The sequence below is a fragment of the Panicum virgatum genome, chromosome 9K, assembly GCF_016808335.1.
Source record: "Panicum virgatum strain AP13 chromosome 9K, P.virgatum_v5, whole genome shotgun sequence".
Taxonomy (NCBI): Eukaryota; Viridiplantae; Streptophyta; class Magnoliopsida; order Poales; family Poaceae; genus Panicum; species Panicum virgatum.
This window is the reverse complement of record NC_053144.1, coordinates 20,835,650-20,957,545: the sequence shown is the minus strand read 5'-3', so window position 1 is coordinate 20,957,545 and position 121,896 is coordinate 20,835,650. Positions and strand designations below refer to the sequence as shown.

The window sequence follows — 121,896 nt, the reverse complement described above, 5'->3', positions numbered from 1 at the left end:
CAATGAGGCCAAGAATGTAGGGTGTCGGCAGGTCGCTCCTCATCTGGAAGTAGTATGCCCCCACCTCATCCTTCCCCTTCCCGGACTTTACCAGGACGAAGAAGTGGCGGAAGAGGAGGACGCAGGGCCACACCCCCACGAACATCTCGCATAGATGGACGAAGATTGATGTCAGGAGGAGGGAGTGGGGGCATGAGGTGCTGGAGTTGGAGGCCGAAATCTTCCAGCAGCAACAGCAGGAATGAAGAGATCGGCAGCCTCACGCCGGTGAGAATGTGTGAAATAAACAGCACAAATTCTCTGGCGCGCAGATCACCGAGTGGAACCGAGCCCGCTCGGATTCCCCAGGCGGTCTCCTGAGAACTCCAGCCGAGCAGTCTGGAACCGGCGGGGACGGACGAGTGACGCCATTTTTCTATAAGGGCGAAGAGCAATCTGCGTAGAAGAGCAAGGGGGAGAAGACTCGAAGGCAAAGGGGCGCAAAGGTTTGGGAGGAAGAAGGCGAGTACAGAAAAGTAACCGCAGACTGCGGCATCTGCCTTTTATGAAGCCAGATCCAACCGGTGTGCCCCGAAATCGTCGCTGGAAGCTAAGCGACGCTCACGCCTGGTGTTAGCCGCCCAGTCCATGACAAGGGGGCCCAGGCTCGCCTATCAGGAGAGGCGGGTAACAAATGAAGGTGCAAAAAGGAGGGTAACAAAGTTGCGCGCACAGGGTCAGACTCTCTGGAAACCGCGCCGGCAGTAAAGGATTCCTTTCACCCAGGCGGCAGTAATGCCGAGCGTCGTATGCATGACTAGGCGCTCTACTGTGCGTGGGGGCCTTGAGTCAGTGAATCGTAGCGACGTGGTGGGCCAGTAGGAAACCCAACGGATGGTCAAAGCCGGACAAGACTCCTGCAGCACGCGTGGTCGAACGCTGGAAGCTTCAAGTTATCCGGAGTTTGGTCGCAGTAGTGGCCCCACCTGCGGATTCGTGGCCTCTCCCGAGGTGGGCCCGGGGGCCATTGTCGGTACCCTGTAGCAGGGATACCCACTCCTACTGCTGCAAGGCAGGACTCGCGTAGTCATCCGTAACTGCGCCATAAGGGGCGGAGTAGCCGGGCCCACGAGTCCGGCTCTTACCTCGCCAGGCCAACGGCCTCGGACCCGCTCCCCGCTCTGGGACGGGTCCGGTGACGCCACGTGTCCCTGAGGAGGGGAGGCTCCGCGCGTTAACAGCCGGGGGTCCCGGACCTCCGACGGGGTCCCGGACCCCCATATACTATCTGGACCCCTCATCGGGGAGGGAACAGACACCCCGCGCTGGGTAGGTCCGGAGCCGCCATGTGTCCGCAGGCGCAGGCACGCGTGCGAGTCTTCCGCTGAAAGACTCGCCCATCCACCGCATTCAATGCGGGTGATTGTGGCGTGCTCTAACGCCGCAGGACACGGGGCAGCCTTTGTCAGGCCTCACTGTACACCGTATATTACCGAGGAACACAGTGCAGCCGCAGGCGCAGCGCCCGCGCAGAGCACGCCTTGCCGCATTAAATAGATACGACGGCACGACCCTTTCCATCATGTCGCCTACGCCGCAAGTTACACGGCCGGTACAGCTACGTGGCAGGCTACGCCGCAAGCTACGCCTGGCACCGTTTCGACAAGACAGGGCAAAGCACGCCAGTCGGAAGATTCCCACGGACAAACCAGGGAAATCCTGGAATAAGATCTCCGTCACCTGCAGCGCCATAATGCTCTGTACAGTATGTTATTTTACACTGCATCGTTGGGCCCACCTGTCGGGGACTCAACGGTCATGTACGCGCCTCCATTGAGATATAAAAGGGAGGCGCTCGCTAGAACAGAGGAGGGACACACACGGGCTCTCAAGCTCTCGGAGCACAAGCAATACAACACACAGTGGACGTAGGGTATTACGCTTCGGCGGCCCGAACCACTCTAAACGCTGGTGTTCATTGTGTTCTAGATCGAGATCAAACTAAGCGCAGCTGCCCCTCGAGTTCATACTCCCTTAGGGCTTAGGCGGGTGCATTCTGCCACCCGGTTGTGGGTTTTGCACACCACGACAACATATTTCTTCTCCGGCGAGCTTGCCATTTTTTCTCCGGCGGCAGCGTGCGCGGCAGCGACGCGCAACGGCAGGAGCAGCAGCCGCAGCGCGTGGCAGCAGGCGAGCAGCAGCAGCGCGCACGCAACAGCCTGCGCAGCAGCAGCACGCGCGCGCAGCAGCAGGCGCAGCGGCGCGCGGCAGCAGGCACGCAGCAGGAGCAGCAGCGCGCGGCAGCAGGCGAGCAGCAGCGGCGCGCGCGCAGCGCGCGGTAGCGGCGGCAGCGGGCGGATCGGGGGGCGGTGGCGGCGGTGCAGGGTGAGGAAGGAGGAAGAAGATTAGAGTTGAGGAGATCCAATGGATGAGATGGTTTGCACAAATATCAAATTGTAGAAAGTAGATAAGGAAAAATCTTCCGGAAGATATATAAAATTTCCGGATTATTTTAGGTCCAGTATGGGCTTGGTCACGTCTCGGCTCAGCCCGCCGTTGGGCCCAGTACTTGCCCAAACCAGGCCCGAGCCCATGTCAGGCTCGCTCGTGGTCGTGCTCGGCTCCGATCAGAGCGAGGCCCGAGTCGGCTCCGTCTCCTCTCCTCCGCAGAACTTTCTACCGACTTCGAGTCGGTTTCCGGCGTCAGGCCCCCCCCCCCCCCCCCCCCCCCCCCCCCCCCCGGTTTCGCCTTTGATAGACCCCGCGCACCCCGTCTCTGTTTCCCCAAGCTGCAGTTCCGTCTCGCGGTCTCGCCTCGCCTCGCCGCCGTCTCGCGAACCGGGGGGGCAAGGGCAGCGCGGAGATGTCGTACCTGCTGCCGCACCTGCACTCCGGGTGGGCGGTGGACCAGGCCATCCTCGCCGAGGAGGAGCGCCTCGTCATCATCCGCTTCGGCCACGACTGGGACGAGACGTGCATGCAGGTAATTGTTACTCAAACGGCTGCTCGGCCCGCCTAACCCTAAATTCCTACCGACGCTCGATTCGTGGAATTCGTTCGCGTCTAGTTGCTATGTTCGTTCCCGTGGACTGGATTGGGGGGTTGATGGTGCGGGTGCGTAGTTCCTAAAACTGGGGTTAGGATTTGTTGTGGTTGTGGAGGCGGTGTGTGTAGGGTACGGCAGGATTGCTGATGTTAGATTACAAGATGGGGGAAAATAGATTATTGGTGATTCAGGGCAGTAGTACCACTTATAGCTTATGCTAGATTGTTCCTATTAAGGGAACATTTTGCACTCAGAGGTTGGTTTGCATCTGATACGTTGCCTTCTATTAATGAACTAGGGTTGGGTTGGTCTAAAGTTGGAACGGAAGAGGGAGGGGTTTACCTCCTCTCTCAAAACGGAATAGATCATGCGTGTTATGTTGGGAGTTTGGTAAACTGAAATTCAACTTTGTCTTGGAATTTGAAACTCGACAAATTTCTTGAAAACATTGAATTTAGTTGGTATACTTAAAACATTGAATCATGTGTCATATTGGGCTTGATTGGTTGGCTAACAAAATATGCCAAAGAAAATTGGGAATTGCGGTGATTTTGCTGATTCAGAACCTCAAAGTTTGAGGAAGTTTTGGCGGGTAACTAGATGATGTACTGGGACCTTGGGGTCTGCTAAGCTGATTTAAATACGAGAACAAACTAGTGCTACTTGTTAGTTGTTACTGCTCTACCATCGTACTACAGTGTTGCTCAAGCTTTCCTATTGTCATAGGATATATCTGGACACCTTCGGAAGACCCAATCTTGTGTGGGAACTTTTGCACAGGATACGCCCTTTATAGGATATATCTGGTCAGTTTGAATTCGAAACAGAAGTGAGAAATTTAGGGTGTTCCCTTTCCAGAAAACAGAAAAAATGTTAGATTTGATACTATCTTCCACATATTTGGGAGTCATTCAAAATTTATTAGGATACGCCCTTCAGCAGAAATTTAGGTTTCCACGTATTTGACCTTTTTTTAATGATTTGGTTACACTTTGACTGTCTTTTGTATTCAGCATTATTAATTTTCTTATCCAGAATTATTCTGACTCCTTTTATCTTATTCATGTTTAGATGGATGAAGTGCTGGCTGCTGTTGCAGAGACTATAAAGAACTTTGCAGTTATCTACCTCGTTGACATCACGGAGGTTCCTGACTTCAACACGATGTATGAGCTGTATGATCCGTCAACCGTGATGTTCTTCTTCCGGAACAAGCACATCATGATTGATCTCGGGACAGGAAACAACAACAAGATCAACTGGGCCTTGAAGGACAAGCAGGAGTTCATCGACATTGTGGAGACTGTGTACAGGGGTGCCCGGAAGGGCCGCGGTCTGGTGATTGCTCCAAAGGACTACTCCACCAAGTACCGCTACTAGGCCATTTGTCTTGGGTATTGTTGTGCAGGTTCGGGTCTACCATGTTGGGCAAATGCCAACTCTCAGACATGTAACGCATAACTCAATGGTTGTTTACTTGCTGAGTGCTGCTTAACTTTGTTGACAATCAAATAAAACTGTAATCTGATTGATGATACTTAAAGCTGAATATGTGGTCAATTGGTAAGACTCTGGAACCCAACCGGGCTTTGCCGTTGTGTTCTGTTTCCTCAGCCTGCAATTTTCATGTTACTTTTATTTGGGCTTTTGTTGGGCTTGTATCATTAAATATATGTTACGATTTGGTACACTGGCTTAGTCCTAAAGACAGGGCACCAGCTAACAGCCTGTTCGCCTGGTGGGAACTGGCTGGGCTGGGCTGGGCTTGCTCTGGTTCAATTCAGTACAGAACACAACTAGCTGTTGGCCTACATTATATTTGGTGGATTGCACTCTAAAAGCATCCTAAAAGCAATCAGTACCTCCAAAGATGTGTTTACCTAAGGATGTATTTCTGTAACAATCTAAAAGCAATCTGGGCTTGGAGTAGTTGCGAACAGCAATCATTTCCCACGAGATGGCCTAGGCAGCAGTATGCCAGTATCACCATCAGAGTCGTCTTCAAAGAGGAGTGCGATAACTGGGCCGTCACAGTTCAGAGTTGTCTCCTTGGCACAAGAAACTGTCTACGCTCGAGACAATTTGTCTGCGATAACAGCGATATATCTTCATCTTGATGAATTACAGACACGGATGTATATCCCTGGCCAGACTTTGCATAAGGTTGCGCGATCTGGAGCCCATCATTTCTGAAGAGACAAAACTGCACCGACTCAGGCTGAGAATTCGCAGTACTGTGAGAGCAGCTCAATTTGTGCTTTTCAGTTCATCTTACGAGCTTCCCTCCCCTTATGTACCGGATTGGACCATGGCCAACGGAAGATCACATGGTTGGGCTCGCACGCACCCTGCAGGTTCGGCTCTGTATGTATAGGGCAGCTTCCTCTCGTTGCCAAACCCTCCCAGCTGCTGAACTCGCCATGGGGCTTGCTGCAAGCGATGTGCAGTTCTTGTGGGCACTCCGAGGCGAACGGTGACAGCAATGGCATACGCGTGCCGTGGTGCGACCACCTGAAGGTGCTGTGTCATTGTTGAATTGAGGGGATTCTTGAGACACTGTGGCATGAACTCTACACTGGAGGCCGTCTTTGCGGCGTCCTGGGTGGCAATGGATCAACCGACCGATAGCCGTCTTATTGTTGATGTGTAGAAGATTGGGCTCAGTCTCAAGGAGACGATGCGATCTGCCGGCTGTTAAGACTTACGAATCAGATGTGTGTGAATGCATCAGACAGCAAGGAAATGAGAAGAGCAAATTCGCTGAAAGGAGCTTCTCGCAGAGGCAGAGCAATTGAAAAGAATGGAAATATAGGTACTGAAACTGAATGGAAGTGCAGTTTATAGATACTGAAACTGAATGGAAGTGAAATGCGTACTCATTTAAAAGGGAAAAGGGAAGTGTACTCATTTACTCATGTTCGAAATGTGCACAGACAACTACATGACAAGGTTGAGAATGTTCTGCACTTCCAGGTAACATCAACAAACGAGAACAGGTATATACACCAAGCAAAAAGAAATTCTGATTTGCAATCCGTTCATGCTTGATTCAGATGATACTAAGCAAAACGAATTTCAAATCAGCAAACATTCCAATCAGCATTCATATTTGTGAATAACTTGCTATTGATAAATTCTGACGACAGGAATATACACCAAGGCGTATGCACATTCCTGACTCCTCCATGAGAACAGCCCAGCAAACAAATAAAACCTATTCTTGACTATCTCAACTGTTCAAACTTTCTTGACTCCAAACAAGAATAAAACCTAGCAAATGTAAGACTCTCGAAAGCAAAGCAAGACGAAGTTATCTTCGTTTATTTGCATATCTCCTTTGCTGGTGGACGTAGTGCGACCCCTCCATACTTCTCGCTGGAATACTTCTTGTAGACGACCCTGAACTTGCTCTCCGGTGCTGCCACATGTGCGCTCACGAGCATTTTTGTGCATTCCCTGAAAACATCACAGCAAAGATCATTATGTCTAGTCCAACTTACACTGTTACATGATTTAGGAAGAGATGGGGCCTTACATGAGCTCTGACTCTCTGAAGCCTGTGTGGTGCTTGAGGGTGTCAGTCCAAAGTGGAGCCCTCTTGAGAGTGAGCCTTGCCGCATAGACAGCAGAGGCAGCAACCATTGAAGGCAGGTGTGTCACCAAGCCATATTGCATCAGCGATAACTCCGCGAAGAAGATGACCATGTTCTCCATCTGCATTCAAACATAGAGATGTTAGATCACCAGAACAGTATTGATGCAACTCTGAATGACTACAACAACCCAAGGAGACAAATTTGGATCTTTACCTCTTTGTCAGTTTTGATACCCGAACATGCCGCCTTGATAAAGCGAACAAGGAACATGTATGATGTAGGAACAGTTAAGTTCCACTCCAGCCTATTTAGTATTCCCTTCTCCATTGAAAGGATCTGCTCCCTACTGTATGCACTATCTGCTATCAGGATGAGCTCATTCACCTGTGAAGCATACAAACAATTAGAACAAAAACTTGAAAGGGAAGCACTGAACAGAATAGGAGAGGGCGAGATGGAAGCTTTCTGTGTACCTCGGGGGCCCAAATCTCTTCGTATTTGCAGGCGATCAGCATGGCTGAAACGCCCACAAGCTGCAGCTCCCTTCGCAGGACTGGTTGCAACGAGAGGTATTGGTCGATGATGTACATAGTCAAGTAGAGAGTCTCGGGCATCAGTTCAAACTTGTGGTGTACTTCAATTATCCAATCGGCCAGGATAGCCCTCATATTTGGGCTGACCTCCACCTGAGCTGCCATGTAGTCACATGGCCGGCTCTCATGCTGCAATGAACCAGGAAGAAATACTTTCAGATACTGCTGCAAGCAGATCACGTGATTTACATAGCAGATATCTCGGCAGTTACCTCGGCAGTCTTGTAGAAGGTGTAAATGTCCTCAATATATTCCACGACTGCGAGCTGATCGTTGACGTCCAACTTGTCGATGTCTTCAATCACTTCTCGAGGCTTATCAGTGATTCCACAGGCAGCCTGACATTCAGAAGGACAACAATCAGACTAACTCCTCGTGCTTTTTGTGGAACTGGGATTACCATTTACCAGAGCAAGGAGGTCTTTGACAGATCACGCACCTTTGAGCGAACCGAGAGAACAGAGGTAAGGGTGTTGATGACCTTCTTCCTCGAGCGGACGGAGCTGGCGCTGCTCTCGGACTGCGTCTTGCTCTGGTCAGATTCGGAGCTGATCTCTACGACATTCTCAGGAGGAGGCGGCTTGGAAGGAGCCTTCCTCTCCAGCCTCGGCGCAGGCCTCGCCGGTGGGATTGCCGCATTCTGCTGCAAACAGACGGTTCCACAGTTAGAAACAGATGGAACAAAATGCTTCAGATTCCAGATTACTCTTGCAGGAAGAACCATAAGAGAAGGGAACCTGATTGGTCCGTGTACCTTGTTTGCGGCGGCATTCGCCTGCGCGTTCTTCACTAGTTGAGCAGCGAAGCTCCTTGTGATGGGGCGGTTGACCTGCGGCTTCCTGCAAACAAGAACGAGGTTGTTGTCAGAGGAAGAACGGGCAAGGAAACAGTTTGCATCTCCAAATAAAAAAAAACGCTTGGTTTCGTTCGTACCCTTCGGCCGCGTGGACGCTGACGAAGTTGCCGATGTCGCCCAGGGGGGCTCGGCGGTTCATGGCGCCAGCTCGGCCGGTCGCGACCGCGACGGCCTTCTGCTTTCCCAGAGCGGGAACACCACCTGACGATTGCACAGGAGACACGAGATGACAAATCCATCGTAACAACTAACAGGTTGTGGAAAAAAAGAATCTTTCTTCCAAAATCCGGCAGTCCAACAGAGGAAAAAACATAGATCGCCCAATCTTTTTCATGAATCGGGTGAAACAACTTGCTAGAGAGGCTAATCGTTCCCGAGATCACCCAAAATCTAACCTTCAGCAAGAAATCAGGGAGGGAGCCGCCCAATCTTTTTCGTGAATCGAGTGAAAGAACTTGCTAGAGGGGCTAATCGTTCCCGAGATCACCCAAAATCTGACCTTGGGCAAGAAACCGTGGAGGGAGCAACCAAGAACTCAGGAGATCCATGGGCTCACCTCGGTTGCGATGGTGAAGCGGCGGAGCGGCGGCGGCGGCGGCGGCGGCGGTGTTGCGGTTGCGCGTGGCCATCTCGTCCTTGTCCTCGCCCTGGCCGAAGATCCGGAGAGCACGGAGGTGAAGAAAGACTGGATGGAGGGCTCGCCGCCTGCGCCCCCTCCTCTTCCCCGCCGGCGAGCGCAGTCACCGCGGATCCGGCAAGAATTAGCACGCGCCTGTTGCCCCCTTCCCCTTTCTCCTTTCCCTTGCCTCTCCCTGTTCAATCAATGGCGTCGGGTGGAGGAAAGATCGAGGGGGGAGGAGCAGATATATCGAGCGTGTCAGGCAGGGGCGGCGCGGCGGGTCGGGAAGCGGCTCCAACGGTCGGGTAGGGCTCGTATCGCAGCGGTCGGGAGGAGCGGATCGGACGGCTGGGATCGGCCCCAGGGAACTAGCCGTTGCGCCGCCGAGTGGGATTTTCCAGGGCGCCCTAGCCTTTCTTACCGCGTGTAAACGTGTTGAACTGTCAATTTTTCCTTTCCTGATAAATGGGGTGACGTAAACATGGCAAGTGCAGCATAAACAACAGGGATCAGCGCTATTGTTCAACAGATCGTGCGAGCTTCCGGATCTATTTGGACCGAGAGATCTTTTTTCAAAACAAAAAAATCGACGAGAGGCTAATTCTTGTCAGTTCAAATTTAGCTCTAACTCCAGATCCAAATAGGCTAATTCTTAGTGACGTGCTTTTCCTTTTCCAAAAAGCATCAAAGAATCTATATCATATGGGTAGGACTTAGTTGTACCTGTTTGATTCAAGGGTGCTTATATTAAACCCTCTCAAATAAGCTCCAAATAAGCCTCTTGGCTTCTAAAATCAGGACTTACTAGGTGATTCCCTACGCGTCACCTAAGGATAATAAAACGTTTGTTGCTGCGGGAGTTGAGACATGGAAGAAAGATTATTTTAGCTAAATAGAAGATTAATGACAAAATAGCACTCGTAAAGTATGAGACAAATTATTCTTTTTATTTCTTTATATTTTTCTTTCTTTTTCTCTCTTATTTTATTTTTTTGTTTATTTTATCTACCTTTTCCTTTTCTCCTTTCTTTTTTTCTTCTTTTTATTTTTCTCCCTTTAATCCTTATCCTTGTATTCTTATTATTACACTATTCTTTTTCCACCTCTTTTCCTCCCATGAGAAAACAAAAAAAAAGAGATTGAAAACCAAACACCTTGAAAATGAGCGTAAACACCACCAAAGACCTTTCATCTCCTTTTTCCTAGATGCTGCTCTGGTTGGGGAGCGGACGACGAGCATGGAGGTTGCAGCCCTGCAGCACGGCGGCGGCGTTGCCGAAGATGAAGTTGACTATGCCCTTAGCTACAGCCGTGCCGAGTAGGGCAAGGCAAGGCAGGCCGGAGGTGAAGTGGAGTTATTTAAACCCGATTGCAGGGACGATCAATGGGTTTCTTCGTATTGCAGTGACCATCTTTGGTTTTCTTTAGCTCCTTTCAGGTGTGTTTGTTGTGGTGGAGGAATCATTTGCGCTAGAATTGATGGCTTACAATAGTGACTTGCGGTTGTGCACAGAAAATCAGTAGAAGATATAAATAGAAATTCTTAGTGGATGATGACGTGGATAACTTGCATATTGAGAGAAATATAGTTAATGACTTTTAGTGGGGACTAAGTTTATAAGTTTTATAGATTAGAGGAGCTTATTTTAAGCACCCCATAAGCCAACTCGACCGGGTGGGGTATGACGGCCCAAACTGTATTTTATTAAGAGAAAGCAACTGGCTTCCCGGTCGAGAAAACCCCTTGAAATCTGGCCGTGCTAGCGAGGGGAATTTTTTTAACCACAGTTGGAAATTCGCCCCATGCGAGGTTCGAACCCCAGACCTGTAGGGTGCCGCTGGAGTGCTTCAATCAGTTGGACTAGCATATCCTACGTCGTGTTTGGATCGCGCTGGATCCTAGCGCGCATGTTTCTCAAAAAAAAATCGTATGCATAGAGTACTAAATGAAGTCTATTTGCAAAACCTTTTCGGGGATGAGTGTAACTTTTCGCGACAAATCTAATAACAGTAATTAATTGATGATTGGCTATAGTGATGCTATAGTAACAATCTTCTAATCACGCAGTCAAAGACCTCATTAGATTCTTCAGGGTTCCTAGCACAGAGTTTCTGGAGTTGGTTTTGCAAACTGACTTTATTTAATACCCCTAATTAGCGGTAAACTTCGTAGCATGAACCAAACAGGGCCGCTTATTATGCTTATTTGCTGGTGGGCCCATCAAATACTACGACATGAGTCCTTTTTGCTAGCGCTTATTTGCTTATTGTGCATAAGTACGAAACAGATCTCAGGCCTATTTTAAGCACATCGTGGCATGGTGCTTATTGGCTTAGAATAAACTCCCACTTTCCAAACAGGCTCTCAATAATATCCGTCTTTTCATTAGTGAGTACATATAACGTTCAAGTCCTGCAGCTTTTCAAAGCACAAACAGTCAGCTATTTAAGAGAAACTCCAGCCATGTCATCAGAAACTTGTATCAAAATATTATTGGCTTACTGCTTTTGCATAATTGTTATAAAACATGCAAGACAAATCATACAATATTTGTATTTACCTTATTACCTGATACGAAAAGATAAAAAATGCAAGACAAGATATGAAAAAATAGTTTTATTTAAATAATGTCATACTTATTCTGCCGCTACTACATAATAGTTTAAACCGTTTTCATTTTTTGCTGCAGCTAATTCTCATCATCAATGTTTTTGGCTCCAAGCAAAAACCACATCATTTGGAAAAGAAGCTCTTTTACAATGATTGTAAAGTACCAAACTGTACTTTCAGATACTTGTTCCTTTGAATTTTTTCTGGCCGTTGATCTATAAAAATTAAATTAAATTAGTACTTGGTCCCACCAGTTTTGGTACTTGGTCCCACATTTTGGAAGTACCAGGTACTTTACCCTAGGTACTTCTGGGTACTTTGTACCTTCACCATCTTAGAATTTTACCAGATGGACGGCTCCTATTTTTTTCAATCATTGTAAAATTTCTCTTGGAAAAATTGCAAAATAAGTTATCCATGGGGCATGCCCTAAAAAAAGAAGAAGTTATCCATCGGACATGCTATTTTTTGTTGGTTCCATTACCATTGCCTTTCAAAGAACTGATATATAGCATGAATCTTTTGCCTGGTAATATCCTTACATGAAATTAATTTACGCAGCCCAAAATCTGTTCCTACCAGAGATCAAAGAATGCCAATGAGTTGTCCTTGAAATGAATGATAATGCCTCAAAAGATTCTCTATACTATTTTTTGAAATGTGTTTTAAGGCCAAAATTTAACGGACTGAATGGCAAAAAATTAGTTGTTTTGAAACTGGGATGGAACTTACGCTTCTCATGTCTTCTCCTTTAACATTCAAACCAAACAACACAATTTACATTAACCGTATTTAGAAAAAAAATATTAACCGTAGCACGGTAGCAGCATACAGGCACTATGTTGGTGAAGTCCTAAAGAGCTTGCCGGAGAAGAAACTATTGCTGTTGAATCCTAAAGAGCATCATGTTCCCACTGGATTGCAAATAATTTCACAAAGCGTGAAAAGGAAATGATTGTTCAAGTGAAAGGAAAGAGAATTGTTGCAAGTGCCCGGACGGGAACAACCAATGTTTTAGATAGTTTAAATTGTGAAATGAGTAAAAGGATGATGATGAGAAGGAGGGGTAGATGGTTGAACGGAGTCATACACCATGGTCCATGATAGTGAGCTACCTTCGACAGCGAAACGTCTATGGTGACTTCATTAATTGCGAAGATTTACTAGCTCAGTATTTAAAGATGCACACAGGGATAGAATTTGCGTTCGTACATTTTTTTTGAAAAAACAGGAGAAATCTCCTACTGATTATATATTAATAAGAGAACAAAAAAAAAAGACAGTTCGCAAAAGTACAATTAAGAAAAAAGGGAAAAAAATCTGATTCGTATATTTATAGGAGTAAGTGTACGTGCATTTGTGAATATCTGATTGTACTGTGTAATTTAAAAAAAAATTGGTAGTAAAATGGTTGATAAATTTAAGTCTAAGGAGGCGCTTGTACATGCAGAAGCGGAAACGTAATGGTACAGGAGTCACCACTTGTGACTTGCCATAGTGTCGTTTTTGAGACGAATTGACGAGGCTGCCCTCCTGATTCAAAGCAACTTCTGGCAATTTGGATGCTCCTATGATTGGTAAAAATGCTCACGAGTCAGTGTCACGGACTCACATCACCTACTATTGTAAATCCCTACTAGTTTAATGCATATTTGTTTTTTAAATCTCATTTACATATAGATTTGATTATTGCTTCACATAATAGTTCCTATCACGTACTGTAGACAAAAAATATATCGCTGATTCTTTTCGTATGCGATCGAGCAAAGACCATTAACAAACAAAAATATTAAATTAGTTATCTCTGATCCTAGTAAAAGTTCAGATTAGTTTATTGGCCTCTTTTCAATTGAACTTGCAGATTTAGCCCAAAACTGAATTTCATTTTCTTTTTTGCGCGGAAAAATAGTTTTCCATTAACTTAAAGGCCACCAAATCCACGATACAAGATGGAAGTACCAAATCCATTAACTGAATTTCGTTTTCGTTTTTGATCCTTCCGTCCATTACGTCTATCCCTGCCGTAGGCCGGTACATGGTACATAAGGCCCGCACAAAAAGACTGAAGTACCCTTACCCTTTGAGCAAGCACGTCGTGAAGAGGATCCCAGCCTTATCCTCTCCAAATCGCTTCTTGTTTTCCCAATTAGGAGCACGACAGGATTCTTCAACGCTCCCTAATCCTAGTAGCCACATGATATAATCGTCTTGGGGAACATATCAGGTGCAAAACAATCTCTCCGTGCAAATTATAGAAACTTCAATCAGGGCCATTAGATCAACATCCAAGGGGAGGGGTGCAGAGAGGTGGGAGGGGGATTTGCAAAAGTTTGATTATCCAATCCAAAGGAGAGTTTAGATTGTAAAATTACCCAATCTCTGATACCACTTGGATGTTGATCCAATGACTTAGATTGAAATTTTCATAGTTTGCACGGAGAGGTTGGTTTGCACCCGATACGTTCCCATCGTCCTGACCATTCTTGCCGAGAAAGTCTCCCAGCGGGGCAGCTCCAACGTGTGTGCTAAGGTGGTGCTAGAAATATGAAAGAAAAAAATTCTTGCTGCAATATACTGAAGCGCAGGTGCTAAACTAGCACCTTCAAGTGCCTGTGTCTTGTTCGAGCACCCGGTGCTAGAGGAGTGAGGGGTGGAAAAATTGCACTTTTGGGTCTCATCTCAATCTCTGGTGCAGTGCAAGATGATACAATATATTGGATCGAATTTGGCTAAGCTAACAACTATAACGTAGCTTGATTTTGACACCATCTCAGATCCTATACACTGTGGAAGCTCTAGGGGCCGCTCCACTGCTATGGCACACACACTAGACGTGTGGCATCTAGCGTTTGGTGCTCGTCTACCACAACCTCGGCAGTTCGTCGGACCACTACCTCGCGCCGGTGCTTGGGCCGCTGTCCTACCATGCGGCCAACCTCTCGGCCTGGGTCTGCAAGAGCTCAACATCGGGGAGTTCGATTTCCGTCACTTTCAGCAATATCAGGGTGGAATCTTTAAAAAAAAGGCAGTATCAGGGTGATGCCGTCAGGCACTGTGCCGCCGTGGTGTGTGGTGTTCGATTTGGATGGCGCATTGCAGTTCCGGGACCTGGAGGCAACCAATGTGTGTTTGACGTATCGGCCGTGCGCGCGTTGAAGCCTTTCGGTTAGCATTAGCGATAATAGAGTCATTTCACATTGGCTTTTAACGCCGTCAAACTAACGAAAGGGGTAAGAGCCAAAACGAAATTGATTTCTATGCTAAAAAAGCATTTTCAATCGAAAATGGACCAAGAAACTAAGCTAAATTTTTATTTGAGCCAAGAAACTAATTTACTCAAAAAAAAAGATGGTACTGTCGCTTGTGTCCCACATGTCAGCTCCATCGCGGTCGCGGTTATCTTATCCCACCTCCAGAAGCCTCCAAACTTCCATCATCGCCCAAAGTTCCAGAAGCGCATCACCAAAAAAAAAAAAGGAGGGCAGTATCGCAAAAGCGCATAAACCCCGCAGCCCCCCACGCCGCCGCGATTCGATCGATCGATCATCGATCCGGTGCTTCTCCGCGGCGCACGTCTTCGGAACGAGTCCTCGAGAGGGTTCGAATCCACCGTCGCGTCGTGGGGGAAGAGATGGTGCTGATCGAGCCGGAGCCGGAGCCCGAGCCCGAGAAGGCGGCGCGCCCCTCACCGCCGGTTCCCGAGGAGCAGGCGGGGGCCGCCGAGGCCGGCGGGGAGGCGGCGCGCGCCTCGTCGCCGCCGGGGCCCGGGGAGCAGGCGGGGGCCGCGGCCGGTGGGGAGGCGCCGAGGGCGGAGCAGGCCGATGAGGAGGAGGAGGAGGAGGCCTTCGAGGATGCGCTCACCGACGAGCAGCTGCGGGAGGTAGGCCGCGAGCGCCCCGCCCCCAGATCCTAGCTTTCCTCTCTTCCGTTTGCAACCGATGTGCTCAAATCTGGAATTCAGTTGCTAGCTGCTTGAAATGGTCGTTCTAGTTTAACCGATTGCCTGATTCATGCGTTGACGTGCGGCGTAGCGGATTTGTCCATTGGTAATCCGGTTGGGTACTGCAGTTTTTTTTTTGAAACATGTGTACTGTATATTTGGTTGTGGGTGAATCCCTCAATTGCTACCCCTATTTGTTGTCAACAACTGGAAGATGCTGCTATCTTTAGTTCCCAGTGTCTGGATAGCTATGATCTTCATGTCTTACATTGACCGTGCCTCTTATTCTCTATTTTGGTAGGTCCTTTTGATTTCCTTGCCAGGAATGTATACGCTGTTGCCTTCATTCATGTATGTTATTACAATGGTTGAACCTATCGTATACGTTGTTGCCTTCATTCTCAGAATGCAAGTGGTCTGTAGGTTTGTTTCGTTTTTTGGTTATGCTTGTACGATAGCTTTTATAGGAGATACTGATTAGTTGTTTTTGTTTGGCTACAAGTACAAACTGAAGGCGATAAAGGCTAACTATCTGCTAGAAAATTATGCCTATGCTTCCATGCATGTGTGATATGCAAAAACTGTTGTGACTGGCACTATGTACATCTTGGCCTCAGAACTTTGCTTACCATGCTACCTTTACATTACTATCCATTTGCAACATAACAGTAACTCAGATCTTATGTGCCAAATAAGCAAAAGTAGGTGGGAGTGCTAAAACCAAATGTGGTGTTTCAGAATATTATTAGGCTCACATGGATAAATAGCGAGTTGATTGATTCATTATCATGTTGCAACATTTGTGATCCTACTTGTTGGATCTGATTATATTATGCAAGTTACTAGCATTAGTTATGCTGGAGATACTTATTGGACTCTATACATGATTAATCTCTGTACTTGCTGTAGAAAGCTAGAAACCAAGCAAATGACGCAAAAGCAGAAGGAAACAAGCTTTTTGGTGCTGGACAATATGAGGAAGCATTATCTCAATATGAAATTGCTTTGCAAATTGCTGCTGAGCTGGAATCTTCCGAGGATATACGCTCTGCGTGCCATTCAAATTGTGCTGTATGCTTCTTGAAGTTGGTAAGATGATTTTCTGATTGGACCATAACTTTGATGTATATAGAAAAATGTTAATATTTTTGTGGCTTAATACTGTTGTGGAAGTCCAGTACTGCCACTGTAGCTATGTATTTTTCATGAATATGGTGCTCTAGCTCTAGTACTGTCGGTACCCCAGGACTGGGGTACCCCCTCTTGCTGTGTCTAGGCAAGGATCTTGTAGTTATCCTTAACTACATCCAAACAGCCGGACCCCTGCGGTCCGGAGTCCTGTTCTCCTAGCAACGGCCCGGACCGTTCCACAGTTGGGAAGGGTCCGGAGACACCACGTGTCCCGGAAGAGGCAGGAACTCGTGCGCGAGCAGCCGGGGCTCCGGACCTCCGAAGGAGACCGGACCCCCGCAGGGTCCCGGACCCCTCATGGGGTCCCGGACCCCCTGTATAGTAACCAGACCCCTCACTAAGGGAAGAAATCGGCACCCCGCGTCGGGGTGGTCTGGAGACGCCACGTGTCTGCAAGATATGGCCGTTTGGGTTTCCATACTAACGTTCACCCGCCATTGCATTCATTGCGGTAGGTGGACGTCTGCATTGATATGGCAGAAGCTGAGGCGTTTCATTGACCAGGGGACACTATTGATCGCGTATTACCAAGGCAGTGGAGCCACTGGCGCCGCTCATACCGCGTCTGCCAGCCTGCCGCAACAGATGGATACGACGGCTCGGCTCCGCCCATTATGACGCTACATAATAGCCTCAGCAGGCCACGCCGCAAGCTACGCTACTCCAACGGGCGCCTCGCTGATGGGACAAGAGAAGACCACCTTGAGTCAGAGGAGCAGCAGTACGCATATCGGAGGAAAGATTCGCTACCACTGTAGCCACAGTCACGTTGGGCCCACCTGTCGGGGCATCAACGTTCTATGTATCCGCTCCCCCTTGATCTATAAAAGGAGGGGGCGCCGCTAGAAAACCTCAGGCTGGGCAAGAGCTAAGGCCAGCAGAGGATAGGTTCATACACACCACCAAGAACAATACATCTCCCAGTGGACGTAGGGTATTACGCTCCGGCGGCCCGAACCACTCTAAATCGTGTGTTCTTGAGTCCTTGTCTCAGCATAGATCCAGCCCCATCGCCTAGTACTTCCCCGAGTACTCCCTCACTGGGAATAGGCGGGTGCGTTCCGCCACCCGGCTGTGGGTACCCCTAGAACCCCCACAACAAGTACCACTACTGATCCCATTAGCCCTTCATTTTAACTCTTTTTAACCTACAGGAGCCTTTTCCTTGCACTCCTGTGTAAATTTGCTAAGAAACACTTTTAGAACATATGCTGTCTGGCCCTGGTAGAGTAGAGCTGGTGTATCCGGTGCTTAATAGTTAAGTTTATATTTGGCATTGCTCCTATTTTTCTAAAATGTTGTGCTTATATTAGTGTAATTTTTCAAATGTTCTGTGCTCTTGGCCTTAATCTTTTATCTATTTACTTGGATCAGCACATCTGTTGAATAAATTCAATTTTTATCTTGTCACAAGCTTATCCCTATGCTGACTTTTGTGTTACTAACTTGTTTTTAGGGGAAACACGACGAGACGATTAAAGAATGCACAAAAGCACTCGAGCTCAATCCATCGTACATGAAAGCCTTGCTCCGGAGAGCAGAAGCGCATGAAAAGCTTGAGCACTATGATGAAGCTATTGCTGGTTAGAACACCCCCCCCCCCCCCCCCCCCCAACACACACACAAAGCAAAAAAACAAACCACCACCACCATTTTATGTTTTATTTTGTCTATTTTGCATCATATATTTTCACATAAACATGTATCACTTCTGAATTTCACTAGTTCTGATTGCTGTCAATTTATTACTGTTTACAGATATGAAAAAGGTCATTGAATTGGATCCTTCAAATCAACAAGCCACGAGGTCACTGCTCCGGCTTGAGCCCCTGGCAGCTGAGAAAAGGGAAAAGATGAAGGAAGAAATGATTGGTAAAATACTGCCTTTTTTCTTAAGTATTTCAGAATAGGATTATTGGCATCTAATTGCAGAAAACTGTAGACATGTTTTATGTAGAATGTTTTATCTTGTTATGCTTGGTAGTTTCAGGAGTCCATACAAATCTAATCAGTATCTACTTTCCGGAACAGTCTGGAATGAAATCAATAGGATGTAGTATGTGCAAGGAGCCAAGGAATGTGTCAAAGTTTCTTATTGCTCATACAACTTCCACTGAACCAAATGATTGCTTATTGTCTTACCATCATCAGGATTTGTTCATTTATATTGATAATAAAATCACGTGCTGTTGTGCACAGTGATCAAGTAGTGTACATGTTTCTACCGGTGCATCATTTTCCTTATTGCTACTAATGTACCCATGTTATCTGATGCAGCAAAGCTGAAAGATCTGGGGAATTCTGTGCTGGGGCGCTTCGGAATGAGCGTTGACAATTTCAAAGCTGTCAAAGATCCAAACACAGGTTCCTACTCCATTCAATTCCAGAAGTAACACATGGTGAAGAAATACACAGATGAATATCGCTGGGAGGCATATTTCAGTTAATGGACTCACTGGATTCTTCGCTGTAATTGCCCGAGGCACTTCTGCATCACATACATGGTCCATGTTCACATAGAATCCTGCACATCGATCTGAACATAAGCGATCCTTGAATCTTTTGTTTGCGCTCATTGCACATTCGAGATGATTTCCCCCTTCCCCGTCATCCTTCAAAGGTTCGGAGATCCTTGGTTCGATGGTACTTCCCTCTTCCGCCCATAGAAGCGGGGGAGTGCGAACTTATGGTATTTTCCTCGACACAAAAGTCGCTTGTGATGGAAACGGGAAGCGTTTCCCTGTTGTGAAAATTTTCCGTCCTTTCCCCAAGATGTCAAATCGACACTTTGACCAGATGTCGAGAGAGTTTTTCGGACACTAATTAAAAAACTAATTTCAGAACTCACTTGGAAACCGCGAGACGAATCTTTTGAGGCCTTTGATCGCATCATTAGCACATGTGTGTTACTGTAGCACTTATGACTAATCATGTACTAATTATGCTCGAAAGATTCGTCTCGTCGTGTAGATCATAACTGTGTAATTAGTTTTATTATTTAATTACATTTAGTGTTTCATACATGTGTTAAAAGGGAAGTTGAAAATTTTTTGGTGAAAATTTTTGGGAACTAAACGGCCCAAGTACTCCAAACTATCGTACCAGTTCCTTGTCAGTTGAACAGCATCCGCATCGGAATGATTAAAAGCCCCTCCCCTTTGCCCTCCTCCTTAGGTTCACAGCGGCAAAGGGAACATGTGTGGCACAGCCTAAGCTTTTAACTATTTTGTAAATAGATCCTCTCGTATTTTAAAAATAACAACTAAATCCAGCTCATCCTAACACCCAAATGACCAAGTTCATATATTTTTCAACTAATGTTTATTTAGACACAAAGGAGGAGGAATTCGATAAGGCTTGATCTTTACAAAAATTCCCCCCTAAGGCACTTTTCTAATAATCCCTTTGGTTCTTTTGCAAATATAGGCCCAGCTCGTTCTGACGATATAGTATCAACGTTCATATATTTTTCATATAGGACCTTGTACTAATTTTTATTTCAACATAAAAATAACAAAATTGATAATGCTCGGGTCTTTGAAAAATCTCTCATCCCCCGCTTTTCTAATAATATCCCCTTGCCGCGAAGGAAGCAGCGACTGCTGCGATACGTGAGGCAGCGGCCCGGCAGACGACGGCGGCGTAGCCAGCTGTAGGGTGCTCGAAGGGCGCCAGCCGCCTGAAGTTCTAGTATATTCAAGGGTCAGTTGGATCCATGCCACTACAATTTTTTGAAATTGGATTTCATGTTGAAATCCATGCCATTGAGTGGCATGATTTTCAACGTGAAACCCAATTTCACGGAGTTGTGGTGGCATGAATCGAATTTTCCCTATATTCAAACTAGCAAGTCGATGGCGTTGTGTGGTTCGTGGAGAGTCTAGAGAAGCTCCTCAGTCTGCGGAGGCTGCATCATCTAGCAGATAAACAACCTGACGAGCACAATTGCAATGCCCGGTACGAGCTTTTGGAGGCAAGATAGGAAAACACAGGTCGCGTAGCAGCAGCGATTCCCATTGCCATTCTGTTCGCTTCGATTAGTCAACAGTATTTTTTCTCACACCAAATCAGTATTAGCTAGTAGCTACCAGCCAGTCGGTAGTACTTTTCTCTCACGACAAATCAATATCAGCCACCAACCACACTGTAGAGTAAACCAGCCATGGATGGTGATGTGATATTTGTGAGCATGGACGGCTGTGTTTAGATGGAGGAAAGAGGGAGTGCGAAAAGCCACATCGGACACTGTAGCACACTGTAGCACTTTTCGTTTGTTTGTGATAAATATTGTCCTACTATGATCTAACTAGGCTCAAAAGATTCGTCTCGCAACGTACATCAAAACTATGCAATTAGTTTTTTTATTTACCTACATTTAGTACTTCATGCATGGGTCATTTGCTATATTTAATGTTTCGATGTGATGGAGATGTGATGGAAAATTTAGATTTTAGGGTTTTTTTGGCATCTAAACACACCCGACGTTGTACGGCACACTGTAGCCGCCCGACGCAGCCCTTCCTTCCAGTCTCGTCCAAGTCCAATCACCTTCCCCGCCCCGTTCAAATTTGCCCGTCTTCTCGTGTGCCGCCAGCTTGGTCGGGTCCGCACAATGACCCAACTCTACTGCGACAACTATAGTCAACTACAGAGAAGAAGTAAGAAGAGGCTCGTCCCGGCCGCAGACCCGAGCCACTGGTGCGGCACCGGGCTTTATCTCCGCCGCCGTGCAGGGTCCGATGAATCGGTGGCGGTCGGCGGTGCACGCCCACGCCCAACACTACTTGAGCGCAGGCAGGGGTGCCCGGCTTGGCCGGAGTGCCAACGGCGCAGGTGACCCTTGACCCAGCTGCTCGTTCGAGGAGCCCACTGGTGCCGGCGCAGAAGCCAGGAGAGGGCACCCCCACCCCACCCAACCAAAAGAGCCAGCAGGGCGCAAAACCAGAGACTCGAAAAGCCGCGGGAACCAAGGCCCCAAGAGGGGTGCGCACCGCACTGCACCCCGTGCGTGCGGGCGGGCCGGCGCCCGAGCCCGACATGACCCGCGCGATTTCCAACGTCCACATAAGCCGCGCCGCCTGCCGCTGCCGTGTGCCCTGCCCTGCTGCAGCGGCAGCCGCGCCCGCGCGCCGCCCGGCCGCGGTCGAGCCGTTGTCACATCAAATCAATCACCTCTCCGCGTCCGTCGAGATCACTCGCATCAATCAAACCATCCATCCTTCCCACGCATTCGATCTCCCTCCGCTGCTCCGCGCCGCCCGTGGGTGCACTCGCGGCGGCTGCCTGCGCGCGCGCGTGGCGTCCCCAGCCACCAGCCTCCGCCGTCCTTCAAAGCTGCCGCCGCTGCCTCTGCGCGCGCCTCCCGTCCGGCGGCCGGCCGTCGTCCTCCGTGCTCCGGTGGACGCAGCGGCGGCGAGGGCGATGGCGTCGGGGGGCTGGGCGTGGGTGGCGGAGGTGGCGGGCGAGGAGCTGGCCAAGCTGGAGGCCGCGCACCCGGGCCGCTTCGGCCCGCTCAAGGCCGAGCTGGAGCGCCTCGTCGCCGACCCCGCCCTCGACGCGGCAGCCTTCCCCTCGCCAGTCCCGGTCACCACTGCCACCGACGACGACGACGACGGCGGCGGCACCGCTCCCGCCTCGTCCCAGCCCGCTCCTTCCCTCGACGGCCTCGTCTGCACCCAAGGTTCGTCCTCCACCTCCACCTCGACCGAGCACTCGTCGTCGCTCGCGCACTCGCTCATGCACCACGCGTGGCCCTGCTCGAACATTTTTGCAGAGTCCACTACCCGGAGGAAGAGGAAGCCGCCGGGCGGCGGCGCCGCGCGGGAGCCGGAGGAGGGGAGGCGGAGGCGGCGGACGGGCACGCCGCCGGGACGGGCCAAGGACAGGGCGGAGATGGCCATCGAGCGCGCCGAGCGGTGCCTGGAGAGGATCCGCGCCGTCAAGCGGGGCTTGCTCGCCGCTTGGATTCACTGACCGAATCGTGCAGGGGCGGAGAAAGATGGGCAAGGAAGATGGAAAGCCAGGCGATGGAAGGGAACTTTTTTTGAAAGGCTCGATGGAAGGGAAATCAACTAATCAAGACTGTCCTTTTGTTGTAAATGTTTGCTTTTGCTAATGGGAAACTAGGGCCCTGTTTAGTTCTCAAAAAAAATTCTACAATATCTGTCACATCGAATTTTTAATACATACATAGAATATTAAATGCAGTTGAAAAAATAATTAATTACACAGTCCAACTAATTAGCACGAGATGAATTTTTTAAGTTTAATTAGTTCATGATTAGACATTATTTGTCAAGTAACAAAAAAAAATGTGCTACAGTTAGGGGTGGTAATGGGCCATGGCCCTAATGGCCTATTCACAGCCCAATAAAGCCCTTAAAATTTTTAGTTCAAAAATACATATGTTTAGAGCCCGGCCCTTTTAGGGCCCGATCCTTAGATTTTCTAGTTCAAAATGTTGGGCCCTTTACCACCCCTAGCTACAGTACCAAAATTTGAACTTTTTTCGAACTTTTCCTGAAGATTTTCATGGGCAACTTCCGAAGTTGCAGGACCGCATGCATTAAAGCAAGTTATATACCTCATTCCAATTCCCTTTCATTGTGATGCTAATTGGGGATGGTTTCAAATCAGTCCATCAAATTTGGCATCACTGTCCCCCTGCACCTTCGGTGAACTCGAGCCACAGCTTGGGTGAACTCGAGCCGCCGAAAAATGAATTGGCAAGTTCTTTTTTGAGAAAATTTGCAAGGAGTTTTCCCAAATTTAGAATTTTGAATGTTCTTTAGTGGAACCTACGAAAATGGATCAGAAAAAGGCGGGCTAAACTGAAAGACAGGGTTCGCAAAAAAAAAAAACTGAAAGAGAGGAAGTCTTCTATCGTTTCTGGGCCAGAAAATCAATATGGTCCTCTTGGCCAGTTGGGCCTTCACTTTTTTTTCTTGAGAGCACATTGGGCCTTCACTTGAGCCAACGGGCGGGGAACACAATAAGTTGAGCCCGAACTCTCCGTATTCGCTGCAGCCGATACAGCGAGTAGGCAGCACAGTTGGTGCTTCCGCCCGCCGCGGCGGGCCTGGAAGGGAGTCTCCGAGAAGGAGTTGGGGGGAGTGTTCGGTGGGGGAAGCGGGAGGAAGGGATGGTCTGGGCGCTGACCCCCGTCGACACAGTGCGCGGTGCGCCGCCTCTCCCGTCCAGACTCCTGTCGCCTTTTCGATTTCGCGGTGTTTTTTTTTGTGAGTTTGGGTCGATCAATGGCTTGGTGAATGTTTTGTTGTTGCGTTTCGCAGGCACGCAGAAGTACTACATCTTCGCCGCCGGGACGTACAAGGTCGGCCGCAAAGGTGCCCCCTTGGACCTCACCCCTCTTTGCGTTTCTTATGCGGTTCCTTGCAGTTGATTGGTGTGGCGATGAGCTAGTTCCTGTTAGTGATTGGTGTGTCGTGTTTCACTAAACAGAGATTAGACCATCAGCGATTGGTCGGAGATTAGGCATGATGTCTTGCTTCCTCGGATTAAAATGGCAATGTGAACTAGGAAGATGTTTATGAATTTATGTTTGCTGCTTATTGGATAAGCAATGGTGAAGAACAAGCATCCTTGTTTTATGGTTTAATGAAAGTTGATCTTATCTTCAATTCGTGCCTGACCTAGTAAACAGGACAGTATAGAGATCTCAACCATAGATTGATGTTGTTGGTAACTTTTCACTACAGATTGTGATGTCATTGTTCAAGCTGACACATCTATATCCCGAGTCCATGCGGAGATTGCAATTGAAAAGATGGTTGCCTGGGATCCGCACTCTGGTGCGCCTGCCAGTCCATCCTATGTTCGTGTAGTCGACCGATCAAAGTATGGCACATTTGTCAACAAAGTACATGGAACCCAGGGCAGTCGTCTACATAAAGATGAAGATGTCATGCTTACTGATGGGGATACTGTGACTTTTGGAACTGGGAATGCAACCTTCAGGTGAGCTCAAGTCAAAATATTCTATACATCTTCTAATACCTTTACTTCTTTCATACTTTTTTGGTTATAATATGTTGCTATGCATAAGAACACCCTATCAATACATGGTGTGTCTTAGGCATTTTTTGGTTAACTCATCTTTGTGATCCTTTGCTGTGAAAGTTGAATGCGTCAGTTGTACTAATTTCCAAATTTTTTTGTCTTCCTGACAGGTTGTCATTTGTCCCCATAGTGGCCTTTTTTCATGGCAAAAAGTCAGCGCGAATCGATCCATCATTGCATGCAGTCATGACATCTATTGGTTAGTGGTAATCAACACTTCCATTCTGTAATAGAAGCAATATTGGTTCATTATCAAGCATATAATTTTTCATCATGAATATTGCTACAGTTGCTGACACATGATAACCTTTTGTTATCTTGCACACTAATGATGACCACCATTTTTCTTTTTGTAAGGTGCATACGCTACTCGTAAGTGGAGTGATGAATGTACACATGTTCTTGCTGATGAATCATGTTCGTTGACACCCGAGCTCCTCGATGCAGTTACGAGAAAGAAGCAGATTGTGTTGGGAGAATGGTTTAAGGTACTTGCTTTCTCCTGTGCCCATACTTCCTATATGCTCCAGCTCCAGTTTTTCTTTTCTAAAAAAAAGATCAGTTAATTGTTATTTTCCATGTGGTTGGACTTATGTGAACTAGCTGGTTGCACAGCAAAGAGAATCATGGTCATACAGATGATCCTGAAGAGGTCATGGGTTTTGATTGTTGAAGATTGAGCACCTAGTTAACTTGTGCCATATAAACCATTCTTATATTGCGTGTCTCAAGCTTAGTTCTGTACTATTTTTTATCTGTTTCAGGCAATGGCTGAAAAGAACATACACACAGAAATCCCTTCTTGTACACAGTAAGTTGTGGGCAACCCTCCGACACTTGATAATATAGTTTTTGCTTGCTCTATGATCATAGACCGAGTGTTATTGTTGGAACTTGATCCAGATACATTCCAAACTTGACTCTTGATGGGACAGTAATCAAGATGGTGGAGATCAACCTCATTCAGAATTGTCTAGCAGGCTATGCTTTTATCCTAGGGCCACCAGATAAGGTGCTGTCTGGTTCTTTTTCTGTTGAAAGAAAAAAAATATCATTAGGCACTTTATTGTTGGCTAATTCTATTCAAGTGCAGTATCAATTTGGTGAGAAACTCCATGGATTACTGGAAGCAACTGGAGCAAAATATCTCCACATTGACGAATTTTGTGCAAACAGCCAGGTAAGTGCTGGTGAACCATGTTATGGTTGTTGTCTTTAGAAAATATATGAGATGTGTAATCAGTTTTCTCCAACAGGCTTGTAGCAAAAATTAAAGTTTTCCCTGTCGGTCTATGCCAGCTGAATTTTGCTTAAGTTATTCTAGTTGATTGCTGCATTGCCTTTGGTGCCACAACCAATTTCTACCTTATCATTGACAGGACTCAGTAGCTGCAGATACTGATCAACAAATTCTTGTGGTTCCTGCAAGATATCCTTTAGAGTTCAGTAAGATACGTGGGCTATTTCCATTGTCAAAGATCAGTGATGTTAAGCTATTTGCTGCTATGTTGTCTGGCCGCTTGGAAGCAACTGCTATTGAACCACCTGCTTGTAAGTATTTATAGAACAAATCCACTCACTGCTATTCACTTTTTCTTTACCTTCACACTAGCATCTCTGATGCCTTTCCCTGCATCATATCAAGATTATAAATTCAAATGTTTTCTTAATCTTGTTTCTGACAGTCATTGTTACATCCTCAAATTCGACGGATGAAACTATTGTGGAGGATTCTGATGTTGAAATGGAGACCGCAACTTCTAATCCTAGTGGTGCTGCTAACAAGTCTCAAAATCGCATTGAGAATATCTCTGATGATGAAAAGGAAAACACAAATATAACCAATGAAGTTGCTGTAACTGTCAGTGGAACAAAGGCTAATGTTATTCAACCAAATGACCCACCGAAAGTTGAAGCTTCGAAACCTACGAAGGATGATGTTAAGGTCATAGAGAAAACAGCAGTATATAGATCCAAAGCTAGAGATGAGGATGTTCGTGTTATAAGCAACGTGCCAAAGGATGAGAATTTGGACGTCAGCAGGGATGGGGCTTGTGATGTAATATTTAGTCAGGATCTGGTTGTCAAAAGACCCCCGCGGTCAGCTGCTGCTGCATCAACTGAAGTCGGAGGTGTTAACTTCAAACGCTTTAGAAAGGTATATATCATGCAAATGTAACATTTTCTCATGTAGTCCTCTTTGGCATAAACAACTGAATGTGTGCATGTTTACTTCTGGGCCTCTGACCTTTTACTTCAGAGGGAAACAGTGTCAGGAAACAGCTTCAAGGACCTTGTTCCATTTGCACGAGATCCATACAGGCAAGAGCCAGAAAGACTTCCATTGAGTTTTGAAGGTTATTAGGCATGAAAGTCTAATTAGTTTTTTTTCCTTTCTGCAGAGAATCTGAAAATGATGGGGGCACAATGACTGATTTCATGCGTGAGGAGAAGCAGCGGAAACAAATGGAAGCCATTGCGGAGGACCTCTTCAACAACGCAAAGGTGCATGCCTATACCTTATGCGTACTCCATAAGCTTGTCGTGTGCATACTTTAACCTCGTGATAACTTGGAATTTCAGTCAAAGAAACGGGCAGCTGCTGGCAGTTCAATTCACACCCTACTTACAGGCCGCAGATGAGAGCCTGCAGGAGAAGATCGCCATAATATGTATATGTGCTCCGCCTGACTCTTCCTTCAGAGGTGGGAAGCCTAGATAACTGCACGCTCAATTGTTCATTTCGTAACCAGATGACAGTTATCCTGTTGCACCTTCGGTTCTCCACTTCCATTGTAGGTTTCTGGAAGCGTGAGAAGCCCGCTTCAGGGCTCCCTTTTGACCACTGTGGGAGAGGCCAGCTTAGTGCTGTAAGCATAGGAAGGCTGTGTTAGATATGAATTGTACCTGAGGGCACGTTCGCTGGTATTGGAAAGGGCTGTTAGAAATGGATCATGTTGTCTCTGAGGGTTAGTTTCCTTCTGTGATTTTGACATCACATGTTGGATACGTCTAGCACAGCCGACCAGAATTTTACCAATTCTCAGTTTGATCACATGGAAGACAAGTTTGGTTGGATGTCGCGTAACTATCCGACATGTTTGATGTTGCCGTTTAAAAAGAAAACGAAGGAAACCTGCAGCTCTCTGGCGCGGCTGGACTTTATTGCTCTCTGGCATCAGATAGCAAAACACGAAAAGGAGCACTCTTGTGCACAACGTCACTTTAAAATCATCTCAGGCCATTAAGTAAATTTCACATAACTACAGATTATTTGCAGGGCAACAACAAAAACCAAATTAACCATTGAGGTGCAACAAACATAACAGTGATGGCCATACGCGTTGGCTTCATTGTGTGAGAGAACAAAAAAACAATCTACACAGCAAGTTCAACAGTAGCTTCAAAATTACTCAACGCTTGTTCAGAACCAACATCAAAATAACTCGATGATGTTTCATGGGGCAGGTTGGTTCAGCAAATTATCTGTGACCCGTAGTCTTGCACACATGACAGGCAACTATCATTTCCCTGTGCTTCCCTAATGCTACAAACTAAACCATCCGTTCATCCGGGGGCAAAACACATCCAGAGCCTTCATGAACTTGGGCCAGGCGATCCTTGCCTCAGCTTGGTATGTAGCAGCAGAGTCATCTGATCTGCTATGGCTTTCTTTTTCGTAGCCACCTACACCAAAAGTATCTCCAACTTCTTAATATCAGCTATAAGCAATGCCTCATTAACTCAAATTATATCACACACACCGCACTGAGCTTTGTGGTACAATCCTGTCTCATGGACAGATGATAAGTTCAACGAATGGGGACCTAACAGTTGAGTAAAATGTATTTGTAATAAGACAAAAAGATGACTGTACAATAAGAAGATGACTCATCCAGCTACTGTTTCAGAAAACAATCCAGTCATAATCTATTTATCTCTTGTCACAAATTCGCTTAGCAAGACACAAGAACCATACTGCCAGAAACTAGTTAAGTTCTGAATGCACAAGATGAAATTGCCTAAATTTGTGGCTCATGGAGTGGCAGAAAAGCCTTCAACATCAACTTGTACCGACTTCAAGTTTATATGCAATTTTGAACCATGGTTGAATACATTTCATGCATTATGACTCATAATTGACCTAACTAGGTACTAAAGTACATAACAACATAATATTTTTAACACATAAGAATGATTAGTTGTTTATACAATACAAATTACACAAGAATGGCCAGTTGTGTTAGGCACTGAAATTCCAATTAGCTATCAAGCTTGGTGAAAATACTGGTTCTTAGATAACCCATCATACTATGGGTATGTCAAGAAAAGTCACAGCAACAAATCAGAGAATATATAGGATGTATGCGAGGTAGCTAGAAACTTTAAGAATACAGAATTTCTCCGAATCTCATGTCAAAATTATTTTATAGCAATGAAACTATAATTATTCGTCCAAATTAGTCTTGTGGATGTCCATACAATTAGTATTGTTTATCAGTAATGAGTAACCCATGCAGGGAACACGAAAAAAAAGCATTTGCTCCTTAAGGTGGAAAGAAATAGCAATATATACAAGAGCAGAGCAGTCAAGCAAGCATACTACATACCTCAGCCAGTTCATCTAAATTTGACTTCAACAAATTAATTTTCCTTTCACAGTATTCTTTCCCTTGAGCCATGGTTTTCTGCACAGCAAACATGGAGCATTTGAGTACACATAGTGTTCAAATCCCTATATCATTCATGGAGCATTACTTCAGTTGGTTGAAATAGGTTTAAAATAAAATTTCCTACAAGCATGCATTGTACATTTATGCTGGAGCAAATCGAAACATTCTTCCACTAGTAAGGCAAAAAATGAATCACGATTCATCAGTAAATGCCTACAAGGCTATTAGTCGTAGATTCCCCATCAGAAAGGCTGAGAGAAACGCATTGCGCGATACTGCAACTAACCTTTTTCCTTATGCATTTATCAATATTCAGGTTCAACATGACGATGTGGTGCCAAATAACCAGCCATCGTGGATATGAGGATATCAGAATGCACCCCACCCATGTTGAACCCAAATGTTTTCGGTCCAACTAAATAAGCTTTAATGGTTCAAATCCCTAAAGTATAAAACACATGCTAGCAAGCTGAACTGATCTGTCAAACAATTGCAGCAAGCGAGGTTACCTCGATGAAGTAACCAGTGCCGACGTCGACGAGGACCTTCTCGGCGTCGTCGAGCGAGCCGGGCACGTAGAGGGACGCCGTGAGCGGCACAAGCATCTTCTTCCCTGCATGAAGGAAAGGGTTAGCCACCAATCCACGCCGGAAGGGCGAGGAAACGGAGCGCGCGACGCGGGGAAGGAGGCGGCGAGAGGATACGCACCGTGGGGGCGGAGGGATAGGTCCTGCAGCGCGGCGGAGGCGCTGTCGAGGCGGGTGATGGCTGTGCGGATCTTGTTGAGGCTGTCGTGGAGGAGGTTGACCTCCAGATCCGTCTGCTCCTTGAGCCCCTTGAGCTGCTCCACGCTGAGCTTGTCCAGTTCGATCCGTCCGGGGGTCGCCATGGCTCTCGCGCTTCGCTAGCTAGGCTTGTCACGGCGGCGCCAGGGGAGGAGAGGCGGCGGCTGTGAAGGCGGAGGGAGGAGTGAGAAGGAGCCGCGGGCGGCAGACAATACTGTGGCCTTGGCCTAGTACCCTGGTGGCAGCCTTCAAATAAATAAATTTTAAACTGACGCACAATGGGATTGCCCCTATAGCTCAGTGGTAGAGCGTCAGTCTTGTAAACTGAAGGTCTGTAGTTCGATCCTGCATGGGGGCAACTTTTTTTTTAGTCTTTTTTCTCTTTTCAAATGGACTAAGTAAACATTTTGTTGTTTTCTTTCACTTTTTGTTTATTCTGTTCAAATAGATGACTTGCTGAACATTTTTTATGTTTCCCTTCTCTAGACATATTTTTTATGTTTTTCTTTTCAATTACTTCCTAACTAAATTATTTTGATTCCCTTTTCCTCCTGTTATTCTTTTGGGACGATAATAAGTTTTGAAATCAACAAATGTTTTCATTAACCATGATTTATTAACATGTCCTGTCTTCCGTATACACAACAAATATTTATTAACATGTGCCAGCTTGCCGCCTTCGAGGCGTTGTCCAAGCATCTTGGTTAATCCCTTTTTGTAGTAGTGATCGGTGCACCTACACATACGAACATACCCCATCCATCTGGATACAAAGATCTAGCAACTTCAGGGTGTATCTGCCACTATTGTCCACCTGATCCTTGATGTTTGTCCAACACCATAAGTGGTGATTACTAAGTATTAACATTGTGTCCAGCTTTCTACTTAGGCATTTCATAATCCAGCAAAGTGAGTCCCGGTGGTTTGCAATCTCGTCAATGTTCAATTGACCCTGCAACATGTTTTTTTCTGTCAGCGTCATCAATAAACACGTGTAGCGCATGCAGTCGCACCTTTGGATGTTTGTTCATCTAGTGTGAACGCATGTGTGTGCCGCCAGAGGCGAAGCCAGCCGAGAACGCCATCGGGTCAGCTTCATTGCATGCCGGGGTCGACTTCATTGTGGAACAATGTGAAATAGTGATTTACCACTGATTTTGCAAATAATTATCGAGGTTGGCAGACCCCGACACCTAGCTGTAGCTTTGCCCCTGCGCCGCACGTAGTCAACATCCCTTTCATGTTTCTATTCATATTAACAAACATTGAAGAGCAAGAATAAGGACAAGAGTAAGTGCTCTTCAGAGCATTGTATTTTAAAAAATATTTAATTAGTTGAACTAAAAGAGTTGGTGGTATCCCTAAGGTGCAATAATTTACATTTACATCTCTATATAAGAAACATTGTACTTGTACCTCTTGTTCATTTTTTATATTATATTTGAAATGAAGATTTTTATTTTTAACCATTATTTTGATAAGGTATCCAACATATTGCATGGATGTCAAGTTCAGGCATACCTGCTAATGTACATAAGAATTAAGAAGCTATTACAAGATATACATAAAAGCTACACCCCTCAAGATTAAACAACAACGCATAATCCGTTGAATCAAAAATATAAAGTTGTCTATGACACAACTTCCGCAAATGGTAACCTTCAATATCTCCGCTGCTAAAAGAGGCTAGTTTTTTTTTTGTGGATATACCACCTCTCGTCCATTCGGTTCCCAATGCCATCAAATAGTCTATGTCTCATCACATTTGTATCTCTAGTTGGAGGTTATTCTTCGTACCTCCTCCATTTGTTGGAAATCCATTCAATTCTAAAATTCATAACATACCTTTTTTTTCACTCCCCGTGTATAATCACCCAGTGATAACAGAGGTTATACGGTGTTATTATTTTGTCGACGAGTTCTACTACGCTGCACCGAAAGAGAACAGTTCCAATACGTTCTGATCACAAGAGTTTATATCATCATTATCATCGTCATATAAAAAAAAGGAGACGGTTTGGGTCCAAAGTCCAAACCGCGACTGCCGTGTTCTACCCTAAGTGAAATACCGTACAGGAGTTTATTGATAGAAAAAGTCGCTTTTGTTACATAACATACATTTTTCACTCCCCATGTATAATCACCCAATGATAAGAGAAATTATACTGCGCTGTTATTTTGTCAACGAGTTCTACTATATACAGTTCCAGTACGTTCTGATCACAAAGAGTTTATATCATCATCATCATCATAAAAAAAGAGACGGTTTGGGTCCAAAGTCCAAACGGCGACTGCCGTGTTCTACCCCGAGTGAAATACCGCGACCGGGCGGTGATCCTATCCGGCCTCACCGAAGACCGAACCCAACACCGCGACCGCCTCCTCCCCTGACCCCCTGATCCCGTGCTCCGACGCTTCGTATAATAAATAAGTATAAAATCCGGAGGAAATCGCTCCCCACAAAACGCCGCACTGGAAAATCGATGACTTAAATTCCAGAGAGAGGAAAAAGAAAAAAAATCCCGATCCCCGCCGCCGCGCCGCGAGATCGCCGGGCGCCGCCATGTCCACTCCAGCCGCCGCCTACTTCGCCGCCGCCGCGCGCAAGCAGTACTTCTGCTACCAATGCAACCGCACCGTCCTCATCGCGGCCTCCGCCGCCGCCGCCGGGGAGCTCTCCTGCCCCGACTGCCGCGGCGACTTCCTCGAGGAGGTCACCGTCCCGGCCCCCACCTTCATCCCGCTCCCCTTCCCCTTCCCCTTCGCCTCCACCACGGTCCCCGCCGCCAGCGCCGCCCCCGCCCCAGCCGCCGGCTCCGGCGGGTCCCCTTCCCTGTCGTCCTCGTCCTCCTCCGCCGCGACCTCCCCGTCCCAGCCCAACGACATCTCCGCCATCCTCAACACCTTCCTCGGGCTCGGCGAGCAGTCCGGCAGGTTCGGCGGCGGCGTGCGCTCCGCCGCCGGCACGGCGACCCCCGAGAACGAGCCCGAGCCCTTCGACCCGGTCATGTTCTTCCAGAATTACCTCCATAACCTCATGGAGGGAGGGGCCAACATCCAGGTCCTCCTCGACGACGCCAGCCTCAGCCTCGGCCCGGGCCACGGGCGCGTCGGCGGGGCAAGCTTCGGGGACTACTTCATTGGCCCGGGCCTTGAGCAACTCATCGAGCAGCTCGCCGAGAACGACCCTAACCGCTATGGCACACCGCCAGCCGCCAAGTCGGCTCTCTCCGCTCTCCCCGACGTTGTCGTGACTCACACAATGGTTGCCGCGGCGGAGGGCGCTGAATGTGCCGTGTGCAAGGATGATTTCTCTCCTGGGGAGGTGGCTAAGCAGATGCCCTGCAAGCACATCTACCACGCCAACTGCATCATGCCCTGGCTGGAGCTTCACAACTCGTGCCCTATCTGTCGTTTTGAGCTCCCCACTGATGATCCAGATTATGAGGGGCGGAAGGCCTCTAATCCGCAGCCGCCTGTTGGAATTGCTGCGGTTGCATCTGGGAGCTCTACTGCTGCTGAGGAAGGGATGGAGGAGAGGGAGGAGAATGCTAGGGTGGTTGAGAGGAGGTTCAATGTGTCGCTGCCGTGGCCGTTCAGTGGATTGGGAGGGCAAACATCACAGCAGGATGGGAACAATGGGGGCAGTGGCAGCAACTCTCAGGGCAGTGGATCGCAAGATGGAGGCGCGCCCAGCAGCAAGAATTGAGCACAAATCAACCTGGAGGTATTTGCATAGTCAAACACTGCTAGCGATAGTGGCTATAGTTTTCAAAGCGGAATCTGTTTAGAACTATTTATTCTCGCATATAAGTCCAACTTATTTGTTCTGAATTTTTACAGTTAATCTACTGTTTTCTTCTTAACCATAGTGGAAGGAAGGAAGTACCCAAATTTAGTGAAATTGTGGTAAAATGCTATGACATTTGTCTATCCTAAAATAACATCAAACTTATGAAAGTCTTTAGAAACACGGATAGAGCAGGAAATGGTGAAGAAGCAATAGTACATTTAAATATTCATATCCAATTTTTAAGTGTACCTTTGATGTAGTGGCTATTGACCTTCCAATGTCATACAGAAACAGTGGCCTATGCTTGTTCACTGTTCAGACTTCAGAACCACAATAAGTTCAATGTCATGCAGAAACAGTGGTCTATGTTTGTTCACTGTTCAGACTCTTATTAAGTTTCTTTTTCTCAAAAAAAGAGAGAGAACTCGATGCTTGGATTATGCTTCCAGTGAGAAAGCGAGTTTATACCCCCATAGAGGTTGTTGTTCAGTTGAAACCCCTTCTTGAGAAATCCCTGATTCCTATTGTAAACGAAGTGGTAGAACAGTAGATGTTATTACTGTATGACCCTTAATGTCTTAATTGCCTTAGTGATCTTGTTAATTTCTTTGCGTTTATGATCCTGATCCTGCAATTGTACATATTAAATGGAACACTGTCTTAATGTTTTGCTGAATATTCACTAACAGTGTTTATCACATGATTAGGGATCAATTCTTTATTTCAAGCATAACAAAATTCAGGATTTTAACACAACCTATGCTTCCAACTATCTTGTGTAAACTACGTTACATCGATATGTGATGCGCCTCTTCCTATAAAGGCCCTGTATTTTCTCATAGGAAAAGACTTTTTGATTAAATGCAATAACTTCATGTGGTGCACCTAGCATAACTGTAGGGATAAGTTTTCCTTTTTGGAAGATATGATTTGTGGACGAATAAGCTTGCCATTAACATCATTGCATTTTTTTCAATTGGCTACCTTTAACTTCTAGACCAAAATATCTCCACAACAGTAAGTGTTTTCTCGTACTTTTGGCATGCTCTTCTGGTAATCATACGTCTATATAGCTAACTTCCTTTTGTAGTTATTAACCATCCTGCGGGGTTTGATAGATTCTACGTCCAAGTTTTTCCCTTCTATCTCTTAGCATGATTTCAGGAATGTTTCAAGATGTGAGTACCATTTCTAGTATCTAGAAGACTAGGAGGACCAACAAAACCAGCATATTAGAAAATGCCCCTCTTTTTCTCAGAAAGGGTAACAGAATAATCATATAAGTTTTTGCATGTTATTTGTTTGCACAGCATGGTTTATGCATATGTCTTCCTCAGTTGAGGTCTTATTCACGGGAACGTATCAGGTGCAAACCAACCTCTCCGTGCAAACTATGGAAACTTCAATCTGGGCCATGAGATTAACATCCAAGGGGTACGAGGGATTGAGTAATTTTACAATCTGGACCCACCCTTGGATTGGGTAATCACACTTTTGCAAATCCCCCCTCCCACCTCTCCGCGCCTCTTCCCTTGGATGTTGATCTGATGGCCCAGATTGAAGTTTCCATAGTTTGCACGAAGAGGTTGGTTTGCACCTGATATGTTCCCCTTATTCACAATTGGCTACCTACATGGTTCCCGTGGATTCTATCAATTATGGCGACTATGATCAGCTATTTTGGTTTACACAATATATTAAAGGTATAAATGATGGATTATTGAAATGCTCAGCTGTCCATACTTTTCTTTGTGTTCTTCCTCAACCCTGGTAACAAATGTCAATTCATTAACATCGGATTGGATGCATGGGTGCATTGCAACAAAAACATTCATACCACTGTATTGCTCCTTGGGAGTGCATGTCTGGTTTTTCTAATTCACACCATTGTCTTGATGGTTGATTCAGAAATAAGATCAATCAGCGGAACCATTCAGCTTGGAGTAGCTTTGTTCAGCATATCTATAATCACTTAACCACTTTGCACACGTTTATTCAATTACATACCATATGATTTTTCCTTTTTTGGTCATTTTTTGATGTCTTTAGTGTATATCTAATGAAAACAAAGGTCTATACACATAATCCTTACTAGTTATAAAGGTCACGTCTTTGGCAGTGAAATTCATGATTTTTCTTGGGCAGTTGGGGCACGTGGTATTGTAAAATAGAAAGCGTGGAGAAGCTGGTATTTTCTGGAGGACAGTGACGTGAACAAGTGATGGAATACTTCTGCTAGAATAGACATTATTTAAAGAACGGCTTGCTCCAACGAAGTTTCTAAACTGTCTCAGGAACATGCTAGATCTTTCTGTGTATAAGATTGTACTCTTTAAGTTACATATGGTTCAGTTTCAACCTGTTGGATCTTCTTGTTTTCCGTACAAGCAACACCTTTGTTTGCTTGTGCAATGACTCACGTTGCCTCTTTTCTTCTTTGCACCTCAAGTACCATTTCTACTTTTGTGGTTTCTGTTTCTCTAACATGTGTTTTTGTGGTTTCTACCAACAAGTAATTAAGATTCTTCTATCTTCTTGCAGGTTCACTTCTTGGCGATTCATTCAAAAGTTTGCCGTGTTGCCGTGACTATACCCACAGACATGAAAGAACCAATGGAAGTTAGTCTGTTTGTTATGGAACAATCCGTTCGATCTAGTTGTGTCCTCGGTGTTCGTTAGGGGTCATGTACACAAAGCGCAAAAACTGCCCCCTGCAGCAGAATTTGCGCGTTGAGAACTTTTATGTGCAGATTTGTTGATTGGTCCCACTTCATTAAACAGTGAACACCAGATCTATCTTAACCCGTGGGAATGTGCTAAAAATAACGTGCTGTGGAGAGCAGAATCGCCAGAAATGCTATGCCTGGCGTGCGATCTATATGTGCTTGCGTGCTTGTATGGTTGCAGATCTGTATGCAGGCCCTCCACTTCATCTGCCAGCTGCGCCTGCGCATTTTGTGAGTGGGTTCCTTGCCTTGTGGTTTCTGGTGCACATTGAATTGCAATATTCCATAAGAATTATGGAATCAATGTGAGATCAAGGACACTAGCGTGATGGTTAGCAAGTGCAGAGCCGGTACACGTTGGATCCGTCCCACGCCCGAACGAACCACTACAATATTCAGAGTTCACTATGCGAAGTGATGCATGTAATGTACTGTAAAACTTTTTTTTTCCCTAATTCCCTGCAGGAATTTTTTTTTCACCCCTAAGTATTGCAAAAGTGTGACATTCATCCCTCATATTTCATTTGGTGCAAACCAACCCTTTAACTAAATAAAATGGTGCATTTAACATCCCCACCTTAATTTAGCAATGGTTTAGCATCATATAATATTGGTTTAGGTCATGTAATTACCTGACTAATCATGGCCTAGCCACGTCTAATGTTAAGTCAACCGCTATAATAATTCAATGTGAATCGATTAAGTTATTTTTTTCGTAATTTTTTTATGGCTACCCAATTTAGAGGATTTACTTATTTTTAATACTTTATATTTTCATCTCAGCATATTACGTTGTGAACCGGAGATTGGTCAAATGATTGCATGGTATAAATCACCATTTGATTGCACTAAACCATTGTTAAACTAAGTTGGGGATGATAAATGCACAAGTTTAGTTAGTTACGGGATTGATTTGCACTAAATGAAACATGAGGGATGAATGCCACACTTATATGATACTTCAAGGATGAAAAATACTTTTTCCTTCCCTGCGAGACTGCAATCCAAACCAGTCACCAGGCCGCTCCAAGCCCAAAAATAGAACCGACCCGGCGGCTCCGCGTTCAAAACGATCGCCCGCTGCAGAGCGGCGCGGTCGCTGGCGCGAGCGCGCGAATCGGATCGCGCTCCCCCCGCTCACTCCATTTCCCTCGCCTCCCGATCGCGAGAAGAGCCGAAGAGGGCCAAGGCGGAGGTAAGGTATCCATCCCCTTCCCCCTATTCATCTACTTTTGAGCCTGCGATTGCTACATTTGTTTTGGGTGCTTCAGTTGGGCGTGCATTGCATCCCCACGCCTTTTCCTTTCAGACCACTCATGCAATCTGCCTCTAAGATGATTTCCGCTGCATGTTACAAGAACTACAGGCGTGGTAGCAGCGACCCCTATGGCTTGGGCTCAGGAGCAGCGAATTGAAGAGCATTTTGGTCGGTTTCTGTGCTTCGATGAGGATTCGGAAAGGTACCACAATCCCAGCAGGATTAAATTGGAACTGTGCCGCTGTTCTGTTTCTGTATCACTTCACCGTTACCTGCTTTGGATATTTTGCGAAATTGACCGTACACGCAAAAGGTTTAGAGATTCGCAGAGCGATTTTATTGTATATGCGATTTCACCAAATGGTTTATAACCATATCATTGCATTTTTATTTTCGGGATATTTCTAACAGTGAGGATATATTACTGGATGAGCTGGAGGAGGAGCTCGAAGAGCACAAGGACTATGATGTGAGTCACGGGCCACTGATGTTTCTCATTCTCCATTTTATAGGACTACTGATTTGCATGCTGTTTGATATTGCTTCCATGTATGTCAGATAACTGCATAGTTAGCATTTTAATTAATATACTGGATCATGCAGTACTAATTATTCATCCGTACTCTTGGACTTAGGTTATCATTTTCAAATTGACGATGCATTTTGAATTTAAATGCCTAACATTTACACCTTCCAAATGATGTTCGGCGTTTCCAAAAGAATAAAATAAAATACTCCGAACTTGGCGTATAATACATTAATACCTGAAGTAAATAGGACTTGAACTATCTACCCTTTCCTTACACCCAGCCCAAACATATCTCACCCAAATCCTTAGAAGCTTGAGTTCTCTTTCCTCATATGCAGTCATATAAAAGGCTAATATGGTGTTCTCTGCTGTCTCCAGGCACTAATAACTATTTTAAGGAAAGGTGAAAAACAACGTGGCATGGCGACATTGGTTGAGGGCAACCTAGGCCATATTGAAGAAGCTTTGATTCAGGTATGAGTTGCTGAAAGCTTTAGCTATGCAACTGTTAACATATTGTTAAAACTACTATATAAATTGCAGCACATTTTCTCTTTTCAGAAGCTATGGCTATCATATTTTCCTTTCTTTAAATAGATTCCCCGTAAATCCAAAAATAATGATTACATCAGGAAACTCATGCCACATATCATTACCAACAATATATGCTATCCAGTTTTTATTTGAGCAGAGCATAACAAAACTATGTTTCGTTTCTTCGCTATCATTATTATTTTATTTGTTCTTGGTAAAAAAGTTGTTCTAAATCTTAATTAGCTTGGATGTTTTTGTCGGACACTTGGGTTCCTAATGGATTACTTTATCATGTTGTTTAACTTCTAAATACAAGGAGCTATAAAAAATACAAGGACCTTGTAGAAGTCAAAATCAGAAGCATTCAAGTTTTTTTTGTTTCATGTTATGCAATTGTCCTTTAGGTACAAAGACACAGAGCTTTGTTATCCCTAGTTCCAGTGCTTCAAATGGCATATTCTGATTCCCCATTTTCATATATGAAAAACAGTATTTGATTGGTACTTTATAACCTGGACCTTTGCATTGTAACTTATTTACAGGTAAGTTCATTCAATAGCTTTGTACAAAATATGGAATAGCTCTATCTTTTTCATAGCCAGCCATGCTATGTTCTAAATCATATTGACCTCGTGCTCTGCTATTTTACATTATATGTGGAAACATTACATCTAGCACCTGGGTCTTAAAGATTGCTTGTTTTATATCCTCAGGATTATATTGAAGACAACGACAAACTTGCTCTGTTGCATGATCAGATTCATGAATGTGACATTATTTTGTCACAAATAGGATCACTTCTTAGTGGCTTCCAGGTAGGTGAAGTACATTACTGTGTGGATATACAGAACATGGCGTATTTGTAACTGTAAATACGCATAAGTGTTTCATTTTTTCTTCAAAGATCATGCGGCGACCATGTTGTGTTTGCCTATGATATTTGACAGAGCTTCCATATTCTCTTAAATTGGGGTTTCACTCCCTCTGAACCTGATAACTTGGCCTTTACATGGTCATCCAGGAGAGACATTTTTGTATCCAATCTCCTTCATCATTGCATTGCAGTAATCTTATGATTCCATTGACTTCTGGGCTAGAATATAAAATTCACCTACCCAGGGTTGCCAAAGTTTTTGTGACATTTTGTAAACCAAACTACTATGTTTTTTCCAACCAAGAGCAAAAATCAAATTACTAATTGACTTCATAGAATGTAATGTTGCTTTACAAGTTGCTTGTAAGATTTTTTTTTATTTTACTAAATTTGCAAAGAGATGTTCCTTTGAAGCTTCTGCTCAAAGTAGGTTCTGATTAAAATCAAATCACTGAAATTAATTTTAATGATTTTTTTGTCAAGCACTCAGAAGATCTGTGTATCTTTGTATTAAGAAAAAAGTTTTAATGGTTCACTTGGCAGGCCCATATAGGTTCAATAAGCTCGGAAATCAGAAGCCTCCAGGTGAAATCCTTGGATATAAGTGTTCAACTGAAGAACCGCAAGGTTAGGACAAGCCTGCAAATCATAATTATACATAAAACATTTACTGTACTTTCACACATTAGCCTACAAGTACCTTGATTGATCCTTCCACTTAGAATACCTTTATACAGTAGCATATGGGGCACTCATTTTAGCCTTTATCACTAAGCATTAAATGTGCTCACATGAAAGCTTAAACATGTACAGTTGGTGGAGACAAAGCTTGCTGCATTTGTTGAAGAGATAATTGCTCCTCCTGGTTTAGTAGATATTCTTGTTAATGGAGAGGTAAGTGTCCTACAAAAAACTCAGATATTTTATGCTATCGTTTTGCATTATGATTGTTTACTTCCTATCTTGTCTTCCACGCTGCAAACTGTCACAGTTTTAGCAGCCATGACTTGGCTATTCTGGTTTCTTTTGTATAGTTCATATGACTTGCTATTCCAGTTTATTTTTGCAGGTAAATGATGGTTATGCCAGAAGTCTGGAGATTTTGAGCAAAAAGTTGAAATTTGTTCAAGTCAACCCACTGATTAATGCATCAAAAGCTTTGAAAGATATTACACAAGAACTGGAAAGGCTTCGACAAAAAGCACTATCCAAGGTTATCTCATCTGGGCCATTCACCATTTCTCGTTCTAATAAGCCTGGCTATGGAGTGATGTTTCATGCCCATCTTTCCCTACCAATCACACCCTGTCACCCTATATGCTTGTTTCCTCTTAATTTCTACATATGTTAATTATGTAGATTAATATGTGCTATGGAGTGATGTTTCATGCCCATCTTTCCCTGCATTTACCATTTCAGGTTTCCAGCCACATTATCGAGATTTTCTTTGCTATGAGAAAGCCTGGAACTAATATACAGATATTGCAACAAAATTTGCTTCAGAAACATAGGTACATGCAGTGCAAAACTAATTTCATTTAGATGAACTAATTCTTTTCCCTCTCTGAGCAACAATTATCTCCTAAGGTGTTAACTTCTAATGCACATGATCAAAAGGAGAATCTTATTCATACTCTTCTCAACATTCGATTTACTCATGTCTGCTACGCTGATGATATATATTTTGACGCATAACTGTGCTTGTTTTATCTTCCCCTTTTCCCTAAAAAAATTACACTGCTGCTCCTATAAACATTTAATGCATTTTTTGGAGTCAATTTCATGCTCAGTAAGTAGGTTATACTTCAAATTTTAAATCAGATAGGTAGTATAGAAACTATTCTGAATTATTGTATTATTATTATTTGGGTGGTGGTGGGTGGTGAGAACAATGTGACTAGTGAATTCCGAATTTAGACTACGGAAGACTGTTCTTTCTGTCTTATTGTATCTACCATCTAGTACATATCCTACATCATATATGTTAGTCGTACGGTTTCTTTAACAGTAATTAAATTGAAATGTCATAATACGTTTTGTTATTTATTTTAAAAGTCATGCCGCTGTTACGTATGCAATAAAAGTGGATAAAGTCTATTTTTGGCCATCCAACTCTTGCCTCGGTATGGTTTTGGCCATCGAACTCCAAAACCGGGTATCTTCGACCACTCAACTATCAAAACCATTCACATTTGGCCATCCGGCTGTTTTGGTGGCCGGTTTCGCTAACATGGACGCCACGTGGTAGCGGGGCCCACTTGTCAGCCATCCTCTCTCTCCTCTTTCTCTTTCTTTTCTCCCCCTCTCTCCTCTCTCCCGGTCCCTCTGCTCGGCGGTCATGGCGGCTCCGGCCGCGGTGCCGTTCTCGGCGGAGCAAGGCGTGGCGGCGGGGAGGCGGGGCGTGCTCCGCGTCGCAGGCGTGGTCCGCGGCGGTGTGCAGGCGAGCCAGTGGCGGTGCTCGTCCTCGAACAGACCAAACCCACCGCCGCCGCATCTCCCCTGGGCACCGCCGCCGTAGCTCCCCTACCCCGGTGGCCCCTCCTGCCGCTTCCTCCTTCCTACCCACCACTGCCGCATCCCCTGCCCCGGCGGCCCCCACCGCCACTCCCTCCTTCCTCTCCTGCCCCGGCGGCGGCGCCTGCTGCAACAAGGGGCGGCGGCGACGGCACGTTCGGCAGGAGGAAGGAGGCGTTCAAGAAGAGGGCGGGGGAGCTCTTCATGCTCTGCGGCGTCGACGTCGCGCTCGTCGTCGCCTTAGGGGACGGCGGCGCGGCGTCCAGGGAGGGCGTGCTGGCCCGGTACCGCGCGCTGCGCGCGCGCACCGGGCGTACATCCACGCCGTCGCCAAGCTCGGCAAGGCGCAGGCCGAGCTCGCCCGGGTGCGCCAGGGCGGGCCCGACGCGCTCGCCCGCTGGGACAAGGTGCTCGACGGCTCGCCATGGAGGAGGGGGCGCGGCAGCTGCTCGACGCCGCAATGCGGGCCACGGAGGACAGACGGAGGGCGCGGGGGCTGCCGCCGCCGGCCGACCACACCGCCGAGGACGGGGTCGTCGCCCTGCTCAGGGGAGGAAGGGAGGGAGGGCGCCGGGGGAGGCCGCGCCGGCGAGCAGGAAGGAGAGAGGAGGAAGGAGATGAGATAGGAGAGAGAGAGAGATAGAGAGAACAGAGGGGATGTAACGCTGACAAGTGGGCCCCACTGCCACGCGGCGTCGACGTCAGCGAAACCGGCCACCAAAACAGCCGGATGGCCAAATGTGAACGGTTTTGACAGTTGAGTGGTCGAAGATACCCGGTTTTGGAGTTCGATGGCCAAAATCAAACCGAGGCAAGAGTTGGATGGCCAAAAATGGACTTTATCCGCAATAAAATGCAGATTACTTTCTGTTCAATTACTGCATGTGATAGTTGTTACTTACATCTCTCAGGTATCTCGTTGTGTTTCTTAAAGAGCATGGTTCCGAGACATATGGTGATTTGTGTGCATCGTATGTTGATACAATGAACAAGGTAAATCTATATGATATTCTAGTCAGTTTTTCCATGACTAAATCTGTGTGAACTGTTGATGAGTCTGAACAGTGTTTTCAGTATGTGTCTAGTGTCATGCTTGTGGGGTTGGGTATTGTTGAGAGGTTAAGCCTCAGACCCTCAGTGGCTGAAAGTGATTTGACTAGATGGAGGCAGAGGGAACCTTTGGGTCTGTCTTTTAGATTTGGTGATTGGACTAACAATACCAAAATTCTCTACATTTGGGTATTGGTTTGCTTCATCAAAACTGCAGCTAGACTTGCCTTCAAAATATTGCAGCTAGTCTCCATGACTCGAGTATGAGTTATGATTCCTTAGCATCAAGCTCCGACCTCCTTCCACTTACTGCGCTTCAGCTTTTGCACTTCTTTTTTTCTCCTATGGTGTCAATGGAACATTGGAACTGTCATCTCTGGACATCTGAAGCACATTGCTACCTAACCTACTAATATGGTGATGCCCACTGGCAACTGTGACTTCAATGTGACTGTCCTTTTGCATAGCCATCCAAGCTCTCAGTGTCATCAAACATACTAATACATCATTGTGCAGTCAGTAGTGTGCATGCTACCTATTGGTGATTTGGTTCTTAAATTATAGGTATCCATGAATTTTCCATTCATGAAGAAAGCTTATGAATTCAGAATATGGTAGAACACCACCTCTTTTAGTAAAAAAAAAATTGGCTGTGTATCTGCTTTTATGGTGCCCATAGTCATTGTGACCTGTCGCTATCAAGATAAGTTGTAATGCCGGATAGTTATGTTCATTTTCATTGAGACCTTGAATCTAGTTTGTTCTTACCGTCTCTTCTTTGCAAGCAGGTACTGAGTACATACTTTCGTGTGTATGTAGAAGCACTAGAGAGGCTGAAACTAGATATTGGTGTATCCAGTGATTTAAGTGGACATGATAGTATCACTGATATTATAGCAAGGGGAAGGGAGCATTTGAGAGATCACCGTTTCATGTTTTCATTGGGTGAACGTGCAAATATTTTGAAGGTACACTATTGAGTTCAGTTTAAAGAGGGTGTTTTTACGCTTTGAACATTCTTTTAGTGTTCAGAGCAACGTCATGGCAACATTGATTTCAAATCCAAAATTTTGCACCAACATTCGGCAAAGACTGCTTTCCTAAGGATTGTTCTATCTATAATCTCGTTTACCTTATTTTTCAGGAGATCGATCAACCTGGCTTGGTTCCTCAAGTCAACTCTCGCAAATATCCATATGAAGTTATTTTCAGGAGCATTCAGAAGCTTCTGATGGACACCGCTAGTTCTGAGTATCCATCAATTCTATCTAGAGTAAACTACTGTACCATCAGTGAGTATGCTAATATTTCTAATACTTTCCATGTTTTACTTTTCAGGTATCTTTTCATTGAAGCATTCTTTGGAGAAGAGTCACTATTTTATCAAGTTTTTGAAGGTACATTCTTCTGTCGTTTTATGATTCATTTGCCTTCTCTCCAGTCTCCAGGAAGTGTTAACATTTAATATGCATCCTTTGCCTTTTGAAAGAATAGATTGGACAAACTATAACCATCCAGTCGTGGCCATGTATAGAGTGAAACACAAACATGATAAGAAAATGGGGTGAATGTATCTGGATTAAGCAAATGTAATTAAAATTTGTGTTACAGGTCTGACCCGACCACGGGCATGGCAGGAGTAATTGGGTTCTTGGCACAAGTGTGTTTTCACTCTTTTAATTTGACTTTGAAATATTTGAGGGGCAATCCTCAGTGCACAAATCAAGATTGTCAAATCATGTCTTTCATTAAACGGGGTGGAAAATCCTGAAAGGGCAATCTTTTGGAGGGGAAAATCATGATAGTTCCCAAAGCATCGTATGGCAAAAGCTTCAAATGTTGTGACAAAACCTCATATCCTCTTCGATTATTTTCAGGACCTTTTGCTGTTATTGATCATCATTTGGATCTTACTCTTCCAAAGTGTCATGATGCTGTGTGCCTGATGCTCATGATCTGCATAACTAGGAAGCACCAGGTACGAAGGTATAAGCACAATGTATCAATCTTTATGTTCAACAAAAAAATAGGTGTTATTGCTGATCAGCAGATTCTAGTTGCTCAGGGAATTATTTGTTACCATTCTAATATAACACATTTCAATTTTTAATTCACCGTGTTAAACTACTTTCAAACGTTTGAACTTTGAACATTGAGATAACATGAGCTTTATCACTTTTTTTTTGTTTCAGTTGGTTATGTCCAACAGACAGCTTCCTTGTCTTGAGAACTACTTTGATAAGGTCCGTAATGAGCCAGAACTTTGTCCTAGTGACGAATCAGTCACTCTATTCAACTTCCACTTGTCTGTTTTCTGTTTCTTATCTTGATCATGACCCTCTCCTATCTGCTTTAGGCTGTCATGTATCTCTGGCCACGATTCAAGGTAGTGTTTGACATGTACCTTAGAAGCTCATATCAGTGTGATGCAAAAACGTTATGGATAGATGGTACCCATCCGCACCATATTGTAAGGTGCTATGTGGAGTTCACAGCATCCCTTGTTCAACTTAATGCTGAATGTGGAGACGGTCAGGTTTGTTTAATTATATAATATCATTATCTTTTTAATATTGCAAATAGCTGCTGTATATGTTCTGAGCTCACACTGATAAAACCGTACATTTTTATATAGCTGCTTAAATATATTAGATATAATTAGAACTATCCAGTTCTTGGCCTCTTGTATTCTACCATAATTAGCTAGACTCTTTGTATCTTGCCTTAATGGCTCACCCTTTTGAATTCTGCCGTATTGGCTATTTATATGGAAGCTCACCCCCCCCCCCCCCCCCAATTGGGGGCTGTGGTGTTTGCCCAACTCCTATTCTCTACAAAATATGACCCTTGATGATCTACTTACATATATCTAGCTTCTGTAGTTGTTCATTTAATCATTGCTATGCAAATATACTGTCTATCCGTTCATCAGATTTGAGCTAAGGCAACCACACAGGTTTTTCAGAAAATTCATGGACTACTAATGGAAATCTTTTATTCAAGAATAGCCATTGTAGTACCTCTGATGCTACCCCAAAAATCAGATTTATATGATGGAAGTTTGATCAAAGTACAACCAGGAGCTTGTTGGTATATATACCATCCAATGTGCCATTTACATGATGCTCCTGGACCACATGCATACTTTCATTTTATACATCTTTGCAATGACAGAGCTAATTATTTCACAAAAAAAAATCAAGCAAAATAACAGTTATAAGAAAAAAATCTCCTTTTTTTAATAAGAGAAACAGATCTCCACCAAAATTTCTGTGATCCAAGGATTATTGAGAATTTTAGGAATAGATCAGCCATTTATTTTGAATTTAAATTGAAAATTTCAGAGGAAAAAAACATGCCTTCACAATTGGGAAACCATTGTCTGTCCGCTGTGCCACAGCACTTATCTGCTAGCCTATTTTTATTCTGAAAAAATGTGGGCATGACTCGGAAATTCCAGTCCCAGATTCATTCCTAAATATGATATTGTTTTCACCATTAAGCTTTTTCAAAAGCATTCTTGCTTCTGTGAATGCTCTAGTTAGGTTGCCAGCTTATATGATAGTGACGATTCATATTTATGCAGCTTGATATGAACTTGGAACGCTTGCGGTCAGCTATTGATGGTCTACTTGTTAGGCTTGCCCAAAATTTCACAACTCCCAAGCTGCAGCATCTTTTTGTTTTGAATAATTATGACATGGCCATCTCTGTCCTCAAGGTTCATGCCTCAATTTTAATTTTTCATCTTATATTCCTTCCAATTTGTACGAAGGTTTATTGGACATACGTTTCCCAGGAAGCTGGTGATGAAGCCAAAAATCTGCAAAGATATTTTGAAGACAAACTAGAAAGTAACATGATGGCTTTTGTGGTAAACCAATGCCCTCATGTCTTCAGTATCTGGCTATGTACAATTATTGAGCCATGGTATCATACTAACAGACTGGTTCTAGCTTGTGGGTTGTGCTGGTTTTGGACTCTTTCTGGTGGGATCTAGTACTTCGTTTTAACTTTATGCTAGGTTGAATTCCAGTCTCAACTGGAAAAACTGCAACGGGCAACTAATAATAAGTTCTAGAGTGATTTTGACCCTTTACTATAATTCCTATATGTTAACGCAATATATTTATGGATAGCAAGAAAAATAATCATTTGAAAATAATTGGTACCCAGAACTAAGTCACCATGTTTATTGAAATTTACTTGCATAATCCCCTGATGCAATCAGGCATACAGTCACCCATTTATTAAACTTTGGGAATGAATAAATATATGCACACAGGACATTAAAATATCATTCTTAAACATTAATTATTCTGATCAATGTTTGTTGACAGCATGCCATATGGTAAATGGATGTGAACATTAAGATATGATTACAATAGAATATCCATAATTATTATTTGGATTTACCAGTCATGTGTGTTTCTCTCAGGCTCTTCATTTTCTCTTACTAAAATGCCCAGTAATCAAACCCTAGTGACAGTGGTTGAATAGCCTCCCCACTGAATGAGAGAATAATATATTGTATTCCTCCAAAACCCTAGAAGAGTGGGATATATAGATCCTATACATGGGCCTCTATACATGGGCTCACATATACACCAACACCCCCCACCCGCAGTCTGAACTACCAGCAGCGGTGTTTAAGACTGGACAATAAGAAAGCCAACACCCCCCAGTCTGAACAACCGGCGCAGCGGTGTTCAAGACTGGACAAGAAGAGAGTACAAAGGGCAAATACCCCCCCCCGCAGCCACAACTAGCCACCGGCTACGTTGAGGCTGGAGCGAAACTCCGAGAAGGTCGAGGAGGGCAGTCCCTTGGTGAAGATGTCAGCAAACTGGGAGGTAGTCGGGACATGGAGTACCCGAACATCGCCGATGGCGACTCTGTCGCGCACGAAGTGTAGGTCGATCTCCACATGCTTCGTCCGCTGATGCTGGACAGGGTTGGTGGAGAGATACACGGCGCTGACGTTGTCGCAGTAAACGACCGTGCTCTTGGCGAGCGCGCTGTGGAGCTCCGCCAAGAGCTGTCGTAGCCAGGACGCCTCCGCCACGCCGTTAGCGACAGCCCGGTACTCTGCCTCAACACTGGAGCGGGAGACAACCGGCTGCCGTTTGGACGACCAGGAGACCAGGTTGCCGCCCAGGAAGACGGCGTAGCCGGAAGTGGAGCGACGAGTGTCCGGGCAGCCTGCCCAGTCAGCGTCAGTGTAGACCACTAGCTCAGCAGAGGACGAGCGGTGAAGCACCAGACTGAGGTCCACAGTGCCACAGACGTAACGGAGGAGACGCTTCATCGCAGCAAGGTGTGACTCCTGGGGATCATACATATGGAGACAGACCTGCTGAACAGCATAGGTGAGGTCCGGTCTGGTGAAGGCGAGGTACTGCAAAGCACCAGCCAGACTCCGGTAGGCAGTAGGATCAGCCACCGGGTCACCTAAATCAGCAGATAGCTTCGCTTGAGTGTCGACAGGAGTGGAGCAGGGCTTGCAATCAGTCATCCCAGCCCGCTCCAGAATATCGAGTGCGTACTGCCGCTGGTGAAGTAGAAGACCAGACGGACGAGGCTCAACAGTGACGCCCAAGAAGTGGTGGAGCTGACCCAGATCCTTCATAGAAAACTCCTACTGCAGAGAGGAGATGACACTCTGAAGCAACTGCTGACTGGAGGCTGTGAGCACAATGCATCGACATAGAGCAGCAGATATGCAGTCTCATCCCCACGGCGGTAGATGAAGAGAGACGTGTCAGTCTTGGCCTCGGGGAACCCCAATGTCTGCAAGAACGTGGCAAACCGAGAGTACCAAACCCAAGGAGGCTGCTTCAGACCATAGAGAGACTTGTTGAGCCGGCAGACCATATCCGGACGACTCAAGTCCACAAATCCCGCTGGCTGAGAGCAGTAGACAGTATCTGACAGAGTGCCGTGAAGAAACGCATTCTTCACGTCCAGCTGGTGCACAGGCCAGGAGCGCGAGAGCGCAAGCGAGAGGACTGTGCGCACAGTGGCAGGCTTCACCACTGGGCTGAAAGTCTCATCATAGTCCACACCAGGTCACTGAGTGAACCCCCGAAGAATCCAGCGAGCCTTGTAGCGCTCCAATGTGCCATCAGCCCGACGCTTATGCGTCCAGATCCACTTGCCAGTCACCACATTGCAACCAGACGGACGCGGCACGAGGTCCCACATCTGGTTGGCAAGAAGAGCCGCGTACTCCTCTTCCAACGCGCGACGCCAGTGAGGATCCGCCAAGACGTCGCGGACAGAGGAGGGTACCGGAGAGACCCGCGGCTCTCCCTCGGTGGCGGAGAGAGTCGCGGCCTGAGACTCCATCCGCCGAGTCACTATGGGATGGATATGCCGAGGATCCTGATGGACGACGGGCGGGTGGTACACCGCCAGCTCGGCTCGAGAGGGAGTCGGTGGAGGCGGCGGCGGCGACGGCTCCGGTGGAGGCGTCGCAGGAGCCTCCGGAGCAGGAGGCGGCGCCGGTGTCGGCACCGAACGACGCTGATACACCTGCACCGGCTCAGCGTATCGCGGTGGCGCCGGTGTCGGCGCCGAACGACGCCGGTACACCTACACCGGCTGAGCGTACTGCGCAGGTGCAGGGGAAGGCACCGGGGCCGCGCGTGGCGCAGCAGGAGACACCGGGCCCGTGTGTGGCGCAGCAGGAGATACCGGGTCCACGCGCGGCACGATCGGAGGTCCGGGGACCGCGCGTGGCGCGACTGTGGGCACCGGGGCCGCGCTCGGCGCAGCAGGGGTCACCAGGAACGGTGTCGGTGTACCGGGAAAACCTGCAGGGAAAGGACAGACAGGAAAAGGTGGCTGAACCACCGGGTCAGTCAGAAACAGAGACTCCAGCTCGGGGTCAGGAGAAGGTGTGGAGGAGGTGGAGTAGGGGAAATCCGACTCGTCAAAGACGACGTGTCGGGAGATCAGGATGCGGCGAGAGGTGAGGTCAAAGGATCGGTACACCTTGGGATCAGGGGAGTAACCAAGGAACACACAACGAGTCGAACGGGGGCGCCAGCTTGTGAGGAGCAGTGGTGGAGGTGTTTGGGTAACACGCACACCCGAAGACCCGAAGGTGGTCGTAGCGAGGAGGGGTGCCGAAAAGAGCGTGGTGTGGAGTGGGAGCAGGAGAAGTAGTGGATGGAAGACAGTTGAGCAAGTAGGTGTCGGTGTGGAGGCTCTTAGCCCAGAAGCGCGGGGCAGAGAGGCCTGGATCAGAAGGGTGCGCACGACGTCGTTCATCGTGCGAATCATCCGCTCAGCCTTGCCGTTCTGAGGAGAGGTATATAGACAAGACATACGCAGCTGAACACCCCGAGAGAGGAAGAAAGAACGGGAGGTGGAGTTGTCGAACTCCTGCTCGTTGTCACACTGGACGGCCTTAACGGTGAGGCCGAACTGAGTGGACACCCAGGCAAAGAAGTGGAGGAAGGTGGGGAAGGTCTCAGACTTGGCGCGCAAAGGAAACGTCCAAGAGTAGTGCGAGAAATCATCGACCACCACCAGATAGTACTTATAGCCAGAAAGGCTAAGAACAGGAGAGGTCCACAGGTCACAATGAACAAGATCAAATGAATGCGTCGCATGCGAAGAAAAAGAAAAAAATGGGAGCCGAACATGACGACCGAGCTGACACGCATGGCAGAGGGGCTCAGCAGGAGCCCTAGTACCAGGAACATCGGTACTACGACTGAGCCAGAACGTCGCGGCCAGGGTGACCAAGACGGCGGTGCCAGGTGGTGGAAGACGGCGTCACGGCAAAAGCGGCAGACCAAGACGGCCAGGGCGAAGAAGGCGAGAGTGGTGCAGCGGAAGAAGAAAGGCGAAGGGTGTAAAGGAGCCCCGTGCTGTCACACCGGAGTAGCGGACGTCGGGAGGCCGAATCCTTTACAGTGAGGCCAGAAAAATCAAACTCGACGGAATACGAATTGTCATCTGTAAACTGACGAATGGAAAGAAGATTATGAGCCATTTGAGGAGCAACAAGGACATTGGGAAGACGAAAAGAGCCAGGAGCAGAACCCATGGCGGTGACAGAAAGGCAGGACCTGTCACCAACCATGATGGAAGAAGGACAAGAGGGGTGTGGGGGTCGGACAGAAGAGAGGATACCAGCATGTGGGGTGGTGTGGAAGGAGGCACCCGAGTCGGCGATCCACTCGGTGCTGACCGGCGGCGTCAGCCCCATGGCGCTGAAGGACGCGCCAGTGCGGCCTGGTCCCACCCCCAGGCCAGGTCGGCTGTTGGCTGGGTGGAGCGGGCGGGGTCCAGAATGGAGCGAACAGGGGAGCAGCAGTGGCGAGCATGGCCGCCGGCTGGGGCTGAGGACGAGGCCCTCCTGACCCTGAAACGGCCACATCGGGATGCGCCCTGGCCATGGGGGGCTGAAGGATGGCCAGGGCGTACCTCCAGGGCCAGGAGCAGGAGTGGGAGCCGGAGTCAGGTCTGGAGTGCCCCGAGCACCACCACCACATCCCCTCCACCGACGACGCCCTCGGCCTCCCCCACCCCCGGTCTGGCCGGGGAAGGAGCACCAAGGAGGGGGTCGGGCGGGTCGATCCGGAGTCCAGATCCAGAGGGCGGAGCCTGGTGGGAGGACGAAGCGCCGTGCTTGGTGAAGGGGACGACGAGCGGGACAAGGAAGTAGGGTTTTTCCGCGGCGACCCGACGAGTGAGAGCGTTGGCCGCGAAGCGCTCGCGCTCCCAAGCGAGGGCAGCCGCGCGGACCCGCTCCTGAGCCGCCGCAGCCTCGGACTTGGCGGCGAGGAAGGCCGCGGCGAGAGTCGCGTCGGCTGTAGCAGCATTGGCGGCGCGGGCGGCGGCAGTGGCTGCGCCGGCCGTGGGAGCAGCGAGGGCCGTGGGGGCCGCGACGTCGGGCGCCAGGGCCGGGGCTAGAGGAGGGAGGGTTGCGCCAGCCGCGCCCGCGTGGGCAATAGCGGCAGCAACGGTAGTAGCAGCGCCGGCCGTGGGGGCAGCGAGGGCCGCGGGGCCGGCGGCCCACGCGGGCACGGGTGGGGGCGCGTGCAGGGGGCCAGGGCGCTCCAGCCAGCGCAGCAGGCGCTAGGGGCGCGGCGTGCAGGGCAGCGGCCTCGGCGCCAGCCTCGGGCCAGGGCGCTCCAGCCAGCGCAGCAGGCGCTAGGGGCGCGGCAGTGGGCGGCCTGGGCAGAGCCGCGGCCACGGGCGGTGCTCCAGGGGGCGCGGCGGCGGAGGAGTGGGCGCCCATGGAACAGAGGACCCGGCGCCATGAAGCAGAGCACGGCCAGCGGCGGCGGCGGCGCGGGGCGCGCGCACCCTGGGCAGCGGCGGCGGCGGCGTGGGCCGCGCAGGCAGGGCTGCAGGGGCGGCAGGCGGCGCAGGCAGGGACCACGCCGGCCACGACGGGAGACGCGGGGGCCGCGGGGGCTGCAGGGGCCACGGCCGCGCCCGCTGCGCCCGCAAACAGGGGAGGGAGCGCGCGAGCAGTGGAGGCTGCGCCCGCTGTGCCCGCGAGCAGGGGAGGCGGCGCGCGAGCAGGGGAGGCCGCGGCACCTGCAGGGAAGGAGGAGAAGGGAGGGAGGGGCCTGGCCCCCTCGGCGTCCGGCGCCAACATGATGGCTGCCAGCGCGGCGACGCCAACGGCAGCAGAGGAAGGGGCGGCGGCAGCAAGGGGCCAGACACGCGGCGTAGGGGCGGCGGCCAGAGCAGAGGAAGGGGAGGGAAGGGGAGGGAAGGAGGAGGGAGGGGGCCGGCGGCGGCCAGCCATGGCCGGCGGCGGCAGCGGCGGCTGGGATGGGAGGGAGGAGAGGAACCCTAACCCTAGGCTAATGATACCATGAATGAGAGAATAATAGATTGTATTCCTCCAAAACCCTAGAAGGGTTGGATATATAGATCCTATACATGGACCTCTAGATGTGCCTTTATACATGGGCTCACATATACACCAGCACCCACCACTAGACCACTAGCCTATTTTGTGTTTTATATCAAGATAAATATTCTTAGGGTCTTATTGAATCTTTTCAACGGAAGCTGTTTATGTGTTTCTTATCATTTTTTGGGGGGTACAGGATGATTTGCTCATGGAACATTTCAGCGATTTACTTCGATTTGTTAGGAGTCGTGTATGTAAGTTCCAGAAAACTTAAATGCTGGTTGATGTGAATGCTATGCAAATCTGATTATTCGTGTTCTCTTTTTAGCTGAAGACCTGCTATTTTACACTGAGCACTCAAATATTGATGAACTTGAGCCAGTTGTGAAGAACTTTGCCATGAAGTGGAGAAGTGCTCTAGAGATCATGCACAATGAAGTTGTAACTTCTTGCAGTAACCTCTTGTCCGGGATGGCAATTCTAAAAGCAGCTATGGCTCAGTTGCTTAATGACTACAACAGACTCTCAGAATGTGTGAAAAAAATCCCAGGGGGATCAGCTTTGAACAGACATCTGGTTTCCATCACCTCAATTTCATATGAGATAAGGAAATACTCAAGAGCACTCTAGTTGCTTATCATGGGCCTAAGAAATTCTAAACAAAAGGTACGTTTGGTTCATTGCTTTCCTGAGCTAGAGCTCAGCTGGGCAAGCTCGCCCGCTCTAGCCATGCTGTGCTTGGCGCGGCTAATCATTTGGTTGGAGACAAATAAAACTAACTGTTGCAGTAAAGATTTCTTTGGCCAGCCGTGCGATTCGTGCTCCTATTTTGTCAGGTGAGACAGGCGCTTGGGTTTGCTGTTAAAAGAGCGAAATTGACTCTCCTTCAAAAGCGAGGTTTCTGTTGCCTGGCGAGGCGCGCTCGCCCCAGGAAGCGAGAAATTTTTGGAAGTTCCAATAGCAAGGATAGTACAGTTTTTGCCGAGGATCCAAACGCACAAAAAATATCACCATTGAACTTTTCAAACATTCACCCAAATAAATGCCAGCTGTCAGTTTTAGTTTGATTTGAAATTAGGTGTTGTCAATAAAATAGTTTGAACATTTATTTATTCGCGGCTGTCGCTGTTGTTAATGTTATTGCTTTTTTTTATGTGTGATCATACTACGACAACAGGGACCTACTCATAGCTTCATTCCAGAAAATATGTGATTTACTGATGTGCTATTTATACTACCTTTCAAAGTTCATTGACTATAAAAGTTATGTGGTTCCCCATGAAAGAGCAGTTTGTTCATTAGTAATAAAGATTAGATTCAGCTTTTGTTGTTTGTGAGTTTTTATTTTTTATTTTTTTCATTTGTGCTTTTCTATGGAAAATTGTGAAGTATTTAAGATTAGATGCAGCTTTCTGGTATATTTACTTACCGTTCACCCGAAGCTGCATTATAAGAGTGAAGTGCCATAATAAAGTGCATGCATCTGTGTGTTAGCTTCGTCCTGTACCTATCCTAGATTAGGCTTCGTAGTATAGCTATCCTAGAGATAAGATAAAAGGCAAGCTCGGACCTTTCATTTTAATCGAATGGTTTCGGTTTGCATATCATTGTCAACTGTAGACAGTAAGGCACACTTTATGTTGTCTTTTCCCTCTGACACATAAACATTTTTGTCTTGGATATAGATAAAGTTTGGAACAGAAAATAAAAAGGTGGTTTAATTTCGCGAAATTACTGTAATTGGTACCGGTTGAGTTGAAAAATTCTATTTGCTAATCTTGTATGTATTCCGACTGTCTGTTGTAATTATATCCAATGTAATTAATGCAACCAAGAAATTTCAAGATTTCCCTTGGCAGTGATTGCATATTTACATAAACATGATGGCCTAGTTTCATTTTTTGCTTGCACCCCGTCCGGATACTGAGTTCACACAGCTGTGGATCCTGCACAGGTGGCTAAACATGCCATAAGATCACTGAAGAGATGGCTGGTTCCAGGATCTGTATCAGAGCTTGCAACACCACTTCAGGGATCCCATAATGCTAGTTTTTTTAGATATAGTGCACGCTCACATGCCTTCTCAGAAAGGCTATATTAGCTCAAGTACCTGCGAAGGGTGACAACCCATGTTGTCGCGGCATCCTTTCCTTGCCCCTCTGCACCTACCGGGTAGTACTTCTTTGATTCTTATCGCTGTCCTCTTCAATCTGCAGGGGAAAATCCGCGATACCAGCCATGGCAGAAACCAATCCATCCATCACGCCCCCGTCTTGCATTGATCGCCCAATCTTATCCGTTCATCTTGCGCGAATCCTCCCAAGAACATCTCCGGATCAAAAGCCGGCGCGCCGGGCAGGATTACGGCGGTAAGAAGAATAAGATGATGGTAACAAACATGTCGATGCAGAGGTGGGAAGAAAAGAAGGTGATGGAAGAATGGCCGCGACAGCTACAGCTACAGGCTGCGAGATGTCCTGGCTCTCAAGCTCGCCGCACACGTACCATCGAAGACCAGGTGACTCGATCAGGCGACCTGTGTGCAGATCACAATTACCTGGCCGAAAGCGAAGCGCTGGTTTTGTGCGGTGCAGCTCTGCAGCCAGAGGCTGGTCGGCGGCGCCGCCGCCGCTCCGGCCGCATCCTGGAGTAGGCACCGCGCATCCACTGGGCCGAAAAGCGGCGGCGGCGGGGCCGGGGCCGGGGCGACCACCCTCGCTGCCGTCCATTGCATCGGGCAAATATCCGTCACCCGGGCGGTCTCCGCAGCCGTGCCATGTCTGAACGGAAGAAACCAAGCGGGACACCGCGGTAGGCTCCAGCCTCCAGCCTCCAGCACACCGTGCAGTGCCAGGACGGTGGTTGCTCGATCGATCGATCGGCCGGCGACGCCGCCGTGGGGGCGTGTCACATCATGTCACTTTCGGCGCCTACTAGCTCTCGATCGGCTTATCTCCTCCGAATCCAAGCCTTGTCGATCGTGGCAGGAAGCACGTACGGTGAACACGCCGGAATCCAGGCAGAGTCGGCAGAGAGGGGGCCGGGTAGGGGTCGCCCTCGCTCGTCCGTCCAAATATCGTCCTGGTCCTGGACACGCTCGTGCCTCTGAATTCTGATGGCCGTGTGCGTGGCTGGTGAGCTCTGGTGACTGTAGGTGGGGCTAACTTTGTAGGGCATGGTGCTCACGGCGGCTCACCTTGCTAGGACACTAGGGGCAACCAATCTATCTACCACCAAAAAAGAAAAAGTGAGGGACCGAAACTGGCGATCAGATGGGGTGAATGGGAGCCAATCAAAATTTATCGCAATCTGAAGTTCGGCTTAAGATCCCAAGTGCGCACCCAACCCTCACTTCTAGAGTGTGCAAGTGTAGCCATTGCAGAGCTAGACACTAAGCAAAAACTCTAGAAACAAGCTGCGAAAAGATCGGATCAAGAGCGAAGAATAAGCACCAAAACTAGCACGGTATACTAACACCGGTTAAACCGACGTGTGAAGAAATACTCCACCGGTTCAACCGACGTCACAGAGCCGGCAGCAGAGAAGAATCACTCACCGGTTAAACCGACGCTATGGTTCAAACAGCGTCGGTTCAACCGACGATAGCACACCGGATAAACCGATAAAATCCAAAACGAACACCGGTGCAGTTGTCCAGAGAGACCTCAAAATGGACTAATTAGCACCGGTTGATCTGACGAGTTCAACTCCAATGCGCCGGTGCAGTTGTCCAGAGAAGCGTCAAAAAGAATCCAACACTACACTGGAAGAACCGACGCTATGAACTTTCTATACGCCGGTCAAACGAGTTAAACAGCACGTGGGGAAAGCTGGTGAAGCTTCACCGGTTGAACCGATGCCCGTTGATAGCTGAAGCACCGGTGCAACTCACGAACAGCAGAAAACCCTAATGCATGAAAAACCCACTCACCGGTTGAACCGACGCCAATGAGCACAAGCGTCGGTTTAACCGGTGCTCGGAAGAACTCTGTCCAGAAACGTTTTACAGCCCGCGTTCTTCCAAGAACTCGATGATCGAGTGGCCAAATCAAGTCCAAATCTCACCAAATTTTGCAGGCATGATCACAAGGGACTTGTGAACACGTCCACGGAAGGAATCAACGAATTACTCCATGGTTTGGGAGAAATCGACGAATTCCTAAGCAAGATTGGGGTTTTCTCAAGAACACCAAAACTTCAATTCGAAAGAGCTCGTGAATCCAGAGAGATTTGTACTAAGAAATAGAGCGTGGAATCACACAAAGAGCTCAGAGAACCACCACAAATTCGTTCATCATGGACACACAAACGGAAATAAAAAATCCATCACAAAGAGCTCATAAGACGTACCGAATTGAACAAAAACAAACGCCCCGAGGGCACAAGGAGGGAAGGGCCTCCTTTCCCAGTCAATTCACGTACAAAAACTCAACAATCCATGGCTAAAATCCCTAACTCTAGAGAGGAGAGGGAAGGGACAGGGAGGAGGAGGAGGGCGCCAGGTAGAAGGAGAGGTGGCGTGCTTCTCTTGCAAAAAGAGAGAGAGGAGGGAGAGGGGGTTTTTAACCCCAACAACTCTCAACCCCAAAAGACTAAACTACCCCTAGACACAATTAAACACTAGAAAGCCCGTAGGGGCAAAAACGAAAAAAGATACAAGGACTCATCCGACGGTCGAGGTTCTTTTTTTGAGTCGAAGTCTTCTCCGTGATGCCGCCGTGTAGATGAACATCCGGTTCGCGGTTTTGGAGGGTCCGCGAAATCCGGGTAGATTGTCGGTTTTGAGAAAACCGCAAAAACTCCACGCGCGGGAAGATTCCCGCCTCCACGCCGTGGCCCTAGACGCTGTTCCCGCCTCGGCCTTCTGACGGCCCTAGACGCCGCCCGACGCCCGTCACCTCCTCGCCCGCAGCGAGGCCCTAGACGCCGTCGACGCCCGTCGCCTCCGTCAGTACCGAGACCGATGCCCGTGCCTCCACGACTTGGCATCTTCGACCACCGTATGCCTCCTTGGTTTTGTGGCGCAAACCAAGAAAACTGCCTTTCATCATCGCTTGCGCCCTCGATCCAGGAGTGGACGCCACCGCTACCGCCCGGCATGAGCTCCGGTCCCGGCTGCCCTTCACCGCCGTCCACCGCACGGTCCATCAGCCACAGCACCTCCACGGCAGCTCTCCGTCTACACTTGACGCCCGTGTACCTGCAATCCAAAGACCAAGCGCACGATCACACCGCACGTTTGACAATTCACTCATCACAAGCAGGATAGAGTACTCAACATTTCTCAATCTCCCCCTTGATAAGTGCATTGTCAACACCCCACAAACGAACCAAGATTGAAACAAAAACAGTGAAGAACAAAGAAGCAAGAGAGAACTTGAACAAGTGACAAAAGCTCGAAAGAAGCAAGAACAAGTTACTTGACCAAGTGAAGATCGATTCCCTAAGACAAGGGCAACAGCTCGATGCAATCGATCAAACACAAGCATGACTCCTCAAAGACAGAGGCAGGGCTCGACACAGTCATGCCAGAAGCGGAGGAAAAACCAGGAGCTAAACAAAGCAGAAACTCCCAACGAAATGCATTCCCCCTTACCAATGCAACTCTCACCACATGTATGCACTCTCAAAGCCCTGTGCACAATAAGTTTTTGGTTCTCTCAAAAATCAAACAATTAAACTCCCACTAGTTTTTGATTCTCTCAAAAATCAAACAATTAAACTCCCACTTGTTCGATCAACTTCTCCCCCTTGTTGCCACATGCACACATCAAGGCTTAGACCTAAAACTCCCCCTGAAACTGAGACTCCCCCTGAACATATGCTATGCAATGAATGCAATGCAGGAGGTGTAAGTGAAAGCATTCAGGGATACAAGGATATGAGCAACAACTAGTCACAAGTACGTGTGCATCCATAAACAAGACCTGCATCTAGCTCAATAGGATATATCAAATCAGTCTAGAGCTAGACAAGTTCCAGTTTAGGAGAAATAAAAGCATCACCCTTGATCTAGCACTAGCAAGTAGGGAATGAAAGACAGTGCTAATCAAACTCATACAGGTGAGCCAAAAACATCCAAACCATATTGTAAATATTGATTTTGCAATCTCATTTTATCAAGCAATTTAATGCCAGGGGTTGAAAGCTTGTCATGCTTTACTTAGCAACAAGACCAAGCCTATACCAAAGGCAATCAGATGCTTAAGTCACTCGTTTCAGTCATGCACAGCCTTGCCCGGGTTCTCACAAGTGTAAGGTGAGCCGTCCCGAAAGTTCGATCAGTGTGACAAGTAATCCCACCTAGATCTTTCCATTCCATTTCAAGCATAATTCAAGCAATTTCATCAATTTTAGATCATGTCAAGTATGAATCGCTGAACGAAAGGCTACATTAGCATGAATGAGATAGTAAAGCATATCAATCACACCCTAACAAGCTAGTAGCTAAGACAGGGTGACCATGTTTTTAAATTTTCAAAGCAAAATAGCTTAACTCAGATGATGTCATATACACAGTGGAGCAAGCTATACATGATCACATTTATAAACTCACACTAGCAAGCACTAGGAGATCATAGCAATGTATACAGGAATGCTAGTGCAAGTGAGGCAATGCAAAATGCATAAATGTACAATGCATATGCACAATACAACTACCAATTCTAGAAAACAAAGAGAAAAATAAACAAGACCTACAAAGCTAACCAAGGAAAAGCCAGCGATCAAAAAGGGTAACAAACCCCAAGCTCCCCTCGCAAGCGAGCAAAGGTGTCCTGCTCAAGAGGTTTGGTGAGGATATCTACGGTTTGCCTCTATGAAGGGACATGGATCAAGTCTATCTGGCCTCTCTCATGGTTGTCTCGCAGGAAGTGGAACTAGATATCTATATGTTTGGTTCTGGAGTGTAGGACAGGGTTCTTTGCAATGCTAATGGCGGACATGTTGTTTACAAAGATGGGAACCCTATCGTAACTCAGTCCATAATCCTGCAAGGTTTGTTTCATCCAATGGATCTGGGAGTAGCAGCTAGCGGCGGCAACATACTTAGTTTCTGTGGAAGAAAGTGCTACGCTAGCCTGCTTGCGAGAGGACCAAGACACCAAAGATGTACCGAGAAATTGACAAGTGTCGGATGTCGACTTGCGATCCAACCGACACCCACCAAAGTCGGCATCAGAAAAGCCCACTAAAACCAGAGAAGAATCCGCAGAGTACCAAAGACCAAATTCAGGGGTGAATTTCATATACCTAAAGATGCGTTTCACCACCTGCCTGTGGGAGGTGCGCGGCGAAGCCTGGTACCGCGCACAGAGGCCAACGCCGAACTGAATGTCCGGCCGCGTCGCCGTCAGGTACAGGAGGGAGCCGATCATGCTCCTGTACTCCGTCTGGTCCACCGCCTCGCCGTCCAAGTCCTCATCAAGCGCCGTTGAAGTGCTGATCGGAGTCGGCTGAGGAGACAAGTCACTCATGTCAAACTTCCGCAGCAAGTCCTTGGTGTACTTCGCTTGATTGACGAACGTGCCCTGAGGAGTTTGGTTGATCTGCAGCCCGAGGAAGAACTGCAGCTCACCCATCATGCTCATCTCGAACTCTCTGGACATCTGCTCAGAAAACTTGGAGACAAGAGCGTGAGAAGAGCCACCAAAGATGATATCATCCACGTAAATCTGAACCAACAGAAAGTTAGAGCCAGAGCGCATGAGGAACAAGGTTTTGTCAACACATTCCATTTTAAAACCTTGAGCAAGCAAGAAGGTTTTAAACCTATCATACCAAGCTCTAGGCGCCTGTTTCAAACCATAAAGGGTTTTCTGAAGTTTGTAAACACGGTTTGAAAACTTGGGATTTTCAAAACCAGGGGGTTGCTTCACATAAACATCTTCTTCAATAAAACCATTCAAAAAGATAGATTTCACATCCATTTGAAAAACTTTAAAACCCTTGGAAGCAGCAAATGCAAGAAAGATCCGAATAGCTTCCAAACGAGCAACTGGGGCAAAAGTTTCCTCATAATCAATACCTTCTTTTTAGCAAAACCCCTAGGCAACAAGACGAGCTTTGTTCCGAACAACCAACCCATCCTCACCATGCCTGTTTTTGAAAACCCACTTCATTCCGATGGGATTACAAACATGTGGAGGCTCGACTAGAACCCAAACTTGGTTTTTTTTTCAAAATTTTCAAGTTACTCATGCATGGCATTGACCCAATTAGAGTCAGAAAGTGCGTGTCCAACATCTTTGGGCTCGAAAGAGGCAACAAACGCTGAATGAGTAAAGCCAGCGATACTTGTTACCTTGGACCGTGTGACTCGCTCGTTGAGGTCACCTAGCATCTGTTGAGGTGGATGACGACGCTGAATGTGTCATGGTGCTTCCCTTGTCGAAGTCGCCTCCTCCTCAACCAAAGAAATTGCCTCCACAGGTGCAGCTGGGAAAGGCTGAGTCACCTGCTCGATCGGCCCCCGTGAAGTAGATGAAGTCGGATCGGGGCCGTCGTCATCGTCCGAGCTCGTGGCGGATGCTGTTTGGTCCACAACACGCGTGGTAGCCTCAGCATCACCCTCCGCAGCTTCTTCCTCCTCATCTTCAAAGATGGAGGTGCCAAATTCATCATCTCCTGCAACTTCAAAGATAGGAGCATTGCACGGTGCAGTCTCGTCGAAAGTGACTTCACAAGTCTCTCTGACGATGTTAGAATCAATAAGCAACACACAGTATGCTCTGGAATGAGATGCATAACCGAGAAAAATGCCGTTAGTCGAGCGAGACTCAAACTTATCAAGATTTCCTTCTTTCAGCACAAAACACCGGGAACCAAAAACTCTGAGATGGTCGACACGGGGCTGGCATCCAAAACGCAACTCATAAGAAGTCTTGTGCATGAAAGCACGCAAGAAAATATGGTTGGACACATAACAAGCGGTATTGACCACCTCAGCCCAGTACTTTCGAGGAGTCCTATGCTCGTCGAGCATCGTCCTCGCCATCTCAACCAGCGTCCGATTCTTCCGTTCTACAACTCCATTTTGCTGTGGAGTGTAGGGGAAGAATACTGGTGTTCGAGCCCTTGATCACTGCAAAAGGTGTCAAAACATGCGTTTTTGAATTCTGTGCCATTATCACTGCGAATCGCTCGCATGGCCTCGGGGTAGCTCATTTTTCAGCCTCAAGATCAAGTCTCGAACAAACTCTAAAGCCTCGTCCTTGGTTCTCATGAAAAAGACCCAAGAATAGCGAGAAAAGTCGTCCACGATCACAAGAACGTACCACTTCCCACCAACAGACATCACCCGAGAAGGACCTACTGTGTCCATGTGTAGCAACTCTCCAGGGTGAGCGGTCATCACCTGATTAACAGGTGGATGAGAAATGGCAATCATCTTCCCGTGCGCGACACGGATGGCAAACAAGGTCCTTTTCAAACTTCAATTTGGGCAATCCTCGGATCAGGCCAAGTGAGCTAAGTCTCGACAATAAATCGAAACTCAAATGTCCAAGTCTCCTATGCCACTTCCACAGATCGGAAGAAGCACCCGCCAACAGGCAACGAGAAGGGCCAAGAGAAGTTCCAGAGAAGTCAGCCAAGAAAACCTGATCGCGGGGTAGAATCCGGTAAACCAAATCTCCTCTGGAATCCAAAACACGAGAACTACCCTCTTTGAAGCGAACTTCAAACCCCACATCAAGAAGTTGCAAAACAGAGAGCAAATTGAACCCAAGGTTCGAAACCAAAGCAACTTCTCTCAGGGTAAAGCGATCAGAAACTCGAACAGCGCCTAAACCACGTACCTTTCTCTTACCATTATCCCCGAACACAATGTATTCTTTTGAGCGCTTCGGGGTGAGGCTGGAGAACCATTTGTCATTCCCGGTCCTATGGCGCGAACAACCGGAGTCTATGATCCACTTGTTCTCCAAGCCTCCAACCTGCACATCAGTAGTGAGACAAAGGGTGAGCAAATATCTCAACACTAGGGTTAGCAAAGTGAGAAACAAACTAGTGTTGAGCCATTTGCTCTACAGAAGGGTTAACAAGATCAAAAGCGTGTCCCCTGTTCCGTCTACCGCGAGGCTGACGACCACCACCGCGAGGAAAACGTGGTGCATCGTAACCTCCTCCAAAGCCTCGGTCCCGTGGTCCATAGTCGTACTGAGGACGACCAGGAGCACGACCGGCAAAGCGACCACCCGCTGGAGCACGGTAAACACCACCGTATCCCTGTCCTCCACCTACACGGCGCGCCCTAGTATCTTGCCTACCACCACGCCGAGGAGGACCATGCACCCAAGTAGAGTACATGTCCGAGTTGCGCCTCTCCTGCTCACGCCTCACAGCCCGCTTCCTCCTGAAGCAAAACTCCTCCAGGTGACCCTCTCTGTCACAGTACTCGCAGTGGTACCTCACCTCTCTCTTGGGAGGTGGAGGTCTAGCCTGCGGACGGGAAGGAGCAGCCCCCTTCTTCTAGGTAACCTGGGCTGTGGCAGCAGGGAGAGTATCGAGGGGATTCCTCAGCTCATTTGGCTTTAGAACCCAAACCTGCTTCTGTGGAGGTGCTTTTGATGGTTTCTTAAGCACACCATCCACGGGATCAACAAGTGAAGGTTGTGTGCTCGTGCTAGCAGTGTTCAGAGCACTTGGAGCTCCAGCAGCATTGCCGATCTAAACATACAATTTGTCAAAGTCTGACTTCGTGTATGTGTAACTGACCCCAAACCCATCACCACGCTTGAACTGTTTGATCATCATGCCCAACTGCGACTCACTAGCAGAGACCCAACTAAGAATCACCCTAAGATAGGTATTCTCATTCTCCAAGTTGGCTTTCTTTACTGCAAGATTATCCAAATAAGAGATCAAAACAGGGCAAACATGACAATCAATAGGTGGGCTAGACTCCCCGACCTTAGTCTTCCCCAAGGACTTAATCAAGGCATTCTTCTCATCTAGCTCCGACCTAAGCATGGGACAAAGCTTATAGGCACCAAGTAGAACAGGCCTAGATCTAAGATCCTCTAGTTCACAAACAACAGTGGCAAACTTAGACTGCATAGAGCTTAGATCAGACTTAAAGATAGGACACTCATCGCATTTAAGCACATCACTAACAATGGGAGCGTCCTTAACTAGTTCAAGCTCATGCTTGGCCTTGGCTAGCTCGTTAGACACGTCAGAAAGCGAGGTCTTGGCAACATCCAAGTTCGCGACATTCTCATCATGCTTGGCACGGAGAGCAACAAGATCATTCATGTGAGATATGCAGCCAGCGCACTCATCCTCACTAGATTTCTCCCTAGCACAAGCCAGCTCAGCCCTAAGCTTTATATGCTCTCTAGCTGCTTCCTTAAGTAGCCTCTTCTAGTTGTCGAGAGCGGCGTACAACTCCCTAACCTCAGTATCAAGGAGGTCGATGGTGGAGATTACCTCTGAATCACTCTCGGATCCAGGAGAAGAGTCGACATGCGTCGGTGTAGCATGTTCACCCGAAGATGCACGAGCACCATTTGCTTCACCCGCCATGGTGCAGAAGCCCTTGCGCCGACCGGCCGCCAAGCAAAGGCCGATGAAGTCGGTGGCATCCTTGTCCCGCTTCTTCTTCTTCTTGTAGTCGTCGTCAGAGGTCGGTGAAGAAAAGCGGTCGGTGTCGGAGCTCTTGTCGAGGTCGCTGAGCTGCGCCAGGAAGGCCTTCTCCCGCTTCTTGGCCTTATACTGGAAATGCTTCTTGAGCGACTCCTTGTCGAAGCGTCCTCCACGGTCACGACTGCGGTACTTGTGGCGCCGACGCTCCTTGTTGGAGCCTCCCTCATCGCGGTCGCGGTGGCGGTAGTTGTCGGGGTTGTTGTTCTGGCCACCGCCGGACTTCTTGGGGCACTCAGCGATGAAGTGGTTCGGATCACCGCAGTGGTAGCACCCGGGGTTCTTCCGCCTCTGCCGGTTATGGTAGACACGCTGGAACTTGCTGATGAGAAGGCACAAGTCGTCGTCGCCCAGCGTCTCTAGCTGCTCATCTGTAATAGAGGGCAGAGAGGCAAGAGAAAAGCCGAGAGCAGAGTTAGCGTTAAAGCTCGATCCACCTGGGCCAGTCACAAGAGCGATGCTCTTGGAAGGAGAGGCACCATTGAGCTTGGCTCGTGTCTGGTTATCCACCTCCGTGGCCTTGAGATTGCTGAAAGCTCATTCACGGTCAGAGTCACATAGCCTGCAGACTTGATGATTGTGTTCACCTTGAGATCCCACACAGAGCGGTCAAGTGCATAGAGCAACTTGAGGGCCTTCTCATTCTCTGTGTACTCAAGGGCATCAGCAGATCTGTTCGCATTGACTTTTTCACAATCGATTGAAACCGACTGAATATGTCGCCAATGCTCTCACCCGGCCCTTGTGTGAAATTCTCATATTCACGCCGGTGAGTCTCGAACAGTCTGACCTTTACCTGAGGTGTGCCCTCGTGGTAGTTCTCAAGACACGTCCAAACCTTGTGGGCTTCCTAAAAACCCTGGACGCGTGAGAACTCCGCACGAGAACGCCAACGAACAAGGCATTGACAGCCTTGGCATTGGCCTCGTGCTCGGACACCTGAAGAGGAGAGGTCCGAACGGCAAGCACCTCGTAAGCCTGGTTCTTGGTGATCTCCCAAACTTCGGCTCCCATGCTTTGCAAGAAGGCTCGCATACGCACCTTCCAATAAGCATAGTCCTCGCCGGCAAACACAAAAATCTTACCAAGACTCACCATGGTGGCCAAATGGTTTTCGAACCGGTCAAGGTACTGAAAACCTTAACCTCGCTCTGATACCAATTGAGGAACCGAAACTGGCGATCAGAGGGGGTGAATGGGAGCCAATCAAAATTTATCGCAATCTGAAGTTCGGCTTAAGATCCCAAGTGCGCACCCAACCCTCACTTCTAGAGTGTGCAAGTGTAGCTATTGCAGAGCTAGACACCAAGCAAAAACTCAAGAAATAAGCTGCGAAAAGATCGGATCAAGAGTGAAGAATAAGCACCAAAACTAGCACGGTATACTAACACCGGTTAAACCGACGTGTGAAGAAATACTCCACCGGTTCAACCGATGTCACAGAGCCGGCAGCAGAGAAGAAGCACTCACCGGTTAAACCGACGCTATGGTTCAAACAGCGTCGGTTCAACTGATGATAGCACACCGGATAAACCGACAAAGTCCAAAACAAACACCGGTGCAGTTGTCCAGAGAGACCTCAAAATGGACTAATTAGCACCGCTTGATCCGATAAGTTCAACTCCAATGCGCCGGTGCAGTTGTCCAGAGAAGCGTCAAAAAGAATCTAACACTGCACCAGAAGAACCGACGTTATGAACTTTCTATACGCCGGTCAAACGAGTTATACAGCACGTGGGGAAAGCTGGTGAAGCTTCACCGGTTGAACCGATGCCCGTTGATAGCTGAAGCACCGGTGCAACTCACGAACAGCAGAAAACCCTAATGCATGAAAAACCCACTCACCGGTTGAACCGACGCCAATGAGCACAAGCGTCGGTTTAACCGGTGCTCGGAAGAACTCTGTCCAGAAACGTTTTACAGCCCGCGTTCTTCCAAGAACTCGATGATCGAGTGGCCAAATCAAGTCCAAATCTCACCAAATTTTGCAGGCATGATCACAAGGGACTTGTGAACACGTCCACGGAAGGAATCAACGAATTACTCCATGGTTTGGGAGAAATCGACGAATTCCTAAGCAAGATTGGGGTTTTCTCAAGAACACCAAAACTTCAATTCGAAAGAGCTCGTGAATCCAGAGAGATTTGTACTAAGAAATAGAGCGTGGAATCACACAAAGAGCTCAGAGAACCACCACAAATTCGTTCATCATGGACACACAAACGGAAATAAAAAATCCATCATAAAGAGCTCATAAGACGTACCGAATTGAACAAAAACAAACGCCCCGAGGGCACAAGGAGGGAAGGGCCTCATTTCCCAGTCAATTCACGTACAAAAACTCAACAATCCATGGCTAAAATCCCTAACTCTAGAGAGGAGAGGGAAGGGACAGGGAGGAGGAGGAGGGCGCCAGGTAGAAGGAGAGGTGGCGTGCTTCTCTGGCAAAAAGAGAGAGAGAGGAGGGAGAGGGGGTGAGGGGGTTTTTAACCCCAACAACTCTCTACCCCAAAAGACTAAGCTACCCCTAGACTCAATTAAACACTAGAAAGCCCGTAGGGGCAAAAACGGAAAAAGATACAAAGACTCATCCGACGGTCGAGGTTCTTTCTTCGAGTGGAAGTCTTCTCCGCGATGCCGCCGTGTGGATGAAGATCCGGTTCGCGGTTTTGGAGGGTCTGCGAAACCCGAGTAGATGGTCGGTTTTGAGAAAACCGCCAAAATTCCACGCGCGGGAAGATTCCCGCCTCCACGCCGTGGCCCAAGACGCCGTTCCCGTCTCGGTCTTCTGACGGCCCTAGACGCCGCCCGACGCCCGTCACCTCCTCGCCCGCAGCGAGGCCCTAGATGCCGTCGATGCCCGTCGCCTCCGTTAGTCCCGAGACCGACGTCCGTGCCTCCACGAATTGGCGTCTTCAACCGCCGTCCACCTCCTTGGTTTTGTGGCGCAAACCAAGAAACCCGCCTTCCGTCGTCGCTTGCGCCCTCGATCCAGGAGTGGACGCCACAGCTACCGCCCGGCATGAGCTCCGGTCCCGGCTGCCCTTCACCGCCGTCCACCGCACGGTCCTTCGGCCACAGCACCTCCATGGCAGCTCTCCGTCGACACTTGACGCCCGTGTACCTACAATCCAAAGACCAAGTGCACGATCACATCGCACGGTTGACAGTTCACTCATCACAAGTAAGATAGAGTACTCAACATTCCTCAAAAAGGGGGAAAAAACAGAGAGCTCATCTCTGTTCAGCATCGTGCGGACATCATCTTTTGCTCAGCACACTACCTTCAGCAGCTTAGCTCTGGAAGCCCAACCAAGTGGTTGCATCAGTTCCACTGCATGCCTGAATGATGCCAACTAGCACCCAACACCACCATCTATCAGAACACAAAACAAATTGGCTCTGCTGCTTACTATCCGTCTCCCTACGTGCCCATCAATCTCCGGAAGACACGTCTCCCACTAAGCACACACAGATTTTGGGACGTGCCCACGTACAATATGTGTAGCTCGAGATTCCCTTTGCTGTATGCGCTGGTGTCAGCAGACTCTAGCCGGCGCACGGACGCCACACAAAAACACGGGGGTTTTACAATTTTACCATTATAACGAATGGCACTCATCAGATTATCATTTTTAGAATGACACCTACAACTATACCAACGGAGAGAAGTTTGAGTTTCATTTTTACCACATTTGCTCACGTGGCACGCCACGCCAGCCGCACGCGCTGGCACCCAGTCAGCAGGCTCAAGTGCAATGTCCTTCCTGCCCCTGATCTGCTCCAATCCCCCCCCCCCCCGCTTGCCGCTTTGCTTTCTCGCCGGCGCGGCGGCCGACGACGACGGTGCCGCCGGAGCTCGCAGGGACGCGTCGCGCCGGAGGGGAACCGATCGATCAAGCGGAGGAACGGGATCGGATAACACCGGGTGGGGAGCGGTACTATCCAATTTTTCCTACCCATTTTGCAGTGACTACCCTTTTCACGCTCTTTTTTTTTGGTCCGTCTATTGCTAACTTGAGTGATTTGGCACAGTCCAACACTCAAGTGTTTTGGCCGTTTGAATCACCCAAAAAAATCAAAGAAAAAAACGAGTGAAACATAGGACCTCCTCATTTAAATTTCATAACCATTAGATCTGAGATCAACGGCAGCCATATAATTTTAGAAAATAACTGAACAAAATAAATAAAACACAAAAACTAAATAATTTCAGAAATACAAATAAAAAAAGGAAAAACCATATAAAAGAATATATTACAAATAAACTAAAATAATAAATCAAAATATGTCAAAAAAATTCTATGAATTACAGATGCCAAAAATAAAAAAATAGACTTACGCCCAAAAGGGACAAAAATGACAGTAGTTTGAATACTATAATTTCAAATAAAATAAACAGTCAAATAATACTAAAAATTCAAAAAATAAAAAAATTCAAAAAATGAACATGGAATACAAAAACTAAATAATCAAAAATTCAAATAACAATACTAATAAAATAAAAACTTATGACAAAATTTATCAAAATACTTTTATGGAATACAGAAACTCAAAATTATTTTGAGGAGAGGGGTGAGTAAACCCCACAGATGCCAAAAACAAATAATAAGGGTCCGTCTATTGCTAACTTGAGTGATTTGGCATAGTCCAACACTCAAGTGTTTTGGCCGTTTGAATCACCCAAAAAAATCAAAGAAAAAATCGAGTGAAACATAGGACCTCCTCACTTGAATTTCATAACCATTAGATCTGAGATCAACGGCAGCCATATAATTTCAGAAAATAACTGAACAAAATAAATAAAACACAAAAACTAAATAATTTTAGAAATATAAATAAAAAAGAAAAAAACCATATAAAAGAATATATTACAAATAAACTAAAATAATAAATCAAAATATGTCAAAAAATCTATGAATTACTCAATTACAGATGCCAAAATAAAAAAATGGACTTACGCCCAAAAGGGACAAAAATGACACTAGTTTGAATACTGTAATTTCAAATAAAATGAACAGTCAAATAATACTAAAAATTCAAAAAATAAAAATTCAAAAAATGAATACAAAAACTAAATAATCAAAAGTTCAAATAACAATACTAAAAATATAAAAACTTATGAAAAATTTATCAAAATACTTTTATGGAATACAGAAACTCAAAATTATTTTTTTGGGGGGGGGGTGGGGGGTTGAGTAAACCCCACAGATGCCAAAAACAAATAATAAACATGGACTTATAGCCAAAATGAACAAAAATGACGGTAGTTTAGAGGCTGTAATTATCAGTAAAATGAACAGTCATTACGAAAAAAGGGGGGCGCAGTATGTAATGCCAAACATGTGACAAATTCAAATAATCAAAAATTTAAAAGACAATATAAAAAATGCAAAAACTTATGACAAAATTTATCAAAATACTTCGATGGAATACAGAAACTCAAAATTATTTGGGGGGCGGGGGGTTGAGTAAACCCCACAGATGCCAAAAACAAATAATAAACATGGACTTACGGCCAAAATGAACAAAAATGACAGTAGATTGGAGGCTGCAATTATCAGTAAAATGAACTGTCATTACAAAATGAATATATTTTTATGTAATCCCCAACATATGACAAATTAAAAATTTCAAAATTCACCTAAATAAAAGGTTGGAAAAAAAAACTTCTACGGATAACAGAATCTTGAAAAAATGTTGATGCACTGAGTAATCCAAACACAGGTACCACATATAATAATTAGAGAAGATATTACGCCGAAAATGAACTTAAATGATAGTGGTTTAAAGACTGTAATTTTTAATAAAATTAACTGTCATTAACTGTTATTAGAAGAACAAATTTCTGAACCGTAGAAGTAAAAAGAATATAGCCCTGATTATATTTGAACCAGTATCCACAATCCAAGCTGGTGGCACTGGTAAAAAAAAGGGTTGTAGATACAACAACAAAAAAGAATAATGAAAGTTCACTGAAATAATGATTGTGGACATGTGGGGACAACAAATAAAAATTGAAAAGAAAAAGACATACTGTAATATCATATAATGAAGGTATTAAAAAATAGAAAATGCCATAGTAGAAGCATGATTAGATCTGAGAAAAGTGCATAGCAGATAATTCAGATTACAAAAAAGATCATTGTTTCAGCGGCTAAAATTAAAAAGTACTAAAAATTTTGGAAGGGCAGTAGTCGCAGCTTTTTGTTCAGCTCCTTCTCAAATCATCTTGGACACTCTTGGATGCTGGTTGACATCATTGAGATAAGGCATGTAAGCAACGCTGGAAACAATATCAAAAAAGATCTTGTCATCACCAACCCTGACATAGTGCCCTCGAAGTCTTTCAGCCTTGTCCTCGTCAGAGCACAAAATGAAACCAAAATTCCGTGAAGGATCAGCAGCAACACGATGATCTGGGACTTGCTTTGATCCGACAAGACACTGCAAAGCTCGGACAGTCAGCATATGACGATCAGTTTGCTTGGTTTCCTTTGACCATGCCAAAACAAGACAGCTTTGGGGGCCTTCTTCAATTCCAAGATAAGGGAAGTTTTCACAGCTCATGAGAACAAGCTCCCTTCTAAAAGCATTAGGCTTAAGTTCAGATAACTGAAAAAAACAGAATCAGAACTCAGATATGTTTATGTTATTAAACTACAAGACATTAAAATACTCAAAATCGATATTGGGGGGATTCTATAGAATTTCAGACTACCAAGCAGCGAATAAACAAAAACATAAATAAAAAAAATTAATATTGACATGCAAATTTCAAGCCTAAAAAATTTGGATTGGTACAAATTCAGAAATAACATACACCTGTTAGTAATACAAAAATGGGCAAATACAAATATATCAGATTACTGAAATTGGGGGGCCAACACTGTGTCAAACACACATATGAAGAAAAAATGGTATTTAATGTCTGATATCACCTCACATTTCAGTAGTTACACTATGTTTACATATAAATGACATTACAATAACCACTGGAAATCTGGCTAGCATGAACTGTAATTATAAAAAAATTATAGTGAAGGGGAAATAAGAAATATTACAGTGAAGGAAAATGAAAAAGGAGCAGGAAAAGAAATAAAAATTGTACCGAGCTCTTATTACAAACAAGAACCAATAATAAATTTTAAGAGTGTATCAACAATTTACAAAGCCATAAGTTATAAATTTAAAACCACAGAACACTTGTTCTACATTTTAGTATAAACATGTTCTCTTGAGTATTATACAAGTCTAGCTAATCACATGTGTAGATCAGGGCTAAGTAGACAGAGAACAAAGTTATAGTAATATTTCTATAGTGCAAATGCAAATATAACAAAAGGGGTACAAATTATTCTATGTTGAGCAGAAACAAAAGGTTGTTTGGAACTCATTGCAGCCAACCAAAACTACAAATGACAAAATGTCAAGGTACTAGAAAAATGTTCTATGGTTCCAAAAGAACTAAATATATTCTGGTTTCCAAATTTTGCAAAAACCAGACTAAACAGCCCTCAAAAATTAAAACACAAAGATGAAAAATTATTTGTAGAATACAAAAACATGAAAATTTCGAAGCCTAAGAAATCTGGATTGGTAAAATTCAGAAATAACATACACATGTTAGTAATCCAAAAAATGGGAAAATACAAATATATCAGATAATTTAATTTGGGGGGGCAACCCTGTGTCAAACACACAGATGAAGAAAAAAAATATAAAACTAGAAATAGTGGATAAGATCAATGAACTAGAAAAAATGACATGATAGACTGCACTGTCATATACAAAAAATATGCAAAGGTGAACATCAGAAAAAAATGGAGGTGGGGGATTGGCTGCAAAATACCTTATTGACACACCCCATCGTAAAAACTAACCTGCTGATTTGATCACAAATACTTGGACTGAACAAAATCTGTCTTATTAACCAAACCAAACAAATCAAGAGTTACAGGGAGTAAACATTGAAAATGACACCATGTTAATCAGGGTAAAAAATATAAGTACGAGCAGTAACTACTTGAAATGGGGGGGAGGGGGATGCACAGCATAAACAGCAAAATACAAAGGTGAATGCAATTGAAAGATACTTACAACAATAAAAGAAGAAGGGAGAGAAAAAAGGAGACGAATGGGGAGGAACAAGGAGCCATACCTCGAGGTTTCCTCCGGGAGTAGAGAGGCAGGAGAAAAAATGAGATAGAAAACAATAAATAGGAGGTGGGTAGTAAAGAAGAGAAGAGACGCCAGAGGTGAAGAGGCAGCACAAGAATCGAAGAGACAAACTCAACTTAATGGGTTGTGGGCTGTTTTTGCCTGTGGGGCGCACACTATAAAGACAAACACAGGCTAACTTTGAGGCCCATAAGAAACAAAGAAGAAAAAGAAAAAAACATCCAACAAAACTGGGCCAAAATGAATTAAAAAGAAGTGGGCCTGAAAAGTAACGACGAAGGAAAACAAATGAGCAAAAAGCCTGATTGGGGTGAAAGTGTTTGGGAAAAAAGCCCTCGAAAAGATACTAGGCCAAAAATACTAGGTCAAAAGAAAAACCATAAACCCAGACAACAAATGGAAAGAAAGGAGAACCGGGACTTACTTGGACACCACGATAGCTGTAGTCCTGGAGAGAAGGAAATGGAGGAAGAAGAGAAGCTTTTCTGTTGGGATCTGGCGGTGTGTCCTTCCTTGGGGAAGAGGAAGATGAATCAGGAATCACAGGAGACGCCAGACCAAGGGGTCCTGAGCATGAAGACAGCAGGATCATCAAAGGACGATAGAGCAATCTACAAGAAGACAGGAGCACATGTCAGGGGGGGATCGCAGGTAAGTTTGCCAGATCTTGATCTCTTTGACAAGTAAATCACAACAAATGGGTGCAGGACTAGAAAAAGTATGAACATTGTAGCAATAATTAACATTCAGAACTAGAAAAACTGACTGCAGAAAAGAATTGATAGAATTGAGAAGTTAAATTTTTTTTAACAGGAAACACAATCAAAGTCAGTTCTAACATAGGGTTCGGATTTTGACACCCAGATGCAGACAGGAGCATCAACATAGGCCCAGAATTTACAAATGCTGCAGGCAAACTCAAATCACCTATACTGATTCAGGAAATTTAGACAAAAAAATGAACGAAAATTATAATTCTAATTAGACTCTGAGAACTGTTTATTATTGAACAGATTGAATACTATCAAGAACAATATGGAGTGAATCAGATTGAAAATTGTTCGTTATCAGAAGATGTGTTAAGGGTTGTAGGAGATATGAGTCTTGAAAATATGATTAGCTCCGAACAGGTAAAGTAAATACCCAAGACTGGTACTAATTAAAGAATAAAAATTAAACAAATTATAAATAATTATAGTGATAACGATTTTGTGAACAGGGCTTCTACACAGGATTGATGCTGGAACAAATCAGGAATTCTCAAGAAGGAGCTAGTGCACAGGTAATAAAAAATAATAATAAATTCAATGCAATTCCTAAAGTTATAGTTGCAAAATAATTTGAAATGACAGTGAAACTAACAATGTAAAAATTATGCATGTGTGACTGTATGTACTAAAATGCAGGCAATATCTTACACGGATCTGCTGACAGGGGGCTACAGCTACGAGGTATGAATGTCATACATACATTGTCAACATTACACAGGGAATATATGTACAGATCTTGATTTTTAAAATGGAATTTGAATTTACATGCAGGAAACTGAAAACAATAACCTACAAGATCTTGGGATGAGCATGATAGACACAGGCAGATATGAGCATGGAACTAGAGTAACAGATGTATCAACAACAATATCACAGGTATTGGCTAGCTTTACAGATCTAAAAAAAATAATACTCAAGAATAAAAACATCAAAAAGAATAAAAACACAACAATTACTTATTTGTCATGCACAGCGAATACATAGAAGGAGAAGATATTGGAGAAGCTAAAGTATACAATGATGATGGTGTATGCAATCAAGATATCTTTGAAAACATGCAATTAGAAGAGGTAATTTGAAAAAAAAAATCTTTTCAGGCGAAAAAGGAAATGAAGAAGAAGTAAATGGAAGTCAGGAACTCACGGAGCAAGAGATAGAAGAATTCATTCGCAAAGAGCAGCAAGCAGCATCTGAAGGAAACAATGCAGATGTTGACAGCAAGTACACACCGCAGATTGGGATGGAATTTAAAGACAGGAATGCAGCTCACCATTTTTTCTCATTCTATGGATTCCTTGCGGGGTTTGAAGTTGTGGTTTCACATGTTGCTAGAACATCTGCTAAGAAGAAGAACAACGAAATTTATAAACAAGAAATGAAATGTCATAGATATGGGAAGCAAACAAAAAAAGAAGTGCAGACAGAGGTGGCAGATGAAACATTGCTATGTGAGGCAAGTAATGATGACAAAGTGTAACGTCCCGAAAACTCACCAAATTAAATCGTGCGCTAAAATTGTTTCTCGTCGTTGAGCTCGACCCCTCCTTAAAACTCTAACCCCAGTTTTCCGGAAACCTCCCTGTTCCGGTCTTCCGATCCCCGAAGGACCTGACCCGACACCCGTATCCGGCATCCTGTTTCTCCCTCGACCCGCGCGTCGCGCTCTCGCACGCCCAGGCACCGCGCATGGCCGACCGAGCGTCGGTGACGCCACGAATTCCGCTCTCTCTTTCTCTCTTTCTCTCTCCCTCCTTTCATTTTCTTTTTTTTTCTCTTTTCCATTTCTTCCTCCCTTTTTCCTTTTTCTCCCTTTCTTTCCCCCCTTTCCTCCTCCTCTGCCGCGCGGCCCGACCACGCTGCCCCTTCCCGCTCGGCCTGCTCCGCTCCGCTTGGCCCGGCCCCCCTTCTCTCTCTCGCCTCCTGCTCGGCCGCGCGCACGCTGCCCGGTCCCCGCCCCACGGCCGCGCACGCACACGCCACGCTGCGGTCTCGCACGCGCGCACCCGACGCGCCGCCGCTGGCACCGCCGCTTGCCCCGCAAAACCCTCCCTGGCCGAGCCACCCCCGAGCCGTGCGCCCGCACGCACGCACTCGCCGCGTCGAGCTGTGCCACGGCCACTGGCCCCGCACCACGCCGCGGCCATCGACCCGCGCGCACCGCGACGAGCGCACACCCGACCGCCTGCGCAAGCCGTGCCACGCCGCTCGCCCGTGACCCGCGCGTACGCACCGACACCCTGGGCGCACAGCGCCGGCAACCTCGGAACAGCGCCGCCGACGCACGGTCGCCGCCTCGCGTCACCTCGCCGCCCACTACCGCCGTTGACGCCGCGCAGAACCGCCTGCCCGAGGCGTCACATCGCCAACGCTCGCCCCGCCCGCTGTCGCCGTTGACGCCCCACCAGTGCCTCCACGCCGTGCCATCGCGTCACCTGGGCGAGCCCCGTCGCCCCCACACCATTAACCCTGCCCGAAGCTTGCTCCTCGCTCCACCGCCTTTCCGCGGTTATAAAAGGGCCCCTGCCTCACCTCCACTCCCTCTCAAACCTGCCCAACCCCGCACGTCCCCCTCCACGACCTTGCAGCGCCGCCGCCGCCGCCACATCCGCTCGCCGCCGCCGGCCCTCGTCGCCCTACCTCATCGAGCCGTCCCGGCCTGAGGTAGTACCGGGAATCAAATCCCAGTAGCCCCTTCCTCCTTTCGCCCATGATCCCGGCTGCCGCCGTGGCCCAGAGCGGCCAATCCCATGATCCCGGCTGCCGCCGTGGCCCAGAGCGGCCGGATTGGCCGCCGCCGACGACCCTGGCCGCCTCCCCTGTTCTGCGTCGGGGGGGAGGGGATGAGTGGCCCTTTTGCCTTTAGGCCCTCCCTCTCCTCCCATTTTATTAAAAGAAACCCCATCCTTTTAAGCCCCTTTTACAATTAAAACCCCTTTTTTGTTATATTCCCCAAACAAACCCTCACCATATAAACATATTTACAAATAAAACCCTGACTCTTTTAGATTAACCCAAGTAATTTCTAAAATGCAAACCAAGCCCCTGCCTTCTTAAATTTAATTACAATTAGGCCCCTGGACCCTGATTTAACCCTAACCCTTTTTGTAACCTATCATTTCATGCACCAAACGACCTCGGATCAACCTAAAACTTTACCACACCCCTCATAACATAGTTTTGACCATGCCATTAGGAACACACCTAAAAATATTACTCCATGCCCCATATCTTATGTGTTCCCGATTCGAGCTCGACGATAAATCTTTATTTTCTGTGTATTGATTGTGTGCTTGTTTGTATGCGCTGTAGACCACGGAGTGAATGAAGAAGAGCCCGTTGACGAGTAGTGTTGTGAGCAGGTGAATGAGGACCAGTTCCGCGACCCCGAGCCCGAAGGACAGGACCTCCCCGAAGGCTACGAAGACGGCAAGTTCAACCCCATCCTTTGATGCATGTTTCTGTCCTAGTTTTTATAAACACAACCCAATAGCCTGCTTTATAAAATTGCATATATTTTGCTTGCATGAAAACATGGTCGGATAGCCACCCCTTTATTTGTGATAACCATTCCTTGACCACCTAGATTAATGTCTGATTTTGCTTGGACGTTAATCGATATTAGAACGCTTAGGACTTTACTCATAATACTACTTGTTTTATAAAGAAAATGTGTGCGTGTGGGATGGGATAAATGTGGTGTTTTTATAAAGAAAGTTTAGACGGGATGGATGGCATTTCTACGGATTTGCCATTTGGTGTGCTCGTGCCAATGTGGCAGTGCAAAGAAGGGAGATATCCATCTTGTCGTGTCTAAGGACCGAGTTGGTGTGTCATCTCACCTAACTCCACTATCGTGCAAACCACTCGACCGTTGAATGGGCAACGGCGTAGCTTAAATCCCACTAGTTGGTGTGATAGCCATCAGGAGGGCTGAGAGCAACGGGTGACCAAGGAGAAGGGATATGCCCAGTGTGACTTATACCCCGGTTATACCTCAGAGTTAGGTCGATGACCCCTTGGTGCATCCCGTGATGGCTAGTCAGGCTTAGCTAAGGTGGGTAATGGCTATGTTGGGATCTACACCGACACGACGGTGTTCGAGTTGTAGTATCCTACTTGTGGGTAAAGTTGCACACCTCTGCAGAGTTAAGAATCTATTCGAATAGTCCGTGCCCACGGTATTGGGCGAGTTACGGTGTGGTCACCTAACTAGTGTTTCATTGGGATGGGCTGGTGTGAGTTGTTTTGGAATTGTGTCCGGCAGTTATGCCGTGTGCTACGACGGGCGGAGAGTCCGGTAGCAGTTTTAAAACATGAACTCCGTGTTACTACAAAAACTGATTTCTAAAAAGGTTTTTTGTTAAATAAACCCCTGCATAAAATATTGTTTTTCTGCAAATTAAACCGTAACCTTACCCTTGGTTTACCTATGCATATTATTCTGATATAACCCCTCCGTGGGTGTGGTTGGACTTGCTGAGTATGTTTGTACTCACCCCACTCTTACTTTTTACAGAAGAGGACCCAGACTTCGTGCCAGACGACGCTGAGTAGGGTCATCGTTCTACACCGAACCTTGCCTGTGGAACCGGCCCTGTCAAGATGCCTTCGCTGTCGCAGTACTCTGAGCCCGCGCTAGACCCCATGTGGTTTGCGGTCTGGTGTTATGTCGTAGCTTGGTTACTCATTATCATTATCTGTATCGAGTGTCCTCCAAGGTTTGTACGGTTTTGAACCATTTGATGTAATAAATGTGGCATCAACCTCCTGGGACTGGTGTTTTGTATCACATTTAAGTCTTCTCTTAAGAGGGGACGCTTCAGGTGGTATCAGAGCCGTAGGTTGGCCGTAGGACGTGACCCTAGGAGCGAAATCCGTTTTCAGACCCTTTTCCTTAGGACTTTTCTATCCATAACCCTTTCTTGACACAAACACTTACCTTTGGTTCTTGCCCTGTTCCAGATGGCTGACAATGGATGGATTGGCGGAATCTGTCACGCAGTGCCCGGCTTTCCAAAGTTGTTGATACTCAGCCTGGAACGAATCGGAGTTGTGGATCCGCCAGAGTTTCTTTACCGGGAGTATGACTCCAAGGGCACTCTTCGGTGCGACCTGATGATCTTCGTGGCAAGGAGCACCCGCTACCCAGATGTGGACCCTTGGTTCATCTCCACCACTAGTTTTCGCTTTCCGGACACCTATCGAAAAGCCGCCCGCAAAGCCCTGCGACGTCTACGCGTGATCTACAGGCATCACCTTCGACGGACTCCTATGGGATTTTTTCCGCCGACTGAAGGAAGAGGACGCACATGGATTGCCCGGATGAGAGGACTTGGAAGAGAGGAAGAAGTCCTAGAAGATACAGTCTCTCACCTATCTATCTATCTCACCGGCTTGGACGAGCTCTACTGCGAACAAGCGGCACAACTGAAGCAACAAGTCCACAGAGCAGAGAAGGCAACCCAAGAACTGGACGAACAACGAACAAGAACTGTACACACCGAGTATTCCCTAGCCGCTCTCCAAGTCCAAATGGAAGAAAAAGAGGCAGAGCTGGAAGAGCAACAGGCAAGAGTTACACACGCCGAGAATTCCCTAGCCGTCCTCCAAGCCCGAATGCGAGAGTACGAGGCTCGCAGAGGAATAGGTGGATGGATAGAAGAAGAAGAAGAAGAAGAAGAAGAAGAAGAAGAACCCGAAGAGGCTCAATGGGATGTAGGCATTCAGACCGAAGAAGAAGAGCCCGAAGAAACTCACTGGCACAAAGGTACTCAGACCGAAGACGACATGATGGAATAGTATCTTCCACTGAAGAAGCGCCCTCTTAGGATCGAGGAAGAGTCCCCATGATAGGAGTAGCCCCTAAGCTAGAATCTCTGCTCTAATAATCGTGTACCCATAAAAACTGTATCTCGCCATGTTACCGTAATAAATATCATCTACCCCCCTTTTGTGTACCTCAGATATTTATACAAGTTCTTTACCCTATTTTTGTTTTCAGATGGCTGAGGAAGGATGGACCCAGGGAGACTGCCAAGCTGCACCTGGCTTTCCCAGCCTATTGATCAACGCCCTGGAGAGCCTTGGCGTCACGGAACGCCCAAGGTATTACAGCAGAGAGTACGAGCATCATGGCACTCTCCGCTGCAGGGTGATCCTAGTCATCGCCAAAAGTGACCGCTACCCCGACATCCAGTCATGGCGAGTGACCACTACCGGGTTTAGGCACCAGGACACCTATCCCCTAGCCGTCAGGAAAGCACTTCGTTACCTGTGCCGGATTTTCGAAAGACACCTCGCCCCCACACCAATGAGGTTCTTTCCACCAGCCATCAGAACTCCAGTTTGGGAAGCTCGAATGAGAAGCCTGGAACGGCGCCGCCATGAAGAAGTCCTCCTATACCAAGTGACTACCTACCTAGCCTCCTTGGATCAGCTCTTTGATGAGCAAGCCAACTTGCTGAGGGAACAGACCCATCAAGCCGAGCAAGCAGAACTCGCGGTAAGACTGCAATAGATCCGAGCAGTCCAAGCCGAGGCAAGAGCCGCAGCAGCGGTCAGCAGTGAAGCAGTTGCTCAGGAAAGCCTCAGGCAAGCCCGGGACCAGCGAATGCAAGAATGGGCTAGTAGTAGAACCCCAGTCCCTGCAATAGGGGAAGACCATGTTCTGCTCGGAACGCCCGTCATAGGATGGGGACCACTCGTTGGAAACCCACCCGAGGACCCCGGAAGGTCTACGGCCGCCGCCGCAAGAGAAACCACTACGCAACCCCGGGAGAACGGAGATCTAGAGGACGGCGAGCATGGACCACCTATTCCCCGGGAGGACGTGAGTTCCCTTCCAAGGGAAAAACCCGCTCAAGCCAATGAGTTTGTCTAGAAGGCCATCAACCGTCGAGGGATGAAGCCGTGTGGTCCGAAGAAGATTTGTACCCCTTCTCTTTTGAAGTTGTGTACCCGGACGTGTAGTACGCGTTTGGCCTTGCCAGTGTTGCACCCTCCCTTGTAGTAATAAAGTTGTTTGTGCTTGTAGTTTGCTGTGTGTGTGTGTGTGCTTGTTGCTTGTGTGCTTATCGGCAGTAGTTAGATACTGCCTTTTCGAAAATACGAAATAAACAACTTAAACATCACCTAACCTTAGTCCCAATCCACTCAATCTGCAGATGGTTTCCCGAAGCAATACGAGGGCCTCCCGCATCAGGGACCCTGCAGCCGCTGATGCAGGAGTACGTCCTAACAGGCAAAACCATCCTCAGGAAGAACAGGAAGTGAGTCAGGGCAGAGGAGAAAATCATGATGCACAACTACCACCACCACCACCACCACCCTTCGCAGACCTGGCACAAATAATCCATAACCAGACTCTCACACTGGAGACACTGGTCAATGCTCTAGTGAACAGGCAGCCACGAGAACAGACCTTTAATGACAAGCTGACAGCTTTTCTGAGGGCCAAGCCACCCACTTTTGCCGGGTCCAGTAACCCCTTGGATGCAGATGATTGGCTCCGCGTGATTCAGAGGAAGCTTGAGCCGTTTGGGTGCCAGGATCGAGATAAAGTCCTTCTAGCAGCACATCAACTCACCGGGACTGCCTTAGCCTGGTGGGAAAATTACTGCGCTGCTGCCAGAGATGCCTCCGCCATCACCTGGAATGAATTCATGAGGGAGTTCCGCCGTTATCACATCCCCTCGGCCACCATGAAGCGCAAGGCAGATGAATTCCGCGCACTTCAACAGGGGAGTATGTCGGTGGAAGAATATACACACCACTTTATGGAACTTGCTTGCTATGCACCAGAAGAAGTGAACGACGACGAGAAGAAGCAGGATATGTTCAAAAAGGGACTAAACCCAGAACTCAGGACCCTGCTCACCCCTCAAATCTATCCTGATTTCAACACCTTGATGAACAAGGCAATCCTCACAGAGAAGGCCAAGATCGATGAAAGAAAGGATAACACGCGCAAGTTTCTTGAGAGTAAGTCACGCCAGCAGGACCGTTTCCAGAAGCCCAGAAGCTTCAGCTACAACGCACCAAGGTCCCAAGCCCCTATGCAGTACAGAACTCAGTCTCAAGTGACAGGACCACGGGCCCCTAACACCCAGCTCAGAAGCCAGAACACCATGAGGGCCCCTCAGAGTAATGCAAGCCAGGTCACCAACAACAACAGCAACGTGAGGGCCTGCTTCAACTGCCGTGAGATGGGTCACTTCATCGCCGACTGCCCCTATGCCAAGAACAAGTCGGCTACTTCAGCCTTCTCCAACACAGTGAACGGACCCAAGCCAGTTCTGACCGGTGCCAACCGAGTGCCCCTCCGTGGCAACAGCAACAACAACAACAACAACAACAACAACAACAACAACAACAACAACAACAACAACAACAACAACAACAACAACAACCAGCAGAGGCAACCCCAGCAGTCTTTTGGACAAGCCCGCGTCAACCACATCGACGCACAGGAAGCTCAAGGAGCTCAGGGCGTAATACTCGGTGAGTACCTAGTCAGCTCAACTCTTGCTACAGTACTGTTTGATTCTGGAGCATCACACTCATTCATATCCTCAAGTTTTGTGGAGAAATATAAAATACCCACAGTACTACTAAAAACACCCCTATTAACCCGGACGCCCGGAGGAGACATCAGGTGTCAACTGGGTTGTCTACGGGTAAGGATTAATTTAAGTGGGGTAGAATTTCTAGCAGATCTAGTAGTACTTAAGTCAGAAGGGATAGATGTGATCCTTGGAATGGACTGGCTAAGCAAACACAATGGCCTCATAGGCTGTACGGACAAGGTAGTACATCTAACAAACCCAGAGGGAGTCCGAGTGACCTGTCACACCCAGGAAAGTGGAGCAAACCCGATGGTATTCAGTATGGAAACCAAGAACTTGGATGAAGTCCCAGCAGTGAATGAGTACCCCGATGTCTTTCCCGAAGAACTTCCCGGTATGCCACCAGACAGGGATGTAGAATTTGTCATTGATCTTGTTCCTGGAACCGCCCCCATAGATATAATCTTCCTTTTGCACCATTTGTTGGCATAACTGGACATGCACATACATGTTTGCTTGGTTGCGCCTTTCTATCCGATGAGACAACAGTAACATTCAAGTGGGTTTTTGAAACATTTGTTGAATCAATGGGAGGCAAGCATCCAAAATCAATCATAACTGATCAAGACAAAGCGATGAAGTCAGCGATAGAAAAGGTTTTTCCAAACTCAAAGCATAGAAATTGCTTTTTCCATATCAAGTCAAAGTGCTACAACAAAAATCTGAGATGCTTTGCAATCAATAAAGGACTGCCAGAGAAATTGAGGATACAGTTAACTTCTCAGTTACAGAGGATGAATTTGAGATGTTATGGCAGGAAATGATTGCAGAATACAAACTGGAGAATAACAAATATTTTAATAAGATGTGGGAAACAAGAAAACAGTTCATACCAGTGTACTTCAAGAATGATTTCTTCCCATTCATACAGAGTACTGGAAGAAGTGAAGGGACAAATGCTCGGTTCAAGGATAACGTGGGACCTACATACAACATAGTCAGTTTCCTGAGGGAATACCAAAGAATTGTGGATACAATAAAGAATAAAGAGGAAATTGAGAACAATTTCAATAAGCAGAAAACACCAAAGGAGATGCTGTATGGATACACTATAGAATAGCAAGCTATGGATTTGTATAACAGGAACATATATATCAAATTTTCAAATCAACTTAAGCCAATAGAATTGTACAAGTACAAGGAAACTGAAAAGGGGAGATGCTTTGAAGTGTGCTATAAAGCAGATCGGATCAAAAAGAGAGAGGATAACGAAATATATACTATTTACTGACCTTACAGAGGGTTGTGAAGAATTCAGTTGCATCTGCGGAAAATTCAACAAGGATGGAATCCTATGTGCTCACATCCTAAAAGTGATAGTAGAAGAGAAAATTAACAAAATACCAGACAAATATTTTATAGATCGCTGGAGGAAAAAAGAAAGGAAATATCATATTCGGGAAGATATTGATGAGAATAGTACACATGAATTGCTAAGGTTCAACATGCTGTCAAGAAAAGCTGCAATATTGACATCAAAAGGAGCAAAAACAGAAGAAAGGATGCAATACCTAGATGAAGAATTTGATAGATTGAACAAACATTTGGACTTCTTGATGCAAGAGAAAGAAAGACAAACAACATTGATGATAACTGGAGAATTAGAAGTACATCAAGGTGAAGAAAGAACAAATTCAAACACAACAGAGATAGTTATTCTTCAGGAACCAAATAGAATACAGCAAAAGGGGAGACCAAAAAACGCAACAAGGTTAAAACCACTGGTGGAACAGAAAAGGGCTAAAATGGCAAAGGCAGCAGCAAATAAGAAAAAAACCCAACAGCAAACATCAAGTAAGCTACCTGTGTGAACAAAAAAAATATAGTCAAATAAAACTATTATATGAAATATACTAAAACTAATAGTGTTTTGCAGGTCCAGTTGCAAAAAGCAAAAAGAAGATGCGTAGGGCGCTTCATAGGAAACTGAAAGATCTTGACAAAAAAAGGAAATGGAAAGGGAAGGAGAAAGAAGGCATGAAGCAGAGCAAGTTCAAGTAATATAGAGATCATAGACAGGAGATAGTGTTGTTGCATCAAGATTCATCTATCCTATTACAAAAATAGTTGTAAAACTCAGCACTGCAGGCTTGCAAAAAAAAGTAAAAGACAGTACTTTGAAATGAACTATGCTTGTACTAGCTTATATATGATATTACTACTCGATGGACTGTGCTGTCATTTCAAAGGTCCTGCAAAAAAAAGATGGCATTAAAAACAAAATTAAATAGGGAGTATAAAAAGAAAAAGGAAAAGACAAAAAAAATTAGAGAGAGGGGGCAAACAACCTTTTTGTAATGAGTGACACGATGCTTCATTCCAGAATTTTTTGGTTGGAAACTAAATCATTGGCAATCTTGATCCTTATATTGGGGATGTCCTTTTGAGTGAATAGACAACGTAGTGCAGATCTTGGTGAGGTCCAGTGTTCAATGAACATCATTGTGTAGATCCCGGAATCAGTGCTGTGGTGCAAAAATAAAATAAAACGATGTGAAGTTCAGTATACATATCTAATAAAAGTTACACCCAAGATGAACATAAATTACAGCACTATATACACTATAATTTATAATCAAATTGACTGTCATTTAAAAAAGAGAAAAAAGACTGCAAATGCTTGTGAGATAGTATGACACACGAATATAATAGAAAAAAGAAAAAATAGTAACTAACTTGTTATCAAGAGGTTGTTCGGGGACAACAGGGTATACAAATTCATATTCATCAAAACCCATGTTAACTTGCATGTACTTGTCCCAATGATGCTCAAAGGAGGATCTCTGTGTAAAAAAAGAGAAAGAAATATCATTAAAAGATATATGTGAAAATCATAAGTGATATCGAGAGAAAATAAAAAAGATAACAGCAACAAAGAATACTAACCAATCTGTCACGGACAATTTCTTGGAATTCATCATTTTGCTTGTAGAATGAATCAAGAATGGCATACTTTTTGTCCTTTATATCGACTATGAATACAAACCAATGGTCTTGAAAGCATGTTGGAAAGAACAGCTGAAAAGTAGACCAAATTCATAAACAAAATGACAGAAAAATTGATAAAAAATAAATATAGAACAAATTAAATTAAAATTAACTAAAGTAAATAAAAATACGAACCATGTTTGAGTGATGAAGAGGTCTAGCTTTGGAAGATTTAGTAAAGGCACGAGATAAGATTTGTTGATCAGCTTCATTATAGTCCTTTAACAAGCTATCCTAACAAAAAATTTGAAAAAAGGAATATTGAATCAAAAGAAAATAATTAATAAAATGGAAAAGATAAAATGCTTGAAATTTTTGATAACTTACAGCAATGTTTGAGAAGAAATAATGCCTCTTTGATATGTCAGGATGACCATTGGGCTTGTGAAACAAACTAAAGCAGAAAGCAGAAACAACAAATGACTTGACCAAACCTCCGGGCTTCAATGAATCACCAAGAGACCAAAACGTGCATCTTACTCCAAACATATTAACAGCATCCATACTAAGAAATTGAAAATCATGTTAAATTCAGAGGTAGCAGCAAACGAAAAACTGAACAAAAGAAAAAAAAAAGTTGACTACTAACCATTGGAACTGAGATGAAGCCAATTTGCAAATGATATTATAATTCTCAACCTCAGACTTAGTGACAACAAATTTATTTGAAGAAGTGACAAAATCAGCATTGAAGATTGAAGCTGGTTTAGCAAACCTCCTTGTACCATGAATAGGCAATTTGCCACCAGTTGTTGAATCAGAAATCCTATAAGGCTGGGTGGGCATAGAAAGCTGATGATTCAAATGATCAGCAGAAGAACCACCGCTTGCAGAAGTATTTGCATTGTTTCCAGATTTCAGAAGGTTGGAATTATATATCTCATCAGATCTTTTAGTCATACGAATAACAGTATCAGATAAACTTCTTTCATCAATGATTTCGACATCTAGGCAGGCCTGGAGAACAAAAAAACACTTAATTTTGAGAAACAAATAATTAGAAAGTCAATACAGCAACTATTACATGATACAAATATATATTGCAGGAACCCAAGAAAAAAAAAGAACATACTTTAGAAGAAGATTCTTTCTTTTCTTTCAAACAACTAAACTTTTTACTTGAAGATGAATGAGGAGTGAAATCCAAGGTTTGCATTACAATAGGAGTTTGAAACATGATTAAAAAAAGGATAGTTAAAAAGAAATAATATATTTTGTTGGTGTCCCGACCCGTGGGGCCTGGATCCCAACTAGTGAATGCTGCGTGTTTCCTCGTCCCAGATGATGGTGCAAGAGGCAATCACAATAACGCACAGTTTATCCTGGTTCCGGCCGTGGGGCCGTACGTCCAGCAGAGGGGGTGTGCGAGGGCACTGTATTATCTTGCACCCGAAGTGCTTGCAGTAGGGGATACAAGCGGGGCGAGAGTGGGAGGAAAGCTCCCAAGTCTCTGCTAGAGGTGGAGTTAGTTGAGATGAGTACTCAATCGTGCTGAAAGTTCTGAAAGGGGAAGTTCAGGGAGCCTGCTTCCACCCTTCGATTGGAGAGATCCGATCAGCCTTAAAGGGGAGCCCATCCTCTCCTTTTATAGTTGTAAGGAGAGGCGGTGTACATGAGTGTAGGGGCGCGGAAGTCGTCGTTCTCCCTTGAATCGCGGGGTACAGTGGTCGAACACCGTAGAAAGTGTACGGTGGGAAGGCGGCGCGTGTCGCTGTCGTCCTGGATTTTCGTCCTTGGTCCCGTGGAGATGGCGGCGGCCGTCCTGCAGTGTACCAGTGGTAGTAATGGCGTGGGACGGTCCCGGACCCCCTGGTCGGGGTGCGAGCGTGCGCACTAGAAGGTCCGGGGGCGCGTGGAAGTCCCGGACCCCACAAGAGAGAGGTCCGGGGCCCTGCCCACGCATGCAGAGTGCCCCTCTTGGCAGGACACGTGACATCGTCGGACCCCTTCCCCGGTGGGAGATGGGTCCGGCGATGGATGTCGGCAGAACAGTAACGGGGGCGGCGCCAACTTGCCTTGTGCCGCATTGAATGCCCATAGTACTGCTACAGCGACTGAGGTGGCAGAGCGGTGACCGGGGTCGGTGGACGGGACGCCGGTCACATCCACTGCGGGAGTGGCAGTCTGACGCCGCCTGCCCTTTGAGCCGTGGTGGAGTGGCTGGCTTTTAATGCCTTCGTACGGCGGTCGGTTGGGCGGCGGGGCCATTTGTCTCTTGTGCCGAGAGATGGCCTCGAGCGAGGCGGAGATTGGCCACCCGCTCGAGGGCAGGTCCGCTGTCCTCGAGCGAGGCGGAGATTGGCCACCCGCTCGAGGGCAGGTCCGCTGCCCTCGAGCGAGGCAGAAATGCGATTGCGCGGTCGAGGGTCCCGAGGGGAGCCCTCGAGCGAGGCGGAGATGAGTGACCCGCCTAAGGGTAGATCCGCTACCCTCGAGCGGGGCGGAGTTTGTTTGGTGGGCCTGAGAGGGGCCCTCGAGCGAGGCAGAGATTGGCCACCTGCCCGAGGGGGATGTGGCTGGGCCACATGCTGGACTTCTTTGAGTCCTTTCCTTTCTTCTGAGGGAGAAATAGGCCGTGGGCCTTCGTGGGCCCAGTTGCCTTAACATGTGTTTGTGTTTTTGAAAGTGGTTTTAGTACCTCAATTAGGGTGTCCCTAATTGTGGCACCCGACAGTAGCCCCCGAGGCTTTGGTCGAGTCATGGGATTCGTCCAAAGGGTAATTCGGCAGTTTCTCCCTTGACATGTCTAGTCAAAGTCGTGCACCCACTGGGCGTGCCTGAGCGCGGGCCCGGCAGGTGTGACAACACGTCGGTCGGGATAGTACACCCGTGGGGGGTGTACTTCGAGGCGCGCGCCTCTTTGTTTGTTTGTTTGAAGGACAAGACGTGTCCGCGCGCTGAGGGGGGCCAGGGCGACGATGGCGCCCGCTGCTTGGCAGCTGGTGCTTCCATCGTGCTGTCCCGTACGTAGGGCCTTGGCCCCAGCGTTCCTGGTTGCTTTGCGGCGCGCCGTTCGAGGGCATCCGGCCAGGGCCGATGCTGCACCGCTTAGCATCCGGGGGCTCAGCTCCGCTTTATTTCGTTCGGTCGTGTCTCGGTGCAGGGACCGAGGATATCTTTTGGTCGTGGTGCGCTGTGTCGTCACGGGCGATACAAGCCACCGCTCTTCGACAGGCTTGAAGCTTTACGCCCGGCGCAGCTATAAATAGGGATCGTGGGGTTCCCTTTCCTCTCCAACCTCCCAGCTCTTTCTTCCAGCATTGCCCAATTCTTGTAATGTTTCCTTTGCCTTTTTGTGACCGGCCCCCAGATGGGGTGGCCTGGCTTTTTTAGGCTTTTGGTGCTAGAAGAATGCTTGCGAGCGGTTGGGGAAGACCGGAGTGGGCGTGCGCACCATCCCTCAGCTTCAGTGGGATCAGCGGAAGAGCATTGGGCCCGTGGGGTCCCGCTCCTGCGATGTCCCCTAGCCTGAAGGGGGATGGAGACGCCTGACCGGGGCGCTGGCGCCAGGTCCGGCGGCTGTTTTTCGCATCGTCCCCCCCCCCCCCCCCGGCGACAAGGTTGCTCTCGGGGAGACGGTGCGGAGGGCGCTGTCCGCCAGCTTGACCCCCCGCGTGGTCTTCGGTGGAGGAGACGCTAGAAGAAGGCTTGCGAGGAGAGCGTCCCGCTGGACCCGTGAGGTCTGGGGGCCGCTTCTCGCATCCCTAGCAGCCTCGCCGCTGCGTCAACTAGGGGCTTGGTGCCTTTCTTCGTCGCTCGCTCCTCCCCAAGACAGGGAAAATTGCCACATAGGTGGCAAGGTGTTTGTATCTTTTGATGGCTTCGCGCCGGTGACCCTTTGTAATCTTTACTTGTATTTGAGCAATAAAGTTCCCTTTCTCCTCTGCGGGGAGGATTACCGAGGGTATAGGGGTGTATAGAGAGTCACGACCCTCGAATATGTGTGAAGTCACCTTCGCGGGGGCGCGTCAGCGCACCCGCGGGTGTAGCCCCCGAGGCCTTGGAGGAGAGTTTGTGCTCGTCCAAGGGCTATAAATGTTGTCCCGCTGGGTAGCTCTACTGGGATGGCCGTCCAGCGTCTTTTTCAGCCGGCATCGGTACTTTTTCAGCCGGCCTCGGCACTCTTAGTGCTGGTACGGTAAGGCTGGACGAAAAACTCGTGGCTCGCTAACTCGCTCGGCTCGGCTCATTAGTGGCTCGGCTCGACTCGGCTCGTTAAGAATTGTTACCAAGCCAAGCCAAGGTTTCAGCTCGGGATTTTATCGAGCCAGCTCGAGCTGGCTTGCGAGCGGCTCGCGAGCCGAATCGAGCAAAGCCCAACTAGCCGGCCCAGCCAACAGCCCACGACGCGCGATAAAACACCAACCCTAACCTAGAGCCTCCCCTCCCTGACCCTCGCGATTCCCCTGTGCGGAGCGGCGATGGCGACTGCGCGAGTCGCGTCGCGCCACCCCTGGTCGCCCCGATGCCCCCACGCCCCCCCCCCCCCTCCGCTCGTCCGGGCGTCCCTGGCCGGGCCACCCTTCAGGCGAGGCGGCGACCTGCCTCCAGGCTCCAACCTCCACCATCGCTTTGTTCCTCAACCATCACGGCGCCGCCCAACACTTTGGCACCCCTCCAACGACCCGCCTCCAGTCCCCAACAGCCGCTGCGCAGGCAGGCAGCGCCTGCGCCGCAGCCGGCACCTGCGCGCCTCGCGACCGGCGCCCCTGCGCAGGCGGGCAGCACCGCGGCCGGCGCCCCTGCGCAAGAGGGCAGCGCCGTAGCCGGCGCCCCTGCGCAGGCGGGTAGCGCCGCGGCCGACGCCCTGCCCCCGGGCACCTAGCGGCCGGCTCCCCTGCGAAGGCGGGCAGCGCCACGGCCGGCGCCCCTGCGCTCCTCACAGCCAACGCCCTGGCGCGCCCTTGCCAAGACCTGCTCAGTGCGACGGCACCTCCAGCTCCAAGCTCCCTCTCCCCGCAGTCATGGAGGAAGATGAGCCAGCTCCAGGCTATTTATTCAAGCTGGCTCGCGAGCCAAATGAGCCGGCTCGAGCTGGAAAACAAGCCGAGCCGAGCCTGCCTTTTAGCTCGGTTTGTTAACGAGCCGATCCGAGCCAGCTCGTTACCATAACGAGCCAGCTCGAGCTTAGCCGAGCCGAGCCGAGCCGGCTCAATAGCCAGCCTTATGGTACGGCGATCTAGCGTTCAGCTTTAACCGTTAGGGGGACGTACGCTAATAGCGGTGGGTTCGGTTTACGCGTGGAGCTTCATAAGTGATGGTTGTCGATTTATTCGAGGGTGTGGTTTCGAACCGTGGTGTGCGAGGAGCCCCCGAGCCTAGGCCCGTGTGAAGGCGTCCAGGGGAAACCCTCGACTTTAATTACGACCCTCGTCGCCCTTCTGCAGGGAGGAGGGGTGAAGCGCACCATGCTACCCATGCCTGGGCCGCGAGCTATGGCTGCTTCAGTGAGCTATTAGCGGGTTGTTCAAGTGGACGTCCGTGCCCCATTCGATAGGGGTCGGCTCGTGGTCCGTAGACACGTCTCATAAAGCGCTCGCGAGGGTTCGCTAGGCGGGGCTCGAACCCATTCGGTAGGGTTCGAGGGCTCGATGCTCTCCCTCGATGGGATCCCCCTTCTAGGCACCCTCGACTGGCCTTGAACACTGTGTAGGATGTCTCGAACTCCGCGTTCGAGGGTAGCTTGTATGGCACATCCCAGCAGTCCCTGACTCTGGTGATCTGGGGCGCCTGTCGAACCCCCTGAAGGGCCAGGCTTCGACCCCCTGATCAGTAAGGCCTCGAAATGCGATTCCTTCGAGGGTAAAGAGACCCCATGGAGGAATATTCCGTCGTGATCTGAAAACGTCGCAGAGTCCTGAGCCACGCGTGTGCGCGGGTTTTCCGCCGGTAGCGGGCGGCATGGCCCGATTTGTGCGGCACGGTGTGGGCGCGCCCTTTCAGGCGACAGCCTCGGGCAGACGAAGCGGCGTGGGCTGCGGCTGACGGATGGGATAGCGCAACAGTCGCGCCGCGCCCGCCGATTACCGTGCCGCATTTATTGCTGCGTGCGCGCGTGGGAGACTCCGCGGCCGTGGGGCCCACCCATCAGCGATAGCAAAATCTACCGTACTGAATGCGGTAGATTTAGGCCGTGGCGGTGGGTGCGCCCCCCGTGGTAAATAAATATGAAGAGAAAGGGGGCGTTTTGGGTTCACCTGTCCATTTGCCTCCATCCAGCTTCGCCGTCGCCTTCGCCTTTTCCGCCTCTGTTGCTTCCTGAACCCGTAGCCAAGAGCGAGAAGGAGAAAGGAGAAAGAGGGAGAGAGAGACTTAGCCACTTCGGAGCCTTCCTTTTCCCATCCCCCTTGACTTTCGGAGATGTCGAACATCCAGGAGCCCTTGCCATGGGGGAAGTCCTCCGCCACCGTGGCCGTGTTGGAGCAGCTGGTCGCCGACAGGCTGTTGCCACGGAACCAGGACTTGGGGGCGCCGGCGTGGATTTCCCCGCGCCCGGACGAGACCGAGCCGAAGCCCCCGCAAGGCTATGTCGTGAGCTTCGTGCGCCTCCACGAGTGAGGCTTCGGCGTTCCCGCCAGCAGGTTCATGCGGGCCTTATACGACTACTACGAGGTGGAGCTGCATAATTTCAGCCCGAATGCCATCTCGCAGGCGGCGGTCTTCGTCGCCGTCTGCGAGGGGTACCTCGGCATCGAGGTCCACTGGGACCTCTGGATTCATCTGTTCCGCGGCGAGCTCTTCGTCGAGAACGCGCGGAACCAGCCGAGGCGGTACGCGCGCGCCGGCGGCCTGACGTTCCACATCCGCCCGACCTGGAGGAACTTTTATATCACAAGCAAGATGACGACGAACAACTCCGGGTGGAGCCGAGGGTGGTTCTACCTCCGGAACCACAAGGGCGCGCTTCCGGAGTTCACCAACAAAGTTCTTCGGGAGCGACCGCCGAAGTGGGACTGGGGGGGTGTCGCCTCCAGCGCAACAAGCCAGGCTCGAGGTCCTTACCGACGCGCTGGCGCGCTTGGCGAGGAAGGGGCTGACAGCGGCGGCCGTCATCGCGAATTTTCACCGGCAGAGGGTGATCCCCCTCGTGGAGAGGGCCCTGCCGATTTACGAGCTCACCCCCGGGAGCAAGGTCGAAGGCTCAAGGACGTCGAGCAAGCTTCTCTCCCACACCAACGCCGCCCGAAGGGCTAAGTACGCGGTGGCGGAGTTTCCCCAAGATCCCGCGGGTCTTTGGAGGATCAAGATGCGCCCCGAGCCGGGGTATATTTCCTTGGTAAGTTTTGGCTTCGAACTCGTCGTGCGTCGTGTAGTTCCCTTTTTCCTGACCCCCTCTTTGGGTGTGTTTTACAGGGCTTGAGGTGCGGCGCCTCGAGGCCCCCGGTCCCAGAGCAGCGCCTGATCAATCGCCTCCACGCGGAGAAGATGAAGAGGCGGAAGGACGCGGCGGAGGCGAAGGTCGAAAGGAAAAGGAAGAGAAAGGCGGGGCACGACAAGGCGTGCAAGCTTGCTCGCGCAGAGGGGAAGGCACAGCCCGCCACACCCGAGTCCTCGGAGGAGGACGAGGAGGAGGCCTCGGACGCCGAGGACCACGTTCCGAGGGGGGACGGGGAGGGCGCGAGCCCCCCACCGTTCTACCTGTGGGACGAAGAAGAGGAAGCGACCGTGGCGCCAGAGGAGCCGAGGGCCGCAGGGGGGTCGTTGGCGAACCTCTCCCTCGAGGGTGTGGCGCGGGAGTCATCCTTGCCGGCGGCCGGCGAGGAGTCGCCTGCGCCCCAGGTGCTGATCCGCGGCCGTGCGGGAGAGGAGTCGTCCGTGCTGGCGGCCTCGAGCCATCGGGCTGACACGAGGGGGGCGCCCTCGGGGCAGTCTTCGAGGGACAGCCCGATGCCCCAGACTCGAAAGAGCGCCACGAGGAAGAGGAGCATGAGCGCTCGATCTGGGTAAGCATTTTGGATTTCGTTTTTTTTGTTATGTACTTGGTAAATTTCTCGATCCCACTCAACTCGTGCTTCTTGACTTCCAGCCCCGGGGCCGTTCCCAAGGATGCAGTGCGGCTTGCCCCGGCCAAGGCTCTCAAGACCGGGGCTCGCAGCACTCCGCACACGGCGCCGCAGCCCCCGCCCGCCTTGGATCTAGAGGCGGCGGCCGCTAGGCTACGGGAGGCAGTGGCCCAAGGGGCCCAGGCGGCGCAGCAAGCCTGGGAGAAGGAGGGTGACGCTGGTCAGAGTGACGCCGGCCACCGTGGCGCCGAGGTGGCTGCTCAAGTGGCCGACGCCGAGGAGACCGGCTAGGGCGGTGCCAGTGGCGCCGCCCAAGCGGTCATTGATGTTGAGGCCGGTCAAGGCGACGCAGATATCGCCGCCCGGCCGGACATAGGAGGAGAAACTGGCGGGGGCGCGCAGGAGCACCCTGCCGGCCAAACTGCGGAGGAGACCCCCGTCTTCGAGCCTTCGAGGGCCGAGGGCGAGGGTCTCGCAGAAGAAATGGCGCAAGAGGCGCCAGCGGTAGAAGGAGCCCCCATCTCGGAGCCCACCGAGGCCCGAGACGAGGGTACCGCCGCGATAGTGCCCGTGCCCACGGCGCAGGGGGGCGCAACGGCGGTGGTGGAGCTGCCAGACAGCAGCGAGGAGTACGGGGATTCGATGGATATCGACCCCGCTGCTGCGGCAAGCGCCGCCGCACATATTGCCGAGTTCGCGTCGGCCAGCGCGGGCGTGCTCGAAGCGGGGGCGTCGGAGGGGAGCCACCTCGGGGTTATCGTCCCGTCCGGTGTCCCCTCAGAGTTCCTTCGCAAGGAGCAGGAGGAAGAGGAGGCCTGGGACAAGCAGATGGGCGTTGGGCGCGAGATCTTGTAGGCCCTCGACCGCGCTTATCAGCTTCAACAGAACGCGGATTACCAGGTCAGCCAGGTAAATATTTCCCCCCGAAAATTGCTCGGATTCGGTTTTAGCTTTTACGCGTCCTCACCCACACCCTCCCCCTTTGCAGCAGCTGAGGGAAATCTCGCGCCAAAAGTGCGTCGAGATGAACCGGCTGTACTCCCAGATGAGCCAGCTCGGGCAACACAACGCCGAGCTGGTGCTCAAAAACATCGACGCCAACACCAAAATGGCCGATCTGGGAGCGCGTCAGCGGGCGCTGGAGGAGGAGCTGGCGCGGGTTGCTGGTGAGCGGGACGTCCAGAGGGCGGCAGCGGAGGAGAAGGCCCGGGAGGCCGAGGCACAAGCTGCCGAGCTGCAGCGCCTTCGGACGGTGCTCGAGGAGAAAGCTCGGGAGGCGGAGGCGCAGAGCGCCGAGCTGCAACGCCTCGGCGCCACTCTTGAGCAGCAGAAAGCCGAGCTTCTCCACAAAGAGGTGGCCGTGGTTGCGCTCGCCGGGACCCTCCAGGAACAGGGTGTGGCCCTCGAAGAGAGGGAGGTGGCCCTCCGGAACATGGGGGCTAGTCTTAAGGAAAAGGAAGCCTCCATTTCCTCGCTCGAGGAGGCCGCCCGTACCTAGAGGGAGGAGGCGCAAAAGAACATAGCGGGTGAGTACCTTTGATTTTCCGTTGATTTGTTACTTTTCATAACTGACGTTGATTTCCTTTGCTCAGAGCTGAGGCAGAAGGTGTCGGACGAGACCACGGCGAAGGAAGCGGTCCACACCGCGCTCACGGCGGCACAAATGGAGTTTGCTGAGCTGGAGCAGACTGCCGTGAGCGTGTGTCAAGAGCTCGAGGGGGAGGGTGCCATCTCGGGCAGTTCGGTGATCAGCCGCCTGCGCGCGCTAGGCGGCCGGATTGCCGAACATGCCAAGAGCACCTTCCGCCTCGGTGTCCTGCGGGCTCTCGCCGTGGCCTTGACGCATTACCTCATGGATCTCCAGAGGGTGTCGTCGGGGTACGTCGTCCCGGATGATGCTGACGCGGACGCCGCATCGGCCATCATGGATGAAGCCGACGCAGCCGCAGAGGAGTTCGCCACCGTCCTCGCCGAGAAGCTCGAGGCGGACATCCCTCCCATCGCCGAATTCGACACTCCTGAAGACCCGCAAGGGGGGGATGGTAGCCTGTAGGACAATTGGGCCTCGATGCCCATGTAAATAGATTAGTGTTTATCATGGTCATGCTTTGTAATCGCACTTTATGAATATAAGAGATTTTGTTTCGTAATTTGAATGTGTGGCCCGTCGAGGCCTTGTGTGATCGAGCCTGTGTTCCTTTACTTTATTTCCGTGTTCTTCGTACGCGACTTAGATAAACATCTACGAGGAAGTTCGCGTTCATAAGCAACATAGGCGTAGGGTGGTGAGGGGGGTGCCGTATCCCGGAGGCGTAGGCGGCCCCATGACTCGGCCTGCCCCGTACCGTGGTTGCTTACGCCTCACGTCCGTTTTTTCCAAGGATACGAGAAGCTCAGGATCGAGACGGAAATATTTCGAAAAAACACTGGCGACTTTTTGGGGACGTTCGGGGGTTCCCCCCGTAGTAGCCCCCGAGGGAGGCTCGGCTTTGCCGAGGGTAAAGCCGAGCGTACCTCTATGTTCGTGTGCGCCCGAACCCTCGAGGGTCGGGAAGGTTCCCAAAAAGCGATAAGTGAAGGGTGCTTCCTTATTATTTCGGGAAATCGAAAATGCGATTACGAACAATATAGAAATTGCTTGAAATGCTTAAGGATAGAAACGACGTAGCTGTTGTATATTCCAAGCGTTGGTGAGGACTTCGCCTTTTTCATTGGCCAGCTTGTACGTGCCGGGCTTGAGTACCTCGGCGATTATGTACGGTCCTTCCCATGGAGGTGAGAGCTTGTGGCGGCCCTTGTTGTCCTGCCGAAGCCTTAGCACCAAGTCCCCTTTGTTGAGGTCTCGGCGCCGGACCTTCTGCGCTTGGTACCTTCGTAGGGACTGTTGGTAGCGCGCGGAATGCAGGAGTGCCATGTCTCGAGCCTCGTCCACTTGGTCCAGCGAGTCTTCGCGAGCTCGCTGGTTTCGTTGCTCTTGATATGCCATGAGCCTTGGCGATCCGTATTCCAAGTCGGTGGGGAGGATGGCCTCGGCGCCATAGACGAGGAAGAACGGAGAGAAACCCGTAGCTCTGCTCGGGGTCGTCCTCAGACTCCAGATGACCGAGGGTAGCTCTGTGAGCCACCTTCGGCCGAACTTGTTCAGCTTGTTGAAGATCCTCGGCTTTAGTCCTTGGAGGATCATGCCATTGGCACGCTCCACTTGCCCGTTCGTCTGTGGGTGAGCCACAGCTGACCAGTCCACATGTATGTGGAAGCTATCGCAGAACGCCAAGAACTTCTTGCCTGTGAACTGGGTGCCGTTGTCGGTGATAATCGAGTTCGGGACCCCGAACCTGAAGACGATGTCGGTGAAGAATTGGACTGCTTGCTCGGATTTGATCTTGCCGATGGGTCGAGCCTCGATCCATTTGGAGAACTTGTCGACCGCCACCAGCAAGTGGGTGAAGCCCCCGGGCGCCCTCTTCAACGGACCGACGAGGTCCAGTCCCCACACGGCGAACGGCCACGTGACGGGGATGGTCTGCAGGGCATGGGCCGGGAGGTGTGTTTTTCGGGCATAGAACTGGCATCCCTCGCAAGTCCGCACGACATCAGTGGCGTCGGCGACCGCGGTGGGCCAGTAAAAGCCTTGTCGAAACGCGTTACCCATGAGGGTGCGTGGCGCGGTGTGGTGGCCGCAAACGCCAGCATGGATGTCGCGGATCAGCTCCTTGCCCTCGGGGATGGGGATGCAGCGTTGCAGGACACCCGAGGGGCTACGCTTGTATAGCCCGTTGTCGATTAGAACGAAGGACTTGGCCCGCCTGGCAAGGCGTCGCGCCTGAGCGCAGTCCGAGGGTAGGAGCCCTCGAACCATCCATTCGAGGTACTGAACGCGCCAGTCTCGCGAACCGGGGGCCTCGTCAACTTCCATTGCTTCGGCCTCGTCCGCGGAGGTTGTCCCGAAGTTAGTATCCATGGGCCCGACCCCGTCCGCCGGGGGGTTCCCGTCGGAGGGTCCGGCGGACGAGAGGCCTGCCTCCGTCGGTTGCTTGAACTCGACAGTGGGCCTGGAGATGTCGTGAGCGAAGATGTTCGGGGGGATGGTGGTCCGCCCCGAAGCTATCTTGGCCAGTTCGTCCGCGTCCTCATTGTACTTGCGTGGGACGTGATTGAGCTCGAGACCGTCGAATTTGTCCTCGAGGCGGCGTACTGTGTTGCAATACGCCTCCATCTTCGGGTCGTGACAGCTGGACTCCTTCATTACTTGGTCGACGACGAGCTGAGAGTCACCGCGTGCATCGAGGCATTTGACGCCGAGCTCGATGGCGATGCGGAGGCCACCGAGGAGGGCCTCATACTCCGCCATATTGTTTGAAGCAGGGAAATGCAAGCGGATTACATACCGCATGTGTTCTCCGAGAGGTGAGATGAAGAGGAGGCCGGCTCCGGCTCCAGTTTTCATCACCGACCCGTCGAAGTACATAGTCCAGCATTCGCCCCGGATTTGTGATGGGGGTAGCTGAATGTCCGTCCATTCAGCCACGAAGTCAGCCAAGATTTGGGACTTAATTGCCTTGCGGGGGGCGTAAGTGAGTGTCTCTCCCATTAGCTCCACAGACCATTTGGCGATTCTGCCCTCGGCTTCCCGGTTGCGGGCTATCTCTCCCAAGGGGAAAGACGAGACCACGGTGACGGGGTGAGCCTCGAAGTAGTGGTGCAGCTTGCGTCGAGCTAGCACTACTGCGTAGAGTAGCTTCTGAATCTGAGGATAGCACGTCTTGGTCTCAGACAACACCTCGCTGATATAGTACACCGGCCGCTGGACGGGCAGAGCTTGACCCTCCTCTTGTCTTTCCACAACGATCACCGCGCTGACCACTTGGGTCGTCGCGGCCACGTATAGATAGAGGGGCTCACCGTCCGTAGGTGGTGTAAGAATGGGAGCACGGGTGAGCGATGCCTTCAGCCTTTCGAGGGCCTCTTGAGCTTCGGGGGTCCACGTGAAGCGCTTGGTTTTCCTCAAGAGTCGATACAGGGGCAAGCCTTTCTCGCCGAGACGCGAGATAAAACGGCTAAGGGACGCTAGGCCCCATGACCCTCTGTACCCCCTTTAGGTCTCGGATCGGTCCCATCCGAGTGATGGCCGAGACTTTGTCAGGGTTGGGTTCGATGCCCCGCTGGGAGACAATGAAGCCCAAGAGCATGCCTCGAGGGACCCCGAACACGCACTTCTCGGGGTTGAGTTTTACCCCTTTGGCTCGTAGGCAATCGAATGCGATCCTGAGATCAGCAACCAGGTCGTCCGCCTTCCTGGTTTTGACAACGATGTCGTCGACATATGCCTCTACGCTCCGCCCGAGCTGGTCTCCGAAAACGTGGAGCATACACCGTTGATAGGTGTAACACCCGGTTTATAAAAGAACATAAACCGAGCAATCATATACGTGCCAGGATCAAGTCACACGTATATACAACAGAATGAACAGTATATCATAGCACATATCACGTAAAAAGATATAATAAATCGAAATACGAATGTTATTTATTACATTAATGACAAAATGTCTGATACAGCGGAAGCGAAGTACAAAATACGATAAAGCTCTCCGAAGCTGAAGCAGGGCGCCACAGGGACGTCGACTGGGAGACGAAGCACCTAGAAGTCCTCGTAGTCCTGGTAGCGCTGAGCGAACTCCCTCGCGTCGGCAGGAACTGAGCAGCAATAACGTAGCCAAGAGGAAAAAGTAGAGAAGAGGCAAGGGTGAGTACACAACTTGTACTCAACAAGTATAACACAAACTATGAGGCTCTAGGCTGGCTGACTCAACTGCGTTAGCTTTTAATCTTGGCAAAATTTTATTAAAGCTATTTACTACAAGTTGATGAATTACCATTAACCCAGTTACATAGTAATTAATCAAGATTAAACATGTTACTACTGAGAACCAAACCAAAACCAAGCCACCAAGGTAAACCCCGAGAAGCACCTCCCTCGTCGGAAGGAGATAACTCCACTAATCAAAAGGAGGATCTGGGCCGCTCATAACCGTGAGCACGGCTAGTATACCAGTTTTACACTCTGCAGAGGTTGCACATCTTTACCCACAAGTCGTGAGCTACGCCAGTTGTTCATCACACTTCCTTAGGTGAGATGGCCAGCGACTCACTACGAGGCCTTTAAAAAGAATCTCGTTGGTAAGGCGTAACCGCGAGAGTTAGGTCAGCGACGATGGGGCCCACCTCCGGGGGTACAAGCACAGGAGCGCAATCCAAGCACCGACCAAGCCGGAGGAGCAGGGACCATTGAAGCTTACTACTCTTGCCCCGCAGGTAAGTTACTCCAAACCAAAAAGATCTAGTTATTACGCCAAGTCTATCCCATTCTAGCCTTGTGGTAGCGCTGTTGTCCCAGGTTGTCGCTCTATGAACCGGTCCTTATGGAGAGTGGCCAACCAGGCAGTAAGCACCGTGCTGGCCCCCTAAACCATGTTTCTAAAAAAACATCTTTTAACGAGAAGTGAGCCACTCAAGCCACACAGAGTGCCACTCTCAGAATTAAGTTCAAGTAAACCATTAATCAAATTAATTAAAAAAGGACCAGAGTGTGTTATAGCGCAGCAACCTAGCACAACTAACCAAAATGCAACCCAAAGGCATATATAAAGGATATAAAGTGGCTAGGAAAGTCCTTATAGGCATACAGTATTAAAATGCAGTATGAAATTGTATTTAAAGGTGATAGGTTGTTCATGTTATACTTGCCTTCCTCGTACTGCTCTGGCTGCTGCTCAAAGTGCTCGGAAGACGGCTGCTCCGGGTACTGGTACTGGGGCTCCTCGGATGGATCAACGTCTACTCACGAACACATGGCCAAAAACAAGTCCAGCACAATACATACAAGCAAACAAAGGCAAACACTAAGAAACAGTATATCAATACATAAAAACAGCAAGAAAAACTAAGCTAAAACTATTCTACTCGTTACAACGATCGCGTGGATGTAAAGAACGCTAAAAACGGAGCTAAAACGCATTTTCTGGGCTAAAAACAAGTCCTAGGGGCTCATTTGTAAGGAAACTGAAGTTCCAGGGGCTTTTCTGCAAAAACCCGGGACTAAAACGTAATTAAACGTTAACTCCAGGGTCTAACTCGCAAAAAGGCTAAGCCTGGATGGCGGGTTCTATTTTGAGAAAAGACAGGGGGGTCCGTGTAAGTTTCTGGGCCGAACTGTAATTATTTTTGATCTGGCTGGGACGGCGGGTTGATATTGCAAAAGCCCGAGGGCTCTTTAGCAAAGTGGGCAGGGCGAAGCGGTACGCTCAGATCTGGACCATCAGATCCAGATCTGATGGCTAGGATCAAAGGGGGCGCCGTTCTAATCTCGGCCGTCCATTTTAGATCTGTCGGCCTAGGGCCATCGAGCGTGGGAGCGGCGGCGCTGACCGCCGGAGACCAACCTCCGCGGCGGCGGGGCACTGGGAGCTCGCCGGACTTCGGCATTTCGGCGTTCCCGAGCTCAAAACGGAGCGGGCTTGGGTCAGGGAGGTAGTCCGCATCATGGCGAATCCAGCTGGGCACACGGGGAAGGGGATTTGGGTTTTGCAGGAGCTCACCACGGTGAGGGGCGGCGAGGGTTCGCCGGTGACCGGTGCAAGGGAGCCTACGGTGCACTACCCGGCCTAAAACTTAGCGCAAAAGGGCATGGTGGCGGCGCTGTTTCTTACCGAGGCTCGAGGCGTCCGGGGTCGCAGCGGAGAGACGTCGGCGGCGCGGCGGCTCGGTGGTGGCGGCTCGGTGTTGCTCCGGTGAGCAATTCACGTGAGTGGCGCGGGGTAGAGGGAAGAAGATGCGGCCGGTGATGCTCCTGACCCTGAGGTGGAGCTTCCGTGGTGGCTCGCGGTAGAATAGGCGCGGCGGAGAGGCCGGACCACGCGAGCGCCGTGCGCCTGCTCCGGCTCCGGGAACGTGGCGGCGATTCTAGGATCTGGAGGAGGCTTGTGAAGGGAGGCTAGGGTTCAAGGGGTGCGGGGCGCCGTTTATAAAGCGACTCAGATGATCTTGGGGAGTCGTGCCCCGGATGGAAGGTCCGCCGGAGATCTCGGCAGAACGGGTGCGGTGGTTGCTCTGCGGAGGGGATGGAGCCGCCAGGTGGGCCCGAGCGCTCAGCGAGAGAGGCGGGGGAAAATGCTGCGCCGACAGGTGGGGCCGGGCAGTCGGGGCGGGCGACGCGAGCTGGGTCGGGCACGCACGGCTGCGCTGGCTGGCGAGCGGGGCCGGCGGGTCAGGCAGAGGAGGGGCGAGCGCGCGGTGCGGGTTGCAGGCCGAGCGGGGTGGGCGGGCTGCGCACGACGCGGGGCGCGCGAGTGTGGGCCGGCGCGCGCTGAGGGGAAAGCGGGAGACTGGGCCGTGAGGGAGGGAGCTGGTGGAGGTGGGGCTGGGCCAAGCGCGGGTGGGAAAGGTGCTGGGCCGGGTGAGCGAGACGGGCCACGGGAAAGAGAGGGGTCGGGCTGGGTTGGATTGGTTTCCTGGGCCGGTTTTCGTTCTCTTCCTTTCTGGGCTGAGGTGGGTTTGGGTCAGGGTTAGGTTTTCTATTTTCCTTTCTCTTTTCTAATTCTAGTTCAAACCAAACTAAACCAAATGAATTCAAATTTGAATTTGAATTCACTCTAGCACTCAAACAATTAAAACAATGCTCCAGCATGATGCACAAACATGTTGACCCTAAAATCAATTTTAATTGCTTATGCAACAAAATTAGATTAAATGCAAGCTAAGCAAATTAAATCCTTAGAAGAATTAAATAAACCAATTAAATTTATTATTAAATACTGAAATTTGAATTAGGGTGTTACAAATCCTACCCCCTTACAGGAATCTCGTCCCGAGATTCTGGGCTGGCTAGCAAAGAGATCAGGATAGGTCTTCATCAACTCCTCTTCCTTTTTCTGGCAAGTCCTCCGAAAAGACATCCGGGAATTCAGACACCACGCGAATACCATCCGTGGGTATAGCCTCCATCTGATGAAGAAAACCAGAAGGTTCTGTAGCACTGACTATCACCTCTTGGCCATCAGATGCTGTCAAGTGAACTGCCTGATGAGCACCATCAATTCTGACTCCCCACTTGGCAAGAGTATCCATTCCCAGAATCACATCGATACCCTTGGTGTCTAGCACCCTCAGAGCAACACTGAGCGTTGCCCTCCTTATGGCTATACTGACTCGAGGGCAAACAATATGGGATCTCAACTCCCCTCCCGGTGAAGAGACTAGCATATACTTCTTTAATGGGGTGGTAAAGAAACTATGCTGCTCAACATATGACTTGGTGATGAATGAATGAGTAGCACCAGTATCGAAAAGCACTGTAGCTGGATGGGAGTTGACCATGAACGTACCAATAACCACGTTAGGAACCTCGGCCGCTGACTCAGCCGTCACATGGTTCACTCTGCCCTGAAGTGGTGCCCTGGGCTGAGCTGGGCGCCCCTGCTGTCCTGCCTGTCGTGGAGCTGGTGAAAGGCGCTTCTGTGGACAACTTTTGGCATAATGACCCTTTTGCCCGCATTTGTAGCACTTGCGGTGGGGTTGAATGACGCTACTTGGTTGACCTCCCTGTGAACTTAACATCACATCTTGCATCATTTCTGCTGCTTGCTCTTTGGGCTCCTTGCGGCCGTGTGGCTGGATCACATTCATAGTGATAGTCAACCCATCGACATAATCATAGAGTGCTTGGTTCTTGACCTGTGTATCTGCAGAGCACTTAGGATCCTTTCTCTTCTGGATGGTCTGTAGCTCTTCGACCGATGGAGGGTCAAGGAAAAGGGAATCCTTTGCTAGCTGCTCTTGATGAGACATCTTTCTCTTTGTACCGGAGAACAACCTCTGGTTCCTTCTAGTTGTGGCTTCATCTTCAGTCGCACGAGCTTGACGACAAGGAACGCCATAGAATTGGCAACACGGGCAAGTTTTCTCACCATCACCCATTGCACTGTCTCCAAGGTCTTTTTGTTCTGCCGACATCTGAGCTGGGGCAAAGGGGAAACACAGATTGGTAAGGTCAAGGAAGAGAGAAAAACTCCATTACTGCTGATAACTCCAGATAAATGTCACATAAATCCAGGAAAAAGGAACTAGAGCATAACTCTTCTGTTTCATCTGAGGGATTCTCAACTTCTCTTGTACTAGTTGTAGGCCGGGGTGTCACATCCCTACCCCCTTACAGAAACCGACGTCCTCGTCGGTGACGTCCTTGCCAGTGAATCACTAGATATCATATCCTCTCCGTATTATCCTTCTTCTCAACAACCAAGACCGGGGAAACTCAAGGCATGATAAGGTAGAGAGGATAGAGTGGTTTGTTTTACCCCCAACGATCTAACTCATTTTATTATTTAATTAACTTTGACTTAAGACTAATTTTCATTAAACAAAATCTAACTACTAAGCTATGCAATCATTCAAAAATCCAAATCAAACGTGTAGCATAATAACAAGCAGACAATTTTGACGACTTAGCCGAGTTTAGCATACGACTCGACTAACACCACGCGTCGCAGAACGTGCTATCGTTTTATTATAAAAGGGTCACCTAGCTAACTCATGGTGGTCAGATGACTGATTCAGGCCAAATCTACAAAAACTATTCTTCAGAGAGAGAAATCAGGGCAAGACGAGTAAAAAGTCATAGAAGTCAAGGGGTATAATAGTAAAATAGTTTCAGCAGGCAAGGATTGGAGAGAAGAAGTCCTAAAACACGACCAGTTCTATCTAGGCTTCGTCCTACAGTCGATACGGCTCTGATACCACTCTGTAACACCCGGTTTATAAAAGAACATAAACCGAGCAATCATATACGTGCCAGGATCAAGTCACACATATATACAACAGAATGAACAGTATATCATAGCACATATCACGTAAAAAGATATAATAAATCGAAATACGAATGTTATTTATTACATTAATGACAAAATGTCTGATACAGCGGAAGCGAAGTACAAAATACGATAAAGCTCTCCGAAGCTGAAGCAGGGCGCCACAGGGACGTCGACTGGGAGACGAAGCACCTAGAAGTCCTCGTAGTCCTGGTAGCGCTGAGCGAACTCCCTCGCGTCGGCAGGAACTGAGCAGCAGTAGCGTAGCCAAGAGGAAAAAGTAGAGAAGAGGCAAGGGTGAGTACACAACTTGTACTCAACAAGTATAACACAAACTATGAGGCTCTAGGCTGGCTGACTCAACTGCGTTAGCTTTTAATCTTGGCAAAATTTTATTAAAGCTATTTACTACAAGTTGATAAATTACCATTAACCCAGTTACATAGTAATTAATCAAGATTAAACATGTTACTACTGAGAACCAAACCAAAACCAAGCCACCAAGGTAAACCCCGAGAAGCACCTCCCTCGTTGGAAGGAGATAACTCCACTAATCAAAAGGAGGATCTGGGCCGCTCATAACCGTGAGCACGGCTAGTATACCAGTTTTACACTCTGCAGAGGTTGCACATCTTTACCCACAAGTCGTGAGCTACGCCAGTTGTTCATCACACTTCCTTAGGTGAGATGGCCAGCGACTCACTACGAGGCCTTTAAAAAGAATCTCGTTGGTAAGGCGTAACCGCGAGAGTTAGGTCAGCGATGATGGGGCCCACCTCCGGGGGTACAAGCACAGGAGCGCAATCCAAGCACCGACCAAGCCGGAGGAGCAGGGACCATTGAAGCTTACTACTCTTGCCCCGCAGGTAAGTTACTCCAAACCAAAAAGATCTAGTTATTACGCCAAGTCTATCCCATTCTAGCCTTGTGGTAGCGCTGTTGTCCCAGGTTGTCGCTCTATGAACCGGTCCTTATGGAGAGTGGCCAACCAGGCAGTAAGCACCGTGCTGGCCCCCTAAACCATGTTTCTAAAAAAACATCTTTTAACGAGAAGTGAGCCACTCAAGCCACACAGAGTGCCACTCTCAGAATTAAGTTCAAGTAAACCATTAATCAAATTAATTAAAAAAGGACCAGAGTGTGTTATAGCGCAGCAACCTAGCACAACTAACCAAAATGCAACCCAAAGGCATATATAAAGGATATAAAGTGGCTAGGAAAGTCCTTATAGGCATACAGTATTAAAATGCAGTATGAAATTGTATTTAAAGGTGATAGATTGTTCATGTTATACTTGCCTTCCTCGTACTGCTCTGGCTGCTGCTCAAAGTGCTCGGAAGACGGCTGCTCCGGGTACTGGTACTGGGGCTCCTCGGATGGATCAACGTCTACTCACGAACACATGGCCAAAAACAAGTCCAGCACAATACATACAAGCAAACAAAGGCAAACACTAAGAAACAGTATATCAATACATAAAAACAGCAAGAAAAACTAAGCTAAAACTATTCTACTCGTTACAACGATCGCGTGGATGTAAAGAACGCTAAAAACGGAGCTAAAACGCATTTTCTGGGCTAAAAACAAGTCCTAGGGGCTCATTTGTAAGGAAACTGAAGTTCCAGGGGCTTTTCTGCAAAAACCCGGGACTAAAACGTAATTAAACGTTAACTCCAGGGTCTAACTCGCAAAAAGGCTAAGCCTGGATGGCGGGTTCTATTTTGAGAAAAGACAGGGGGGTCCGTGTAAGTTTCTGGGCCGAACTGTAATTATTTTTGATCTGGCTGGGACGGCGGGTTGATATTGCAAAAGCCCGAGGGCTCTTTAGCAAAGTGGGCAGGGCGAAGCGGTACGCTCAGATCTGGACCATCAGATCCAGATCTGATGGCTAGGATCAAAGGGGGCGCCGTTCTAATCTCGGCCGTCCATTTTAGATCTGTCGGCCTAGGGCCATCGAGCGTGGGAGCGGCGGCGCTGACCGCCGGAGACCAACCTCCGCGGCGGCGGGGCACTGGGAGCTCGCCGGACTTCGGCATTTCGGCATTCCCGAGCTCAAAACGGAGCGGGCTTGGGTCAGGGAGGTAGTCCGCATCATGGCGAATCCAGCTGGGCACACGGGGAAGGGGATTTGGGTTTTGCAGGAGCTCACCACGGTGAGGGGCGGCGAGGGTTCGCCGGTGACCGGTGCAAGGGAGCCTACGGTGCACTACCCGGCCTAAAACTTAGCGCAAAAGGGCATGGTGGCGGCGCTGTTTCTTACCGAGGCTCGAGGCGTCCGGGGTCGCAGCGGAGAGACGTCGGCGGCGCGGCGGCTCGGTGGTGGCGGCTCGGTGTTGCTCCGGTGAGCAATTCACGTGAGTGGCGCGGGGTAGAGGGAAGAAGATGCGGCCGGTGATGCTCCTGACCCTGAGGTGGAGCTTCCGTGGTGGCTCGCGGTAGAATAGGCGCGGCGGAGAGGCCGGACCACGCGAGCGCCGTGCGCCTGCTCCGGCTCCGGGAACGTGGCGGCGATTCTAGGATCTGGAGGAGGCTTGTGAAGGGAGGCTAGGGTTCAAGGGGTGCGGGGCGCCGTTTATAAAGCGACTCAGATGATCTTGGGGAGTCGTGCCCCGGATGGAAGGTCCGCCGGAGATCTCGGCAGAACGGGTGCGGTGGTTGCTCTGCGGAGGGGATGGAGCCGCCAGGTGGGCCCGAGCGCTCAGCGAGAGAGGCGGGGGAAAATGCTGCGCCGACAGGTGGGGCCGGGCAGTCGGGGCGGGCGACGCGAGCTGGGTCGGGCACGCACGGCTGCGCTGGCTGGCGAGCGGGGCCGGCGGGTCAGGCAGAGGAGGGGCGAGCGCGCGGTGCGGGTTGCAGGCCGAGCGGGGTGGGCGGGCTGCGCACGACGCGGGGCGCGCGAGTGTGGGCCGGCGCGCGCTGAGGGGAAAGCGGGAGACTGGGCCGTGAGGGAGGGAGCTGGTGGAGGTGGGGCTGGGCCAAGCGCGGGTGGGAAAGGTGCTGGGCCGGGTGAGCGAGACGAGCCACGGGAAAGAGAGGGGTCGGGCTGGGTTGGATTGGTTTCCTGGGCCGGTTTTCGTTCTCTTCCTTTCTGGGCTGAGGTGGGTTTGGGTCAGGGTTAGGTTTTCTATTTTCCTTTCTCTTTTCTAATTCTAGTTCAAACCAAACTAAACCAAATGAATTCAAATTTGAATTTGAATTCACTCTAGCACTCAAACAATTAAAACAATGCTCCAGCATGATGCACAAACATGTTGACCCTAAAATCAATTTTAATTGCTTATGCAACAAAATTAGATTAAATGCAAGCTAAGCAAATTAAATCCTTAGAAGAATTAAATAAACCAATTAAATTTATTATTAAATACTGAAATTTGAATTAGGGTGTTACAATAGGTGGCTCCGGCGTTTCTGAGGCCAAAGGGCATCGTAACGTAGCAGTACATGCCGAAAGGTGTGATAAAAGAAGTCGCGAGCTGGTCGGACTCTTTCATCTTGATCTCTTTGATGAACCCGGCCGCCAGAAGTTTCTGCAACTCCTCGCCGATCGCCCGGCACTTGAGCTCGTCGAAGCGTCGCAGGCGTTGCTTCACCGGCTTGGAGTTGGGTCGGACATCAAGAGAGTGCTCGGCGACCTCCCTCGGTATGCCAGGCATGTCCGAGGGGCTCCACGCAAAGATATCAGTGTTGGCGCGGAGGAAATCGACGAGCACCACTTCCTATTTGTCGTCGAGGGTGGCGCTGATCTGCAACGCCTTGTTGTCGGAGTGGCTCGGGTCGAGGGGCACCTTCTTGATACCCTCGGTGGGTTCGAAGCTCCCGGCATGTCGGTGTGTGGAATCCAAGGCCTCGCTTGCCATTTTGTCGAGGGTGGCTGCGAGGGCCTCGTCTTCCGCTTGAGCTTCCGCGCGCTCAACGCACTCGACGTCGCACTCGTAGGCGTGCTCGAACGAAGAGCCGATGGTGATGACGCCCTTTGGTCCCGGCATTTTGAGCTTGAGGTAGGTGTAGTTGGGGACGGCCATGAACTTGGCGTAGCAAGGACGACCGAGGATGGCATGATAGGATCCTCGAAACCCCACCACCTCAAAGGTGAGTACCTCCTTGCGGAAGTTGGCTGCCGTGCCGAAGCAGACCGGCAGATCGATCTGGCCGAGGGGTTGGACCCGCTTCCCCGGCGCGACGCCGTGGAATGGCGACTTGCTGGGGCGTAGCTTGTCCAATCCGATCCCCATGAGCTCCAAGGTGGGGGCGTACATGATGTTGAGGCTGCTGCCTCCGTCCATGAGCACCTTGGAGAAGCGAGTGTTGCCGATGATGGGGTCGACAACGAGCGGGTAACGTCCCGGATGCGGGACGTAGTCGGGGTGGTCCTCGCGGCCAAAGGCAATGGTGTCCTTCGACCAGTCGAGGTAGGATGGCATGGCCTTGGTGACGGAAAAGACCTCGCGGCGCTCACGCTTGCGCTGCCGAGAAGTCATATTCGTCGTCGTCCCTCCAAAGATGAAGAAGGCGTTCTCCACTGGGGGGAACTCGTCATCTCCACCTTTGTCACCAGCATCCTTCTTCTTGTCCTCATCGCGATGCGCGACGTGGTTGTAGTATTTCTTGAGCATCTCGCACTGCTCGAGAGTATGGTTGACCGGGCCCTTGTGGTAAGGGCACGGTTTCTTAAGCATGTCGTCGAACTGGCCACCACCGCCTCGAGGGGGGCCTCGGGGCCCTTTGCGGTCCGGGGCGGCTGCGAAGGCCTCCTCGGAGTCTTCTGCCTGCTCCGTCCCGCGCTGGTTCGGCGGGACCGGCTTCCTTCCCTTCCTCCCCCGCTTTTGTTTCTTGGCGGGGGCGTTGGGCTTGACGTTGCTGCCCTCCGCGGGCGCATCGTCCTTGCGCTTGCTTGATTTGTCGTCGAAGATGGCACCAACAGCCTCCTCGCCGGCGGCGAAGTTGGTGGCAGCGTCGAACAACTCATTGGTATTAACGGGTCGGCTTCTCGCGAGCTCATGCACCAGATTCCTGCACGTCGTACCCTCGAGGAAAGCGTTAATGACCTCGACGTGGGTGACGCTGGGGAGCTCGGTGCACTGCTTGGAGAAGCGCCGCACCTAGTCACGCAGGGATTCGCGGGGCTTCTGGCGACACCCTTTGAGGTCCCAGGAGTTCCCAGGGCGCACGTACGTGCCCTGGAAATTGCCTACGAAGACATGGACCAAGTCGGCCCAGCTGTAGATTTGATCCGCAGGCAAGTACTCGAGCCACGTTCGTGTGGCGTCAGCAAGATGAAGGGGGAGGTTGCGGATGATGACCGCGTCTTCCGTCGCACCGCCTAGCTGGCACGCTAGGCGGTAGTCGTTGAGCCAGACTGCAGGATCAGTCTCGCCCGAGTATTTGATGAGGGTGTTGGGTTGTCGGAAGCGCGGGGGAAAAGGCGCGGTCCGGATCTCCCGACTGAACACCCGGGTGCCCAGAGGCTCCGGTGACTCACCCCTGTCGTGCTCAGGGTCGAAGCGTCCACCCCGTCGAGGGGTGTACCTCCTGCCATTGATGACGTTGCGGGCGTCGCCGTCGCCAGCGTGCCCGCGAGTGTCGCGGATTCGCTCCCTTACGGGAACTCTTCCGATGCGCTCGTGTACCGGGGGTGCCCTCGCACCGGGTGCTACGGCTGCCTTGCCCTTCCCTGCTGGGGGTGTGTGCACAGAAACCTCACAGTCCTGGTGCGCAGTCCCAGCGCACTGCTCCGGGGCCTTCGAGCGCATGCGAGACGCAGAACTCTCGGCCTGCTGCACGGCAGCTTGCTCGATGAGTTCTTGTGCCTCGCGGCGCAGGTTGCGACCCGAAGGTGTCGACGGCTCGGGCATAGCTTGAAGTAGATAAGCCGCAGCGACGAGTTTCTCGCCGGCCGTTTGCAGTTCCGGAGATTTGTCGACGTTGTCGTCAGCCAGGATGCGCTCCCGGGCCACACGTCCCGCCGTCCGGGCGTGCGCACTAGGCACGGTACGCTGCTGCTCGAGTGCGGCGCGTAGCTCCTGGGTTTGCCGACGCTGCTCGTCGAGCTTGGCTTGAAGCTCGTTGAGCTGCGCCAGCTGGGCTTGACGCGCCGCTGAACTTGACGAGGAAGGGGCTGCGGGCGGGACCACCGGTTGCTTTGCCCGTACGTCCGCCCCGCCGTCCTCGTCGTTGGCTGGAGTATTGTCGTCTTGCTCGTTCGCGAGGTCCGCCATGAAGCATTCCCTGGAAGGATCGAAATCCCCCTCGCTGGATTCTTCGGAGCAGGTGAGGCAGTAGGCCGTCGCCAGCTGGAACGCGCGGAGAGCGTCGGGGTCGCGGACCCCGGAGTAGTCCTCGGCCTCCTCGGCCGTGAAGTTGTTCATGAAGAAGTCGACGTCGTCGGCGATCGAGCTCGCCGTCTCGGGGTAGGGTTCGTCAGGGGACGACGCGCTGAGGCTGCGGATCGGCAGAAGATGATGACCCGGCGTATCCTCATGCTCAATGAGGTCAGCGACGGTTGACAAGGCGCGGGTGGCGGCGTTGCGCATCCCGAAGGGGAAAGAAGACACCGAAGTCGGGTCCCCCCTGGGAGGCACTAGTGCTGCCGCAGGCGATGGTGCCGGCGCGGATGACGCCGAGGCACGCGATGATGAGACGGTTGCCCCACTGGCCGCGATGTTGAGTTGCGACGCGCCAGCCTCGACCCACGTGGGGGAGCTGTGGCGGGCCGCACGACGCCGCTCCGCGCGTGCTTGTCGTGAACGCTGACCCGAGCACCTGTTGCGTCGGGCTGGCGGAGTCGGAGCGATGAGGTTGCGTTCGGAGGAGAGGAGCTGCATGAGGTAACCGTTGCCGGTTGCTCTGAACTCAAGACTCCCGAACGAGACCGCGCGTCCCGCTGGAAACGGATCCGAAACGCCCATAGGGTATGGGTTGGATCTGCTCGCCATTCCGGGAGATCAAATGGGAGAAAGAGAGAAAATGTCACGCAGCGCCCCTACCTGGCGCGCCAACTGTCGGTGTCCCGACCCGTGGGGCCTGGATCCCAACTAGTAAATGCTGCGTGTTTCCTCGTCCCAGATGATGGTGCAAGAGGCAATCACAATAACGCACAGTTTATCCTGGTTCCGGCCGTGGGGCCGTACGTCCAGCAGAGGGGGTGTGCGAGGGCACTGTATTATCTTGCACCCGAAGTGCTTGCAGTAGGGGATACAAGCGGGGCGAGAGTGGGAGGAAAGCTCCCAAGTCTCTGCTAGAGGTGGAGTTAGTTGAGATGAGTACTCAATCGTGCTGAAAGTTCTGAAAGGGGAAGTTCAGGGAGCCTGCTTCCACCCTTCGATTGGAGAGATCCGATCAGCCTTAAAGGGGAGCCCATCCTCTCCTTTTATAGTTGTAAGGAGAGGCGGTGTACATGAGTGTAGGGGCGCGGAAGTCGTCGTTCTCCCTTGAATCGCGGGGTACAGTGGTCGAACACCGTAGAAAGTGTACGGTGGGAAGGCGGCGCGTGTCGCTATCGTCCTGGATTTTCGTCCTTGGTCCCGTGGAGATGGCGGCGGCCGTCCTGCAGTGTACCAGCGGTAGTAATGGCGTGGGACGGTCCCGGACCCCCTGGTCGGGGTGCGAGCGTGCGCACTAGAAGGTCCGGGGGCGCGTGGAAGTCCCGGACCCCACAAGAGAGAGGTCCGGGGCCCTGCCCACGCATGCAGAGTGCCCCTCTTGGCAGGACACGTGACATCGTCGGACCCCTTCCCCAGTGGGAGATGGGTCCGACGATGGATGTCGGCAGAACAGTAACGGGAGCGGCGCCAACTTGCCTTGTGCCGCATTGAATGCCCACAGTACTGCTACAGCGACTGGGGTGGCAGAGCGGTGACCGGGGTCGGTGGACGGGACGCCGGTCACATCCACTGCGGGAGTGGCAGTCTGACGCCGCCTGCCCTTTGAGCCGTGGTGGAGTGGCTGGCTTTTAATGCCTTCGTACGGCGGTCGGTTGGGTGGCGGGGCCATTTGTCTCTTGTGCCGAGAGATGGCCTCGAGCGAGGCGGAGATTGGCCACCCGCTCGAGGGCAGGTCCGCTGTCCTCGAGCGAGGCGGAGATTGGCCACCCGCTCGAGGGCAGGTCCGCTGTCCTCGAGCGAGGCGGAGATTGGCCACCCGCTCGAGGGCAGGTCCGCTGCCCTCGAGCGAGGCGGAAATGCGATTGCGCGGTCGAGGGTCCCGAGGGGAGCCCTCGAGCGAGGCGGAGATGAGTGACCCGCCTGAGGGTAGATCCGCTACCCTCGAGCGGGGCGGAGTTTGTTTGGTGGGCCTGAGAGGGGCCCTCGAGCGAGGCGGAGATTGGCCACCTGCCCGAGGGGGATGTGGCTGGGCCACATGCTGGACTTCTTTGAGTCCTTTCCTTTCTTCTAAGGGAGAAATAGGCCATGGGCCTTCGTGGGCCCAGTTGCCTTAACATGTGTTTGTGTTTTTGAAAGTGGTTTTAGTACCTCAATTAGGGTGTCCCTAATTGTGGCACCCGACAATTTATAATAACAATTGAAGAAGGAAACCAAGAAAATAGCATACTCTTTGGGAGGAAGCAGGACAAATATTCTCTTTCCCAGGAAATTTCTACAGAAAAAATGGAAACATTACAAAAGGGGAGTTAATAAAATTAAGAAAAGACAAATAATTTGAATTAAAAAGAAGCTCATACCTGACGAATTGAAAATCTACGCATTCCAGGAACTGGGGAAGGAGAAATCGAGTCGGGAGCATATCTGTTTTCAATGTCAATCATGATAACATCACTAGAAGAACCACCATCGACTTCAGAATTATCTGACTTCTTCAAACGTTTAGAATGATCAAAATTTGATGAGTCAACAAGAGGTTTCATTTGAGGGGACTGTCTTGGTTGAGGAGGAGGTGTGGATTCATGTTTTTGGCTTAAAGACCGATATACAGGATCTACAAAATACATAAAAAGACAAGAAAAATCAAAATGAATAGAACAATTAGATGTATAGGTGGTATATTAAAAATATGAACAGAAGCTTCAAATATCGTGCCGATGATGGGATGAAAGCTAACATGAACATATAGATATCAATCAAATTGACTCACTGGCAAAAAAAAGGGTAGTCTGAGTGGTAATTACTATTAAAAAGTACCAAAATGATAGGAGCAATAACACTGTAAAAATAGATAAATTCAACTGTATCTGGAAAAAAAAGAACTATATGTGAAACAAATATGAGTAAAGGAAATATAGAGTGAACAAAAATATAAGCTGCTCTAGGAAGTAGGAATAACTCAACTACATGATTAAAACAATATGATGCTGAAAAAATAATAGAATCAAATCTTGGGGTAGAGAAAACACTGTCTTAGAAAAAAAGGAGAAGAAAAGAAACTTACGGGTAGGAGGATAGCCAGATCGTGGTGGGACAAATCTTGGGGTAGTTTTTTGGGCAGATGGAGGAGTGCATGAATCTAACATATGAAGATGGAATGAAAATTAACTGAAAATAACATAAATACTGAACATTAAAATATAACTAAATCAAAGTTAACTAACTGTTTCTAGTCAACTTCTCCATGACTCTAGCAACAACAAATGGAACATCAAGCTGAAAAAAGAACAACCATAATAAGGTTTTTATAAAAAATAAAAATTGAATGCAAAGAGTGGTGAAAAGAAGATTACATTGGCTTTCTGAGTATTGATATTTGCACGAGACAAATTAGGAGTGGGTAAAGTAGCTAGTTTTTTCAAATCACAAACAGTAGTATCACCGGAAACAGAAGGAGAGGATTTGATCTGATAGAAAAATAAAGAGAAAGGAAAAGATTAAGATTAACTAAATATGAACAAAATAGAACACAAAAAAGGGAAACTAGATAACTAACCTGACCATCACTAGTAATTGCAGCTGAAAAGAATTTATCATATTCATTGAAGGGTTGGTGTTGGGAGCAGAGGACATGATCAGAGACATCTATATAAAATAAAAAATAATTAACAAAACATAAAGAAAAACAAGGAAAATGAGAAATAAAAAAGGTAAAGAAAGAAAATTACCTGCATCTTTAACAGTAACATCATTAGGAGAGTTCTGATGTTGGGAAGCAGCATTAACATCTTGAGAACTGTACTCATCATTATTATCATCATCAGTGGCAACAGAATCAGTAACAAGCTTCATAAGATCTAAAACCAACTGTTGTGATCGGGTATCAATGGAGTAAGCATGAGTCATCAGTTTAAAAAATAACTTTTCAGACTATCAGGAAGGGCATTAACAGAATGGACATCCAAATTAATGGAGACACCAGAATTGAAACAATAATTTTGAATGAGATTGCAGATATCAATCTTCAAATTTTCAGGAAGAGTACAGCCAGAAAATGTGTCAAGCTTCTGTTTGAAATCATCACCAAATGGAAGGGGGGTAGGATTGGCAATGAACCTAAGATCCTATAAAAAAAATTATATTGGAAAGTATACAAATAGAAATATTAAAAAATATAACAACAAATTGTGAAAATAAGTGAGACTAGAAAGAAAGGTGATACCTTAGAAAAACATGTACGAGAAATGTCAAGAAGCGGATGATACCCATAACAGCCAGGAGATTTCGAATCAAATTCAGCATAATCTGTAATCATTGAGCCTTTCCAAACACTGATACGAGGAATAGACATAGGGAGTTGACGGGCACCAAAGTCAACATGATCCAAGTACAAAACCTAAAAATAAAAAAGAAGAAAACACTTTAACTAAAAAAATAGAGAAAGCAAAACAACAAATGCGTGAAAAAAATAAGGGGCCTATGGATAAAAGATACTTACAGCCAAATAATAAAGGCAGCCAGGGAGAGTTCCTCCATCAGAATGTTTACCCTTGTTGAAGCTTTTGATACCATCAAGCAACCAATCCAGAACAAAACCACACCAATCCAGATCCTTAGCATTGCCAATGTCTTCAAAAATTCCAAAGTACTTATGGCTAGGGGTCACTGATGAGTTTGAACACACAGAAAACTATGCAGTGCCACCAAAATAAAACACATGAAAACCTCTTCATCTGACAACACTTCATGATCAATGATCTTTTTAGAGAAGAAAGAGACAGGTGGGATTTTCTGTTTCGCGAACTTAGACAAGAGAATTGATTTCCCATGAGATGGATCTGAAGGAAAACACTTGTTGGACAATGGCAAACCAAGAACCAAATGGACTGATTCTTTGGTGAGAGAGATGACTTTGCCATTGAAAACAATATCAGCAGATTTGTGGTTGACGTGTCTAGCTACCCACTTCACAAATTTGTTTGGTACAAAACACCTATCAAAATGAAGTAGACTGCCAAAACCAAAGTCTTCAATAACCTTCCTATTCTCAGGGGTCAATGACTCAACAACTGATGAGAAAGTAGACACAGAAAATCTTGTGAAAGCATCTTTACTGGGCTTGACAGAAATAGAATTAGTCTCCTAAGCAAAAGGAAAAATAAAAAGATGAGCAAGAAAAATAAACACTCAAACAGAATTGAAGCAAAGAAAAAAAATAACCTCACGACTAAGAGACAATGCCAGCTTCCTTTTTAAAATTTTGATCTCTGCAAACTGAACAGAAATAAAAGGAAAAATTGTAAAGTGCTAAATTAAAATAGTACGAACATAAAGAATATAAAAAAATAACATGTACTCACATCCTTAAGAACTTCCTTATAAGTAGCTCGTTTAAGACTTTCGTGATCACCATCATAAGAATGTTACGTAAAATAACATCAAGATCACCATCTTACTATTACATAAATTATAATACATAATAATATTTCTGCAAAACAAATGATAGCAAAAAAGCTTACATCAATCCCATGAGAAGCATCACTTTGGTTTTCATCTTTTGAATCAAAGATATCTTCAGACTCGACGGAATCACAATCTTGAGAACTATCGATATTGATACAAGCATTGGACCGCTTCCGAACCATCTGAAAAGAAATAAAAAGAGCAAACATAAACAAAACAAATTTGATATGAAAAATGGACAAAACAACAGTTACCAAAAAGCCTGCCTAATAACACAGAGTAAAATACAGGACACTACAAAGTGAATGATGTGAAAAATAGTTTTTAGCACACACTGAAATTGATTTGGGGACTTCAATTTACAACATAATTGCTGAGGCGATGGTTTCATCAGACCAAAAATGAAAAAAATAAAAGAAGTAATTTCAGATACAAAATGAACAACAGTTATAACCAAATTAAACAGAAGTACTCTATGCAGGCGACATAACGAAGACGATATTCCTACTGTTACGGTTGCAGTGACAAATAAAAAAACCCTAGCAAAATCAAGCACACCAACGAAGAATAAACACAAATTAGTAAGAGGAGATATCTAGAAATTCAGATCTAACTGACCTAAAAACTCTGGTGAAAAAATGAATGTAATAAGCAATAGCACAAATAGAATGCCGTTGTCTGCAGCAAATAGCAAAATGGGGGGTGGATCTAAGAAGAGGAGCAGAATAAAGCAGGACGAACAACGGCAAAAACAATCATAGACACGATATCCACATACATCAAATCAAGCTAATCACAAAGTAACTAAAGGGGGGAAATGAAGCTCATATGCAAGGGAGAGAGCGAGCAACCCTCCCCGCTAGCCTGGGCGTCACACCCCGCATTTCCCCCAACCCCCACCCCCCCTAGTGACCAAAAGCACTCGTGCACGCCCCCCAGGGCTCCTCCAGACATCCAGTCCAGCAGCGGGGTAGTGGCAGTGCCGCCGGCGAGCGGCAGCGCCATGAAATCGACTCAAACAAACCTCATAAGCCAGACGCAAATCAGAATGGATGGAAAATCAGACAACGAGAGCGAAATCAGACAACGAGCGAAAGCAGCTGGGGGGACCCAAAAAAGAAAAATGAAATGTAGAAGATAAAGGAAGCAACGGGAAGGGAACCGGAAAAAGAGGCGCGGTTAAAAAAAATAAAAACAGTCTGACAACTCAGGTCCACGTGACAGAGGTAACCAAAGCGGGATGGCGTCTAGACAGAACAGAGTGAGGAGATGGACGGGAAATCAAATGAACGGCAGCTAAAATCGAGGGAGAGATAGCTTTTCTTTTTTTTCTTTGAGGGGAGTCCTTTTCACGCTCTGACTTGACTCCAGGTGGCAGCCCAGAAGATAAATCCTGCATCGGACGACAGACTGCCCGGAAAAACGGACAGCGATTCTCTACCCCCCCCCCCCCCCCCTTTTTTTCTTTACGCCACCGGATAGTGAACTGCTGACGCTAAAGCACGCATCGTCTATCTCCGACCGCGGGTATATAGTAACACGAAAGTACTCCCAAGTCAGTCAGTCACGGTAGGTTCGCGCGTGTAATGATCCTACTCTGCTGACACACCAAATGCGTGTTGACATCATACGGGGTTGTGGGGGTTTCTTTTTCTCTTTTCTTTCCGGGGATGAGATAGGTTTTATCGCCACCTCAGCAAAGTATATAGGCAGCATTGTAGAATAGTACTCTCTCTGTTTTTATTTATATATCGTATTATATTAGTTCTATGTTAAATTTGGCCAAATTTAACCCAATGTATAGAAAAATAATAATAATAATTTTTGCAATACCAAATTTATTTTATTGAATCCACCATGAAACATAGTATGTTGATACTAGTATATTTTTTATCAATTTTATTAAAATTAATTAAATTTAATTTAAGATAAATCTAATATGATATGTAAATAAAAATGAACTATAAGTACCTATCAGACTATCACTGGATGGTGGCCCGGCCTCAGAAATTTCACGTCCAACGTAGCGTCACGCTCGCATGTTGGCTCGGTGCGTCAATGCTGATGCTGCATGCCGGGTTGACTGACCCTCGCGAGATGGGACGACTGCGGACTTGCACGCCCCTGGATCCCCACCTATTAACTGTCTCAAGACTTGCAGCTCTTGAGGGAGACCATGCATCTTTTTTTAAAAAAAAAATCAAACTCAGAGGAAATCGAAATCCTTTCCTGTGAAAATTCCCTGAGCTTGTGTGCTGCTTCCTTGTCTCGTGTCCCAGCTCTTGTTTAGATGCATCATATAAAATTTTTAAAATAGAATCTTTACACATTTGAAGTATTAAACTAATCACAAAACTAATTACAGAACTCGTCTGTAAACTACGGACGAATTTATTAAGACTAATTAATCTATCATTAGCACATGTTTACTATAGTTTTATTGTAGTAATTTATTGTCTAATTATGGCCTAACTAGACTAGTTAGATTCGTCTCGTAATTTACAAGCAAATTATACAATTCGTTTTTTTTATTTTATCTAGATTTAATACTCCATACCGCAAAATAATTTTGGAATTTTAAATTTTGCATCTAAACAAGGTGGCTTTTTTATTTTCTCCGTCTCTTTCTTTTTTAACGATTTCTCCGTCTCTTTCTGGTACTGTGAAAATGGACTAAGATTATTGTCTCTTTTTTTCTAGGGGACCAAGCAAGGCTTCAACTTTAAAGATCATTGTCTACAAGGAAAAAAATCACGTGCTCCAGATGTGCGCCGTGACGTGGCAGGTAACTTACCAGACTGACATGCAGTAATTATCCGAGTCCTTGCTTCAGGAGTGTCTTACCCAGGACAATCAACTGAGAGCAAGTATTATAGTGGACTGTAAGTTGGCTAAATGCTGAGGTGGAGGAGAGAGAGGAAGAAAAAAGGAGGTGGACTGCAAATTTACAGCTCACTTATGCATAAGAACTAAGAAAAATTGTGAGAAGGACAAGTGAGCATGCATTAATAGTTAATGGCTCAACCACAATATGAATGGATTTAAAAAAAACTAAAAAAATTATATAGCCAGTCATCCTCGGAGCTCTGCACTGTGCTTCAAGGCGGCTGCAATCAGAAGCCGACGACCTCTCGCTCTAGTAGCCCCCGGCCCGACAGGCTGCCCAGGGCAGGCCTTATATAAACCACTCGCCAGCTTGCTCGGCCTTCACACGCCGCCGGACCGCGCAACCACTCCCTCCCTCCCTCCCTCCTTCCATGGACTCCCTCCTCAAGGCGACGGCGGAGGCGGCCGGCTTGGCAACTGCCACCGCCGACTTCCTCATGTCGCCCGCCTTCCTGTGGGTGGCAGCCAACGCCATCATCATCTGGCTCCTCTCGTCCTCCCGCCGTGGCAGGACCACCAGCGACGCCGCCCTGCACGGCGCCGCGGACAGCCTCTACACGTCGTCGTCCGAGTACGAGTATTTCTCTGACGCGAGCAGCGCCGCCCGTCGCGCGGCCGACGCGGCGGCGCCGGTGTCCAGGAGGCTGGCCCGGGAGGCGCGGGCGGCCAGGCGAGCCGACCGCCCCCGCGTGCGCAAGAAACCGGCCGTTGCGTCAGCGGCGGCGGAGGCACGCGAGCCCGACGAGGAGAAACGCGTCCACGAGACGCCTGAAGCCTTCGCCGCCGCCGCCGACGGCGTCGACGGCGAGGACAAGGACGTGTCCATGGACTCGTTGTGGCAGTCCATCGTGCAGCGGCGCGCGGCGCGGCCGGTGGTCGTGCACATGAGCGGGTCGTGGGGCAACGACGAGCTGCCCCGGCTGCAGCGCGTGGCCGAGACGGCCGCCGCCACGCGCCGGGCGGTGCGCAAGTCCGTCTCGGCGGTCAGCAAGGCGTCGTCGGCGGCCCCGCAGCCTCCGGCGTCGGCGGCGGCGCCGCCGTCGGCGCTCAACCAGCTGGGATGGCGCACGCGGGACGTGCTCGAGGCGATCGCGCCGGACGAGCTGCTGCGGCGCGCGGAGAGCTTCATCCGGCGGCAGCACGAGCACCTGCGCCTGCAGCGGCAGGAGTCCGAGCAGCGCCAGCTCCAGCTCCAGCGCTGCCTCCACCAGCAGGCCCCCGCCCTCATCCGCGTCTAGCTAGACGGCACGGTGCTGCGCCGGCCGGCGGTCTAACAGACGCCGTACCCAACCCATCCATGTATGCTTCATCAACGCCGGCGATGATCGATGCCCGTGGCGGCGCAAGGCCATGTACAGAAGCCGTCTAGCTACGTGCCAGAGGCTGCAGCCCCGGCACCAGCATCGATCGAGAGGCAAAGAGGCTGCAGCCTTTGGATGATCGATCGAATGGACAAGATGGAAGGACTAGTAGTTTATGTACACGTAGCAGGTTGGGTATGTATCCTGCCATGTTTGTATGCCAAGTTTTCAGCACATCCTCTTTCCAATGTAGATTACACCATGTGATGTTTGCATGCAAAAGTACCATTATCTGACTGCCTATGGGTCTACTGTTTTTTTTTTTTTTTGGAACAGCCTATGGGTCTACTGTAAATTAGTATAGCCTCGCTCTTAAATAAATGTAGAGGTGTGCACACTGCAAAAGAGTATGATGGCTGTATTTAGATCCGTAAAATAGTGGTAAAAAAAGTTATATCAGACACTATAGTACACTGTAGTACTTTTGTTTGTTTGTGGTAATTGTTGTCCTATCATGATCTAACTAGGCTCAAAAGATTCGTCTCATCGTGTACATCAAAACTATGCAATTTATTTTTTTATTTACCTACATTTAATGTTTTATGTATAAGGCAAAAAAATTTAATGTGATAGGTAAATAGTGAAGTTTGGAGAGATAAATTTTGGAACTAAACACAGCCCATGTTTCTTTGTTCTTTGGTATGGATATTGTTATGGTTTTGATCATGTATGCTACTAGCTTTTACCGGTTAATGGCACATTTAAAATCTACCGTGCATTTATTTACTGTAGTAAGTAGTACCTATATGTATCAGGGCAGTCCCAACCCAGACTCTATCATAGAGTCTAAATCTTTTATTTATTATGTTTTGCTGACGTGGCAGTATATTTATGGAAGAGAGAGGGAGAGAAATCAAGACTCCAAGTCTTATTTAGACTCTAAGTCTTCATGCAAATCAAGAATGAATGTGTGAGAGACAAGTGGGCCATATAAACTAAAGTAACACACTTTGCATTGGGAAGTATAGTTTCTTGTAATGGAGTCTTTGAGGTTTAGACTCTATGAGTGGAGTCTGCATTGGGAATGACCTCATGGCTCACTGCTACAGTGCTACTAGGCCAGCAACATCACAACCAGACATGCATGTTTGCAAACTGTTAGCCACAATGATGGCCACAACATTATTTGGCTGCGTCTGCACTTTGCAGAGCAATAAGCCAATAACCAAGAAGCCGGATTTGTATGCTGTCGGTTGGGAAGAAAGAGCTGGACTGGAGTGCAGGGTTTGGTACAGATCGCCATCGTAGGCTCTCGTAGGGGAGACACCGGGGCGCACGCACGAGCGAGCGAGTGACAAGATGCAAGGCCTGTACCGAGGCACCCTTTGCGCCGGCCTGAGCCACAACAGTGCTGCGCTAGTGATTGACGATGGGACACTCATGTACTCGGCGGGCAGCAACCATTTTTTTTTTGCGAAAGGGGTATATATTAAAAGGATAGCACAGTCTATCCCAGGAGTTTTACATAAAACACCCTGGAAGAACTGAAAATTACAACGAAGCCCCCCAATCGAGGCCTACCTCAGAGAGCTGACCGCCGGCGAGGAACACCGGCGCCAGGAACAGTCCTCCTTCCTCCTCCGCGCACGACTCCAACTCATGGACAACAGTGCTGCGCTAGTGATTGACAATGTGACACTCATGTACACGGCTGGCAGCA

At 48.5% G+C, this 121,896-nt stretch overlaps 8 protein-coding genes and 1 non-coding gene across 12 annotated transcripts; 7 read left to right on the top strand and 2 right to left on the bottom strand.

Moving 5' to 3' along the window:
- Positions 1–2,722: 2,722 nt before the first annotated feature.
- Positions 2,723–4,624, top strand: LOC120650700 (thioredoxin-like protein YLS8). Its single transcript, XM_039927916.1, has 2 exons — positions 2,723–2,965; positions 4,100–4,624. Exons 1-2 carry the CDS (start codon positions 2,846–2,848, stop codon positions 4,406–4,408), a joined length of 429 nt encoding a protein of 142 aa, XP_039783850.1. The 5' UTR covers positions 2,723–2,845; the 3' UTR covers positions 4,409–4,624.
- Positions 4,625–6,002: 1,378 nt separating this feature from the next.
- Positions 6,003–8,915, bottom strand: LOC120650698 (cyclin-B1-1-like). Of its 2 annotated transcripts, none has more exons than XM_039927912.1 (9): positions 8,630–8,915; positions 8,151–8,274; positions 7,972–8,056; positions 7,657–7,860; positions 7,430–7,555; positions 7,098–7,346; positions 6,838–7,008; positions 6,564–6,742; positions 6,003–6,484 (listed from the first exon to the last, which is right to left on the bottom strand). In XM_039927912.1, exons 1-9 carry the CDS (start codon positions 8,700–8,702, stop codon positions 6,349–6,351), a joined length of 1,347 nt encoding a protein of 448 aa, XP_039783846.1. In that variant the 5' UTR covers positions 8,703–8,915; the 3' UTR covers positions 6,003–6,348. The 2 variants fall into 2 exon arrangements, with proteins under 2 accessions (XP_039783846.1, XP_039783847.1); XM_039927913.1 differs by having other exon boundaries at positions 6,030–6,484; positions 7,657–7,857; positions 8,630–8,902.
- Positions 8,916–14,730: 5,815 nt separating this feature from the next.
- Positions 14,731–19,044, top strand: LOC120650699 (tetratricopeptide repeat protein 1-like). Its single transcript, XM_039927914.1, has 5 exons — positions 14,731–15,183; positions 16,153–16,332; positions 17,891–18,017; positions 18,193–18,306; positions 18,712–19,044. The coding sequence occupies exons 1-5, from the start codon at positions 14,935–14,937 to the stop codon at positions 18,825–18,827; spliced, it is 786 nt and encodes a 261-aa protein (XP_039783848.1). The 5' UTR covers positions 14,731–14,934; the 3' UTR covers positions 18,828–19,044.
- A 2,488-nt stretch (positions 19,045–21,532) lies between these two features.
- On the top strand, positions 21,533–22,571 carry LOC120648578. The gene is made up of 2 exons (XM_039925318.1): positions 21,533–22,114; positions 22,208–22,571. Exons 1-2 carry the CDS (start codon positions 21,856–21,858, stop codon positions 22,405–22,407), a joined length of 459 nt encoding a protein of 152 aa, XP_039781252.1. The 5' UTR covers positions 21,533–21,855; the 3' UTR covers positions 22,408–22,571.
- Positions 22,572–23,456: 885 nt separating this feature from the next.
- Positions 23,457–27,628, top strand: LOC120650696 (nijmegen breakage syndrome 1 protein-like). 2 transcript variants are annotated; one of them, XR_005665775.1, is made up of 14 exons: positions 23,457–23,612; positions 23,727–23,780; positions 24,153–24,411; positions 24,624–24,712; positions 24,871–25,001; positions 25,278–25,324; positions 25,417–25,525; positions 25,607–25,693; positions 25,893–26,064; positions 26,199–26,671; positions 26,774–26,835; positions 26,916–27,018; positions 27,097–27,218; positions 27,313–27,601. XR_005665775.1 is itself a non-coding variant. In XM_039927910.1 (13 exons), exons 1-13 carry the CDS (start codon positions 23,576–23,578, stop codon positions 27,154–27,156), a joined length of 1,683 nt encoding a protein of 560 aa, XP_039783844.1. In that variant the 5' UTR covers positions 23,467–23,575; the 3' UTR covers positions 27,157–27,628. The 2 variants fall into 2 exon arrangements, 1 of the variants encoding a protein (XP_039783844.1); XM_039927910.1 differs by having other exon boundaries at positions 23,467–23,612; positions 27,097–27,628.
- Positions 27,629–27,786: 158 nt separating this feature from the next.
- Positions 27,787–30,184, bottom strand: LOC120650697 (probable prefoldin subunit 5). Its single transcript, XM_039927911.1, has 4 exons — positions 29,895–30,184; positions 29,696–29,799; positions 29,124–29,201; positions 27,787–28,200 (listed from the first exon to the last, which is right to left on the bottom strand). Exons 1-4 carry the CDS (start codon positions 30,073–30,075, stop codon positions 28,111–28,113), a joined length of 453 nt encoding a protein of 150 aa, XP_039783845.1. The 5' UTR covers positions 30,076–30,184; the 3' UTR covers positions 27,787–28,110.
- Positions 30,185–30,257: 73 nt separating this feature from the next.
- Positions 30,258–30,329, top strand: TRNAT-UGU. Its single transcript has one exon. It is a non-coding gene; the product is annotated as a tRNA-Thr (tRNA).
- Positions 30,330–32,420: 2,091 nt separating this feature from the next.
- Positions 32,421–36,642, top strand: LOC120650695 (E3 ubiquitin-protein ligase RING1-like). Of its 2 annotated transcripts, none has more exons than XM_039927909.1 (2): positions 32,421–33,698; positions 35,910–36,192. In XM_039927909.1, the coding sequence occupies exon 1, from the start codon at positions 32,535–32,537 to the stop codon at positions 33,678–33,680; it is 1,146 nt and encodes a 381-aa protein (XP_039783843.1). In that variant the 5' UTR covers positions 32,421–32,534; the 3' UTR covers positions 33,681–33,698; positions 35,910–36,192. The 2 variants fall into 2 exon arrangements, with proteins under 2 accessions (XP_039783843.1, XP_039783842.1); XM_039927908.1 differs by lacking the exon at positions 35,910–36,192 and adding an exon at positions 36,306–36,642 and having other exon boundaries at positions 32,425–33,698.
- Positions 36,643–37,801: 1,159 nt separating this feature from the next.
- On the top strand, positions 37,802–54,318 carry LOC120650694 (vacuolar protein sorting-associated protein 52 A-like). Its single transcript, XM_039927906.1, has 19 exons — positions 37,802–37,950; positions 38,160–38,217; positions 38,656–38,751; positions 39,525–39,626; positions 40,229–40,312; positions 40,499–40,579; positions 40,755–40,898; positions 41,105–41,196; positions 43,111–43,192; positions 44,038–44,217; positions 44,394–44,500; positions 44,588–44,646; positions 45,127–45,227; positions 45,442–45,492; positions 45,606–45,785; positions 46,836–46,970; positions 47,049–47,123; positions 53,332–53,389; positions 53,464–54,318. Exons 1-19 carry the CDS (start codon positions 37,877–37,879, stop codon positions 53,763–53,765), a joined length of 2,061 nt encoding a protein of 686 aa, XP_039783840.1. The 5' UTR covers positions 37,802–37,876; the 3' UTR covers positions 53,766–54,318.
- Positions 54,319–121,896: the final 67,578 nt, after the last annotated feature.

Excerpts from the sequence above, each read along its gene's own strand:
- LOC120650700 (XM_039927916.1), top strand. The coding sequence starts at position 2,846 with ATGTCGTACCTGCTGCCGCACCTGCACTCCGGGTGGGCGGTGGACCAG. Across the intron at positions 2,966-4,099 it reads GGGACGAGACGTGCATGCAG|ATGGATGAAGTGCTGGCTGC; the intron begins GTAATTGTTACT and ends ATTCATGTTTAG.
- LOC120650698 (XM_039927912.1), bottom strand. The coding sequence starts at position 8,702 with ATGGCCACGCGCAACCGCAACACCGCCGCCGCCGCCGCCGCCGCCGCT. Across the intron at positions 7,347-7,429 it reads CCTTCTACAAGACTGCCGAG|CATGAGAGCCGGCCATGTGA; the intron begins GTAACTGCCGAG and ends GGTTCATTGCAG. Across the intron at positions 7,009-7,097 it reads AAGAGATTTGGGCCCCCGAG|GTGAATGAGCTCATCCTGAT; the intron begins GTACACAGAAAG and ends TATGCTTCACAG.
- LOC120650699 (XM_039927914.1), top strand. The coding sequence starts at position 14,935 with ATGGTGCTGATCGAGCCGGAGCCGGAGCCCGAGCCCGAGAAGGCGGCG. Across the intron at positions 16,333-17,890 it reads CTGTATGCTTCTTGAAGTTG|GGGAAACACGACGAGACGAT; the intron begins GTAAGATGATTT and ends ACTTGTTTTTAG. Across the intron at positions 18,018-18,192 it reads CTATGATGAAGCTATTGCTG|ATATGAAAAAGGTCATTGAA; the intron begins GTTAGAACACCC and ends TACTGTTTACAG.
- LOC120648578 (XM_039925318.1), top strand. The coding sequence starts at position 21,856 with ATGGCGTCGGGGGGCTGGGCGTGGGTGGCGGAGGTGGCGGGCGAGGAG. Across the intron at positions 22,115-22,207 it reads CGGCCTCGTCTGCACCCAAG|AGTCCACTACCCGGAGGAAG; the intron begins GTTCGTCCTCCA and ends ACATTTTTGCAG.
- LOC120650696 (XM_039927910.1), top strand. The coding sequence starts at position 23,576 with ATGGTCTGGGCGCTGACCCCCGTCGACACAGTGCGCG. Across the intron at positions 23,613-23,726 it reads CCCCGTCGACACAGTGCGCG|GCACGCAGAAGTACTACATC; the intron begins GTGCGCCGCCTC and ends TGCGTTTCGCAG. Across the intron at positions 25,526-25,606 it reads TCCTAGGGCCACCAGATAAG|TATCAATTTGGTGAGAAACT; the intron begins GTGCTGTCTGGT and ends ATTCAAGTGCAG.
- LOC120650697 (XM_039927911.1), bottom strand. The coding sequence starts at position 30,075 with ATGGCGACCCCCGGACGGATCGAACTGGACAAGCTCAGCGTGGAGCAG. Across the intron at positions 29,800-29,894 it reads CCTATCCCTCCGCCCCCACG|GGAAGAAGATGCTTGTGCCG; the intron begins GTGCGTATCCTC and ends TCCTTCATGCAG. Across the intron at positions 29,202-29,695 it reads GCACTGGTTACTTCATCGAG|AAAACCATGGCTCAAGGGAA; the intron begins GTAACCTCGCTT and ends TTTGCTGTGCAG.
- LOC120650695 (XM_039927908.1), top strand. The coding sequence starts at position 32,535 with ATGTCCACTCCAGCCGCCGCCTACTTCGCCGCCGCCGCGCGCAAGCAG.
- LOC120650694 (XM_039927906.1), top strand. The coding sequence starts at position 37,877 with ATGGCTTGGGCTCAGGAGCAGCGAATTGAAGAGCATTTTGGTCGGTTT. Across the intron at positions 38,218-38,655 it reads AAGAGCACAAGGACTATGAT|GCACTAATAACTATTTTAAG; the intron begins GTGAGTCACGGG and ends TGCTGTCTCCAG. Across the intron at positions 40,313-40,498 it reads TTCAACTGAAGAACCGCAAG|TTGGTGGAGACAAAGCTTGC; the intron begins GTTAGGACAAGC and ends AAACATGTACAG.